This window comes from Monodelphis domestica, chromosome 1, assembly GCF_027887165.1.
Source record: "Monodelphis domestica isolate mMonDom1 chromosome 1, mMonDom1.pri, whole genome shotgun sequence".
NCBI classification, from domain to species: Eukaryota; Metazoa; Chordata; class Mammalia; order Didelphimorphia; family Didelphidae; genus Monodelphis; species Monodelphis domestica.
Window position 1 is genome coordinate 272,023,996 of NC_077227.1, and position 144,179 is coordinate 272,168,174.

Genomic DNA, 144,179 nt, shown 5'->3' on the forward strand with positions numbered 1-144,179 from the left:
TGTACCACTCCATAGCACAAAAATGAGGTGGTGCATCCATTGTTTAGATGAGTAGGTGTGATTAGTCCCCATTTGACATCTTAATTCTATACTTCGGTGAATAGTGCAGTACTCCTGAATCAGGAGTACATTGTTCACAGAGACAGATAAACTGTGGCACAATCAAATGTAATGGACTTCTCTACTAGAAGTAATGCAATGATCCAGGACAATCCCAAGGGATTTATGAGAAAGAACACTATTTACATCTAGAGAAAGAATTTTGAGAGTAGAAACACAGAAGAAAAACATTTGCTTGACCACATGGTTTGATGGGGATATGATTGGGGATGTTGACTTTAAATGATGGCTCTAATACAAATATGAATAATATGGAAATAGGTTTTGAACAATAATACATATAAAACCCAGTGGAATTGTCAGTTGATTTCAGGAGGGGGGAGTGAAGAGGAGAGGGAAAGAATATGAATCATGTAATCATGGAAAAATATTCTAAATTAAAAAAATAATTTCTCCAATAAGGGGATGCTGACAGTTCTTTCATCCTGACCACCATACTCAAGTAAAAAAAAGCTAGGCACTATATTCCTAGGCTAATATTAAATTTTTTTTCTTCTAAATTAAATCTTTTTCCACTTGCTCTGGAGAGAATGAAATCCAGTTTCAGATCAAGAATTAGGCACTTTCAAGACACTGATTTAACAGGCACATAAATTTGAGTCAGAACAAAAGGTAAGCTCTTATTCTCCACCCACCTAGTTTACATTATTGTCTTTGTCAACATATATCTTTTAGCAACAGAAATTAGTATAGTGCCTTATTTTGGGCAGCAAAAATCTTCAATGTCTATATAAATAATTCATATTTTTGCAGTGATTAATAAAATCTCATTCTAAGTGTCCCAGAGGTTTTTGGCAATGATTTCAAATTCACAGAATTAGGAAAAATGAGGAATTGATTTTCTGAAAAGAAATTAAATATATCTTTGACCATAATCAGTGATTCGCACAATTGAATTATGGTATTAGAAAGGAAACAACTATTGTTAATAGTCTTAATGAAGGCATAGATAGACCCTTTCCACTCTAAAGGAGCATCTTGGTAGCATATAAAATGAAGGAGAGCTCAGGTCTCCTAAACTTGATTTCTTACTGATGGTATTGGCAGGCAATGCAGTTCTTGTGTTGTGGCATTCTTAGGTGGCTTTCACTCAATTTCTTTTTCACATAATTAGTGAGCAACAGACTATGATGTAAGCTTATAGAGATTTGAGATACAAAAACAGTGAACGATTTTGGTGGTGATGTCTGTTTCATAAAGCCAGTGACATGTCTTTTGATGCCTTGGGTATGTTTAAAAGCTTTATGATAATGTTATTCATCTGGTTTTCAATTGTCTGAGTAGTTTGATCTGAGGACTAAGGGTTAATATTTGGGACTTGGTATATAGTGGTCCTTTATCCATTCTCTAAAGTTTTTCTAAACTTAGTTTATGGTTACCAGGTGCCTTATTTCAAGGCTAGAAGAAAGAGCCATATGTACTAAAGTTGAGACCAAAGAAGAAGACACAATTTTGGAGGGAAGATTCCCAAATCTCCAGAAAATGTCAGTGGGACATGAATGTTGAGCAGACAAGCACTCTCGGCACTCGCTTTTCTAGGTGTTTTAGAAATCTGTTATGGGTAACTTGAATAACTATTCTCAGTCCCAGGGAAAGATGAGAAATAGAGACACGACTGGAGTCCCAAGTCCAATTGCTGTACTGTAAAGATAATTTTAGGATTTTGACTTAAATCCAAATTAATTGGTCGCCAGGAGAAAATTCCAAATAAAATACCCAAGTCAATCTGGAAATTTATGGTAATTTTAATTAATATAGAGGGAAGGAATTTAAGGAGAAGAAGGGAAGAGGATATAGGATTTCTCCCGCCTGGCCTGTGCCAGGGGGAGTTAAAAATCTCCGTCTCTAGGTCTCTGAAGAAGATGAGAGGCTTCTAAGAGGATAAAGTTGGAAAGTAAAGGAGGGAAATTTCAGCCAGAAACTCACCTCCGAACCGGAAAATAGTTGTAGCCACGTCAAGATGCCGAAAGGCCCAGTACGCTGCTGTCAGCCATCTCTCTGCTGGCAAAGGTACAGGAGAGAGGAGGTGAGCCAATATATAGACCTTTCACCCTTGTGCCCCCTCCTCTAAATGCCCATTCTTTAGTTCTCATCTTCTTTGATTAGATTATATCGTTAGAGTTACTTAACACTTCTTTGCTAAGTTCACCTTTTGTTAGTTACTTGACCTTTTTGTGATTAATTTAACCTTTATAGTTACTTAACATCGTTTTGTATTAAGATACTTGCTGTTTTTGTGATTAATTTAACCTTTATACTTACTTAACAACTTTTTGTATTAAGATATAAAAATAGACTTAGCTTAAAATTCTAGCTTCACTATAAGGTAAGAGCTAAGTACCTTCATTGTTCAATCAGGAGATTACAACTTTATCTTCACATAAAGTAAGGTCTAAGTGGGGTGGAATAATTTAAAGTTCACAGTATCCAGAGGGAAGTATTAATACAAACAAGAACTGTTCTGCCAGGGAGTGTTGGCTGTCAGTTCAAAAGTTCTCTCAATTGTCAAATTTTCTGTATAACTATTTATAATTCTGAAAATGGCAAAAACTACCAGGACTATGTTTTTTAATTGTCTAGAGTTAAGAAGAGAATAGAGAAAATATTAGTAATAGTTATATTTAAAAATTAGTCTAGGGAGCAGCTGGGTTGCTCAGTGGATTGAGTGCCAGGCCTAGAGATGGGAGGTCCTAGGTTGGAATTTGACCTCAGACACTTCCCAGCTGTGTGACCCTTGGCAAGTCACTTACCCCCATTGCTTAGCCCTTATCACTCTTCTGCCTTGGAACCAATACTCAGTATTGGAACCAATACACAGGTAAGGGTTTTAAAAAATAAATAAAATAAAATAAAAATGAGTCTAACTTACAAGTAAACTTCTTTTCCCCTAGAAAACTGGTTATTAATACAATTATCAGCATACTCCATGCATATTATCTAGTCACTCAGAGAGAGAGAAACTATAAAATAAATCACTGTGGACCTACATTTTATTTTTGAAGGAGAGAGAAGAGAAATAAAATATAGTTTCTATAATGGGTCAACGGCTGGGCTAAGTGCTTTTACAAACATTTCCTCATTTGAAGGTCCTAACAGATCTGAAGTTATATCTACTTATAGTCAAGGGAATGGAGACAAAGGAATTTAAGTGATTTCCCTAGGATCCCATAATTCATAACCTCCTAAAGCTGAATTTGAATTCAGATCTTTCTAACCCTGGTCTGTCTAGATGCTGAAGACAGATATTTGCTTTTGAAATACAAAGAAAGTCATTCTTTAGAGTTCCTAAGATACATTTGTGAGATCCTGAACTGTGAAAATTTGACTCCAGGGTAGTTTTAAAAATAGATTTGACTTTAATACATAAAAAAATACATCTGGTATTTTTTCTATCTGGGTTAGTTGTTGGAGATGCTCCTTTGGGAAAATGAATAAGCAGAACTAGAAAGGAATGAATGAGGCTAGCAGTAAAATGACCACCACTGCAGATGTTGAAAAGTTGTCACTATCTTTATGAGTTCACATATGAGGAATACTTGCTTCTATTAACTTGTAAATAAAAGTGTTCATTTTTCAAGTTTCAACAAAACAATCAATCAAGGTACAAATGCATACATAGAACATTTATCAATTTTTTTTGAATTAGGAAGAGAGAGAGAGAGAGAGAGAGAGAGAGAGAGAGAGAGAGAGAGAGAGAGAGAGAGAGAGAGAGGGAGGGAGGGAGGGATGCATGAGGGTGCTCATCTTGAGAAAAAATACAAAGTGAGCAAGATAGAAGTAATGGCATCATTTAAGAATTCTAAGGAACTTTCCCAACCATTCTTTTTTCACTTTAGGGAGACTGGTGACAGAATTATGAAGTCGAAATACATTTTTGGTATCTGATTTTTTTTCCTATTTCATTTCTTGTATCAATATGAGTTTCAGGCAAGGAATTAACAGTCCAGCATAAGACCAAATTTTATTCTGGCAAAAACTACTCTGTAAAACTTCATCTTGAGACTTACACTAACGTCTTCAATCAGTATGTCTCAGAAGGTACAAAATACTCTACAACTCAGGAAGACTATCGCCTCTTTGCTCCAACCAACTCCTGACAAACATGATACCCAGAATGTCACCGAAAAGAAATAGAAATTAGATAGTTCTTATGGAATGCTTCACTAACTCTGAGTCATAGAAAGTTAAGGGGGAAGGAAGATAATCTGAGGAAACTAATCCAACTATTTCTTATAAAGTTTGTGCTTGGTATCTGGGTTAAAATTTTCTAGCTGGATAGTTGAGAAGTCCCTGAGTGGTACCTGCAAGGTTTTCTGTCCTTTTTTCAAAGAGTTGGAAAATATCTACCAGTTGTAAACTGAAAGAGCAAGGCAGTGCCTACTCTTCCCTTATTAAAGCCAAGAACTTCAGAAAAGTCAGAAGCTATAGTCTGCAGAGAACCCATCAGAGCAGTGACCAGCAGAGAATGTATCCAGTAAAGTAGCATCTGATGAAGAATATGAATCTGGTTGAGCAACGTGCAGCAGAGACTATATCCAGCTGAGACGTGTATGTCAGGCAGATAATATTCGTTCAGCCAATCCTTGTTTTAACTAAGCATTGCCCAGTGGAGACTATGAACTCAGCAGGGAATGGGGAGAGCAGAAGAAACACAGCACCATCCTGAGAAGAAATCACTGATTGTGCAGACATTAATTACTCCTCTCCATGTTTATCTTAGTTGATGTTCCCTAAGTATGTGTCCCAATATGTGTATATTCTTTTTATATGTTGTATATATATGCTCACTCTTTCTATTGATGCTATTTTTTATTTATTTTGGGGGAAAATATTATTGCTACTTTCTTACTATGCCATTTTGTTAAATATCCGTAATTTAAACTAACCATATTTTCTGATTGACTATAAGGATGGACACATCAATAAGTGCCCTGTAATATAGTTTTAGGAGATATGGATACGAAGTTCCTGTAGCATGGGTTAACTGTTCTCTGGGAGATGTGTCTTGTGAGTTGGTGATAGTGAGATGCTTTGCCCACAAGCACTACAGTAATAACACTTTTCTGAATCTATTTGTTTCTGGGCCAGAGTCAAAGGAGTCTAGCTTCTGACCTTCAGTTTTCAAGATATAAGATACTGAAATTAATTCTTCTCCTTGGGCAATAATCAGTGTTAGGCTGAGAAATTTGGAAGAGAAAAGACCACTGAATATAGGTATGGAGAAGTTAAAGTCTATTTTAATTTCTGCCAGTTTTCATCCTGTACAATTATAATTCTTAGTTTTCTACAGACTCAGCTTTTCTTCCTGTCCAATTCAATTCAGTTTCAATTATTTTATTAGGTATCTGCTATGTTCAAGTCATTAACAGCTGGCATTGGGCTGATGCTGTGAAGCTGACTTGATATTTGCAAAATATTTAGAACACCTTGGAAAAGTGGCATTATTTGTGTACTGAGCATTGAATATACTATTTGATAAATAATGTAAAGAAAGATTCCATTGACTTCTTTTAGTTTGCCAATTTAGAGGCCTTCCACCAAAGTAGAAATTATGATTCTTTTGCTTAAATGTAGATCTGGGCACAGTTACAAATTTTTAATCTGTTTTTGGCTCCTGATTTTTTTTTATATCAGTTACTCAACTGTCTGTCTGACTTGTTTTACTGTTGCTTTTGTTTCTTTAATGTAAAATGTTACTTACTAAATGTTCTTAGAGGTAAAATATGGCAACTTTCAAAAACAAGTCTTTTGTATGATAGTGTTCTAAAAACTTGATTATATCCTCCCTGAACCTTTTCCAGGCTACACATTCCCAGTTCCTTCAGCCATTCCTTATACAAAAAGGACTGAATTTGGATGTATAGAAGGAGGATAACTGAAATTATAGTCCAATTTTTAAAAAGAACCAGGTAATTTATCTACTCGACTCTGGTGAGTTAATAAGATCATGTTTTCCGTGGAGAAATACAGCATACAATGTAATTCTTTTGGGGATTACAGAATTTAAGCTAATGTACTGAATGTCAATGCTTTTGGTGTATGAGGCTGTACCCAGGTTGAGTGATTCTGAATTCATCTTGGAAACCTTGCCTGGTCAGAAGGTGCCTATGGCATGCATAGCACAGTCTTGGGAGTGAGGAGTGCATTTAGTTGATCACTCAGCATATCAAACGTTTCTGCTGGCATTTCATGCACTTAAGCTTCATTTTCTATGCACTTTCTTGTTCTCAGAGAGCTTTGTTATTGACCAAAGATCATCAACATACATTTCCTGGATTAAACCCCTCTCCCTTGCCACAAAAGAACTCTTTCTAGTTGTTTTTTTTTTAAAGAAGGCTGAGGTTTATTGAGACTATTTATGTGCATCAGACAAAAATATTTATAAACCCAATGAATTTATAAAATGCAATAAAATATTTTGTTCGGTCATTTCAGTTATGGCCAACTCTTTGTGATTCTTTTTGGAGTATCCTTGAGAAAGGTACTGGAGTGGTTTGTCACTTTCTCTAGCTCATTTTACAGATGAGGAACCTGAGGCAAACAGGTTTAAATGACTTGTCCAGAGGTAAAAGAGTGAAAATCTAAAGCTGAATTTGAACTTGGGTCTTCCTAATTCCAGACCTTACTCTATCCACTGTGCTACCTATAACATATCATGAAAGAAACAAAAAGAGAAGACAGTGAAAACCTGCTATTAGAAGTTCATTTTCTATAATGTTAATAGAAGCATAATGACAAATAAGATTTAATTTTATGGTGCAGTCCAGGGCATTGTCCATCACTGACATGTCTGTTTTCTAAAAGGAATACCTTTTGGTATATGATCTTGAAGGCACAATTTACCTGTTACCTCACAGGATTCTCACAAAGGCAGAAGAATCACAGTGAGAGTCTCACCTCTTCCTCAGATAAACAGTTGTTCATTTATTTTAAATAAAACTCCAATTTCCAGGGTAAATTACTTTAGCTGCTGGATATTAGATCTGGAGCAGGATGCTTATTATCTGACAGTTTTCATTCCAACTATCTACCTGATAGTGCAGCTTTCCCTTTACTATCCACCTAAGTTCTTATGCCACAGGGAAAGGATGCCATGGTTGGGTAACCACTTTCCTTGAAAAAGAAAATACCTCAATGGGGCATTTTCATATTGCCCTTTGTCTTCAAAGCTATGTCATTTATTATTTTTTATTATTAATTTCAATCTGCTGACTTTTAAGGAGAAAGGAAGGGAATAGGAATACTAAAGATTCAACTGGAACAGAAAAAGAATAAGACCTACTTTACTGAGGAGATAGAGGCTTTCCACCAGGAGCCATCTTAACTTCCCATCTCTTTATTTCAGAATCTTTTTGCAACTTTATCAATCCTATCATTTTCCTCTTTCTGAAGTAGTCTGTTAAGAGTTGATATAACTCATTTTGTTTTGTTCTGTATTCCCCATTTTGCTTTATGTTGCTTCAGGTCCTCTGGCAGGATCAATTTACTTCAAACTAGTTTCCTCTTCTGCCTTTAATTGCTTTATGATTACAAAAGAGGACTGATGAATTTGGCAGACCAAAAGGAATTCTGTTTTAAACCTTTTAACCTGCTTTGGGGTTTTCCTTAAATTTTTTTATTTTCCTATATAACTTCCCAAGTTTTAGAAAGAAGTAGTAGAAATCTTGTTCTGGTATAATTATAATTAGTGTAATGTGTTTTGTCAGTGCATTTACATTCTTTCATATAAAGAATAAATGGGGAAAACTGATTGCTCTCCACCTCAGTCTTCCTGCCACAGCTAAATTCACATAGCCAAGCTCTAAATGACAAGTAGGAGAGGGACATAACCCCATTTCAATAATAGTTCTATAATTTTAAAGGTTACTAAGCCCCAACCCTGTCATTGAGTTATAGGATCTTTTTAAAGGTATGATAGGTTTTTATATGTCCATTTCTTGTAGAAGATCTGACTTCCTTCCTTTTGTTTCCATATTCTCTTGTTCACACTCTTGTTTCTACCTCTTTGACATAGTATCCATTTTTACATGACTACTAGGCACTGAGTCCAAAATGTAATGCCTAGTATCACCCCCAATTTACAAGATTGGTTTCCCAAAGACTGAGTAGGCCATGGGTAAGACACTTTCTGAAAACACATCTCCTAAATTTAGAAGCTCCTTCTAATGTGTTTCTTTGGAACCATTGGAAACTAAGATACCAAGAACGATTATGATAGATGGAGAACAGGTCCCAAAAAGAATGATGTTATTATTACAAGATATTAGGCTATCATTAAAAGATATTTCAGGATGGGAATATTAATTTGCCTAAGTATGTGCTGGTTACATTTTCCCCTTTCCTTTAGCCTTCTCTGTGTTCCCTTTCTGAGATGCTCTTTCTACTGTTACTGTTTGTCCTTTATTTTTGAAGAGGACCAGTGACATCATTGAATGATGTCTTATGCATGAATTAGACTTAAGTTAGATAAGAGTTGCACAATGTCCTTAGTCTTAGTTTCTTTTCCAGAGTCATTGGAAGTCCAGTGACAAGATAAAAGTCAAAATGAATGGTGATAGTCCAAGACACACCTTTCTGTCTTCTATGTCTGACCAAGCTCTACAGTGTCTGCTTCAGCTGCCTTTGTGAAGGTTGGAATAAATTGTTCTCCTCTACCCATTCTACTGGAGGAAGTCTTCCCATTTTGGAGGTAGCACTCCCCTAACACTGATTGGTTTGAGGCTATTGGTTATCCTCAACCTGATTTAGGTGGTCTGCTAAGATGGTTTAGTAAGATATGGCTGTTGGGAATACTATATCTTCCTGGAGCCACAGTTGAGTGTCAGATGGACAGCAGAGGTGGATAAGTATCTCTGAAAAGGGCTTTGCAAGCACTTACACCAGAGATGCTGGTTCTCCTTGAATATCCTACATCCCATCTTTCTACTGCTGTATGTATTTATAGAAAAAAATTTCCCCATGTTTGTGAGGGAAAAGTTTTATTGCCATCTTCCTCACTTTATCCTCTAAATGCTTTTGCTTTGAATTCATTGATTCCTCTGGCTATCATCTTCCTGATTCATATGAACAGTTAAATCAGGGTAAAATTCACAGGATCCATCTCTGCTGAATGCTGCTCCACCTTCTCTGGCCTTTGTTTCAGTTGAAATATTTGAATATCTCTTCGTTTCAGGAAGAGTGGCAACTTCTATGTTATTTATCTTAAAGTCCTCAGGCTTTCTCTCAGAAGCTGTTTAGAATTAGGCATACATTACTTTTGAGGTCTTGCCTAGAAGTCTCTATTTTCCCTAGCAAGATTTTTGTAGTGCTGAGCTCTTTGGAGCAAAGAGCAAGAGTCTTCTGGCTAACTAATAACCTCATAGTTCATCTTTGGAATCCTATTCCTATTCACTAAGTTTAGGCAAACCTAATGCTAATTCATGGTTAATATTTCATATGCCTTCCAATTTTAATTGGAATAATAATTGGAAGACTGTAATTTATTTAGTCACTAATTTCCTAGTAGCCCTGGGCTTCAGGGCTCCTTAAGTTTCCAAACTTGTGCCCCTTATGTTCTCCCATGTAAATGTGTGGATAGAGAAAAAAAACAAACGCATAAAATCAACATTGATTCTCAGAGTGGAGATCATTTCTCTTTTACCTATTTATCTTCATTCTTTTCCTTTTGACATCCAGATGCAGTCACACAAAGTCTGAAAGGATTTGGAGACACATCTATCCATAAACCTCAGTTAACCCTAATTAAGCACTTAGTAAATGGGTATTCTTGCTGCCATATGCAGCATAAAAATTATCCTCTTATTGGTAAGACAAATTAAAATTCATCAGGCTTTACTTTGGTGGAGATGATTTAACTGATACTGGCATCTCTGCTTTTCTAATTTTAACTTTCTTTTTGCTCTCCCATTACCTAAAGCAGAAAGGGTATTGATTTATGGCCCCTCTAAAATTTTTTCCTATGGGTGGGTTTATTTGCATTTTGGCTATGCTGCTGCTAAAAAGTTGTATAGAGTATATTGAACTAATGGCTGCCTTTCTTCTCAGATGAGAGGTGGGTACTGAAAATTATAGGGCCTGAAAAACCACATGATATCTTCTGGAAACCCTAACTAACTATCCCAAGGTTTCATAGACTTGCCTACCAAATATTACAGAGCAAAACTAAAGGGTATTTTTCATGTCCACTGAAAATGTTTTGGACTAGATTAAAACATTAACTTTTTCATTAGACAAATTTCTTCATATTGAACTAGTCAGTTTTGCTTATTTTTTTTTCTTCCCCTTCCCTCCAACTAAGCCTTAGTGATTTCAAAGCTCTTCCTATAAATTAAATCTTAGAATTCTTTGGCAATCTGTGTGCTTTTATAGCTCTTCTTGTCCAACACACTATTATTAAATTACCTTTTTGGATCAGTTACATGGCTGCTTCATTTCTTAAAATAGAGATCAGCTATATTCCTGGACATTGGCGTCAAAAGGTTGAAACCAGACTTAGTTTCCAGCCACCATATTTTTTACCTTCCAAGTTTTGCTGATTTATTTTAAAGGGCATACTATTTGCCAAAGCCCATCATGTTCTGCACCTGGATGAGAACAGAAATTCTTTCCTGACAATAAGTATGTATTTGATAAACCTATTCATCTACTTCTGTCTGATACCCAGGACATCCTCTACTAGTACAGTCTTAAATGTTTAAAACCCTTTTCCTTTTAAGTTGGGATACCCCCCCCCACTTTTTTTAAGATTTAAAGGCTTGTTAGGAAGTAGGCCACAGAAAGGTGACTTAAAATATAGAAGGAACCAAATTTTTTGGACATGACTAATATGGGAATTTGTTTTATGTGAATACATACACATTATACATATGTATAAACTACATATACATATATGTATAGTATGAGTTTCTTTTTTTCTGTTCATTGGGAAGAATGGGAGAGAAAAAATAAATTATTGTTGATCAGAAAAATAAATTAAAACTTGTAGGAGAAAATAAAAGAAGACAAAAAAGAGCACAACAAAGAACCATTTGAAGTGGTTAGAAGGGACAACACTTTGGAGAAAGGCATGGTGACTAGATTTTAGTAATATTTCTCTCTCTCTCTCTCTCTCTCTCTCTCTCCCTTTTTCTTTCCCTCACCCTCTCTTTCTGTTTCTCCCACTTCCCAACAAAATCCAGATAGCTGAAAAAAGTTAATGTCTTTTCATAAATTTCATTTCTGTAGTCAGTTTTTATTGAATATTTCCCCCTTAAAAAGTATCATAACTCTATTACATGATTTTGTGTCAGGGTCATGGAGGAGGGGATAGGTGGGCGATCTTTAAATTACAGTGTCACTTGTTAGCTGCTGTTTCTTTCTCCTGTGTGTCATCTGGGGTTGGGCTGTTTGATGCTAGCTGTGGCAGGCTGAATGGTGCTGAGGGTGTTGGGCAGTCAGTCTTCCAGAGTTAATCTTTAGCTATTTCTGTATAAGTATTTTCAGCTTAGTGAATTTGACAGAGAAATTCCAGGAATAGAAAAGAGAACTACAGTGATTTCCTGAGGAGAAATTTCCTGAAGTCACCCACAAGTTTTTAATTTCTTTGGCAATAGAGGGTATTCCAACCTGCCAGTGTTAAATCTCTGATTCCATTCTTATGGGATGTCCATTGAATTGCTTGGTTAGATGCCACTTGATGTTTCTACAAGAATAAAACTCAGAGATGTTGTCAGTACCAATATGGGAGATAACCCTGGGTCAGGCAATCAAAGGAGATTCACTGTCTATTTCTTTGTGATGGAATTCTAGGCAGGAGAGATGCTATCAGAAGACACTCATAAACAAGAATAATTAACATGGGAGACTTGCTTTACATGAGAATCTCCTCACTCAAAAAATCTCAATTTGTGGCTTTGAGTTTCTTATAGGAACTTTGGTCATTATTTCTCATTATCTGTATTTAAATTATTTTTTGAATTTCCTTGCATTTCTTTGTATTACATGGACAAAGTCCTCTGAATGACTTCATTCTGACGGATATATATTAGTTTTTCAAGTCAGGGTGAAGGTGATGCTTTTATCCAAACATGTTGTTAAATATAATTTTTGATCTTTTATTTTTCTTCTTTAACATCATCAGAGAGACACACTGAAGTGATACTGAAGATCAATAAGGACAGGCGGGGATAAACATGGATGTAGAAAGCCACTCAAGGTAGGAAAGAACTTCAAGAATTGTGACTCCAACACTTAATAAGGGCACCAACTCTCAGGGCCCAGCAAAGAGCTACTTTCAAAGAAAATTTTATAGAGATTTCTCAAAGAGAATAATAACTTCTAAATTTAAGCTATTTAGAGAATATTGTTAGAGAATATATTGAAGAACAGCTTTTAAAGAGTTCTAAATTTACCTTTTGCATATACATTTTTTCTTCACATGTGTCTCATTGTCATTTTACTTTTTTATGATGAGTGTATACTCTCTTCTGGATATTTGAATTCTTGTGGGGAAGTTTTATCTTAGATTTTTTTTCTTTTTTGGGGAGTGGTGGGAGATGTTTTCTATTCTTGCACATTAGTAAATGCTCTTGTTGCCTCCTTTCTTAAGACTATTGATTTCTTCTGGAAAATTGAAATGGAAAGCATTCTAGAAGGGGCTTGTGAGCTTCAATCCTGAGGACAGTAGAAGCCAGCAGTCCCTCTGGAGTCTGAACTAGTGAGTGTGAGCGTGAGTTGAGAGAAAAGCCCCAAAGGAGGCGCTATCATGGAGGCGCTCAGATGGAATATAATACCTTCCTAGATCCTAATAGGGATCACACCATTGCCAAGTTCTACACCAAGTAAGACCTTGGAATATACCACCTCAGGAGACTATAAACCTTGATTTTCTTTTTTTATGTGCCCCCAATAGTCTGCTTGCCATGGGACTGGAAAGCTAAAAGCTTTACTATATTTCAAAAAGTGATCTCAAACCTAATCACCTGCTTCCATTAATGGAATTCTTTACATCTCCTATGCCTACATTCATTCCCAATAATTACCATACCAGTACCTCTTTCTTATTTACATTTCTGAAATCATTCAGTCATTTTCAGTTGTGTCCAACTCTTCTCGACCCCATTTGGCATTCTACTGGCAAGGACACTGGAAAGGTTTGTCATTTCCTTCTCTAGCTCATTTTGCAGATGAGGAAATGATGGTAACTAAAGTTAAATGATATGCCTAGGGTCACACAGTGTCTGAGACCAGAGAAGAACTCAGGGAGATGAATCTCCCTTCTCATTTCTGTGATACTGAAACTCTTAACTGCTGAAAAAATAAGCTGCCTTCTACAACTGCAGATAACTGCTCCCTTATTCTCTTGATCTTCCACCCTAGCTGATACATCTCATTCACCCACTTCTTCCACTGTGTCTTCTGGAATTGCTGCTCCGTAATTAACATAATTCCTCTCCTTTTTAGATTTTTTACTTTCTTGCTTGTAACCTCCATTTTCCACGTGCCTCAGTACTTTCTCCAGCCAACATCCCTGCTCTGTGATTACTGTATCCTCCCTTCTGTAGCCTGATCACTGGAAATAATTCCCCTCTATTTTTTACTCTTAAGTCCTTTATTTTTTTTTTCATCTTGACAAATCAGAACTATAGATTACTCATAACATTTGCCTCCTTCACTCCTACTCACAAGGTACTGAATGGAGCTAGAAGAAGTCATAAAATGGTGCTGACTGGATCTACTACAAATTTATGTTATACAATTTCAAGTTGGCCCTCACTATAAGATACTGCTTCTAGTGATCCTTTATCTATCCTACTCACCAAAAAGGGTTATTTTAAATCCCTTCTTTCCTCATGATACTCCTCTCCTCACTCTTTTCTTAATGAAGGAGTATTGCAGACTTGGACTCTGAAGTGTTCTACTGCATCCACTTGTGAAACAGGAATTCTGAGGAAAGAAGTATACAGAGCCAAGATGATTAGTCTAGGTTTTAATAGGGGATTTAATTACAGGGGACCCTTGTAGTTTGCCCCTTGCAATATATAGCAAACAAGTGGGCCATATTATAGATGTTTGGACAGAATCTCTGTCCTTAGTAGAGGGTGCTGAAATATTCAGGATGTGACTTAAGTAGCCGAACTGGCTGCTAGCCACACATTATTCTTGAGTTAGTAAGAATATTTTTGAGTACCTTGCTTCTAATTACAACCATGATCTATTTAACCTACAATGCTCCTAACTGGAACCATGATACATTTATACCAGAGGGATGATCTTATCTTAGAATTTTCTGAAAAAAAAATGTGAGGCCTTTCCTTCAAAACACACTAGTCTATTCTAATCATCTCATATCCTTTTGACATCTAGAATCATTTCCCATTATCTCCTTCTTTATTCTACCTATTCTATTCTATTTCCAAGTGTAATCTGTTTCCATGTACCCTTGAGTCTGAGAAGAAGGTATCCAAAAGCTGTGAGAACATAAAAGTCTCCAAAACTCAGATAAAGGAGGGTATATTGGAGGTGATAGAGATCAATAGTGTCAAAAGCTATGGAGAAATCAAGAAGGATAAGGATTGAGAAAAAGACCATTAGATCTGATAATTAAAAGATCTTTAGTAACTTTGGAGAGAACAGTTTCAGCTGAATGGTGAGGTAAGAAGACATACTAGAAGACATTCTTTTCAAGAATGCAAGACTCAATAACTTAGTTTAAAATTAAAAGAGAAATTTAGTAATTTAGAATTCATGTTGAATTTAGCTAGGAGGACAGCACTGATGGAAAGCCACCACCTCAAAGGGATCAACTCTGAAGTCTTTATACTCTTTACAATAGGTGATATGTGACTTGAGGGGGGTATGAACTCAGGCACAAGTTGGGGAGAGGGCTTGGTCACTTGACCGGGGTCTGAGCAGTGTCTTATGTCCTGAAGACATAGGTGGTGACCCTCATAGTTTAGGGGACAAATAGATGTCTTAGGTACAATCCAAAGGTATCAAAGCATAGCCTGGATGGGGTATCTTTGTGTTCATCTTGAGATCTAGGAGAGAATCCAAAGAGGATAATTCTCTTAAGGGTCTTTCTTATTATTTACCTTTGAAGTTCCAGGGCTACCCGCTCTTTAGTCTTAACAAGAAAGCAAGGAAGCAAAGGAATTTTCCTGTTATAGTTTGACTTGAACCACTTCTATAATTTGGGGGTATAAGGTAAATCTAGAGTCCCACATTAGGAAGATTAGAAGCAAATGAGGAAAAGAGGTAGAGATAGATATCCTAGTTTCCTGGGAATTCACCCAAGTAGAGATTTTTGGATCAAGTGATGATTTCTAAAGTAAGGGGGGAAATGAATAAGATTTTAGACATCAGGACAGAAAGCAGTAGTTTTTGTTATTGTTTAGTCATTTCAGTTGTATTCAGCAATTTGTGATCCTATTTCGAGTGTTCTTAGCAAAGATACTAGAGTGGTTTGTCATTATTTTCTCCAGTTTATTTTAGAGATAAGGAAACTGAGGTGAATAGGGTAAAATGATTTTCCCAGGGTCACACAGCTAAAAATCCATATCTTTCTGACTATACACTGCACTGCTTTGCTGATCAACCAGTATCTGGGGAAACATTAAAGACTCAATTTGAAGATAGTGATGATCTGCTGTTGAACATTCAAGGGCATGAGATCAAGACTGCATATAGAGGAGCTTGTCTTAAGAAAGAGAAGGGTCCTCTTTTCATTTAAAATTGGGGCAAAGGAGATATGGTGGGAGACATTTAATTGATGTAAGATAATGAACTGTAATGGAGCTTTTGTTGAATGGCCTCAATTTTCTTCATTTCTCATTTTTCATTTTTTGTTTCTAGCATCTTGTTCAATCTATTGGGTATAAAATGGTACACTTAGGTTGTTTTCATTTGCATTTCTCTAGCTATTAGTGATCTAGAACATTTTTATATGACTATTACTAATTTTGATTTCTTCTATAAGATAAAGAGCTGGGGAAAAGGAGCTTTTGTTGAATGGAATTAATTTTCTCTGTGAAGTGTAAGTCTTTATCTGAGAGAAAGGAAAAAGGATGTGCCATGAAAAACTTGAGGAGAAATGAAAAGGCTTATAAGGAATGCTGTAGTGAGTTATATAAAAAGATTGCTGTGCTGCAGGGAGTGTCCAACTGGAAATTATGTAATATAAACATATAGATTACTCAATCAACTTGATTTTATAGCTTTCCTCATCATTGCTTTGTTGCAAGTGATTAGGATAAGGAGTGCAGCATGGTGGAAATAATACAAGATTGGGGCATTTGTAATTGGATGGGGGAAAAGCTTTCTAGACTGCTATTGAGATGGATATAATCCTGGACCTGGAGTCAGGAAGAACTGAATTCAGTTGTTCTTAGACACTTACTAACTTGGAGATCTTGAGTAAATCACTTAACCTCTGACCTAATTTTCAAAAAGGTAAAATGGGAATCATAATAATATCTACATTCCAGGGTTGTTAGGCTCAAGTGAGATAATATCTGCAGTTATGGAGTCCAGTGAATAGAGTGCCAAGCCTGAAATCAGAAAAACTCATCCTGAGTTCAAATCTAGCCTCAGACATTTACGACCTATGTGAAACTCAGCAAGTCACTTCACCCTGTTTTCCTCAGTTTCCTCACCTGTAAAATGAGCTGGAGAAGGAAATGGCATACCACTCCAGTTAGTTTGCTAAGAAAATCCCATAACAAACAACATAAAGTTAGATATGATTGAAAGCAACAGAAAACAACATACAGGTGGAGTACATAGTAAGTACTTAAATGCTTTTTCCTTTCTCCCCTCTCCTATTATGGAGAGAACAAAATAGATTTGAATTCATTTAAATAGGGGTTGAGATAAGGAAAGAAGAATAGAAGTAATAGCTAGAAAAAGAACTAAGGTTTAGAGGTGAAGAAAAGCATATTCTTAGTCTAATCTTCCATAAATATTACTTTTTAAACCTAAGATACCTATAATAGGAAGGAGACAGGAAACAAAAAATAGCTTTATTGTGAATGTCTCAATAGGTAACCTTCCCAGAAATAATTAACTTATATTTAAATAATTTTTCTGGGAAGGTTACCTATCTTCAAAATAATCCTTTGAATCATTCTATATGTATTAAAATTGTATCTTATTCTGGTTTTCCTGACCACCCTCTCCCTTCTACTTTGTATACTTTTAAGAAGTATACAGAACATTTGCTTAGATTTTTGATGTCAGTTTTCTTGTAAAGACATATTCTAAAAGCAGGAACTAATGTTTTACCTAGTTCAAGCAATGGAAAGAGCGAATGATCAATGGGCAACTTAAAAGTTTTCTTTTGAAATTTAGATACAGATACTACTAAGTTTTAATAGGAAATAAGATTAAAAAGGGGATCAAGAAGTCATGTACAAACCACCCCAAAGATCAATGGAGTATAATTTACAAATTATATCATATATTCACTAAAATTCACATCCTGTTAATAAATGCCAAAATTATGAGACACTATCTAGGCACTACTTTTCAACAGTTCTGGTCTATGATCTGTAAATTCCAGGCAAAATCTGAACCCCCACAGCTTCAAACTATTAAGACATCAAAAAGGTGCAGATAACTTTGGGATGATGACTTTGAAGTGTTTTTTTTTTTTATAACTTTGACATGATTTGGATAAGCTAATGAACCAACCATAAGGTGGCAGATAGAAGTTGGACTGTTTTTGCCCAAGCCCCTGTAAAAATAAAGTTCCAAACTCCTGTCCCCTCAGCACTCTTCTATCTCCTAAGGTTCCCTCCTGCCTAGTGCTCCCAACTCTAATCCATGGTTGCATAAGTGATATTCTCTGCCTCCCTGCTTCCCTGCTGCCTTTCTTCTTTCCTCGTCCCATTCCCTGTCCCCATGCTGCTGTCTGCCTCTGTTCCACTTTGTCTTTTGTCTCTGTGCCTTATTAAAGTATAATTGCCACCTCATTTTCTACTGCTAGTCATGGTCGTTCCTAGAGAGTACTGAAAGAGCCAGGCATACCTATCTTTATTTCATAATTTAATTATTAATTCACCATATTAACAGTTCTTAATCTAATCTTTAAAAGGCCATTGAGACACTTTCAGCAAAATCTGGGAAAACGTTTTTGAGCTGAAGTCTAGTGAAATGAACAGAACCTGAAGAATTTATATAGTAGCAACAACATTATAAAGCCAAACAAATCTGATTTAACATTTTCAATCAGTGCAATGACTGGTCATGATTCATTCTACTTTCTAATAGAAAGGTGATGTTTAGGAAGTGCTTGAACCAGCTTAGAATGTTACACATGTTTAAATTTTCAGTGTGAATATTTACACATTAAAAATGGTCAAATGCAACAAATCAGAGTATATTTATAATTATCAAGATTTAGGAAAGTAAGGGAAAACAATAATATTGAAGATTAAACTTAAAAGATATATGATAGATTCAATTTTCCTGGATAGTCATTTGTTAAACATTTACATTGTTAAACATCACAGACTGATGATACATAATTAGGGATATTCTTGGCTTTGTCAATTCATGATTTGTTTTTCTTGACTGTGCATATTGTTACAATGAGCTTTTTACAAATTTTTTTCTTTTTTCCTCATTGGAAGGGTGGGAAGAAAAGAAAATTCATTTTTTGTTTGTTGAAAAAGTAAAAGTTAATTTTAAAGAGTTTATTATTTTTGAAATTTATTTTATTCTCCCTTTCTACCATCAGTTCTATCCCTTTCCCAAAGATACATAGTAACATAAACAAACCAATATGATGACCAAGTCTGATAGCATGCACTTTTTAGTCAGAACTTTGGTCCACCTCTCTAATGAGGAAGGAGAAAAGTTTCACTGTCAATTCTCTAATGTCAAGATTAGTCACTCGTTTGGTCAGAGTTCTGATGCCTTCCAATGTTTTTCTCCTTTATGTTATTCTAATTTTTTTTTCAGTCTGAAGGATAGAACTGACAAGATCAGGAAGAAAATGATGTCTACACAAAGGATTCTTTATATTTAGTAGAAATCTCACATGGCTGAATAAAGTTTTTAAATGCTTTGTCCATGGCCTTGTCTCCAGTCAGTACATTATTACTTGAGTTGAAATCAAATATTTAAATTTCCCCATGTTGCAACTGATTGGAAATCTGATGGGTGGACCACAATAATTTGTCTGATTGAATGTTCAGTACACAAGAAGATAGAACTCATAGAACAAAGCTAGGGATTAATCTGGCTTTATAATACTTTGCAAAAGCACTAGATGATTATGATATACTTTATACGTTTTTATGCTTCTTCCCAAGGATTGTTTTAAGAAATTATAGCTCAAATAATGCAGCTCAAATTATGATGATAGAGATCTTTCTATTTGTATCATTTAATATAAAACAAACAAAAAACCCAACAGTATACCTTTTCTTTTGACAATGGAAAAGACCAAAGAAATAATGAAGGGCTCAGAAAACATTTTTACTGAAAGAGTACAGGGGGAAAAATCTCTTTTGTCTCAGTGTTCACTAGGTTTAGAATCTACAACTTGGTCTTTTCAAACTTGTCTCTTTCTAAACTTTAAAGAGTTTTACTACAACCTTTATTGCCTCTTTTCAATTTTTCTATCTCAATTTGGACTGATTTTTTTTTCCTTTCCCATTCATTTTCTGCCTATATGACCTGGTCCCTTACTGCCGTTTACCATTTTCACTTTTTCTTCTCAGTGTAGCTTGGCCTAATTTGGAACTGAACTAAGTGAATCCATTTTTACTTTTTTGAAAAACATATCCAGATTTCATTCTGAGCATATTTTCTACATTTCCAACTAGGATGGTTGCTCCTGAAGGGAAAACTTTGAAACTTCTGTATCTAGTGCAATATGGAAATTTCATATATTTGCCACAGGCAAAATCTGTTGTTTCTGCACAGCATTGCCTGTCTCTATTTTTGCAGTCAAAAACAGCTGTTCCTGATATTTTTCTGCTCAAAAATCTTGCATTTTATTTTCGTAAAAATGTTGAAAAAATAAAATAGTTTTCTTTTGAAAGGTCATATTAAACATTCAGTTTTTTTTCTCTCTGGCTTCCAGAAAACAGACATAGGTGTTATGATAGTCCAACATCTTCCATATTAATAACAAAAGTAATGATGATGATGATGGTGGTGGTGATAATTAATAATTATTGAACTTTTCATAGTCTTTAAAGGTTTGTTAATGTTTATATATACTTGGTCTCTTTTGATCTTCACAACAGCTGTATGAGTTGGGTTCTGTCATTCCTTTCATTTTACATTTAAACCTGATCATGAGAAGGGATTCCTCCAGAAATTTGCATATTGACTCATTGACTTTCCTGGCCACCTTGCATTCTTTTTCAGAACCATGAAATATCTTGGAAAACTGATCTTATTGACTTTAAATCCCAGTAATCAGTAATATTTTTGAATGATTTGCCTTTAAATATTCTTCCTTATTTTCTCCAGAATTTGGGAGACAGTCTAGCATCACAGGACAAGGGCACGGTGAATGCAAGGGTGTGCTGGTAAATATTTAAAAAATTGGCTCTGATGGAAAATTGTACATATGATGAACTTCAGTGTTTTCTGCATCATTTTTCTAGGTCTATATATTCAATAAAACAATAAATCAAGTCCTAATATGTAACATTTATAAATTTCTGAAGTTTAAATAGTTCACTTAAAATTTAATAATTATTTTTCTTGAGCAGGTTTGGCCTAGCTTCAGCACACTTCTGCCTGTAGGATAGGCATTAAAAAATACCCTGTCACAAGAAAATGATGGCATCTCTCCACAAATTGTCATCCTTCTCAGAAATATTTATGAAGGCACTAACTGGGCTATAGCAATGGGTTTCAGTCAGTTTTACGAATAGATGATGAAGGTGTTCATCTTCTCAAAATGTCCCCTTACCCAGTCTCTGTGATGTACTAGACTCCATCAACTGGAAAAGTCATTCATTCCACAATTTTAGGGAGGTCCCAAAACTCAATTGTCTTAGGAAAAATTAGACTTAACTTTAAATTCAAACTAAGGCATAAATGACAATATGACCTTAGACAAGTCACCTAATCATCCCTGGTCCCAGTTTTATTGGATACAAAATGAAGAGTTTGGACTTGATGACCTTTGAGACCCTATGATATAAAATTCTTTTAAGGGAACCAATTTTGATCAAGGAGAAGAATTAAACTCCATTTGAAAGGACAGAAGAGAAGAATAAATTAAAAGAAAGGAAATCAAAAGATTATATATGTGGAACTAGGCCTACAGAGAGGTTGGTGCTTTGACTAGGACTGGTCTAAAACCTGGTCAGAAGTGGGTCCATTAAATATTAGCAATAACACCATCCAGTTCTAGCTATTCATGCTTTATAAAATAGAATTTTATTGGGATATTTTCTTTTTATATCACCTAAATCTTCCCTTATCTTTTTTCATTCTCAGATATCCATCTGATATAACACAGGATATTTGTAAATAAAAAGAGGAGAAAAAATAAGCAAAATTGATTAATACATTGAAAAAATATAAAATTACTGTATATCATTCCATGTACCATGTTCCATGTACCACTTGAAAAAAGTAGCAATAGGTGCCTACTCATATCTCTTCTTTGAGGTCAAGTTTATTCATGATAATTTTTTAAATATTCTCTCTCATTTGTTTCAGGATTATTATTTCCATTTTCATTGTTTTAGCCACGATGTATACAGTTTTCTAGGATTTGAATACTTCATTCCATGCTCATTCATATAAGTCTTTGAAATTTTCTTCATATTCATCATATTCCATCATTTCTTACAGTATGGTAGTATTATACTGCCATATATTACACTTTGTTTAGCTAGTACCAATCTATTATATCTACTTTGTTTCCAATTCATTGTTATAACAAAGAGTGTTGCTATAAAAATGTTGGTATATATAACTACTTTCCTTTTATCATTGATATCTTTGGGATCATAGTAGATTTCTGATTCAATGTATATGAATATTTTGTTTAAATATTTAGGATATTTAAGTATTTAGAATTTTTATTTGTACAATTCAATGTTATCTTACAAAATAATTTTGCAAGTTCACAGTTACACCAGTTTTGAATTATTGTGCCAATTTCCCCATGACTCTTTCAACTGTATATTTAATCTCCTCTCATCTTTGCCATCCTTCTGAGTATGAAGCAAATCTCAGGATTGTTTTGATGTGCATTGCTCTTATCATTAGTGATTTTGAGTGTTCTTTCCCTTTATCATCCTAATTGGTCTAAGGAATTTCTGGGCTAATTACATTTAAGCCTTTCCTGACATCTTTTCCTCCATGATTATGAATTGAGAAATAATTTAAATTGGCCAGTTTTAAGTAGATGTTAAGTGGTATAATAAAAAATAGTTGGTACAAAATATCACCTCCAATAGTCTCTGACACTTGCTCCCACAAAAGAACATGCAGATCCTGAGGTTTCAAAAGAGTACTCAAGTTCAGAGAGTACATGTGACAAAGGAATATCTTTCAGTTGCTGGTTGCTTAATCTTTTTCTTACATTCATGGGGTGCTTAAGAAGTTTCTCCTGACCTAGTATAGATTCTTTGTCAAGATTCTTATGGAATTGTGAATATCTGACCAATCTGTCTTTGCTTCCCAGTGTATATACCACCATCTGATGATTCAAGAATGTAGCTAGTACACTTGTAGGAAGAAAGGAAATCCAAAATTTCCTGGATCCATCAAAGGTCACAAAGTCTTCCTCCAGTCAAACATGGAAAGGGAAGAGGGTGGAAATAGACCAAAGGCAAAGATTAATTTCCTGCCCCTTTCTGACCCCCTCAATAATTCTTTTTCAAGGGGTTTTACTGGAATGTCTTACTTCCCCCAGTTTCTGAAAGGATGGACTCTAGATTGCTCTGAATGCATTTCTTTAACTTTGTTAAACACTTTTATTCAGCATCCCTCTAGATCCAATGACTTTCTGCATTCATTATAAAATGTTTGATTGAATGATTACTTGCAATTCATTCATCTCACCCTGACATTTACACTATCTCAGTTAAGCTTTACGACAAGTCTCTGAGTTAGGTGTTATTACTATCATTGTTTGCAAATGAGAAGAGGCAAAAAAAGGTTGTGACACCCAATTTTGTAAGATTAATAAATGTCTGAGGAAGATTCAGACTCCAATCTTTCTGACGCCAAGTGTAAGCAATCCATTCACTATATCATTCTTGTTGAAGTAAAACTTTAATAGCATATTTTAAATTATTTTCTAAATTACCTGTAAAATTATTTTAATGTTAACTTTTAAAAACTGAGTCCCCAATTCTCTCACTCCTTTCTACCCTCCTCCCTCCTTGAGTATGCAAGCAATTTGACATCAGATATACATATGAAGACATGGAAAACATTTTCATATTAGCAATATTGCAAAAACACCCCACACATGGAAAAGAAACATGCCCAAGAAAAATAAAGTAAAAATAGTATGCTTAAATATGTATGCAGAGTTCATCAATTCTCTCTCTGGATATGCACATTTTTCATAAAAGGTCCATTGGATTTGTCTGGGATAATTTTATTGATTAGAATAACTACATATTTAACAGTTGATCACCCTTATAATATTGCTGTTACTCTCTACAATGTTTTTCTGATCCTGCTTGCTTCACTTTACATGTGTACATATAAAGTTTTCTTGCATTTTTTGAAATCATTCTGCTCATTATTTCTTTATTTTTAGTTTTTTTATTTTGTTTTCCAATTTAAATTTATTTATTTAGTCAATTTAGAACATTATTCCTTGGTTAAACTAATCACAATATTTCCCTCCCTCCCCTCTACCCAACCTTCACAGAGCCAACACACAATTGCATTGCGTATTACTTGTGTCCTTGATCAGAACCTATTTCCATGCTTTTGATGTTTGTACTAGGATGTGCATTTAGAGTCTACATCACCAATCATATCCCATGGACACATGGAGTAAAGCAGTTGTTTTTCTTCAGTGTTTCTACTCCCACAGTTTTCCTCTGAAAGTCGATAGTGGTTTTTCTCGTGAATTCCTCCAAGTTGCTCAGGATCACTGCATTGCCACTAATGGAGCAGTCCATTACAATTGATTGTACCACTGTGTATCAGTCTCTGTGTATAATGCTCTCCTGGTTTTGCTCCTCTCATTCTAGATCAATTCCTGGAGGTTGTTCAAGTTCCCATGGAATTCTTTCACTTTATTATTCCATTGAGCACAATAGTATTCCATCACCAAAATATACCACAATTTGTTCAGCCATTCCCCTATTGAAGGGCATCCCCTCATTTTCCAATTTTTTGCCACCATGAAGAGCACAGCTATACATATTTTTGTACATGTCTTTGTCCTTATTATTTCTTTGGAGTATAAACCCAACAGTGCTATGACTGGATCAAAGGGCAGACAGTCTTTTAGTGCCCTTTGGTCATAGTTCCAAATTGCCCTCCAGAATGGTTGGATCAATTCGCAACTCCACCAGCAATGCATTAATGTCCTGACTTTGCCACATCCCCTCCAGCATTCATTACTTTCCTTTACTGTCATGTTAGCCAATCTACTAGGTGTGAGGTGATACCTCAGAGTTGTTTTGATTTGCAGCTCTCTGATTATAAGAGATTTAGAACACTTTTTCATGTGTTTATTAATAGTTTTGATTTCTTTAACTGAAAATTGCCTACTCATGTCCCTTGCCAATATCTCAACTGGAAAATGGCTTGATTTTTTGTTAAATTGGTTTAGCTCTTTATGAATTTGAGTAATTAGACCTATGTCAGAGGTTTTTGTAATGAAGATTGTTTCACAATTTGTTGCTTCCCTTCTAATTTTGAATGTATTAGTTTTGATTGTACAAAAACTTTTCATTTTGATGTAATCAAAATTATTGATTTTACATTTTGTGATTTTTTCTCCCTCTTTCTTGGTTTTAAAGTCCTTCCTTTCCCAAAGATCTGACAAGTATACAATTCTGTGTTCACCTAATTTGCTTATAGATTCCTTCTTTATATTCAGGTCATTCACCCATTCTGAGTTTATCTTCATATAGGGTGTGAGATGTTGATCCAAACCTAATCTCTCCCATATAGTCATCCAATTTTCCCAGCAATTTCTATCAAATAGTTGGTTTTGGTCCCAAAAGCCAGAATATTTGGGCTTATCATAGACTGCCTTGCTGAGGTCATTTACCCCAAGTCTTTTCCACTGAGCCGCCTTTCTGTCTCTTAGCCAGTACCAAATTGTTTTGATGACCACTGCTTTATAAAATAGTTTGAGATCAGGGACTGCAAGTCCTCCTTCCTTTGCATTTTTTTCATGACTTTCCTAGATGTCCTTGATCTTTTGTTCTTCCAAATGAACTTTGTTATGTTTTTTTTTTTTCTAATTCAGTAAAAAGTTTTTTGGTAGTTCGAAGGATGTGGGACTAAATAAGTAAATTAATTTGGGTAGGATTGTCCTTTTTATTATGTTAGCTCATCCTACCCATGAGCTATTAATGTTTTTCCAACTGTTTAGATCTGGTTTTAATTGTTTGGAGAGTGTTTTGTACTTGTATTCATATAGTTCCTATGTTTGTCTCGGCAGATAGATTCCTAAGTATTTTATATTTCCTAGGATGATTTTAAATGCAATTTCCCTTTCTAATTCTTGTTGCTGAGATAGGTTGGAGATATATAGATATGCTGATGACTTATGTGGGTTTATTTTGTATCCTGAAACTTTGCTAAAGTTGTTGTTTATTTTGACTAGCTCTTTGGTTGATTTTCTAGGACTCTAAGTAGACCATCATATCAGTTGCAAAGAGTGAAAACTTGGTCTCCTCATTGCCTATTTTAATACCTTCAATTTCTTAGTCTTCTCTAATTGCTACAGCTAGCATTTCTGGTACAGTGTTGAATAATAGAGGTGATAATGGGCATCCTTGTTTCACTCCTGATCTTATTGGGAAGGCTTCTAGTTTATCCCCATTGCAGATGATGTTTGCTGATGGTTTTAGATATATACTGTTTATTTTTTTTTTTAGGAAAGGCCCTTCTATTCCTATACTTTCTAGTGTTTTCAATAGGAATGGGTATTGTATTTTGTCAAAGGCTTTTTCTGCATCTATTGAGATAATCATTTTGTTGGTTTGCTTGTTGATATAGTCAATTATTTGGATGATTTTCCTCACATTGAATCATCCTTGCATTCCTGGTATAAATCCTATCTGGTCATAGTGAATAACCCATTGTGATGACTTGCTGGAATCTTTTTGCAAGTATGCTATTTAAGATTTTTGCATCTATATTCATTAGGGAGATTGGCCTATAGTTTTCTTTCTCTGTTTTTGACCTGCCTGGCTTTGGAATCAGTACCATATTTGTGTCGCAAAATGAATTTGGTTGAACTTCTTTGCTTATTCTGTCATATAGTATGCATAATATTGGGATTACTGGTTCTTTGAATGTTTTGTAGAATTCATTTGTGAATCCATCTGAACCTGGGGATTTTTCCTTAGGTAGTTTTTTTTGATGGCTTGTTCAATTTCTTTTTCTGATATGGGGATGTTTTGGTAGTTTATTTCTTCCTCTGATAATCTAGGCAATATATTTTTATAAATATTCATCCATATCACCTAGATTCCCTTTTTTGTTGCCATATAATTGGGCATAATAGTTTCTAATGATTGCCTTAATTTCCTTTTCATTAGAGGTGATGTCTCCCTTTTCATTTTGGATACTGTCAATTTGCTTTTCTTCTTTCCTTTTTTTAATTAGATTGACCAGTCCTTTGTCTATTTTATTTGTTTTTTCAAAGTACCAGCTTCTTGCCTTATTTATTAAATCAATAGTTCTTTTACTTTCAATTTTATTAATTTCTCCTTTGATTTTTAAGATCTCTAATTTAGTCTTCATATGAGGATTTTTAATTTGTTCACTTTTTAGTTTTTTTAATTTGTATGCCCAATTCATTGACCTCTGCCCTCTCTAGTATGTTAATATATGAACTCAAGGATATAAATTTCCCCCTGAGTACTGCTTTGGCTACATCCCATAGGTTTTGAAAGGATGTCTCACCATTGTCATTTTCTTCAATGAAATTATTGTTTCTATGATTTGTTCTTTAACTAACAGGTTTTGGAGAATTGCATTGTTTAATTTCCAATTAATTTTTGATTTACCTCTCCATGTACCTTTACTAATTATTATTGTCATTGCATTGTGATCTGAGGAGGTTGAATTTATTATTTCTGTTATTTTGCACTTGTTTGCAATGTTTTTATGCCCTAATACATGGTCAATTTTTGTGAATGTACTACGTGCCGATGAAAAGAAGGTGTATTCCTTTTTGTCCCTACTCATTTTTCCCACATATCTACTAACTCTAGTTTTTCTAAGATTTCATTTACTTCTTTTAACTCTTTCTTATTTATTTTTTGGTTTCATTTGTCTAGTTCAGATAGAGGAAAGTTCAGGTCTCCCACTAGTATAGCTTTTCTATCTATTTCATCCTTGAGCTCCACTAGTTTCTCCTTTAGAAATTTAGATGCTGTTCCATTTGCTGCATATAAGTTGAGTACTGTCCTCATTGTCTATACTGCCTTTTATAAGAATGTAATTACCTTCCCTGACTCTTTTAACTAGATTTACTTTTACTTTGGCTGTGTCATATATCATGATTGCAACTCCTGCCTTCTTTTTATTTGTTGATGCCCAATAGATTTGGCTCCATCCTCTTACTTTCACCCTATACATATCTACCTTCCTCATGTGTGTTTCTTGGAGACAGCATATGGTAGGGTTTTGGATTCTTATCCACTCTGCTATTGGCTTGCATTTTATGGGTGAGTTCATTCCATTCACATTCAGAGTTATGATTAACATCTGTGTATTTCCCAGCATTTTGGTTTCAAATCCTAGTCCTGCCTTTTCTTCTTCCACTATTTCCTTCTACACCAATATTTGTTTTTAATCAGTCCCACTAGTTCCCATCCTTATTTTACTTCCCTTTCTATCTGCTCTCTTCTTATTCCCTCCCTTATTTTCCCCTGTAGTCTTTCTAAAACTACCCCCCACCCTCTTTCTCTCTTGTACTGCTTCCCTCCCCATCTGTTTGTTACCCTTCTACTTCCCTATAGGGTGCAAATCAATTCTCTGCCCCAATTGATTAGATTGTTATTCCCTCTTTGAGTCCATTTCAATGCACATAAGAGTTGACTATTTTCTATCTCCAACCTATTTACCCTTCCAGTATATTGATATTCTTCCCCTTCCCACCATGAGCTTCTTTGTGACATATAAATTACTCCCTTTTTTTCTTTTTCCATTTCTTTTAATATTAACATCTTTATTTATCTCCAGTTGTATATACATACATATATATATATATACATAAATGTATATGTATTTATGCATACATATATCTATATAAATATTTATGTCTTGGCACTTCTTCCTATACAGTTTGTCACTGTTCCCTCTAAATGTCATTCTTCTATCTGCCCAGGTGATAATAACCATTTTTAAGAGTTACCAATGACCTCTTTTCTTATAGTGATATATATCATTTTAACTTATTGGGTCTCTTAAAAAAAAGTTGTTTTTTTGGTTTGTTTGTTTTGTTTTTCTTTTTTCCCTCTTTTTCAATTACCTTTTGATGATTCTCTTGAGTTTTGTGTTTGGGCATCAAATTTTCTGTTCAGGTCTGGTCTTTTCTTTACAAATGCTTGGAATTCTTCTATTGCGTTGAATGACCATACTTCTCCCTGTAAGAATATAGTCAGTTTTGCTGGGTAGTTGATTCTTGGTTGTAGACTGAGTTCCCTTGCTTTCCAGAATATCATATTCCATACCTTTTGGTCTTTCAGTGTGGATGGAGCCAGATCCTGTGTTATCCTCACTGTGGTTCCATGGTATCTGAATGACTTCTTCTTGGCAGCTTGTAATATCTTTTCTTTTGTCTTATAGCTCTTGAATTTGGCTATAACTTTCCTGGGTGTTGTCAGTTGGGGATTAAGTACAGGAGGTGATCTGTGGATTCTTTCAATCTCTACTTTTCCCTCCTGTTCCAGAATATTGGGGCAGTTTTCTTGGATAATTTCCTGTAGTGTTATGTCCAAGCTTTTTCTTTTGTCATGGTCTTCTGGTATACCAATGATTTTTAAGTGTTTTTCTCCCGGAATGATTTTCTAAATCTTCTGTTTTGTGAATACGATGCTCCATATTTTCCTCAAATTTTTATTCTTTTGGTTTTGTTTTATAGTGTCCTGCTGCCTTGTGAGGTCACTTAATTCTAGTTGTTGTATTCGGGTTCTTAAAGACTAGATTTAACCCCTGGTTTTTTGTTTATCTTTTTCCTTCTGGTCTGATTTTCTTTGGAGGTCATCTCTCATCTCCTTTGTCTCATCTTTCATCCTCTTTACCTCATCTTTCATCTCCTTTGCCTCATCTTTCGTCTTCTTTGCCTCATCTTTCATCTCCTTTGTCTCATTTTCAAGCTGGTTGATTTGGGGTTTCAAGACACTATTTTCTGTTTCCAGATAACTTATCTTAGTTTTTAAGTTCTTTTCCCAGTTGTCTGCAGCCTCTCTTAATTGTGCTTTGAATTGTATTTTGAATTCTTCCAAAGCCTGTGTCCAATTTGCTGGAGTTTCTGTGTTTTTGCTTGACATTCCTTGCTCCTCCTCTGTTCCATTTCCTCTATATTCATTGCCTGAATATAAGCTGTTGATTTTAATTTCTTTTTTCTTTTTCTGTTGTTTGCTCATATTTACCTCTTCTTTACTCCCCACAGTTGTCTGTGCTCTTGCTCTTCTCATTTTTTTGGTTTTGTTGTTTTCTGTCAGTCTCGCCTCTTGGAGCTTTGTCAGGAGATTTCTCAGTGCAGTCTGTTGGGGAGGGGTGTTGGATTTTGAGCTTTCCTGTCCTCTGGAGGCTTTTGGTGGGATTAAGTTCACCTGGGTTGGTCTGGATGTACCCTGAGGCCAAAACCATCTGGAAGGCTGGAGCAATATGGAGGGTCTCCACAGCTGTGACCAGGCTGCCTGCTCTGAGCTCCCTCTCCAGCTTCTTTGCCCTGCCCCCCACCCCCCTGTGTTCGATGCTCTGAACCTGGCACAGCCCTGCCTGCTAGGTCCTCCTCCAAGTCCAGTGCCTTTGCCTGCCCAGAGGTTCCTGTTACCACTGGAATCTTAGTGCTTTAGATGGTGTGGGGGGGTCTGGGACCTTCCTTCTTCCTTCCCCTTAAAGCTGAGTGTTCTTGAATTCTGGCCTGGGGGGGGGCATACCTTTTGAATTGATTTGAGCAAGAGGGTTCCTTGGCTTTGTCTTGTTTTTAAGTTTGATTTTTTCAGTCCCCTAGGAACATTTAGTTTATAATTGGTAAGGAAGGTTTTTCAGAGGTCTGAACTTTTGCTGCCCCTAAGCTGCCATCTTAACTCTGCCCCTCTGATCATCATTTCTTATAGCACAGTAATATCCTACCACAATCAGATGCTTTAACTTGTTCAGCCATTCTTAATTTCATTGAATTCCTCCTTTATTTCCAATTATTTGCCCCCCAAAAAGAGTGGCTATAATTTTTTTTTGTAGATAGGCATGTTTCTCTCTGGATTTTTTTTCTCATACAAACCTGGTAGTGGTATTGTTGAGTGAAAGGATATGCATGATTTTGTTTATTTGAAGCAGAGTTCCAAATCATTCTCCAGAATGGCTGAATTAGTTTACAATTCCATCAACTTTGCATTAGTATCCTATTTTTTCTATATCTTTTCTGATTGTGAAGGAATTTGCTGTAAATATCCCCCCATTCCTGTTTTCTTTCTAATATTGACTGCATTAGTTTGTTTTGTGCAAAAGATTTAAAATTTCACGTAATCAAAATTACCCATTTTATTTCCCATGATCTTCTCTATCACTAATTTGGTCATAAATTCTTTTCCAATCCATATCTGATAGATACACTTTATATACTCCCCTAACTTACGTATATCATATTTTGGGTCTATATCATTTATCCATTTTCACTTTCTCTTGAAATATAATGTGAAATATTGGTCTATTTCAGTTTCTTCCAAACTGCTTTCAAGTTACATCAACATTTTTGTCAAATAGGGAGTTCTGAAGACCCTTCTCTACAAAGCTTAGATCTTTGTGTTTATCACACACTATATTACTATGGCCATTTACTATTGTGTATTGTGTACCTAATTTATTCCACTAATACATTACTTTAATTCTTAGCTAATACTAGATTGGTTTGATATTATAGCTCTCTAATATAGTTTGAAATCATGTCCTGCTACACTCTTGTCCTTAGACATTAAAGGTCCTTGATCTCTTGGGATTGCTAGTGATGGTGTTTCTCAAGACCCCTACTCCCTTGGAGTTGGGAAGGCTATGGTTCCTCACAGTCCCCAATTTTTGGGTCTAGAAATGAAACCTTTTCCTCAGCATCTATAATCTCTTCTGACTAAAACTGATACTGTGCCTCATGTCTCCAATTCCCTCCTCATCAAATGTTCAACTTCCACCTTGAGCTATGACCCAGAAGTAGGTATAGGATGGATTTTACATTGCCTGACATTGCATCCATTCATAGCACTAGGATCTCATAAAGTCTCTTTCAGATCAGTTGCCAGGTTTATTTACCATCTTTGATTTGGGAGCTCCTAAATCTGTTGTTGCTTTTGTCACCAACTCCTAGTCCTACCCACTAGTGTTCCATCCATCTGAGGTCTAGGTCAGACTTTAACCCCTGAGTAATATATAACTTTTTCTGAACTCCTAAATTACCTTGAGCAAGAAGAATATATCAATCTGACCTTTTTTTTTTTTTTGTTCTGTCACTCCAGAATTTTATTTGAAGTAATTTTAAAGTTGTTTGGAGGGGAATGTTGGAGGAACTCCTCTGAATGTTTTCTCTACTCTGCCGTCTTGGTTCAACCCCCACAAATTAAAACTTATTCATAGAAAAGAAAGTACAATCTGGTATATTTGTAGTCAAAGATTTTGGATTAAAATCTCATCTTCATTGCTTTATTTCCTGTATGACCTCATACAAGTCATTTATCTCTAACTTAATCATTTCCATCATCTTTTAAATAGGCTTGGAGAAGTTGATATCTATCACATAATCACAAATTATAGTGTCACTTCCAATGCTAAATGTATGTTCATATGAAAATCTCAAAAGGAAAACCATTACAAACAAATTTCTTAATTTCTTATTTTTGCACAGTGCCCATCTTTGGAAATTGTATTGACCTATATACTTAGGCCTAATATATTCTTCTTATGTGGGACTCTGCCTTTTGGGCATGAAAACTGATAAATGCAAGATCCCCAGCCCTGAGGGGAAAATTTATCATTAGAGTTGATATTTAGCATTCTCTTTCTGTGTTAATATTTTGAAGAATCTGCTTCAGCAGTGTTTGTACAGCCAATCCCTCTGTTTTCTAATTGGAAGAGGAAAGGGAATGCACTAATGAGCTTTTAACACTAATCCAGAGCCCATTCCGAAATAGCCATTATTTGCTTTGTTTTTATCCTTTTTCCCCAAACAGCATCTTAGCCAGTCAAATAAGCCAATCAGGTACAGTATCTATCATCGATTTTTTTGTTTTACTTTTAGGGATTGGTTTTCAAATCTCTTGCCAGAGAAGAAAATATTAAACAGGAGATTTACTTTTAAAACACTGGAGATTTCCAGCTAAATTTCTGCAAGATAACACAGATTGCTAGGCATCATGTTCCCAGTGCTATGTATTTCTAATGAGAAATAATAACTAAGGATACAAAATTCTCCTCATGAGTGTGCTTGCTAACCATCAATTGGTTAGAATAAAGACGATTCCTCCACCCATTGGGCTGTTTCAAGTCTCCCTGCAACTGCACAGCAAGTGTCATGGATGATATAACAAAGACAGACTTTCCAGGTAGCCAAGTGCCATTAATAAAGGAAAAAAATTCTATTGATTTACAGACCCTGGAGCAATAAGAAGAAATCAAGCAGCTGAAGAAGAGTTTTTCTGCCTAATTAGAGATACCATTTTCACTGTTCTTGTTATTTTATGTCTTGTCATTAATGTTAATCATAAATCCATATATCTAACTTTTTTTTTTCCAAGCAGCTCAAAGTATCTCATATTGTTCAGTATTACTATGGAGTCACAAGATTAGCATTTTTTTGTGTCTGCAATTAATTCCATTAAAAAAATCATCATCATAAGAAGTGGAGTGGTTGGAGGGATGGCCTTGTAATTAGGAGGGGATGTGTGTGACAGAGACAGAGACAGAGAGAGACAGAGAGTGAGGCAGAGAGGGGGAGGGAGGGAGGAAGGGAGGGAGGGAGAGAGAGAGAGAGAGAGAGAGAGAGAGAGAGAGAGAGAGATTAATTGAAAAACCATTCAACTCTTAAAAGTTATTGAGGGACCCAAAAGAGCTTTTCCTTATGTGAGTTATATCCAGGGATAGACTTGAGCCAGCTGAAAGTCACTTTTGATAGCCAATTGCTAAATTTTTAGCATGAGAATTTGCACTTTGAAATTGGCAAATGCTACAAATCAATGCTCAATTTATTATTTTATTGATTGCCTAGATTTAAGAAAGTGATAAAGAAACTGTTAATGCAAAGTAAACTTGTGTATCTTTAATCCATTTTCCCCTGAAGAGTTGTCTTTTTTTAATTACCAGTGTTTCATTGGTTGTATTTTTTGATATTTACTATATTCAAAACAGAAATTGACAAAATTTTAAAATGTGTATTAATTTATTAAAATATCAATAATAAATATTTAACATAAACACTATGAAAAATAATTATTGTAAAATTAAAATTAAATCTCAACAATAAAATATTATATTTTAGGAGATTTATTAATGATTATTAGAAATCAATGAATAAAGAGGATACAAAATAAAGACCACATGCCTATGGCTAATCAGCCAGTTCAAACACCCAGCTTACAACCACCAAGCTCAGGACAGGAAATAAAGAGGTGGGACACTCTGTGTCCCTACCTAATATCTCCTGTCTACAGTAAGTATGCAATGACAGGAAGTCGGTGGGCTCCTGGAAAATGTAATTTTCCACTGAAGGAAAAATAAACCTATAACAACTCCTTGAATCAGGGCTCAATTAAAGTGATTTAAGTAATTATGCATTTACCAATCAGCAGCCAGGACTACAGAAAGTTTTACCACACAATAAAAGACAAACTAGGGACTAGATTATAGGAGCTAGGTAGAAGCCAAATTTGAGATACTTGGTAGAATGTGGGACAAGTAAGACCTACCTTTGACATATGTCAAAATAGTCGCAACCTTGAACCTCAAACAAGTTCAAGCCGTTTTGTCTTGGCTCAAAATTTCATCAATCCCATTGGGATTGGTTGGTCTCTTTGATCTTGTGCTTGATTGGCAGTATGCAGTTTATCTTTGTGCTTCTTTGGCACTGTGCAATGGCTCTTTTTGTATTCCCTTTTCCTGGAATCAGACAAAATCATAAAGCAAAGTTCCATAATTTTTTAAACAATGGCACCGATTTTATAGTCTAAAGCTTTTTGGGCATGCATTAATTTTAGAACAAATGTATTTTAAATTTATATTACTGCAAAATAAAAAAATAAAGAAAAGTCTTCTGAATACTGTCAATATGTGCTTCAAATACAAAAAGGAGAGAAAAAATAAAACTCAGATACTATACTGAACATACAAGGAAAAACAATAATAAAAAAAAGTTTTAAAAATCAAAAATATATAGCTTACAATCAGTGACCTACTGTGCAAGCCAAGGAGAGGTAGAATATAAAGGTTTCTCACCAAAAAAATAAGATCCACTTCCCTTTTAACATAACCACTCTGTGAGTATAAATGATTTTCAAAATAAAACAGTAATACAGTAGATAATGCACCTTCAAAGAAGTAACAAACTCCCCCAAATTCACAATAGCCCAGTTAATTACAATAGCAAACAGATTCACTATCATAAGTTGCTGTATGACAAAAAAAGTCTATGAACTGATGGATATTTGTCACAATTTTTACAGACATAGTGAATATTTCAACCTTAGCAAATACATTTTTTAAACAAAATTAAAATTATTTGGGTCTAGAACATCAAGAAATCTAGATTGTTCTGGCAGAAGTAAATTAAATTGAAGAGTTTTTCAGGAGCTCTTTTTGGCTTCCTGCTCTATACAATCACATTGGTAGGAACATTTCTTTGTTTCCCTACCTTTAATACAACATTCTTTATAATATAAATATTAAAAATATCATCCATTCAGAAACCACTAGGTAATTAAAATTATTTCTGAACACACTTTAGAATTGCCATTTAAATTCTTAGCTTATTAAATTCTCCAAATGTTGTTAGCCAGGTTGAGTCCATTCATAATCTATGTGACACTTAACAAATGAAAAATGGAAGAAAAAGCTGTTTATGAACTTTACAATATTTTGTTCAGTATAGTTTTAGGGGAAAGGTAATAGAATATATCTAATAGTTAAAACACAGTAGATTAAATTGATTCAGTGTAACAGAAGAGTATTGAATGCATTAATATATGAAATTAAAACAACAAAATTAAATCTTAAAGCAGGCAATCAGAAAAATACAATAAAATACAGAGACGTTCACAAAACAATGGAGTCTGAAGAGGCTTAAAATTTTCACCCACAGATTCATTAAAGTTCCTTTCTATCCAGTCAGATTCCTTTTGTCAGAGCTCTGGGATCTCCATGGCAAGGGAGAATTCGTTGCTGAGCATAGTGTGAAGGAATCCCAAATTGGATGAATCTTAGAGACTTAGAGGCCCAAAGGCAAAGGGTTGTAGGGAGATAAATTTCTCTCCTGAATATCAGGGAAGATAATTGAAAGAATCAGTACACTCATGAAAAAGCATCCTAAAACTGGAAGGTGTTTGAAATAGGTAATTCACTGCTCTCTCATAGAATATGCCATGCTTGTAATTTACTTCCTGTTTGGAATAGTAACTTCCTTCCCTCCTCCCCCCCTTGAGAGGGGGGAACTCCTTTACCCCTCATTCAAGCAGTAGAGGATTGCCTATTGAAATATTTGCTGAGGTAGTAGGAAAATAGGCTTCAGTGGATCATTTGAGAGCAAAATCATAAAATACTGGATTTAGAAGGGAAGTTGGTGGGCTCCTGGGAAATGTATTTCTTTTTTAGGGTAAAAGATTTTCAATTATACATTATTTTTTTCAAAAACAAAAAATAAGTGAGAAGATTTGCATTGCTTTAAAGTATTTTTGCAAATCTATTTAATATTTGGTCTTACAGAAAACAGCTGGATTCTCTTATTTGCTTCTATATAAAATCTCTTGAGATATATTGCTTCGTTTGAAGTATACAGAGAAAATCTAGCCTAACAAGAGTGGGGTATTTTATAAGCAAATAACCTCTTAATTGGGAAAATATATTTGACCTAGTAGAACCCTTAAAATGATCCTAGAAATACCTAGGAATTCTTGGACAATATCTTGAGAATTGCTGCCTTGAGTCTATAGGCACATACTAGCTTCCAATTTGTATTAGGAGAAGGAATTTCCATGTTTGGATTTCTACAGGTTCGGATGAAATTACAGCAGTTATATATCAAGAGAAAGTCAACGATAACTTATATTATCTCATTGTCAAGTTCAATTAAAGTAGGTAGAAGGACAAATACGAGATCAGACTTCATGTAAAGAAAAATCTTGCTGAACACTTTTTTTTTTAGTTTAATTAAGAAGGCAGGTACATATCCATATACAACAATTGTTAAAAAATAAACAGATTCCAAATAGTGAGCATAATTCATTAAGCTGTAAAATGGATTGGATTTGCAATTGTGGAGGAAGTTTCTTGGCATTCCAACATTTTCCTTTTTTAAAACTTTGGTGGTGTTTTCAAATGTTTGAACAAAATGTAAGGTCAGTTTTATGTGATATGAACCAGAAGCCTTAAGGCAAAATGAGGAGTTCACAGTTTATATTTATCTTTTCCATAAACCCTGTTCATCCTCCTTACTATTTCTGTCAGTGACACCACCATTCCTTCAGGCTCTCATGTTAGAAAGCTTGGTGTTTAACTTTTTCCACTACTTTTTTTTCTCATATCAACTATTTCTACATTCTTTGTTGCCATCAATTATAACTGTAATGTGCATATATGCTATTCTCTCTGTTCCCACTTCACTATCCTGGTGAAGGTAATTTTTGTTTGCTATTTACTTGAAATGTTGTAATAGCTTTGTAAATATTTTTTTTTTTCGGTTGGCTCTATCATCCCTCAAACTGACCCTTCATATTGCTATCAGGAAATAAAGATTTCTATGTTAGGTGTGATTTGCCTACTGAGTAAAATTCGAGGTCCTTTGTGTGGCAATTAATGTTTACTATCATCTGGTACTCCCCATCCTTTACAAACTTTTCATACAATGATCTCCTTCACAAATATATTCAAGACCTCAGAGAAACAATTTAAAGTTTTCCTGCTAATAACTGCATTCTCCAAGTTTCTGATGATCTTAATTGCTTAATATAGTGGCTTTTTTCTCAGCCCTTATTTTTCTTGACTTCTCTGCAGATTTTTCTGCAGATTTTCTTGTGGAGCAAACACTTCACTTGAATACTCACTCCTCTGTGAGTTTTCAAAGCATTGCTACCTTTCCTGTCTGATCATTTCTACTCAGTCACCTTTGCTGAATCTCCATTCATGTTCCCATCTACTTTGCATGAGTGTACCATAGGGCTATAGTCTTAATTCTGTTTTCTTCTTTTTAAAATATTCTTTTCAATGACCAACAGTCTCTGTTATCATTTTTCTTCAAGTCGATCCCAGGTCTACATTTCCTGTCCTTATCTTTTTTCTGGTACCAGTCTTGTCATACTGGCTGCTGGACTCAGTATTTCATAGATACCTCAACTTTAAATATCTAGATCAGAACTTTGTTATCCATTCTCTTCCCTCTAAAATACACCCTCCCTCCTTTCTAATTTCCCTATTTTCACCGAAGACTTTTAGTTACTCAGATTCACAACTTTGGTGCTATGTTCTGTAAGGGGGAAAAGGGGTTAATTTTTAAAGGGTTGTACTTGATTATTTAAGAGTTTGATCACCAGGAATTTAATTAATTACAAAGAGATTTATTTACAATGTATTTACAAAAATGTAGAAAGAGTGAAGCAAGAAATCAGAGAGAGGATAAGGTAAGATATCTAGCCTGAGCACTAAGTAATTTATCCCTGGCCCCTGGCTCAAAAACTAGGCAGGGGAGTTTAGTCCTTAACCAGATAGGCCTCAGCCTTTGTAGCCAAGACCTGGGGAAGTCTCTTCAGAAAAATCCAGCAGTTAAAGGTCAGCTTTCACTCACCATGTGTCAGTCCAGTCAGCAGATCCTTCTGCCCCTCCTCACCAGCCTCAACTCAAAAGCATGAAGAATTGACATCCAGCAGAAGTAGAAGTCTAAGTTGAACTCTGCTCCAAGAAATTCCAGTTCCAAGTTGAACTCCACTTTTAAAGACATTTTCTCTTGCTTCACTTCCCCTAATTCCATATCTACCAATCACAGCTGATGCTCTACTCTAGAACTGCCCAGAAGGCAGTTAGCCAATTCTTATTTTCATCCATTATCTCACACATGGGTCACAGACCTCCCAATTCATGATTAAGTGGGATATTTACACTTTTTGTGATTGAATCTAAAAATAGGCAGGTCTCCATACTTAACCTTTAAGTAGGGTGTTTACACTTATGGGGATTAAAACCTAAAAATAGAAATGAGTTACAATTTAAATCTTCACAATGAGGGAAGAGCTAAGTACCTTCATTGTTACAATCAGGGGAGAACCAAATCCAATCTTCACAGTTCCTTTCTTCTCTTTTCTCATTCCCAAGACCTCAACTAGTCAGGAATGCTTTGTTATATGCTAAAGTTTTAAAGAGAAAAAAGAAACTTTGCATCTCGATTTAATTGCATTATATGCTTTTAATTTAATGTTTGAATGATGGTATTATTCAACAAATGTCAAATTATATATAGTCTACATTCATGTATAGTGTGTATCTCCATTACTATGGTCCCACATAATCATTGGCTATCCCTTTCCTCTACAAACTGTCATTTCAAAACTTCCTTGGCTTACATTAGTAGCTATTTCAGATATTCCTGGAATAGTGTAGCATTTGCAATCTCTGTTGCATGTACACTAAAAAAAATAAATAAAATAGTATGAAAAACCTGTGACTTTAAATTTTAATTCAATCATTCAATCTCCCTTTAATTTTTAAATCTATATCAACTCATGGCTAATATAAGAAAAAAATTAAAAATTGTGATGAATGTTTCCAGAGTAAAGCAAATGTCGTGGATTCCTTGGCTAATAATTTGGATGAAGAGAATGCTCCTATCAATTCCAATGTATTCAATCAATTACCTAATTAAAAAATATATCTTCATTAACTATGATTCCTATTCAAATCCAATGAACATTCCTTCTGATAATCTGACATGATATTCACAAAAAGAGAGATAATAACACCAGTCTTGATTATATAAAGCTCCCTTATCATCTCGGTCTAAATATATTTCCAAGAAGTAAAATTGAGAATAAAGAGTTTTTAGTTTGTGAATTTATTAAAAGCTTAGATAGTTGAATAACTATTATTTTTTTTGTTTTGCTTTTACTGACAATTCTTCTCTGATGTTACCAAAAAAAGGAGACACTGATACTATAGTTAATCAGTCCAATGGCACACTGCCTTCTGCTCTTGAATCCTTTGCCCTTTGTCACCATGTGCTAAACCCAATTCCTGTATTACTCATGTTATGTCTCTTCTTCTGCTCAGAAGTTTTAGGACAGTGCTGCAAGAAGTCATATTATCTTGCTGACTGGACACAAAAGTTTATTCTATACAAGACAATTTCATCTGGGAAAAATAATTTAAAGTGATAATCTATAACCTGGAGAACATCTAGAGACAGTCAACAAAGAGCAAAGGGATCACAGTCTATGTCATATAAAAATCCACTTGAACACTATTCAGGTGGAGTATGATACTGTCTCTTCTCTAAGTTTAGGAGAAGACTGCAATGTGGCAAAAGTATTAAATTTGTTTTATTTGATACAACAAAGAAAAACCATGAACAATGAATGGAAATTACAAAAAAATCAAATTGATATTTGATGTCAGGAAAAACTCATTAGACTTTAGGATTATCCAAAAGTGGGATGGCCTATCTCAACAGAAAAGGGGTTTCTCCTCCTTGAAGGTCTTCAAGAAAAAAAAAAAACTGTTGCATATGTTACAATGGTGATTCCTTGTGGATTCATGGATTTAGCGAGTTCTCTTCTAAATCCAGTATTTTCTTATTCTGCTCTCAAATGATCAGCTGAAGCCTATTTTCCTACTACCTCAGCAAATATTTCAATAGGCAATCCTCTGCTGCTTGAATGAGGGGCAAAGGAGTTGCTAATCTGCTTTTCAAGATCCCATAAGGCCCTCAAAAGAAGGAAAGAAGATAAAAGTAGGAAGCAATGCCATCTATCCCAGGCACAGGCTTGCCTAAGAGGTCACTTGCTTTTAGGACTGACAATAGCTGGGGGTGGGATCCCTACTTTCCTATCTCCACTACCCCTTCAAAACCCAACGTTTCATTTACCTGCCTCTAGGCTAGTAAGAGAGACCTGAGAGGTGTAGTGATGAGGGATACTGAGAGAAAGGAACTAGAAAGATGCTGACACAGGAAACAGCTGATGTAAGGGACTGAATTCAAGGTCACAACTTCCTTCTTGTTTCTCTTTGCTGGACAGCCCTAATGGAGTCTAACCTAACAGATGGTGAATCAGGCCCTCTCAAACCTTCTTCTTTGCCCTTTGGAATTTTTCCTTCCTATTACAAAGTTCTGAGGACAGTATTTTTAATAAAAGATCTAATTTATTTCTTGGGGGAAGAAAATAAGGAGATAGGGGAGAGAGGGAGAGAGGATTTTTGCTAGTTCTAATTTCTTTCTCTTGTTGAAGGCTTCAATTCAAAAGTCTCTTCAAAGGAAACAAGTTTGACTTCCCCTGAGGGAAAAAAATGTTGTAGTTCAGCTGGAGTCTTCAGTGGGCAAGACTCTTTCTTCAGCTCAGCCTAGAAGAGGAGGATAAAAGCCAAGCACTTCTTCTGCCTTCCTCCTTCAGAGGAGTTGGCAAGAAAGAAAAGTGAAGTAGTCAAGTCAAAATGAATAAGTGACCAGACCACAGTTCTGGCTAACTGCTCCTGCTTTTGAACCCTTCAATGGAATTCTCCTTTCCCCCACTGGGTCTGGAAAGTTCCATCTATTCCTTCTGAACTTGTTCTTTGCATCTCATTTTCTTCTGTCTTTGCCCATTTCTCTCCATCACAGAGGGAAGAGTCAACAACCAAGTCAAGTCAACATTTATTAAGGACTCACTATCTGCAAAGCACTGAATTAAGCTCTGGGGATACAAAGAAAGGAAAAAAAAATATCCTTGTCCTCAAGGAATTCACATTCTAATGGGAGAGACTACATATAAACCACCATAAGTATTCAAGAAATACATACTGTAAGGTGGAGGTAATCTCAGAGAGAAGGCACTCTAACATGTTCAGAGAGTTCCAGTTCAGCAGCAAATTAAAATTAAAGTCCTCATGACTGACAGAAAATAAGTTTTGGAGTCTGTACCTACTTCAAAGTGTGTATGTGTGCATATGCTTATGCATGAGAGCATCCTAAGAGGATACTGTAGTATCAATAAGTATAACCAATAACTATAATCAATATTTGTTAAATAATTGGAGTGCATTTGTTGAACAAGCGAATTATTTATAATTTTTAGTTTTTCTGCATAGATTTCTATCTCCATGAGGACAGAGATTATATCATATTTGTTAAAAAAGAAGCAAGACAAAACAAAACAAGCAAAAGAAAAAAAAACAACTTCATGCATTTAAGCTACTTCTCTATGCCAGGCACTTTACAAATATTATTCTCATTCCATCTGCACAAAAAAAAATAAAAACAGAATGGAAGGTACTATTATTATCTCTCTTTAACAGCTAAAGAAAATGAGGAAGATAGAAGTTAAATAATTTGGGGCTACATGTGGCCTTAGGTGCCCTTGATTCCAGGTCTAGCAATTTATCCACTGTTTTACCTATATATCTTTTGTCCCTAATATCTGACAAATATTTAGGAACTAGTGTCAGTTGTGTGGAATTGGAACTACTGAATTGAAACTGTGGAGTTATCTTCAATGTAACATTTGCTTTTGCCTATATCAATTTCCTGCTTCATCCCCACTCAATTTAGACAACATTTTAAAAGGTTCCTTTTTCTAGAATTCCTTCTTTATTTTTAGTCTAATCCTACTGGGGGTAATTTATGATATCTTAATTAGTATTTTTATCCAGTCACTATTGCGACTGCTTTCCAGGGCTATGGAAGGAGGGGAGTTTTATAAGTGAACGAATTATTCCCTCAAAATCTGTGTGGGCTGGATTTAACCTCCCTTCCTTCTTTAAATATGCTGCTTCCTAAGAGGTGTCCTTGATCACAGCATCTAAAATTTGCATTGGGTTGCACTTTCCTCCACTTATGTGTAGGAGTCGGGGGTCAAATTGTACACAACCCATTTACTTAAACTAGCTGACAATGTTGGGATGTTGGTGGGTGGCACCACAGCTGCTATGTGGATGTTGCCTCCACAGGGAATAAACCATACCAGGAAAGAAGATACCAGGTTTGATGGATATAGTTAGTCTCAGGAACCTGAAGCACAGAACAGGGTAAAGGAGGTTACTATTGTACCCCCACTAAGTCTGTCTTTTGTCTGGTCATGAAGACCTACCTTATAGCATCTTGTAGCTCTCCCCTCTCTCTCTCTCTCTCTCTCTCTCTCTCTCTCTCTCTCTCTCTCTCTCTCTCTCTCTCTCTCTCCCAAATACAAAATGGGTATATATATCAATGATGCAGTGATGCAAATATTTTCCCTTTATTGATACAAATCAAAACTGATTGATTCTAACCAAATTTGTGTGACTTTTCTCCAGGTTCTAACATGTATTCATCACAGTGAGTATACTCATTGTATCAAAGCCTTTCTTCTCTTTCTTTTGTCACCCTAATGAAGCAAATGAGTTGTCAATTGATTATCCTTCATTCTTATACTATCATCATTCTTTTTCCCTCCTATATTTTTATCATATCTTTGCTCTCATGTTCACATAGATAATAATCTTCTTTCCCATAAGTGTTGGTGCCCTGGAGACTTTGGATCATGAATTTATTTATTATTTCCTTGCCAACTACCAGAGGCATTTAGTATCTTGTATTTTTTTTATGCATAGCAAAAAAGGAATCAATAAAAAAGTGCTATGGGTTTCAAGAAAGTAAATAATGGAAAATGTATTTAGTTGGATTTCATATTTTCTTTTAATATGGGGGACATTCACTTTAAAAAATACTTAGTCTCAATGCTAGCAATGAAGGCTAAAAAGGCAGAGAATGGAAAAGCTTATGTCACTGAATTTTGTCCATGTAATTAAGCTTGTTTTTTAATTACAAAGAACCACTCATGTGACAGGGAAATAACTGTCACTGCAATACCCCCTCTCCTTTGATTTCTGCCATTTTTGGCACATGCTACATTGAGTACAAAGGCTCTGGCTGAGTAATACTAATCACATTTGTCAGGCCAGCTACAATAATCTGCTGTTGGGGAATAAAGTAAAGGGCCAACTCGCCTGGTGGGAGATGTGATTATAAAAATCTTGATACTTTTCATTCTCAGACTCCTCTAGTGTTGGGGATTAATTCTTCATCTCTGCTTAATTAAATGGGTAAATATGCAAGGAAATAATTTTAGAGTTGACCGTTCATCTCCTATGGTCTTACTCATTATCATAAAGAAATAGATAGCTTGAAGGCAGGCAGAACCATCCTCCCCTCCCTCACAGAAGGCAAACTGCTGTTACATAGAACAGGAGGGGATAGCTGTAGGGGACATAACTGGGAAGAAGGTTGCTCTATCAGCTGGTGCTAAAATAAGACCTGAAACTCATGTACATACAATCAGAACATAAAATAAGATGATTGAGACAGGAGACTAAAATTAAGCACATGTGTTGTGCAATGGCAGGAAAATATTATATGAAAGAAAGAGATCTTGTGGGAACTGACATTTATGGGACTTAATACTGAAAGGGTCTTTAAAAACCTTTTTTTTTAAATTCCCAAACATTCATTTTATAGGAGAAGAAACTCAAACCCAGAGAGGCTAAATGCCTGATAAATGAAAGAGCCAGTATTCAAAATAGGTTTTAGGATTCCCAATCTACAACTTTTTTCACTGACTCATAGACTTCTGTTTGCTGTTTGTGTGACCCTGGGCAAGTGGTAGAATCACAGAATCTTAGAATTGAAAGGAACAAGTCTCCCTACAAAATTTTGCAACAACTATTTATTAAAAAACTTATGTGTGAAAGATACCATTCTAGGCTCTAAGGACAAACCTACACACAAACACAAACACACACACAGACACACACATTTTTCCCCCCAAGAAGGTAACTAACAGGATGGGACAAAGATGATATCCAGAGAAATTGTTTCAGGAAAATTTGTGAAGAAGAGTACATTTTAGCTGTGATCAAGCTTTATAGAGGAGAAGACAGTTTGAGTTAAGCTTTGAAAGATGAGAAGGTTTCAAAAGTTCTAGAATGGAATGCATTGTAGTCATGGGGGATAACCTATCTGAGTGTATGGATGTCACAAGAGAGGTTGGTAAACTGATTATAAGAGTTAATAGTATAGTCTAGCTAGAATGCAAAATTGATGATGGAGGATTTGATGATTAAAGATGAAAATAGAAATCAGAACTAGATATTAGAAGGGTTTAAAACCAAGACAGAACAATATTTTATCCTAGAGAAAATTGAAAGCCATTGATGATTTTTAAATAGGAAGGTGATGGGTCAGATCTGTACTTTTTTATTTTTTATTTTTGAATGAATATATTTAGCCAATTTAGAACATTATTCGTTGGTTACAAGAATCATATTATTTCCCTTCCTCCTCTCCCTCATCCTTCCTGAAAGCAACAAGCAATTTCATTGGGTAATACAAGTGTCCTTCATCAGAGCCTATTTCCATGTTGTTGGTGTTCGCATTAGGATGTTCATTATCCATATCCCCAACCATATCCCCCTCCACCCATTTATTCAAGCACTTGTTTTTTTTCTTGGTTTCAACTCCCACATTTTCCTCTGAATGTGGATGCTTTTTCTCATAGATTTCTCCAAGTTCTTTGGATCACTGCATTGCCTCTAATGGAGAAGTCCATTACATTTGATTGTACCACAGTGTAATGGTCTCTGTGTACAATGTTTTCCTGGTTCTGCTTCTTTCTCTCTGCATCAATTCCTGGAGGTCATTCCAGTTCCCATGGAATTCCTCCACTTTATTATTCTTTGAGCACAATAGTATTCAATCACCAAAATATACAACAATTTGCTCAGCCATTCCCCAATTGAAGGCAATTCCCTAATATTCCAATTTTTGCCACCACAAAGAGCGCAGCTATGAATATTTCCGTACATGTATTTTTCCTTATTATCTCTATGAGTTACAAACCCAGCAGTGCTACAGCTGGATCAAGGGGCAGACAACCTTTTGAGTGCCCATTGGGCATAGTTCCAAATTGCCCTTGAGAATGGTTGGATCAATTCACAATTCCATCAGTAATGCATTAATGTCTCAACTTTGCCACATCCCCTCCAACATCCAATACTTTCCTCTGCTGTCATGTTAGCCAATCTGCTAGCTGTGAGGTGATACCTCAGAGTTGTTATGGATTTGATTTCTCTGATTATAAGAGATTTAGATTTTTCATGTGCTTATTAATAGTTTTGATTTCTTTAACTGAAAATTGCCTGTTAATGGCCCTTGCCTATTTATCAATTGAAGAATGACTTGATTTTTTGTACAATTGGTTTAGCTTTTTATAAATTAGAGTAATTAGAACTTTGTCACAGTTTTTTTAATGAAGATTGTTTCCCAATTTGTTGCTTCCCTTCTAATTTTGCTTGCATTGGTTTTGTTTGTACAAAACCTTTTTAATTTGATGTAATCAAATTACATATTACATTTTGTGATTTTTTTCTAACTCTTGCTTGGTTTTAAAGTCTTTCCTTTTCCAAAGATCTGACATGGGTATTCTTCTGTGTTCACCTAATTTGCTTATACTTTCCTTCTTTATATTCAAGTCATTCACCTATTCTGAGTTTATCTTGGTGTAGGGTGTGAGATATTGATCCAAACCTAATCTCTCCCATACTGTCTTCTAATTGTACCAGCAGTTTTTATCAAATAGCGGGTTTTGGTTGCAAAAGCTCAGACCTTTGGACTTATCATATACTTTCTTGCTGAGGTCACTTACCCAAAATCTGTTCCACTGATCCTCCTTTCTGTCTCTTAGCCAGTACCAAATTGTGTTGATGACCGCGGCTTTATAGTATAGTTTGAGATCTGGGACTGCAAGGCCTCCTTCCTTCACATTCTTTTTCATGATTTCCCTGGATATCCTTGACCGTTTTGTTCTTCTAAATGAACTTTGTTATGTTTTTTTCTAATTCAGTAAAAAAAGTTTGTTGGTGGTTCAATGGGTATGGCACTAAGTAAGTAAATTACTTTGGGTAGGATTGTCATTTTTGTTAAGTTAGCTCATCCTACCCATGAGCAATTAATGTTTTTCTAATTGTTTAGATATAGTTTCAATTGTGTGGAGAGTGTTTTGTAGTTGTATTCATATAGTTCCTGTGTTTGTCTCTGCAGATAGACTCCTAAATATTTTATATTGTCTTGGGTGACTTTAAATGGAATTTCTCTTTCTAATTCCTGCTGCTGAACTGGGTTGGAGATATATAGAAATGCTGATTGCGTTTGTGGGTTTATTTTGTATCCTGCATCTTTGCTAAGTTATTGATTATTAAAACTAGCTTCTTAGGGGGCAGCTGGGTAGCTCAGTGGATTGAGAGCTAGCCCTAGAGACGGGAGGTCCTAGGTTCAAATCTGGCCTCAGACACTTTCCAGCCGTGTGACCCTGGGCAAGTCACTTGACCCTCAATGCCTAGCCCTTACCACTCTTCTGCCTTGGAGCCAATACATAGTATTGGCACCAAGACGGAAGGTAAGGGTTTCTTAAAAAAAAAATAGCTTCTTGATTGATTCTCTGGGGTTCTTTAAGTAGACGATCATATCAGGTGCAAAGAGTGAAAACTTGGTCTCCTCATTGCCTATTTTAATACCTTCAATTTCTTAGTCTTCTCTAATTGCTACAGCTAGCATTTCTTGTACAGTGTTAAATAATAGAGGTGATAATGGACATCCTTGTTTCACTCCTGATCTTATTGGGAAGGCTTCTAGTTTATCCCCATTGCAGATGATGTTTGCTGATAGTTTTAGATATATACTTTTTATTATTTTTAGGAAAGGCCCTTCTATTCCTGTGCTTTCTAGTGTTTTCAATAGGAATGAATGTTGTATTTTGTCAAAGGCTTTTTCTGTATCTTTTGAGATAATCATGTGATTTTTATCAGTTTGCTTATTAATATGCTCAATTATGTGGATGATTTTCCTAATATGATGAACCATCCTTGCATTCCTGGTATTCCATGAATAATCCTCATGATCACTTGCTGGAGTCTTTTTGCTAGTATCCTATTTGAGATTTTTGAGTCTATGTTCATTAAGGAGATTGATCTATAGTTTTCTTTCACTCTTTTTGACCTGCCTGGCTTTGGAATCAGTACCATATTTGTGTCATAAAAGGAATTTGGTAGAACTCTTTCTTTGCTTATTCTATCAAATAATTTGTATAATATTGGGATTAGTTGTTCTTTGAATGTTTGATAGAATTCATTTGTGAATCCATCTGGACCTGGGGATTTTTTCATAAGGAGTTATTTGATGGCTTATTCAATTTCTTTTTCTGATATGGGGTTATTGAGGTAGTCTATTTATTCCTCTGTTAGTCTAGGCAATTTCTATTTTTGTAAATATTCAACCATATCACCTAGATTGCCATATTTATTGCCACATAATTGGGCATAAGACTTTTTAATTATTGCCTTAATTTCCTCTTCATTGTAGGTGAGGTATTCCTTTTCATCTTGGATACTATCAATTTGTTTTTTTTCTTTCCTTTTTTTAATTAGATTGATCAGTACTTTGTCTATTTCACTTTTTTTAAGTATCAGCTTCTAGTCTTATTTATTAAATCAATAGTTCTTTTACCTTCAATTTTATTAATTTCTCTTTGATTTTTAGGAGTTCTAATTTGGTCTTCATTGGCGGATTTTTACTTTGTTCACTTTCAATTTTTTTAAAATTTGCATGCCCAATTCATTGACCTCTGCCCTCTGTAGTTTGTTAATATATGAACTCAAGGATATAAATTTCCACCTGGATAATGCTTTGGCTGTATCCCATAGTTTTTTTTTATATTTCAGTAGTGTTTTATTTTATTTTTTTTATCTTTCTTCTTTCACTTAGCACAGACCATTGCAAATAAAAGCTGCTTAATGAATATCTTTTTTTAAACAATATTTTATTTGATCATTTCCAAGCAGTATTCATTAGAGACAAAGATCATTTTCCTTTCCTCCCCCACCCCCTCCCATAGCCAATGCACAAATCTACTGGGTATCATGTGTGTTCTTGGTTCGAACCCATTTCCATGTTGTTGGTATTTGAATTAGAGTTTTCATTTAGAGTCTCTCCTCAGACATGTCCCCTCAACCCCTGTAGTCAAGCAGTTGATTTTCCTTGGTGTCTACTCCCACAGTTTGTCCTCTGCTTGTGGATAGTGTTTTTCTCCTAGATCCCTGCAGATTGTTCAGGGACATTGCATTGCCACTAATGGAGAAGTCCATTACGTTTGATTGTACCACAGTGTCTCAGTCTCTGTGTATAATGTTCTCCTGGTTCTCCTCCTCTCTCTCTGCATCACATCCTGGAGGTTGTTCCAGTCCCCATGGAATTCCTCCACTTTATTATTCCTTTTAGTACAATAGTATTCCATCACCAACATATACCACAATTTGTTCAGCCATTCCCCAATTGAAGGGCATCCCCTCATTTTCCAATTTTTGCCCACCACAAAGAGTGCAGCTATGAATATTCTTGTATAAATCTTTTTCCTTATTATCACTTTGGGTTACAAACCCAGCAGTGCTATAGCTGGATCAAAGGGCAGACATTCGTTTATCACCCTTTGGACATAGTTCCAAATTGCCCTCCAGAATGGTTGGATCAATTTATAATTCCACCAGCAATGAATTAATGTCCCTACTTTGTCACATCCCCTCCAGCATTCACTACTTTCCATAGCTGTCATGTTAGCCAATCTGCTAGGTGTGAGGTGATACCTCAGACTTGTTTTGATTTGCATCTCTCTGATTATAAGATATTTAGAACATTTTTTCATGTGCTTATTAATAGTCTTGATTTCTTTATCTGAAAACTGCCTATTCATGTCCTTTGCCCATTTATTAATTGGAGAATGGCTTGATTTTTTGTACAATTGATTTATCTCTTTGTAAATTTAAGTAATTAAACCTTTGTCAGGGTTTTTATTTTGAAGATTGTTTTCCAATTTGTTGCTTCCCTTTTGATTTTAGTTACATTGGTTTTGTTTGTACAAAAACTTTTTAATTTGATTTAGTTAAAATTATTTATTTTACATTTTGTGACTCTTTGTTTTGCTTGGTTTTAAAATCTTTCCATTCCCAAAGGTCTGACATGCATACTATTTTGTTTGCCTAATTTACTTATAGTTTCCTTCTTTATGTTCAAGTTATTCACCCATTTTGAATTTATCTTGGTGTAGGGTGTGAGGTGTTAATCCAAACCTAATCTCTCCCACACTGTCTTCTAATTTTCCCAGCAGTTTTAATGAATAGTGGATTTTTGTCCCAAAAGCTGGGATCTTTGGGTTTATCATATACTGTCTTGCTTGTTGTTCCCTTGTCCTTCTCTGTTCTGTTTGCTCTTTGTTCATTGTTTGTATAGAAGCTATTGATTGTAATTTCTTTTTTCTTCTTCTGTTGTTTGCTCATATTTACCCTTTCTTTACTCTTGCTCCTCTCATTTTTTGTGGTTTTGGGCTTTTATTTCTGCCTTTACCCTTGGAGTTTTGTCAGTAAATCTCTCAGTGCAGTCTGTGGGGGAGGGGTGTTGGAGCTTGAGCTTCCCTACCCTCTGAAGGATTTGATGGGATTAAGTCTGCCTGGATTGCTGGATGTGCCCTGAGGCCAAAACCTTTGCTTCCCCTCTGCTGCCTCTTCACCACCATCTTGACTCCGCCTCCAGAGCTGTACTTTAGAAAGTTTATTTTGTCAAATGTGTGAATGATGCACAGAAGGTGGAAGAGGTTACAACCAGTTAGAAGGTAAGGTAAAATTTAATGAGAAAGCCATTGTGATTAGAGAGGTAGTTTCAGGATAAGGAAGATTAATACTAGCTATGTGACCCTAGTTAAGTCATTTAGCTTCTCAGTGTTCCAGAAAACTCTCTACAACTATAGAACAGTGGATGGTTTCTCTTGGTGGATGAAATTTCTTCCTTAGGAGTTTGCTATGCCAGAAGTTCACAAAGAATGCTTCAGAGACCCTTGGGCGTCCTTGAGATGCTTTCAAGGAGTCCATACAGCCACATCATCCTAAAAAATTTTCATTTTTAATATAGTAAATATTGACAGGCATAAGCCATATAAACAAGAGTTCTTTGTGGATAAGTCCTCGATTTTTATGAGTGTAAAACAGTTTTGAAGTAAAATAAAACTTGGTAACTTCTATGTTAAACCAATGAAATCACAAGGGAAGAAAAAATTGAGATTCAAGAGAAAGAGACACCCAGAGGAAATGACAGAGACAGAAAGAGATACAGACAAAAATATGGAAAGATATGGATAGACAGAGACAGGAATACCTCTTGGCATGACAGAAGTCAACTCCTTGGTTATAGTATGCCTGCTTTATAAGCAATCAGATGAGATATCAGAGGATTCCCTCAATATTAGAGCAGGATAGCCAAGATTGAGAATAACTTTAGTCATGTGAATTTCTATATTCTCCTAAGTCTACTCAGTTCCTCAAAGGAATGTCCTGGGTCATAAGACTGATGATGAGAGCTCCTCCTGATTTTTGTGTCATTTGGTGCCTTGTCCTACTTTATATGTGAGTTGAACCACACATTTTGAATTTGATTATACTGAACTGTTTATTTTTCAGAACTTTAGATTTCAAAAGAAATTCTAGATTTTCTGGGGCTCCCAGATTCTATAGAGAACAATACGTATGCAGCTTTTTGTCAGATGTGTTGCTCTGCATTTATTTATATATATATATATATATATATATATATATATATATATATATGTATGTATTACAAGTAAAACAAATTTAAAAATTTATTTTGTAAAAATTTGAGTTCCAAATTCTCTTTCTTTGTTCTTTCCGGCCTTCTACTCTGAGACAATAACTAATTTTATCTAGATTCTGAAAGTATGATCATGTAAAACACATTTCCATATTGGTCAATTTCAATTATTTACCATCATAAAAAAAGAGAAAATATAAAAAAATTTGTACAAATAAGTAGTTTTGATTTTTGTTTAAATCTCTTTGGGATATAGACCTATTAGCGGCTTAATTGGATTAAGGAGATCCAAAATTTTATAGACCTTTGGGCATTGTTCCAAATTAATTTCCAGAATGTTTGGATCAGTTTACAACTCTACCAGCAATGTATGTGTCCCATTTTCCCCTCTAACATTCATCATTTTCCTTTTCTGTCATATTAACCAATCTGATAGGTTTAAAACAGTTCCTCAGAATTGTTTTAATTTACATTTATTTAATCAATAGTGAATTAGAGCATATCTTTATGTGACTAGAGATAGCCTTGATTTCTTTATATGAAAACTGCCTGTTCATATTCCTTGACCATTTATCAACTAAGAAATGATTTGTATTCTTATAAATTTGATTAGCTCTTTAACAGGAAAATTTGTGGTAAATTCTCCCCTCCCTCTCAACTTTCCGTTTCTCTTCTTTTCTTGGTTTTATTGGTTTTGTTTGAGTAAAACCTTTTAAATTTCTTATGTGTTTTTTTGCTAATTGGTTACATAGCAAGAATAAAAATGATTATATCCAGTGTGTCTGATTCTTTGGGAAACTGACTCAAAATGCCAAAGTAACTTAATTCATTGAAATTGCTCAAGGATTTCAAAAATAAGATTGAATTTGGCCAGGAGGTAGATGATGAGAGCAGTTCTATTCATGGCATTAATAGGATATAAATAATATATAACTGGAATGGACATCAGAGACTATCTAATCCAATCTACTCATTTTATAAAAGAGGAAACTCCAGTTCAAGAAGGCTAACTGACTTGCCAAGGTCATACAGGGGTATCCTCAGTGTTTTTTTTTTTCTGAATAGGATCAAACGAGTGACTATGATTGTCATTTGTTTACATATTTGTTTGGGCCAGTGTTTTTCTCAAAGGATTTTCTATGATACACTAATAATGTTTTTCTAGGTATGATGCATACTGTATGAGATTTACACTCAAACCAATACACACACATATGAGACTCCCAACTTCTCCACATTGTTAAATTAAAGACATATCCTAATTGTGAAGAATAATGTGTACAATTAGCAAAAAAAAATGAAATGAAAAGATCCCTAGTCTAACTAATCTCTCATTTCTGCTCCCTACCTATACCCATATCCCACCTTGCAAGTGCTACAATAATGGGAATTTGGAATTGTATCAGGAGTAGAGATAGAGGTAGAGAGAACACTGAACAAAATTCTTTTCATATTTAAGTCAATGGGAGGAAAGTCCATAAAGTTTATATGATTTCTATTTCTATGACTTTTCATTCTTTAGAATTGTTATAAAGCTGCAGGGCTCCTTTGGCATTACTAATTGAAGATTTCAACTCTCTTCAGGCAGCCTGAAAAATTCTTTTTCAAAAATTGTTTGTCTTATATAGGTATGAAGATAGGAATTTGGCCCATATTGCATTGATATAAAGAATGACTAGTGAGGATATACCCTCTACCAATGAAGGTTGTCACCTATTCTTTAAATTTTGATCTAAGAGCAAGGGTTCTTAGCCTGCGGTCCAAGAATGGAAATTCATAACTATATCAATATAATTGTCTATCCTATTTGCATTTGATCTTCTGGCTTTGACATAACATATGGACCTAATTTGTGTTTATCTTTAGTACTGAATTAGGAGTCAAAGTAAGCATGAACTGAAAGACTTCATAACTAAGAGTGAATAAGAAATGAAACTGCTAATTCCATTTTCATAATGCAGTCTGAGTATCATTGTGGACATGGAGAAATGTGTAAGCTGAATGAAATCTTTTGGACTGTGATTGCTAGAATAGGCAACAGGACTCTAGGGGAAATGTACTGAAGCAAGATAGCTAGGCATGAATTTGGTAACATTTGGAGAGGAATGCTACAGCAGCAGTGGCCATTACTACTGTAATAATTAAGGCAGACACACTAACTGGCAGATGCAGGTGCTCAGTTGCTTGTTCAAAAGAAGGAGATAAAGCCAATGAGCCTAGCTGTGGCTAAAGAAAAAATTGTGGCAGCAAGGGAAAATTATAAGCTAAGGCCACTAGGATGAAAAAAAAATATGGGCTATTCCAGTGCTGAGATGGCTGACCATGGTGATTTCTCACTTTTCCTTCTCTCATTCCCTCTGACACACTCCCCTCACTCTGAAGAAAAAGTTCATACTCAAAAGATTTTCTAGTCTATGAGGTTGTGTTTATATTTTTATCTTTTAATAAGTATCAAAGACATCTCACTCTAAAGATTGGATGATATTAATTTCTTTGTGAGTATGCATGTATGTATGTGTATGTGTGTGTTTGCTATAGATAGTACAAATAGGGAAAGGGCAAAAGTTATTTGAATACACAAAAATGAACCAGGAGAGTGGAATATATGATTTGAAGTATGGGGGGATATATAATTAGGATTTTATGAGTATCTTGTGTAATTATAATACCTTTCCCCACATCACAGTTTAAATAATTTTTCTTTGTCCGTGAATATGAAGCATATTATTGTATTTAAGTGTATATAAGAAAACAAAGATGACTAAGGTAAGAATTCTTTTTTTCCTTCCTCTTTCTTCCTTCTTTCTTGTCCTTATTCTTGTTCTTTTCCTTCTCCTTCTCCTCCTTCTCCTTCTTCTTCCTGGATTGACTGTATATTTCCCATGCATTTGATATATCAACCATAAGAATTCTAATTTTTATACTGGTTATTTCTAAATTTAAAAAAATTTTTATTAGTTATTTTTATTCCTTTCTTAGATTTAATATAAAGTTTCCTGTATCCCAGTATTGGTTAGTTAAAAGAAAAAGTATGTATCTTGCAGATTTTGGGGTTAAGATGGCCACAGAGTAGAAGCAGGGCTCTTCACTGAATGAGACACAGTGCCTCAAAAAGGACAATTGCAAAGTCAAAACAGTGAAGGAGTTCCACAGTAGGGCACAGCTTTGAAGGTAGGCAAAGTTGTGGTATTTCCACACTAAAAGGAGGCAAAAATACTTCCACCAAGGGGTGAGCTCATCACTCCTCCTCCATTCCACCCAAGGTGGCAGAGTTGGAGCAAGCATGGAACAAATCTCTAAGTTCTCAGAGGGAGATGGGCTGAGGTCAACACAGACTTACCCCTGAGAGAAATGAGGCTTGGGACCCCAGGAGGCTGGGGAAGGGTGGAGATAGGGCATGGACACTGGGCAGAGAGGGGCAGCTCACAGCAGATGCCACAGACATCTGAAAAATAACCTCTGGGCAAAAACTTCTTTGGTGCTCAATACAGATTGGTCACACTTCACATACAGACCTCTGCAGGGCAACCTTTAAGTTCTCAGGGGCTAGACTTACCCCAAAGAGTAGCGAGACTTGGGTCCCCAGGAGACTGCGGAACACAGAGCTCAGGTGAAGAGACTGTGAAGGGCTGCCCACAGCAGACACTGCTGAGGACTCAAAAAATATCCACAGGGCAAAAACCTCTCAGGATCCTAATACAAAGATCACCCACCTTTCTCACTTAGACTTCTGACCAGGAAGGAACAAAGCAGTGGCCACCAACTAACTTCCAAGAACTAAAATCCACAAACACCAAAAAAAAAAATACAAGAAAAAACCTTAACCCATGATAATTTTTCTACAGAAAATTCAGACTAAAGAGGAGATAAACAATCTCTCACCTGGAAATTGAAGCTCAGAAATCAAATTAAATGATGAGCAAATTGAAGACTAGAAATGACCTGCCAAAATCCATGAAAAGTAGAATAGATCAAACTGAAAAGGAAAATCAAAAGATCTTAGCTGAAAACCAGTCGTTAAAAACTAGAATTGGGCAAGTAGAAGCCAATGATCTCACAAGACAGCAAGAATTAATGAAGCAAAGTCAAAAGAATGACAGATTAGAAGGCAACAGAAAATAACTCATCAAGAGGGTGGTTGACCTTGAAAACAGACTTAGGAGAGACAATTTGAAAATCATAGGCCTACCCCAAAACCTGGAAATAAACAGAACCTTGACATCATACTACAGGAAATTGCCCCAGAAAACTGCTCTGATGTTCTTCAACAAGAGGGCAAAATAGACATTGAAAGAGTCCATAGATCACCCTCTACACTAAATCCTCAAAAGACAACCCCCAGGAATATAATTACCAAATTCAAGAGTTTCCAAGCTAAGGAGAAAATATTACAAGAAGTCAGAAAGAGAAAATTCAGATATCAAGGAGGTGTAAAGGAAAACTTAATGAAGCTTTGGGCATTTCTGCCATTGAGGTGGAGGAGACAGCATTTGGAATGTTAGAGTGAAGACTTATGGACAGCAATGATAGTAGGTGGGGCGAGGGGTGTCTGAGAGAGTGACAGTTGCCCTTGAGGACTCTCTTTCTTGGCCCTCAGACTAGAAGGAGCATTCTCTCCCTGTCTCTGGATAGAAGTACCTCTATTCCTGGATTTTTCCCAATTGTGTGTTCTACCTGGATTCCTGTGGTTGTGTCATCAAACAAAAGAATTTAAGGGGAGCAGTTTGAACTGTAAGGTTGGTCTATAGGGGAGTTAGCACAAAGAGATAGGCCCAACCAGCTCTGAAGGTCAGAACCTTTTCTTCCTCTTGCTATCTACTGCTAAAGACTTTGAACTTAAGAAAGCTAGCATAGATTAGCATAGACAGGAATAAAAGAAATCCTTAACAAGCCTGCAAGGCTTGGCCTCAGCTCAGAAACTGAGAGAGACTCAAACCCAATCTGGGGAAAAGTATAGGGAACTCCCTCTTCCCTCTACCCTGATACCTTCCCAGTTTGAACTTGTTATTAAATTCATCTTGAGTTAATTAACCCATAGTCAGATAAGAGGATGACTATCATTTCAGGGGAACATAAAGGGAGCTGAACCTAAGGACAACCATTCAATCATAAATGGTCTTTATTGGACCTATTAAATTTATTTGTGGTTGGACTGAATATTAAATTTGGTGGTTTAAATTGATGGTTGCCAGGGTTTTAATTACTAAATCCCAAATGATACTTTTATAATAGAGAGAAGATATTAAGGAATCAGAGAGAGAAAGAGAAAACTCTGGCTTCTTCTGAGCCAGGTAGAAATTCTAAGGTCCTAATCACAGGGAAAAGAGTCTCAAGATTATGGGCCTTTCTTGAAGGTTCACACCTCCAGAAAGTTGGAGTCACTAAGTCAGCCTTTCATTCGCCAATGGTGACCAACTAAAAGGAAAGCAGTCTGATGTCTCCTCCATGAGCTCCTCTTGGGGTCCAGTTTCACAGCCAAGTCCCAGTGTCTGGCTTCCAGTTTCTCCTCAAGTGTCTGTCTTCCTTCTAGCTCTGAGTGACTGATCCTTCACTCCTAGCCCAGGTGACTGACTGTCCAGTCCAACTTCCTGTCAGAGTTCTCCAATCTAACTCAAATGCTCGAATATATCTCTATCTCTCTTGTGGTCCTCTATTTAAAGATCTTTTTCTCTTGTGTCACCTCCCCTAAATTTCACATTTACCAATGACAACAGATGCTCCTTTCCAAGACTGCCCACTCATTCATATGTGGGTCACAGACCGCCCACTCAATGCATGAAATGGGTGTTCACACCTTTTTGTGATTAGTTAATACCTTTTTTGGTTAGGTCACATTTTGTAGTTAAATAACAACTTTTTGTAGTTAAAATGGGTACATCTACTTCAAATAGTGAGTTACCACCTTTTGGGGATTAAAATATAAAAATAGATTGTGTATTACAATCTAATTTTCCCAAAAAAGGAAGAGCTAAGTATCTTCATTGTTACAATCAGGAGATAGCCAAGTCCAATCTTTACAATCCCCCGATGATCATTGGGAGACTAGACTCCCCACTGATCATTTAACAGAATCATCTTGTAGTCCTAAAACCTTCTAACTACAGATGTATGCAATATTTCACTTTCTAAGAGGAAAATACAATGGTTAGAGATAAATAGAAAAGAGAGAAAGCAAAACCAATGTTTTGCTAGGCACATTGACAAAAAGCTAAAATAGGGGGCAGTCCCCTATGGCATAAAAGTGTATATTTACAACAAATGTCCAATCCCCTTTTCTTCAGTTAATTTCACCCAAAAGTTCATTCTGGATCTTCTTGATGCAGTGTAGGTTTCTGCAAGCATCTTTTTTTCAAAGAGTTAATTCTTCTGGATTCAATGAGTTAGCAAACTTCTTTTCCTGAAATTCTTTTCAAACAAAATTTTAAATATTGGATTTTTTATTAAAAATACAAGACAATCCCCCCCCTGAGGAGGGTGTTCATCAACGCCTGGATCAACTCAAAGTGGTTGAGTTATGGGTGTATGAGTCAATTATCAAAAGAAAACAAAAACAAAAATGAAAAATAAATAGAGAACATTAAGCTATTGAGAGAAATAAAAATTCAAAATTCAGAATCAAAATATCAAAAACTATGTATATAAAATTTTCTGATTTAAAAAAGAATAAATTCATAACAGGCCCTTGTTATTTGGATTCAATTAAAGTAAATTTCTGTCCTACAAATCAGTAGGGGAATAATTGTAGTAATATTGTATTTGCCCATTATAAGTCAGGACTACAGGAAGTTGCCATAATAAGAGAGAACAAAGTACTAGATTTTTGTGTTAAAAAAAGGGAAATTCATTTCTTAGTCTGATATTTTGTAATTTCTTAAGGATAGGGAAGCCATACTAGCCAATTGTTAGGAACTTTCATAGAAAGTATTTTACAAGGAGTGGAGTTCAAGGAGTCCTGCGTCTTAACATATGTCAAGTGCCACAACCTTAAGATTCACACTAGGTTCAAATCATTTTGTATTGGCAGAGAAATTTGTCAATCCCACATGGATTGGTTTCCTTTTGACCTGTGTGCTCTTTTGGCACTTTTCAGGTTAAATCTGTGTTTCTATGGCACTATATAGATAAAGTCTGTGCTTATCAATAAATGACAGGTCTCCATAGTCTAACACTTTTCAGGTATACATTTTTATGCTAAGCAAATGGATATCTTAGTTTATTGCAAAAATCAAAAATAGTTAAAAGAAAAATTTTTTCAATATAATTATATGTGCTTCAAATGCAAAAAAAAGAGAGAAAGAAAAAAATTAAATACTGTATGGCACAAATAAAGTGCAACAAAATAGTACAGATCCATCAATAGGGAAGTCTTATCATAATCAATAGTTAAATACAATCAATATAGTCAATTATTCATTATCAATAGAGGGCACTCGTTTTACATGGCTACAATGAATCCATGAGTCCCTTTCCCCAGTTTTAATAGCTATCAGTGTAGTTAATAGGACTTGGAATGGTCCATCATAAGCAGGTTCAGGTAACCCAGTATGTTTGGAATTCTTTATATACACACTATTACCGGGGTTTAAATCATGAAGTGAGAAGTCTATGGGTCCTGCTGGAAGAGCAGCTCCAGAGTCATGGAGTTCTTTCAATTTTGTTTGTAATTGTCTTATATATGTAGCAATGGTTCTATCCCCTCCTAACAATGACGTGTAGGCAGGGGTAAATGGTTGTCCCTGAATAGGTGGATGTCCAAATAGCATCTCAAATGGTGCTATGTCAGCTAAATCAGCTCTGGGTCTGCTTCTGAGATAAAATAAAACCAGAGGTAGACTTTCAGGTCATTTTAAATGAGTCTCCATTTACAATTTTCCAATCATAGTTTTAAGTTCTTTATTTATTCGTTCAACTTGGCTGGAGCTCTGAGGATGATGTGGTGTATGAAATTTAGGAGTTATTCCCAAACATAAATAAATTTGTGACAAGACCGAATTGGTAAAATGAGTTCCTCTATCCGAGTCAATATGTGCTGATAGGCCAAAATGGGGAATAATTTCTTTTAAAAGGAGTGTGGCAACAAAAGCACATGTGGCCCAAGCAGTAGGGAATGCTTCAGTCCATCTGGTCAGCTGATTGACTATGACCAGACAAAATTTATACTGTCCAGCTTTTGGCATAGAAAGATGGGGCTGAAGGGGAAATAACAATATTGCCACTAAGAGATCAAATAAGCCTGCAACCAGACAGCAGCATAGGTCATATTAAAACACATAAGCCATTTACAGCAGCAGACTTGAAAGCCTGGGAAAAAAGAATGCCTTCCTGGATTTCAGAGCCTGTGTACTGCTTGAAAGAGTTTTAAAAAGCATTTAGGCTTTATGATCCAAATTTCCAGGACACTGAAATTCTTCTCTCAGAATTATTTTCAAAAAGGAAAAAGCAACAATTCATTGATGAAACTAGAAATAATCCAAATTACCATCATGGCCAGAGGAAGGAGCAGACTTAGAATTATCTAATAATGCAAATCTATGTTTTCTAAAAATGACCAAGAAGATCAATTAGAGGCCATGAAAAGCTTTTCAAAAAGACCAGATACTTGGAGACAATTTGAGAAACTGAGACAGGAGAGTGGGGAACATCCATCTAAGTTCCTCGATAGAGTGATTGAAGTAGCAGAGGATGTGCTTGGCTTTGAAAATTTAAATGAACAAAATCTCCAACACATAAGGAGACAATTTGTGAAAGGCAGTAACACATCTAGTAGATCATATTTTAAACTTCAATGCCCAGATTAGGAAACGCTAAGTCTGGAAGATTTAAGAAAAACTGCAACTTACATATACACAAGTCATAAATAAATCCTAAATGAAAATGATGAAATCATAAAAGAACTGAAAATCAAGCTCAAGGAAGCAAATGGCACAATTAAACAAAAAGAAATTGAGGAAATAAAAAAATCTAGCCATTCTGCAGTCGTATAGACCCACAAGAAATTCCACACAAAACAAAGGAGAAATGCACACAATGGTTTTCTAGGTGGGAAATTGGGACACATAATTCGTGACTCCTATTTAAAGGCACAATTAGTCGAAGCTAACAATAAAAAGAGGTCCTGGAAAAGCAACATAAAGTATAGCAGCAGCAATACACAAAAAGTACAAAATGTTGCAATTGTAATTACAAGAATTCATAGCAAGCACCAAATTTAGAAACCATGGAGAAATTCATCCAACAAGGGGTGAAACCACATTATTCTCAAGTACTCTCAGGTGCTGCCAAACAATGTCAATTATGAAGTCAGGTGCATGGGGTAAAGTCAGAAGGAAAAAAGGAAAAAAGAAATGGGGAAAAGGCCTTGGGGGAAAATTGCATTGACATACAATTAGGTGGTACAAAAAGGAAAAATAAAACTAAAGAGCAGATACAGGAAGAAATATAATTAGACAACGATGTAACAGAGATTAGAGAGACTTTTTGGAACAGTGGAATAAAATACAAAGAAAGGAGGAAGGAACAAATCTTGCAACAGTCTATAATACATAAACCTTAAACTTATCAGGACATTATAACTTAAAAATCAAAGAACATGAAAGATTAGATGCAAGCAACAGTGAATTGCAACATTTCTCAGCACAAGACAAAAGTAACTTATCAGAAAGGAAAGAATATACTTTAGAAACAGAAAGTACAGGACAAATATCAAGACCAAAAACAGAACCATATGGGACACAAATGTAGAGAATACCAAAACTACAATCAAAGATAGTAACTCTAGGACACCTAACAACAGAATACACATTCTTGTTAATCCCAGAATGCCCAATCAACCATCTTGGAAAGTTCTAGAGATTCTAAACAAACTGCAACTAAATGAATTGAAAAGCATGAGCAAAAAACAGAGTGGTCCAATGGGGAGCAAAACGCAATAACACAGAACATTCAAATTAGCAGACCTCCTGGAGACAATGACACTGAAAGCAGGGAAGATATTACAACATGTAAATAACATAATAGAAAAGTCAACCATATATATATATATATATATATATATATATATATATATATATATGTATATATGTCAAAGAATTCTAACCAATAGCAACTGCACAGAAAAAAGCAAACATAGACATCATTATACCATGCTAAAGTCTCCATGCTAATGCAATTCTATTGCAAACTGATGATGGATTGAAAAATGAATGTTCAGAGCAACAAGAAAAGTCAATAACTAAAGAGCAAAACTGGGATATGAACAAAATAGAAATACAAGCATCTAAGTATGCTAACAAAATGAGAACACAGAACCAAGGGTCATGATCAAAGTGGGTAATGAAATCTACCCAGTTCTTATCAATACAGGGGCAACTAAATCTGTTTTAAAAACATCTCCTGAAGACAGTCAAATCACAACTTGTGTACAAATAATGGGGGCTACAGGGAAAAAACAGAGAATACCAAAACTAAAATCAAAGATAGTAACTCTAGGACCCCTAACAACAGAACACACATTCTTGTTAATCCCAGAATGCCCAATCAACCTTCTTGGAAGATATTTTTTGTGTAAAATCAGAGCAATCATTCAATGTGATAAATTTTGATTACCTTAAATTAAACAGGTTTTGTACAAACTAAAGCAATGCAACCAAAATCAGAAGGGAAGCAACAAATTGGGGGAAAATCTTTATAACAAAAACCTCTGAGAATGATCTAATTCCTCATATTTAAAAGGATCTATCTCAATTGTACAAAAAATCAAGCCATTCCCCAATATATAAATGGGCAAGGGATATGAATAGGGAATTTTCAGATAAAGAAATCAAAACTATTAATAAGCACATGAGAAAGTGTTCTAAATCTCTTATAATTAGAGAAATTAAAATAAAAACAATTCTCAGGTACCACCTCACACTTTGCAGATTGGCTAACATGACAGCAAATGAAAGTAATAAATGTTATAGGGGATGTGGTACAATTGGGACATTAATACATTTCTGGTGGAGCTGTGAATTGATCCAACAATTCTGGAAGACAATTTGGATCTATGCCCAAAGAGTGCTAAAAGACTGTCTGCCCTTTGATCCAGCAATTGCATTGCAGGTTTATATCCCAAAAAGATCATAGGGAAAAAGACCTGTACAAAAATATTCATAGCTGCACTCTTTGTGGTGGCAAAAAAATGGAAAATGAGGGGATGCCCTTCAATTGGGGAATGGCTGAACAAATTGTGGTACATGTTGCAGATAGAATACTATTGTGCTCAAAGGAATAATGAAGTGGAGGAATTCCATGTGAATTGGAATGACCTCCAGGAATTGATAGAGTGAAAGGAACAGAACCAGGAGAACATTATACACAGAGACTGATACACTGTGTACAATCGAATGAAATGGACTTCTCTACTGGCAGAAATGCAATGATTCAGGACAATTCTGAGAGACTTATGAGAAGGGATGCTATCCATATTCAGAGGAAGAAATGGGGAAATAGAAACACAGAAGAAAAATAATTCTTTGATCACATAGATTGGTGGGGATTATGAGTGGGTATTATAGACTCTAAATGATCACCCTAGTGCAAATATCAATAATATGGAAATAGGTGTTGATCAATGATACATGTAAAACCCAGTAGAGTTGAGTGTCAGCTATGGGAGGAGTTGGAGGAAGGGCAAGAAAAGAACATGAAGCTTGTAGCCATAGAAAAATATTCTAAATTAATTAATTAATTAAAATTTTGCAAAAGAAAAAAATTATCTTCATTTTTACTAGATTCTGCCCATCTTTTCCCTCCAGTTTGTTTTTTTTCCTTTTTGAAGGAAATTTTCTTCTTTCTTATGAAATCTTAGTGCTTTCTCATTTTTTCTTTTGTTTTTAATTCTTTAGCCTTTCAATTTTTCTTGTTTGAGATTCAGCTTCTATTGGACTGAAATAATGCACTACTTTATTTTATATTAATGTTAATACCTTTCTATTTCATGAAACCAATGCAATATTATTATTTGTTTACTAAAGTATGAGTGGAATGCTATCTACATCTGTCAATCAGACTGACAGAGGTTTGACCCAAGAGACAATGTGACCAGAAAAAGGTAACATAGAAAGGCTTTTATAGAGGAAAGAAGCAGCAGGGGGGAGTCTGATGCCGGTAGAGGTGGCTACAGATAAGGAAATATGTGGGACCTTATAGGCTTGAGGGGAAAAAGGAAAAAGGGAACAAGGTAACTTAGATCAATTTTATTGGGTGTTTTCTGAGAGGGGTAGTGGAGTGTGATTCTCAGGAATGGAAAGTTTTGATATTCAGTCATGTAGTTTGCAGTTTGGGTACATGTTATGCATTTGTCTTGGGTCTGACGGGTGAGGAACAGAGTCCTGTTGTTCTGTCATGCAAGTGTTGGGGGTGGGGTTGTCCTAAAGTCTGTCAATATCCACTTATACATGTGTACATATAATTCCTGTCTGCACACATATATATGTAGATATATATGTATATATTCGGATATATGTAAGAGAGAAGAAAGCCAAAGACACTTAGTGACAGAAACAGAGACAGGAAGAAGAGGGTTGATAACTTGAATTATTGGGTATTTAGCATAATATGTCTTTATTGTGAAAGTATAATAGAGGTACTTGGAAACTGTTATCTTATGTATGTAAATATTTATAAGGAATTACTTACATTTGGAATAGAGAGTATAATATGGGAGATAACCATAAATGACTATGTTCAAGTAAACTATATACAGGATAATTGGGGATGGTTTCAGAGGGAAGACACTAGGATTAAGGAGAATTAGAGAAAGTGGGGCTTTTGCTGAAACTTAAAGGAAGCCAGGAAACCTGGAAGCAGAGTTACAGGCATGGAGGATAGCAAGGGAAATGCTCAGAATTGGTATGTAGAGTGTCTTGTGAAAGAAATAGGAGGTCTGTATAGCAACGAATTGCATAATACATGCTAAGGTGTACGAAGTTTTGAAAAGTAGAAACAGACAAGGTAATAAAGGGCTTTAAAAGCCAAACAGAGGATTTTTATATTTTATCAACGAAGTAATAGAGAGCCAATAGATTTTATTGAATAATTAGTATGACAGTCTGATGTATGTGTAAGGAAGGTCAATTTGACAGTTGACTGAACAAGTTAAACAGGAAATGGTGAGGGTCTGCACCAGAGTAACAGATGTGTCAAAGGAGAGAAAAAGGAACACATAAAAGATGTTGTAAAAGTAAGAATCATCAGGACTTGGCATCAGGATTGTGTATATGAAGATGACAGAGAGTGATGAAATGAGGATGACACTTGGGTTGCAAGCTTATGTGACTGGGAGGTGGGAGATTTAGAAGGAAATGGTTTCAAAGTGTAAGGCTCAATGCACAGGATGGAAAGTAGGCCAAAAGGTCCTTGGAAAGATTCCCAGTGGGATGCCTCATCTAGAAATAGTTCAGGAATACCTAAAGAAACAAGGCGAGGGAATCATTCTAAGGATATAGAACCTAAGTCCAAAATTCGTACAGAAAATTTTGAAAGAAAGTACCAGGGACATTACTTATTTCCAGATACCAGAAGAATAGAACAGAGGTCCTAATAGACTAATATATTGACACTGTCATATGAAGTAAGTTAGAGGGAGAGAGCTACTTTTATTATGATTGTAGAGAAGATGGTCAGATGAAAAATTGGGTTAAAAAAGTAGATATCCAGAAGATTATAAGAAGAAAATACAATCCTGTCACTGGTGAATATGGGAACTTCAGTATTATGTCTAGGGAAAGGAGGGGGGACTAGGAAAAAAAGTCACTCTGGTTCCCATAAGACATTGACATTAATTGTTAATGAGTGTCTTCTCCTTGAACTCACGAATTTATGCAGAGGTGACTGAGCAGATGGAGAATGGAGACATGACTGTTGCTTTGGCTTGTAAAGCACAAGTGACTATCATGTTCCAATCATTTTTTGAAAAGCATTTTAAGAAGATATCTTTTTATCTTAAAGATTTTGGACCCATAGAACTGAGGAACAGTAAATAATAATGCTTGTTATAATTTTGGAATTTCCTGAAGAAATTACTTGTGTTGAGAAGGCAATTACCAGAAGAGCACTGACTTTTTGACCACATAAAATGGATTAAGAAAAATTGAATTTTGGAACATAGATGCAAAAATATTAAATAGAATACAAGCAAAAAGTCTCTAGCAAGTTATCATGAGGATTATTCACTATGATCAGTTGGCATTTATATCAGAAATTTAATATTAGGAAAACCATCCGAATAACTGACAATATAGACACCAAAGCAATAGAAATCACATGATTACCTCAATAGATGCAGAAAAAACTTTTGACAAAATACAACACTCATTCCTATTGAAAACACTAGAAAGTATAGGAACAGATGGGCCTTTCCTAAAAATAATAAACAGTATATATTTAAAACCATTAGCAAGTATCAACTACAATGAGGATAAGCTAGAAACCTTTACAATAAGATCAGGAGTAAAGCAAGGATGCCCATTATCACCTCTTTTATTTAACATTGTACTAGAAACCCTAGTGATAGCAATTAGAGAAAAAAAGAAATTGAAGGGAGACTAAGGAGGAGACTAAAATATCACTCTTTGCACATGATATGATAGTCCACTTAAAGAATCCTAGAGAATCAACTAAAAAGCTAGTGGAAATAATTCACAACTTCAGCAAAGTTGCAGGATCCAAATTAAACCCACATAAATTCTATATATTTCCAACACAACTCGGCAGCAAGACTTAGAAAGAGAAATTCCATTTAAAATCACTCTCGACAATATAAAATATTTGGTAATCTATCTGCCAAGACAAACACAGGAATTATGTGAACACAACTACAAAACACTTTCCACACAATTAAAACTAGATCTAAACAATTGGAAAAACATTAGTTACTTATGGGTAGGATGAGAAAATATAATAAAAATGACAATCCTACCCAAATTAATTTACTTATTTAGTGTCATATCTATTGAACTACCAAAAATTTTTAATGAATTAGAAAAAATTATAACAGCATTTATTTGTAAGAACAAAAGATCAAGAATATCAAGAGAACTAATGAAAAAATGTAAAGGAAGGTGCCCTAGCAAGACCATATCTTAAATTGTACTATAAGTCAGTAGTCATCAAAACAATATGGTACTGGCTAAGAAAAGAAGGGTGGATCAATGGAATAGACTGGGGTAAATTACCTCAGCCAGACAGCATATGCTAAATCCCTAGATTCCAGCTTTTATGACAAGAATCCACTATTTGACAAAAACTTCTGGGAAAATTGAAAAACAGGAGAGATTAGATTTAGATCAACATCTCACATCCTATCCCAAGATCAATGTTGCAGGGGATATGACATTAATCTAACCATTCTAGAAGGCAATTTGGAATTGTGCCTAAAGGGCTTTAAAAGACTGCCTGCCTTTTGATCCAGTCATACAACTGTTTTGTGGGTTTGTACACCAAAGAAAAAAATAGGCTAAAATACATTAACAAAGTATTTATCAGTACGCTCTTTGAGGTGCCAAAAAATCAGAAAATGAGGGGATGCCCTTTTATTGGGGAATGACTCAATAAATTGTGGTATCTGATGAATTGATGGTGATGCAATATTATTGTGCTGAAAGGAATAATGAACTGGAGGAATTCCATGTCAACTGGAAAGACTTCCAGGAATTGATGCAGAGGGAAAGGAGCGGAACATTGCATATAGAGACTGATACATTATGGCACAATCGAATGTAATAGACTTTTCTACTAGCTGCAATGCAATGACCCAGGACTATCCAGAAGAACTTATGAGAAATAATGTTATCTACATTCAGAGAAATAAATGTGGGAGTTGAAATGTAAAAGAAAAACATGTGATTGATCACATGTTTGATGCGGATATGGTTGGGGATGTAGACTCTAAAAGATCTCTCTATTGCAAATAGTAATAACATGGAAATAGGTTTTGAACAATGATATATGTAAAACCCAGTGGAATTATCTGTTGGCTTCAGGAGGGGGGAGGGAGGGCTAGGAATTCAATTAAAAAGAATTGAAGGAACATTAGAAGAAGAATCTAAATAGGAGGACATTCAAGTTTGTATTGAGTAAATGGAATGTGGGGTATGCCCAAGCAGCAATTCAAAAGCTCCAGCTCACTTTGGGAAATATTTACAAAAATTTTCTAATTTGTGATTGATAACTATGTAATCTAATGGCTAATGGTATCAGAGTTCAGTCGACCATTTGCATTGCCCTTAATGGTGGCAGCAAAGAAGAATGAAAAGATATATATGTATACAACTATATCTTGAACAAAAGTACTAAAATGTACCAGTGTTCTGTATTCAGAGTTCAAAATTCCCTGGATTATATATAAGGAAGCCAATGATTTCCTATAGTAGAATTGTCCAGTGGCTAATTATCGTATTTCTATGATGGAAGAAGACAAGGAGAAGGTTGATTTTAGCTTTTCAGTTGAATTTTTGCTAGTCTGAGCTCAGTCCCCAGAGCATTCTGGGGCATATCTAACTTTTGAAAAACTAATGGAGAAAATAGTTGGAGACATGAACTACATGGAAGTAGTGATGCTATCACTCTTTTTGGAAATACACTGAAAGACCATAGGGAAAGACTGATGAAAGCATTGGATTTGCTAGAGGAAAATGGCTTAAAGCTTTCAGTTGACAAATGACAATTTTGTAGAACCTCTGTCAGTTTTGTAGATCACATTGTATCTCATAATAAAGTGAACACTGATCCAGAGAATAGAGAAGCTATCTTGATTTGTCGCACCCAAAAAAACCTTCAAGATCAAAATAACATTTTAATATTTGGTAGTTATTATCGCAAATGGTTTAGAAAATATGTTGCTATTGCTAATATTTTTGCTATGTTGCTACTGAATAGCATCACTCCAACACATATGATTGAAGAGTAGCAGAAAATGGAGAAAAAAAAACACCAACTTGTCTTAAAAACCAATAAAGCCTTTTGAAGATAGATGACTAGATGAATGCAGAAACATGTCTCAAAGATTTGGTCATTTTGCTTCACACGTGTATACCAGTGTTGACCTATGCAAACTGATGTCAGCTTGGAGAGTTTGGGGTCAGTGTGAGAATAACAGAAGGTTAGTAACAAATAAAAAGTTGCATTTTCCAGCAGAACCTTGAGTGACAGTAGGATTCATGATTCCGTTTATATAGTAGCTCCTGAATTTGAGGTGATTTGTAATTGAAAAATTCAAAGGCCATGTGCATAGAGTGAAGTTGTAAGTGTGGACTTATAATTTTCTACTGATATAATCTGAGTAATGCCAAATTAGATTTTGCCCAAATGAATGGCAGCACTAGCCAACAATTTCAATATACTTTACTGACAAGAAAGATTAATGTGTATGTAGATAAAATGGTTATAAAGTCATGTGACAGAAATTATTCTGACTCCTTAAAAATAGTAAATGTTGTATACTATACCCATAGGATTAGATAAAGTGTGTACCTGTACTATTTTGTCCACATATGTTATGTGTTCACATTGATCATTCTCTATATGACTCAAAGGGTGCCAAGAATAGACATTTCTAGCATCTTCTCTTGAATCATTTATCCAAGAAAGATTTATTCTTTTGGGGAAATCAAAAGTTATACCTTTGTCATCCTCAGAGAGGAGTATAGCACTAGAATTACATTTATCTGTCTTAAATATTGTTAGTCTAGGAGAAATAATTTTTAGGTCTGGACTGAACTCATTCTCTTTTAATGGGGAAGAAGGATTCAAAGCTATTTATCCAAGGCATAACTCCCCTCCTACCAGATGCCAGTTCCACAATAAAGACACATAGTATATAGCAAATGAAGTAATTTATCAAAAAATATAGCAAATAAAAATGAAAGTATACATAGAGACTATATGTCAGAAAATATATGGAATGAATTCTCCTTTTGAAAGAAAGATAACACAGTTCCACCAAGAGAAAGAGCATCAGTTCTTACCCAAGGTGAAATTTCATGAAGTCTTAGTGTAGCAAAATAGAAGTAGAGAAATGATCAAGGTGCCAGTTCCTTTACACGTTGGCTTCTTCCCAGAGCCTTTCTCCTTGAGAACTTGAACAGAATCTAGAGTGGCATGACTTCTTTCTCAAAATGTGAAGCCAGAAAGTGAGGGACTCTTTTCTCTTAAGCTCTAGATGGCAGATAGATTCCCATCAATATAGAGACTGACTCATACCAATAGGCTTTGGAATTTAGGTTACACAAGCAAATGTAAGGATAGTTGACACTTTGGGACTTCCACTATATTTTATACCATTAATAAGAGTGAATGAACTTTAATAAATCAACCTTCTTTTTCTCATTTGTCTGTTGGTAAATGGTAAATGGTAATGGTAAAATATGATAATAAAATAAAAAAAAGATAATGGTAAAAACTCTCTAACCAGAAACCTCTTCTTATTAAGATCATAGATTTTCTTTGATAGACAGTCAGATTCACTTCAACATGTGTATGGTTAGTAAAAGAATAAAACCATATTAATAATACATGCTAGATGATTGATTGGTGAAGGATGTCCTGAGCTAAATAAAAGTAGAAAAAGTGTTGGAGAGATTTCTTCTTCAGAGGTTCTTAACCTGGAGTTTGTGAACTTGTTTTTTAAAAAATATTTTGGTAACTGTATCTCAATTATATTAATCTATCTACATACACATAAACACCATCAAATACATTCTCCATGGCGATGTCATCTAATAGAATCTATTTGCAGAAGCCATTGTGCTTATTACTTTTATATCTAAAACACTAAAAAATCTCAATACAATATGTGGCCATTCAATAAAGATAGAGTGAATAAATCATACAATAAAAATAAAGTAGATGAAGAATGCTTGATGATTGAGGATGGCAAATTATATGCATCTGTGTAGTTCTATGTCTTTGAGTTTTGAACAGGTCTTTCCTCAAAATAATACTATTAAATAGTACAAGTAGCATACCTGTTTTATAGTTGGGGAAAATAAATTAGATGACTTATTTGTTATAACAAAAGTAGTAAGAGTGACAGACATAATTCCAAATCTCATCTCCTAACTCCAAGCCCAAGGCTCCTTCAAACGATAAAATTTGGAGCTGTCTTTAAGGAAATATGCCTTTTTCTTTGTAGTTTGGGGTGCTCACATTGCTGGTAGCTAGACAGTAACTCAACAAAATAGTTAATTGAGAAGAAAGAGAAGGTTGAGTTAGTTAGTGCCAAAAATCAAGTTGCCTTTTTGTCACTTCTTTTTTCCCCCTTTTTCAATGATGCTGATTTTAATTCGACTTGAATATGCTAATATAAAAATATTAGAAGTGAGAGTATGGCATTGATCACACAGCAAGATTTACTTTGATCCCTTGACCTCTCTAAGAATGGCTTTATTTGGTGCCCTATATAATCTTCTTCCAAATGATTTTTTAATCATTATTCCTTTCTACTTACTAACATTCCATGCATAAATTTCAATCTCCTCTATTCAGAGGCAATAAAGTATTTGGAATGTTAATATGATAAATTTGTTGCTTTATTTAACTTTGGCACAAAGATACATACAAATCATAGCTGTAAATGGAGAGAAGATGGTACATTTGCAGATGCTCCCAACCATGCTGCTATCACAACTACTGCAACAAGATCTACAAAATTAATTAAACTGAGTTCTGACTAGGAAATTTTAAAAATCACCATTAATCAATTTTTCAGCTTAGGTTGGTATAGAGATACTGAGAGGTCTAAGTATCCTGGAGAGACTAGTCAGACACTGCAGCAGGGAACATCCACTATAGGGAAACTATACATCACCATGGTTAAAAGAGGTCCAAGACTCACATCACCTAAGAAAGTATACAAGTACACTTCAAGTATAGAAACAAGCAGAAGTTGTGTGACTTAGATCCCAGAAGGAAGACAGTTCAAACCTCTAGGCAAAACTGAAGCCTGTAGTGAAATAACTATGGCAAGAATCCTCGAATAAAAGGGAAGTTGTGGTTGTGAAACTCTCAAATAAGAAAAACCTTCTAGACGGGTGATAGTAGCTGAATCCAGCAGCAATCTACTGGAAATCCAACTACGTGCAGAACCTTTTGGTTCTTGGTAAGAACCAAATCTAGGTCAGGAATTTAAATAGCTCAGATCAGGGGGCAAATGTACTTTGCCATGAATCAAATGACTTTGAGAGCACTGAAAGCTTATAGATCTCAAGCCTGAGCTATCGTTGATATCATGTAATAACCCAATACAAAATAGCTTGAAGAGAGAAATAAAAGACCCCAATGAACACATGTTCATCTTAGAAGTTCTTTCTAGAAATACACAGAGTCTAGCCATAACAGAAATTCTAAGGTCAGAAAGTAAACTGAAAGAATGAGTAAGCAAAAAAAGAAAAATTCTTTGAATAACAAGCCAGTATGTTAACAGAAACATTCCAAATGGAAGCACAAAAGAAGACAATATCCTCAAATTATTAATAAAAAGATCCAAAGAAAAACACAACTTAGACATGACTTCAGCTAAAATTCCCCTCAAAGGAGCTAAAATGCGTTTTATAAATGATATGAGAAATGTTGGAAAATAAATATGAATTATGGAATAAAGAATGGAAAAGAGAAGTAATGGAGTGACACAAGAATTACAAAATTTGACTCAAGGAACAAATTCTGAAAATTAGAATGGACTAAATAGAAGCTATTGACTCCATGAGACAAGAAATGGAAATCTGTCAAAAGAATTTAAGAACAGAAGAAAATATAAAATATCTCATATCAAAAAAGAGTTGACCTAGAAAAGAGATCAAGGAAAGGTAATTTAAGAATCACTGAATTAGGGGGCAGTTGGGTAACTCAGTGGATTGACAGCCAGGTCTAGAGATGGGAGGTCCTAGGTTCAAATATGACCTCAAACACTTCCTAGCTGTGTGACCCTGGGCAAGTCACTTAATCCCTGTTGCCTACCTCTTACCACTCTTCTGCCTTGGAACCTTGATTCTGAGGTGGAAGGTAAGGGTTTAAAAAAAAAAAAAAGAATCACTGCATTAATTAAAATCATGACCAAAAAAAAAAAAGACATCTCCTATTTCAAGAATTGATTAAAAAAATAAAAACAACAAAAACCAAACCAAGATTTAACACTGCAGATTTCTTAGAACTAGAGGGCAACATGAAAATAGACAGTTTCAATGGTCACTTTCTGAATGAAACCCCAGGATGAAAATTTCTACGTACATTATTGAAAAAAAATCCAGAATTTAAAAACTAAAGAAAAATACTACCACAAACAAGAAAGAAGGAATTAAAGTATTGAAGATACACAGTCAGTTTAACACAAATTTTTGTAGATACTACTATAAAGAAGTAGGGATCTTGGAATTTATAACATCCCATAAGGCAAAACATATTACATAAATGTTATTTTTATATTATTTTATTATGTATTATAATTATATGTTCTATGAATTATATATTACATCTTAAATTAATAACTTAGTTTAAAAATTTGAATATGTTCCTGCATGAGAAAAATAAGAACTTTAATTAAATAGAAAACTTATGAACATTCTTGATCTCTTAAAGACAAGAACTGTGAGTGTTTCACCCCAATATTTTCAAAAACCTGATAGAAGTTAATATTTTCCCTTCCTTTTCGATCACCACCCTGTTCTCTAAAAATAAAACCCCTTGCCTGTCCATTTCAAAGGCCTTGAGGGGTAAAGTAGTTAACTCACTTATCTTTTAAAGATATCAAAGAAGATCCCTGTTTGTCTGTCCAGAACAAAGGAAGGGATGTTGGATCTTTAACTCAATACTTTAATATTCCTCAAGCATCCAAAGTGGGGAATGTCTCCTTCATGAAAGAAATAAAGTGCTGTATTATATTTTGACATCTCAGCTCTTTATTTGTAAACTTATTGTAGTGGTGGGGTCCACTGTTTTCAACTCCATCCCACTCAAGAGAATTGGAGGTTTGTTCTTTCATTTCCAAGAAACTTTATAAATGGAGTCACAGTAACCTCTATATATTCCTGAAAGACTACTTCAATTGACTTTCTATCTAATTTAATTAAAAAATCAATTTTAACTTTAATATAATTTTATATAAACTAATTTAATCAATTCACTTAATTTTATTAATTTATAAATATTTTAAATGAGCATAAATTATTTTAAACATAAAATTACACATTTTAATTTTTAAAAAGTATAAAAAAGTGACTAGCTTTTATCCTAAACTGAACAATAAGCCATCACCCCATTAAGCATCATGAATAAGAAAGATAAAAGTACTCAAGTTTTAAGTACTCTTTTGTCTTCTAAATTTTTCTTATTTTATATCTAGGCCTTCTCCCAGGTCAGTCTCTGGCTAGAATCTTCTTTCCCTAGCCTGGTAAGCCAATCTCTTTCCTTTCTTACACTCCCTAAAGGGCAAATATAAGACCTCAAATTCTTCAATTTGATGAAAAGTTCCTATTCTTGATATTTTTTTCAGAGGCAATGTTCCCAGGGTTCCAGAGCTTGACTCTGTGTGGTAGCCACGAAAGCATTGCCTCCTTTCTTTTAATTAAAGATGTTCTTTTTTAATGCTTTAATGGTTCTGTGATTTTTTAGGTTAACAATATATACATACTAAACAATGTAAAAACTTAATGCACATGTAAATGCTATTTCTTATTATTCTTATCATACCTTAGTCAAACTGGAGTATTTTATATCTGTACAAATTACACTGTAATTCCCATTTCTATTCCTTTTTTCATGCTATTATTGTGAACTTGAATGCCCTCTATCCCTCTTCTTCCAAACCTAGCCAAGCTAGTCACTTTTCAATTCAAATTCCTCTTCTTCCATAAAACTTTCCTAGATTACTATCATATGCAGAAATTTTTTCTTCCTTAAACTCTCATTGTCTCTACTACTCAATTCACAATTAATCATGTGCTAATCATATTCTGAGACTTACTGAATAATTACTTACATAATTACAATTTATTCCTCTAAATAAAGTACAAGACAGTCAAACAGCCAGGCAATATTTATTGAGTGTATGTATCAGGCTTTGTGCTAAATTCTGGGGATACAATCAAAGGCAAAAATGTGGTCCCTGACCTCAGGAAATTCATATTCTAATAGAAATGACAACATGTGAAATGATATGTACATGATATAGGGATGCCATCTCAGAAAAAAAAAAGTCCTAGCAAGCTGGTATGGGACTGAAAATACCCTCTTGAAGAAGGTGGAATTTGATCTGAGTCTTACAGGAAGCTGGAGAGATGAGGAGGCAGAAACAAAGTTGGAGATCTTATCTGGCATGAAGAACAGTCTAAAAAAATCACATTGGCTGAAGATGGAATGTTATATAGGAGGAATAGCAAGTAGGCCAATGCTACAGGATAGTTAGAGAGTGAAGTAAAATGTAGGAATTCTGGAAAAGTAGGTAGGCAGCAGGTTGTGAAGAGCTTTGATTTATATAAAGGACATAATATTTGAACTTGAAGGTAATAGGCAAATACTAGAATTCATGCTCTGTGTGAATGTGTTTTAGGGTCAGATGAGCTTACGAAGAGAACTTTGGAGGCTAAATAGAGGATGAACTGGAGTGGAAAGACACAAGGAAAGGAGACAAACTAAAAGGTAGTTAAAATAGTCCAGGCATGAGATGATAAAGCACTACAGTAGGATGGCAATTCTATAAGGAAAGAGAAAATGGTAGAATATAAAAGAGATATGAGAAAAGTGTTAAACATAGAAACCATAAGATGACAACAGTTTGGGAATTTGGAGTGTATATGAGTGAAAAGTCAAGGAAGACACAAAGGTTGTTACCTTATGTGACTAGAAGAATGGTGGTGTCCTCAACAATATAGTTAGGTTCCAGAGATTCCCATGATAGTTGAAAATCCACAAAATAGCGGCTTTATATTTATTTTACTATTTATATATAGTTTAAGGCTTTATAAACCATTCTCACCCTTGGTAAGCCTTTTTCATACACTTATTAACCTTTCCCATATTCTTATAAACACTGAGCCAATCAGCTCCCAGGATACAGAACAGAACTGTGGTTGATTGCTTTTTGTTCCATCAGCCAATAACATGCTGTGTATAATCTCATGTTGGCCAGCTTGTGTAAGAAGGACCCGTAGTAGCATACTGCATTTCCATTGTGTACAGTACAATATTCATCTGTAAAATTCTGCTTTATAGCAAAAACTCCTCAATACATTAGATAAAAATAACCCCTGTGATATAGTGAAGCTGCAATAAGTGAACTGTGATATAGCAATGGATAACTTTATAATCTTCATTTTGGGCTGGGGCTGAATTCTTTGTGTTCCTCAGTGTATAAGCAAAGTTAAATAAAATCTTATTTTTGATTAATCAAAAGACATCTGGATGCTGTATCAACTTTAAAAGAGAGGGATTAGACTTTTTAAACATATAGATTTTTGTCTTTGAAAAGGCTTGGGTACTCTGGTTGGAGTCAAGATGGTGGTGTAGAGGCAGAAAAAGTTCAGACCTATAAAAACTCTTCCTTACCAATTGCAAACTAAATGCTCCTAGGGGACTGAAAATCAAACCTAACAACAAGACAGAGCCAAGGAACAGTCCTGCTGGACTCAACTTAAAGGGTATACCCCCAAAAGCCAGAATTTGAGAACAACACCCCTCCAGCACAGACTGCTGAACTTAATCCCATCAAAGCCTCAAGAGGGCAGGGAAGCTCAAGCTCTAACACCCCACCCCTACAGACTATGCTTAGAGATTTGCTGACAAAGCTCCAACCGGGAAGGCTGACAGAAAAGTCCAAAACCACAAAAAATGAGAGGAGAAAAAGTGCAGGCAACTACAGGGAGTAAAGAAGGGGGGTAAATATGAGCAAACAACAGAAAAAGAAAAAAAGAAATTACAATCAACAGCTGTATACAGGCAATGAACAAAGAACAAAGAGAACAGAGAAGGAGGAGGGAACACCAAGCAAAAAAAAACAGAAACCCCAGCTAATTGGATACAGGCTTTGAAAGAACTCAAAATACAATTCAAAATGCAATTAAGAGAAGTTAAAGATAAGTGGGAAAAGAACATTAAAAGTAAGATAAGTCATCTGGAAACAGAAAACAGTGTCTTGAAAGGCAAAGTTAATCAGCTTGAAAATGAGGCAAAGGAGATGAAAGATCATAAGGAGAAGGATGACCAAAAAGCCAGGGATGAAATCCAGTTGTTAAAATCCAGAATAAAACAAATAGAAGCAAGTGACTTCACAAGGCACCAGGACACTATGAAACAAAATTTTAAAAAATGAAAAAAAATTGAGGAAAACATGAAGCACCTCATTAATAAAACAGAAGATTTAGAAAATCATTCCAGGAGAGACAACTTAAGAATCATTGGTCTACCATGTTACGGACAAAAGAGTGTTTGATATAAACTGTGACCTCAAAAATATGGCTTCAAGACTTTGAATTGCCAATACTGTAAAGATAATTTTTAGTGTCTTGATTTTATATTAAAAATAAAGTGGTCACCATGGGAAAATTTCCAAAATATGAAATACCCAAGTCAGCTGGGTTTTATGGAGATTTTAATGAATACAAATTAAGGAATTAATGAAAGGGAGAAAGAGGAAATAATGAGAAAAGGGCCTAGGCCCTTGACCTAGTCCTGAGTTTTAAGAGACACTAGTCAGTCTTTAATCACTCACCCCAAGATTTTGTTCCAAGCAAGACTCTAGTGTTCAGAGACACCCTCCAGTTCAGCTCCTCAGCTCAATAAGTTCAGCCACCGAGCCCTCCAACTCAGCTACCAAAGCTGCACTCACCTTTCAGAGGCCTTCTGACCTCCTTTTAAAGAGAATTTTCTCCTATGTCACCTCCCCCAAGTTTTCACATCTACCAATCACAGTAGACATTTTCCAAAGGACTGACCATTCTTAATTCACACCTGATTAGACTAAAACTTTTGAGTAATTCACACCTGAGTAGACTAATCTTGACCTTTGGAACTTGCCTGATTAATTTGATCTTCATAGGTACTTAGCACCCCTTTGTATTATATCAAAAATAGACCTAGCATAAGGGTTCTTGCTTCACTTTAAGTATGGGTTGAGTACTTTTCATTGTTCAATAAGGAGTTTACAACTTTAGCTTCCCCTAAAGTATGCCTAAGTATGGGTAGAGTAATGTTAGAGTTCCCACCTTCCTGACCAAAGTCCTTTCATTGTTTTAAAATGGGGAATGGTCCTAACCAAATGTTCTAAGGTAGAGTCTGAGAATTTTTAAGATTCAGAAGTCTGAGAAATTTTAAGATTCACAACGATAAGACCAGAAAAAGCCCAGATATAATACTACAGGAAATTATCCCAAGAAAATGCCCTGATATTCTAGAACAAGAGGGAAAATTAGAGATTGAAAGAATCCACAGATCACCACTTGTACTTAATCCCCAACTGACAACACCCAGGAATGTTATGGCCAAATTCAAGAACTATCAGACCAAGGAAAAAATATTATAAGCTACTAAGAAGAAGTTATTCAGATACCATGGAACCACAGTAAGGATAACATGGGATCTGGCTGCATGGATACTGAAGGACCGAAATGCATGGAATATGATATTCCTGGAAGCAATGGAACTAGGTCTACAACCAAGAATCAATTACCCAGCAAAACTAACTATATTCTTACAGGGGAAAGTATGGTCATTTAACAAAATAGAAGAATTCTAAGCATTTTTAAAGAAAAGACCAGACCTGAACAGAGAACTTGATGCCCAAGCACAGAACTCAGAAGATTCATCAAAAGGTAATTAAGAAAGGTGGAAAAAAGGAAAAAAAACTAACTTTTTTTAAAGACATTCAATAAGCTAAAATGATATGTATCCCTATAAGAAAAGAGGTTATTGGTAACTCTTAAAAATTGTTATTATCACCTGGACAGCTAGAAGAATTACACTTAGAGGGAACAGTTAAAAACTGTATAGGATGAAATGCCAAGACACAAATATGTATAGAGATATACATATTCATAAATATATATATATATATATATGTAAACATAGAACTAAAAAAAGAGGTTAATACTAAAAGAAATGGGAAAAGAAACAAAAAGGGGTAAATTTATATGTCACAAAGAAGCTCATGGTGTGAGGGGGGAGAACATTAATACACTGGAAGGGTAAAGAGGTTGGAGATAGGAAATACTCAACTTACATGCATTGAAATGGACTCAGAGAGGGAAGAACAATCCAATACATTGGGGCTGAGAATTGATTTGCTCCCTATATGGAAGTAGAAGGGTAACAAATAGACCAGTGGGGAAGGAAGGAGTACAAGGGAGGGAGAGGGTGGGGCTACTTTAAAAAAGACTGTAAAGAAAATAACAGGGAGATAAGAAGGGCGGGATGTGTACAAAGGGAAATAAAAGAAGGGTGGGAATTAGGGGGAGCTGATTAAAACCAAAAATTGGTGTAGAAAGAAATAGTGAAAGAAGAAAACGCAGGACTAGGAGTAGAAATCAAAATAATGTGAAATACACAGCTGGTAATCATAACTCTGAATGTGAATGGAATGAACTCGCCCATAAAATGCGAGCTAATAGCAGAGTGGATTAGAAACCCAAACCTTACCATATGTTGTCAACAAGAAACACACATGAGGAAAACAGACATGCATAGGGTAAAAGTAAGAGGATGGAGCCAAATCTATTGGGCATCAACTAATAAAAAGAAGGCAGGAGTTGCAATCACGATATCTGAAAAAAACAAAGTAAAAATAAATATAGTTAAAAGAGATTGGGAAGGTAATTACATCTTGATAAAAGGCAGTATAGAGAATGAGGAAATATCCATACTCAACATGTATGCACCAAATGGTAGAGCATCCAGATTTCTAAAGGAGAAACTAGTAGAGCTCAAGGATGAAAGAGATAGAAAAAGTATACTAGTGGGGGACCTGAACCTTCCTCTATAAGAACTAGATAAATCAAAACAAAAAAATAAATGAGAAAGATGTAAGAGAAGTGGATGAAATCTTAGAAAAATTAGAGATAGTATATATGTGGAGAAAAATAAATAGAAAAAACAGGAATCCACCTTTTCAGTAGCACATAGTACATTGACAAAGACTGATCATGTACTAGAGCATAAAAACATTGCAAAAAATTGCAAAAGAGCAGAAATAGTAAATGCAAACTTCTTAGATCACAATGCAATGGAAATAATAATTAGTAAGGGTACATGGAGAGGCAAATAAAAAATTAACTGGAAATTAAACAATATGATTCTCCAAAATCACTTAAAGAACAAATGATGAAATAATTAATAACTTCATTGAAGAAAATGACAATAATGAGACATCCTTTCAAAACCTATGGGATGTAGCCAAAGCAGTACTCAGGGAGAAATTTATATCCTTGAGTTCATATATTAACAAATTAAGAAGGGCAGAGGTCAATGAATTGAGCATGCAAATTAAAAAACTAGAAAGTGAACAAATTAAAAATCCTCAGATGAAGACTAAATTAGAGATCCTAAAAATCAAAGGAGAAATTAATAAAATTGAAAGTCAAAGAACTATTGATTTAATAAATAAGACTAGAAGCTGGTACTTTGAAAAAACAAATAAAATAGACAAAGTACTGGTCAGTCTAATTTAAAAAAATGAAAGAAGAAAATCAAATTGACAGCATCGAAGATGAAAAGGGAGACCTCACCTCTAATGAAGAGGAAATTAATGCAATAATTAAAAACTATTATGCCCAATTACATAGCAATAAAAATGACAATCTAGGTGATACGGATGAATATTTACAAAAATAGAAATTTTCTAGACTAACAGAGGAAGAAATTGACTACCTAAACCGCCCAATATCAGAAAAAGAAATTAAATAAGCCAACAAAGAACTCCCTATGAAAAAATCCTCAGGTCCAGATGGATTCACAAATGAATTCTATCAAACATTCAAAGAATAACTAATCCCAATATTATACAAATTATTTGACAGAATAAGCAAAGAAGGAGTACTACCAAATTCCTTTTATGGCAAAATATGGTACTAACTCCAAAGTCAGGCAGGTCAAAAACAGTGAAAGAAAACTAAAATCTCCTTAATGAATATAGATGTAAAAATCTTAAATAGGATACAAGCAAAAAGACTCCAGCAAGTGATCATGAGCGTTATTCACTATGACCAAGTAGGATTCATACCAAGGATGCAAGGATGGTTCAGTATTCGGAAACCATCCACATAATTGACTGTATTAACAAACAAACTTACAAAAATCACATGATTATCTCAATAGATGCAGAAAAAGCCTTTGATAAAATACAACACTCATTCCTATTAAAAACACTAGAAAGCATAGGAATTGAAGGTCCTTTCCTAAAAATAATAAAAAGTTATATATCTAAAACCATCAGCAAACATCATCTGTAATGGGGATAAACTAGAAGCCTTCCCAATAAAATCAGGGGTGAAACAAGGATGGATGCCAATTATCACCTCTATTATTTAACATTGAACTAGAAACACTAACTAGCAGTTAGAGAAGAAAAAGAAATTGAAGGTATTAAAATCGGCAATGAGGAGACCAAGCTATCACTCTTTCCAGATGATATGATGGTCTACTTAAAGAATCTCAGAGAATCAACCAAAAAGCTAGTTGAAATGATCAACAACTTTAGCCAAGTTTCAGGATACAAAATAAACCCACATAAGTCATCAGTATTTCTATATATCTCCAATCCATCACAGCAGGAAGAATTAGAAAGAGAAATTCCATGTAAAATCACCCTACGCAATATAAAATACTTAGGAATCTATCTGCTGAGACAAACATACGAATTATATGAACACAACTACCAAACACTATCCAGACAATTAAAACTAGATCTAATCAATAGGAAAAACATTGATTGCTCATTGATAGGATGAGCTAACATAATAAAAAATGACAATCCTACCCAAATTAATTTATTTAGTTCCATACCTATTGAACTACCAAAAAACTTTTTTACTGAATTAGAAAAAAACATAACAAAGTTCATTTGGAAGTTCTAAATCTGTTATAATCAGAGAGCTGCAAATCAAAACAACTCTGAGGTATCACCTCACAGCTAGCAGATTGGCTAACATGACAGCAATGGAAAGTATTGAATGCTGGAAGGGATGTGGCAAAGTTGGGATTTTAATGCATTACTGATGGAGTTGTGAATTGATCCAACCATTCAGGAGGGTAATCTGAAACGATATAGGGCTCTAAAAGACTGCTTGCCCTTTGATTCAGCCATAGCACTGCTGGGTTTGTAACCCAAAGAGTTAATAAGGGGAAAAAAAAAAACCTTATACAAGAATATTCATAGCTGAGCTCTTTGTGGTGGCAAAAAATTGCAAAATGAGGGGATGCCTTTCAATTGGGGAGTGGCTGAATAAGTTGTGGTATCTGTTGGTGATGGAATACTATTGTGCTCAAAGGAATAATAAAGTGGAGGAATTCCATGGAGACTGGAACAACCTCCAGGAATTGATGCAGAGTGAAAGGAGCAGAACCAGGAGAACTTTGTACACAGAGACTGATACACTGTGGTACAATCGAATGCAATGGACTTCTCCGTTAGTGGCAAAGCAGTGATCCTGAACAACTTCGAGGGACTTAGGAAAAAACAAACAAACCACTATCCATATTCAGAGGAAATACTGTGGGAGTAGAATCACAGATGAAAAAACAACTGCATGAATACATGGGTGAGGACATATGGCTGGGGATGTAGACTGTAAATGAACATCCTCATTCAAACACCTACAACATGGAAATAGGTTTTAATCAAGGACACACGTAAAACCCAGTGGAACTGTGTGTCGGCTACAGGAAGGGGGGGTGTTGTGGAGGGAGGGATATAATATGATTCTTGTAACCAAGAGAAAAATTGACTAAATAAATTATTTTAAATTAAAAAATAAATTAAGAAAACCATCAAAAAAAAAGGAAAGAAAAGAAAGTTTTGAGAAAGCCACTGCTTCCCAAAGATAGATTGCTAGAAATTAGGATAATACTGCTAAGATTCATCCACTATTCTCTTTAGAATATTGTGACATTATGAGTTCTCTCACTTTGCAAATATGTAGTCTAGACCTGAGCCCTGGTTTTATTCAAGTCATTTTAGTCTAACTTCCCAATTAAAATTAACAGTAAGAAAATGGTAGTGATTCATCCTTGTGGGGATATACATGAAGACATTGTTACATATATACCTATTTATACAAAAGAAAAATCCAAATATAGATCAGCTCTCATAGTTTGTAACACCGGAAAGAATGTACATTTGAGAGAAGAAAAGGTAAGCCAGTAAAATAAAATCTTCACTAAGTCCTAAGAAACAGGGAAAATTCTAAAAAACCCTTAGCTAGCAAAGACTACCTTACCCAGTCACAAAACTCTTTGATTATATGCTGTACATTTCTATTATTCATGAATGTTTCCCCAGCATCAGAGTTTGCATTGCTCTGTGGATTATTTGCTTCAAATATCTGAACACCATATTTGAGGGTGTTGGTTTTAGATCTTTTTTTAAGATTTAATTTTCCATTTAGAATTCCAGTTCAATGAGTAGTACAATTTCCTAAGTGCCAGTGACTAATAAACTTGGAGAATCAAAGGGAACAGAAACTAAATATGACTAAAACTATATGCAGCTAGATTTGCTTTAGATTGTTTAAATTCTCCTTGATCTCTTACCGCTACCAATTTTTCTTCATTTTGGCACAGCAATAAAAATGGCTTCAGCATTTTGGCTAAATAACTTTGCCTCATCAGACAACCCTAATTTTGTACTTAGAATGGCTCTATCCATAAAATAAAAAGTGTGGTAGTTCCAGAGTCTGAAAGATGTGAAATAGCTTTTGATGAGGCAGAAATTGAACAAAAGAAAAGGCACAGAGGGGCAGGAGCAGAATAGTCTTGCTCTATATCTAGTCTTTCTTTGACTATGTCTTATTATTTTTCTGTGACTGAACAAGGGAGGGGTTATTAGAGAACACATCTTTCAATTGTGAAGTGAGCAGAACCTGGAAAATAATTTACATAATAATGAAAATATTGTAAAGATAAACAACTTTGAAAGACTTAAGAACTCTGAGATGATCAACTATGATTCCCCAGGACTAACAATGAAGCATGTCACCCGCCTTCTGATGGAGAGGTGATTGATTCAAGGTGTAGCCTGAGACATATTTTTTGTATGTAATCAACATGAGAATATGTTGACTTCTTTTCCCTTGGACTCTTTGCTCATGTATGCGGCAATACTAAGCCATTACAGTCTAAAGTGAGTGTTGACTGATATATTTGGAAAATTTTTCTAAGTTGTTTGTGTCATTGTATGTCCCATGACTCAGATATATCATAAATGAAAATGTAACTTATTTATTTTATTGTGTGCCCTCATATGACTAAAGCAATCCAAGTTTCCATTATACCACTTTTAGAAAGAGTACATAATGGAACAAAAATAGAGTACTTACAATCAATCAGTTTATATACTTTAAACATTATTTTCCTAAATGTTTTTCCTTTAAATTAAATATATATATGTATATATATTCATTTCTAAATTTTCTCCTCCCCTTTATCCTCCCACTCACTGAGAAAGCAAGAAATATTATATCCATTACACATGAAGTTATGCAAAGCATTTTCACAATAACCACATTGCAAAAAGCAAGAAAAACAAAATAAATGAAAAAAAAATATGCTTCAACCTGTTTTCATAGTCCATCACTTCTCTTTTCTAAATAGTTTCTTACACCTTATTCCCCATCCACATACTCAACAGCTACACTGTCCTGCTGCTCTTTCTCAAACATGACCCTCATCTCTTACCTCCATATCTTTCCAGGAGCTGTCTTCCCTGACTAGAATACTCTAGCCTTCACCTTTGCCTCCTATTTTTTTTCTTGGTTTTCCCTAAGAAACAGCTCAAATTTGACTTAATGTAAGAAGTCTTCCCCATTCTTCCCATTTGTGAATGCCCTCCCCATTCCTATTACTTCCATCTATTTGGTACATATCTTGTATGTGCTGAGTTATTTATATGTTTGCTGTTCCATTAGAATGTGTACTCCTTAAGGGCAGAGATTGTTATTTTTTTGCCTTTCTAATATTTTATTTTGGATCCCCTCATATTCATTAATGAAATTGGCCTATATTTTCTTTCTTTGTTTTTACTCTTCCTAGTGTAGGTATTGGCTTCATACTTATTTCATGAAATGAGTTTGGCAAGACTCCTTCTTTACCAATTGTTCTAAGTAAATTATTTAATATTGGAATTAGATGTCAAATGTTTGACAAAATTTACTTGTAAATCTATCTGATACTGATGCTTTTTTTCTTAGGAAGTTCATTTATGGCCTATTCAGTTTCTTTTTCTAAAATAGGTTTATTTAAATATTACATTTTTTCTTTGATATTCTAGGCAATTTATATTTTTATAATTATTTGTCATTTCATTTAAATTGTTAAATTTGTTGGCATATTATTGGGCAAAATAACTCCCATTGCTTAGATTTCATCTTCATTAGTGGTAATCATGCTCTTATAAAATACTTTTATTTTCTTTCTTATGGTTTTACAAAGAAAATCATTATTTTAGGGCTTCTGAAGCAAAGTTTAGACCACAAAGATTTTCAGACTTTGAACTACATACTTCTAAATAAGCATTGCTTTTTTATCTGGGACTACTCACAAAATGAATCTCCAGAGCTACTGTAAATTACATATTTCTTTCTGGGGTTCATACTTGATTATACTATATAAGATATTGCTCTTTACTTAGTCAAAAAAATTATTAAATACCTACTATTTTTCAGGCACTGCATTGATTTCTGGGAATGCTATGAAAAGCAAAAGATAGCTCCTGCTCTCAAGGATCTCAGTCTAATAGAGAAGACATGAAAACAGCAATGTCAAATAGCAGGATAAATTCAATAATATCAACATGGGAGAGGACAGTAGATACAGTAGGAGATTAGGAAAGACACCTTAGAAAAAGCATGTTTCTAGCAGGTAGTCAAGTCTCACTGAAACCTAATGGGCCAACTAACTTACTGTTCCAGTTACCAGACATTTGCACAAAATCCACTTTTAGTCAATATATAGAATAAAAAATTGCCTTTTCCCTATGATAAGGCTCAAATGGATTGTATCAAGTAGGGAGTAGCAAGTAGCTATTTTTATTCTTTGAGATATTGAAGCAAATGCATTAAATTTTTAATAAGTAATTCAGATTTCATTGGCAAAAGAAACACCCTGAGAACAACCCTATTTTTTTTAACTAATGCAGATGGGTACTTTCTCTTGCAACATATGGTCTTGGAGAGTTGCCTGGGAAATGTTATGGTTAAGTGACTTTACCAGGGTCAGAAGCCCTAGTTAATATACACTAATGATTTGTTTAGATGCATGTCAAAATGCTGCTAAGTTTTAAAAAAATTGTAAAAATTAATAATTTCCAATTGGCTTACGTTAATTAACCTAAACTTCAGGCTGCTGATGGATGTAATTCTGCTCTCAGATACGTTAGGCCTTCATTTTGCTTGCAGCTGCACCTATGAATCTTTCACCAAAGCTATTAAAGGCCTTTCTTCCTACATTGTGTGACAGTTAAAGTGCCTTTTCACTGGTTTGTTTTGCTTTGAAGAATTCATCAGTAACACTGAAACCAAGACACTGACAAAAGCCAGTTTCAACAAGTTCAGTTTGACCAGCATTAAGTGAGTAACTGCTACATGAAAGCCGTAGTGTTAGGTGTTGGAGATACAAATGGAGCAGAACACAGATCTTGATCTCAAGGCATTTGTGTTATATCAGGAAGAAGTTATGTACAGAAATAATAATTATTTGAGGTAGACTATGATAAATTCAAAAGAAAAGTGAAGGGAAATATGGGACTACAATGGGAAATTTTAAATAGATAATTTTTGGATAAATAATAGATTAGAATAGGGAGTAGGGGGAGGCTTCATGGAATAATTAGAATGTGAGTTGGTACTTAAGAGAAGAAAGAATCTACAAAGAGATGGAGTGTCAAGGAAGGAATCCGTTTTAGGAATGTAAACTTAGTTAGGCAAAGAAATGGAGATAAACAGTCAGATATGAGCAAGGAATAGAAAGTGGTCCAGATATATTTGGGCACACATATCTCCATCACAGGTGTGTTATAACCTATAAAGTACTTCTAAAATGACTGACTTTTTTTCTTGCTATTATTAGTCCATTAACCTACACCTATAGATAAAGTATTAGAGATTAATTATTACCATCTAGAGAAAATGGAAGTGGGGAGTGACCATATCAGTGATTCGAAATTCCCATTAAATAAAGGCTAGTTTGGGTCTGTCCAGTTGATTCTCCTGTAATTTTTCCTTTACTAAACCTCTGACTGATAAGGAAATAGCTATGATTTAAAGCTATCTGTGCATCAGTCTAGTTTTTTTCCTCCCATCTCTACCAAATATCACCCATCCAAAATAGCACAAATACAAAGTAAAAACCTTCTATCAATTGATTCTTTCATCTCACTGAAGCCTGGCCATGCTTTTCTATTTAGTTTCAGCATCAGGGGTAGTTAATAGTTTGAAGGTTTCCTTTGGACATCTCTGAAGTCTAGTGTCTAGGGCTTCCTGACTGATGAAGTACTATATAACACAGCTGGTACTATATATTGTAATCATCCATTTTTCAAAATCTCTTATCTCAGTGCATTGACTATATAGCAGTAAAGAGAATCAACACATAAACAGCATGCTTCACTGCAATGAATTAATAGGATTGGATGCATAGTGAAATGAGCAGAATTAGGGAAAAATCTGAAAGGCACAATGATGTAAAGGAAAAATAGAGAAAAACATCATAACTCTGATCAACATGATGACCAAGCATGACTTCAGAGTACTAATGATGAACCATGCTTCTTGCTTCTTGACATGAAGGTGATGGCTAAACTTACAGAATATCACATATACTTAAATGTCTGGCCAATATACTGATTTTTGTCACTTTATTATATTTTTTATTATGAGAGGTTTAGAGAGGGGAAATGAAATATAGGGAAGCAAGGAATAGAAGTAAGCAAAAAGAAAATCATGAATAAAACATGAAAAATGTACAGAAAACACATTCAGAATCAGAGATTCAGCAACAATTTGTTACTACTGGGGTAAAGTAAACGTATACAAATAATTTGTATAATAGAAATTCAGAAAGTTTCATATATTATACTCTACATTTTATATATTCAGATGTTTAAGCTTATTGATGATTGCTAAGTTCATAAAGGGGAAATTTAAAAGGGAACTAGAGGAAACAGGATTGCTAACAGGAGTTCCTGTTAGGTATCATCCCCAACTTAGATGTGCAGAAATTTTAACCACTATAATAAATACAACTTATCTGAAAGCTCACCACCAGAGTTATAAGCATTTATTAGGAGAGACAGACAAACAGACAAGACAGAGACAGAGACACAGAAAAAAAAACAGAGAGACAGAGAGAGGGAGAGAGAGACAGAGGCAGAGAAAGAGAGAAAAAGAATTAGGCAGGGAGAGAGAGAGAGAGAGGGAGAGAGGAAGGAGGAGAAAGAGGGAGAAACAGAGACAAAGAGAGAGACAGAGAGACAGAGACAGAGAGGCGGAGAGAGAGATGTAGGGAAAGAGGAAAAGAGAAAGGGAAAGAGAAAGAGAAGAATGGAGGGAGAAAAATAGGAAGGGAGAGAGAGAAGGAGGGAGAGAGATGGATAAAGAAAGGGAGAAAAAGAGAGAGAGAGATTGGGAGATTTCAGCCCTACTATAACTGATTCTGCATTTTTCTGGATGGTTGTGATTGCCAAAGCATGTCAAAGATCAAAGGCCAAAATTAGTTGGTGCCTAAAGAGCTCAGAGAGCCAAAACCAGCCCTATAGGTACAGGTATAAAAAATTGAGAGTGATTCTGCTTTCCGTGCAGGTTTAAAAAACCTATCCTTGGCCAATGACTTTCAAATATCATGCCATCTTCCCTTCCATAGCTACATTCTGCTAGCTTTGGCATGTTGATGCTAAGGATGCCCACACTGATGCCAAGGGATGCTAGGAGATGACAGGCTGTTAGATAAGATGTTACTCTGTGACACCTATGTCTCATCATTGGGGTACTGCAGAATGGAGGTATTTTACTCCACATACCATCCATCTTCGTGTAAGGTATATAATAATTTGATTGGTTCTAATTTGTAGGTTGTGTCTCTTTATGACTATATATACTATGTTTTATGGATATGTGACACACATGTAGAATGATAACTCTGTTCTCATTGTTGATGAAAAGAATGGAGTTGGCTTACTTTTGACCTAGAGTTTTATCTCAGTTAGGTCTAGGAATTATAATAATCATTTTTGTAAGATCTCTTCAGAGCTAAAATAACAAGTGATTGGTTTCTTTTCTCACAGTTGAGCAATATGCCCATTAGAAGTATCTTTATCATCTCTTTCTTTGTATCCTTCAGCACATATACAAAGATAGGTATGACTCTCACCCAAGCAAGCAAATGGGGTGTAAAGACTCTGGCATCATTCTTGGGGAGTTGTATGTGTGGACTAAAGAGTTCACAAGTTGAGATATTTGTTTTTGACTTGCAGTTCCTGAAATGTTCATCATTATAATGATGTGAGGCTCCTTTAGGATGCCTGGTAGTTCTAGATTTCTTGTTACTTACCAAAACTATAATTTCTCAAGTAATTTGTTCTCAAAGTTTATACTTGGCCAGACAGGACCATGATGGGATATCTGATAAGCCATACACTGAGAAATACATCTGGATATATTTGACCAATTATAGATGTATTCTAGATCCTAGTATGGTAGGCTTGTGCATACCTGGTGAAATTAACTGGCACTACTAAAATGCAATTTATGGTCTCACTATGTCCTTCTAAAGATTAAAAAAGTAATCAGTACAAATATGCTAGTACTTATATTCCCCAAATATACTATATGAATTAGCAGAACTATTCTTTGCACACTCTGGACACAATTTTATCCTAACAAGTAATATCCCCAGTCATCTTGGAGCAGTAAAATCAATTTCTGTAATGTTTATGGGTGTCAATATTTTGGATTTTAGGAGGTTGGGTTAAATAAAACCAGATTAGGGTGCCTATTATCACCTCTATTATTTAACATTGTACTAGAAACATTAGCTGTAGCAATTAGAGAAGAAAAATAAATTGAAGGTATTAAAATTAGCAATAAGGAGACCAAGCTATCACTCTTTCCAGATGATATGATGGTCTACTTAAAGAATCCTAGAGAATCAACCAAGTAGTTAGTCGAAATAAATCAACAACTTTAGCAAAGTTGCAGGATACAAAATAAACCCACATAAGTCATCAGCATTTCTATATATCTTCAACACATCTCAGCAGCAAGAATTAGAAAGAGAAATTCCATTTAAAATAACCCTATGCAATATAAAATACTTAGTAATCTATCTGCCAACACAAACACAGGAACTATATGAACATAACTACCAAACACTCTCCACACAATTAAAACTAGATCTAAACAATTGGAAAAACATTGATTGCTCATGGGTGGGATGAGCTAACATAAAAATAATGACAATCCTACCCAAATTAATTTACTTATTTAGTGCCATGTCCATTGAACTACCAAAAATTTTTTTTTTACTGAATTAGAAAAAAAAAACATAACAAAGTTCATTTGGAAGAACAAAAGATCAAGGATATCCAGGGAAATCATGGGAAAAAAATCAAAGGAAGGGGGCCTTGCAGCATCCGATCTCAAACTATACTATAAAGCAGTGGTCATCAAAACAATTTGATACTGGCTAAGAGACAGAAAGGAAGACCAATGGAATAACCTGGGGATAAATGACCTCAGCAAGACAGTCTATGATAAGCCCAAAGATCCAGGCTTTTGGGACCAAAATCCACTATTTGATAAAAACTGCTGAGAAAATTGGAAGACAGTATGAGAGACATTAGGTTTGGATCAACATCTTATATCCTAAACCAAAATAAACTCAGAATGGGTGAATGACTTGAATATAAGAAGGAAACTATAAGCAAATTAGGTGAACACCAAATTGTATACATGTCAGATATTTGGGAAAGGAAAGACTTTAAAACAAAGCAAGAGCTAGAAAAAACTCACAAAATGTAAAATTGATGATTTTGATTAAATCAAATTAAAACGTTTTTGTACAAATAATACCAAATACAACCAAAATTAGAAGGGAAGCAATCAATTCGGAAACAATCTTCATAACAAAACCTCTGACAAAGGTCTAATTTCTCAAATTTATAAAGAGCTAAACCAATTGTACAAAAAATCAAGCCATTCTCCAATGGACAAATGGGCAAGGGACATGAATAGGCAATTTTCAGTTAAAGTAATCAAAACTACTAATAAGCACATGAAAAAGTGTTTTAAATCTCTTATAATCAAAGACCTGTAAAACAAAACAACTCTGAGGTATCACCTCACACATAGAATATTGGCAAACATGACAGCAAAGGAAAGTAATGAATGCTGGAGGGGATGTGGCAAAGTTGGGACATTAATTCATTGCTGGTGGAGTTGTGAATTGATCCAACCATTCTGGAGGGCAATTTGGAACTATGCCCAAAGGGTGCTAAAAGACTGCCTGCCCTTTGATCTAGCCATAGCACTGCTGGGTTTGTACCCCAAGGAAATAAAAAAAAAGACAAGAATATTCATAGCTGTGCTCTTTGTGGTGGCAAAAAATTGGAAAATGAGGGGATGCCCTTCAATTGGGGAGTGGCTGAACAAGTTGTGGTATATGTTGGTGATGGAATACTATTGTGCTAAAAGGAATAATGAAGTGGAGGAATTCCATGGAGACTGAAACAACCTCCAGGAATTGATAATGAGTGAGAGGAGCAGAACCAGGAGAAAATTGTACACAGAGACTGATACACTGTATTACAATCGAATGCAATGGACTTCTCCATTAGTGGCAATGTAGTGATCCTGAACAACTTGGAGGGATCTACAAGAAAAAAAAAAAAACACTATTCACATTCAGAGGAAAACCTGTGAGAGTAGAAACACAGAAGAAAAAACAACTGCTTGAATTCATGGGTAGAGGGGGATATGGTTGGGGATGTAGACTCTAAATGAACATCCTAATGCAAACACCAACAACATGGAAATAGGTTTTGATCAAAGTGTAAAGATTAAAATTTAGGGAATATGGGGAGACTGAGGCATCTGAGGCAGGTAGAAATTAGTTTCTCTCTGCAAGAAGTATTATATTTTTTAGAGGTTTATTAAAGGTTAAAGATTAAAGAATATACAAGTAAGAAACATGTGCCTAGGCCAGAGGCCTAGACAAAATAACCTCACATCACGCAAGAGTAGCACCTGCTCCAAAACGGAAGTCCAAAAAAAAGCCAAGAGAGAGAGCCCCTCAAAAGCCTTTGAATCAGCTTAAATACCTTCTCTATCTCGGCCCAGGTGAGATTACAAGGCATTCTGGGGAAGTGGAGCAAAGGCTTGTGGGGATTGTAGTCCTGTATTCGAGTCTATATTTTACAAAAGACACATGTAATACCCAATGAAACTGTGCATCAGCTATAGGAAGGGCAGGGGGACAGTAGAGAGGAAAATAATATGATTCTTGTAACCAAGGAATAATGTTCTAAATTGACTAAATAAATTAATTTAAATTAAAACAAAACAAAACAAACAAACAAAAATCTAAACTGTATTTAGATTCTCCACCCTCATATAGGCCAGGGACTATAAGTCTCCCTGATCTGGTATATTAATTAATTGCCTTTCATGGAGAGGCTAGTATATTCCACCTCACTGGATTGTCTTGTTAACTGTAGACAAGGAAATATGTCTTGGATACCTTAGTGAAACATTAGAAAATGAAAGCCTGGTATTGGAATAATACTTAAAAAATAATTAAATAAAACAAGATTTTTTTTTTCATGAAATGAATGACCTTTTTACTAAATAATTTAGATAAGATTTTTTTTTAATTTTAAACATTATTTTATTTGGTCATTTCCAAACATTATTCACTGGAAACAAAGATCATTTTCTTTTCCTCCCCGCCCACCCTTCCACCACCTTTCCCTCTCCCATAGCCGATGCACGATTCCACTGGTTATCACATGTGTTCTTGACTCGAACCCATTTCCATGTTGTTGGTATTTGCATTAGATTGTTCATTTAGAGTCTCTCCTCAGTCATATCCCCTCAACATCTGTAGTCAAGCAGGTGCTCTTCCGCAGTGTTTTTACTCCCACAATTTATCCTCTGCTTGTGGATAGTATTTTTTAGATCCCTGCAGATTGTTCAGGGACGTTGCATTGCCACTAATGGAGAAGTCCATCACCTTCGATTGTACCACAATATATCAGTCTCTGTGTACAATGTTTTCCTGGTTCTGCTCCTTTCAGTCTGCATCACTTCCTGGAGGTGGTTCCAGTCTCCATGGAATTCCTCTACTTTATTATTCCTTTTAGCACAATAGTATTCCATCACCAACATATACCACAATTTGTTCATCCATTCCCCAATTGATGGGCATCCCCTCGTTTTCCAATTTTTGGCCACCGCAAAGAGTGCAGCTATGAATATTCTTGTACAATACTTTTTCCTTATTATCTCTTTGATCTAGGCATAGCACTGCTGGGTTTCTACCCCAAAGAAATATCTTCCCCTAGTTCTGACCTTTCTTCTTTAGCTATCTCCTTTTGAACCAGTGATTTACTTTAGCTCAGTCCCCTTAGTCCCCTCCCTTGAGATGCTTCCCTTTGTAGCCCCTCCCTTTTTATGCTCCCTTCCCCTCCCCCTCTCCTTCTCTCCCTTTTTATACTCCCTCCCCCTCCTTAATTTTCCTTTCTTTCTTGCCCTAATGGATAAGATAGAATTCAGGATCCCACTGGATCTAGATGTTCTTCCCTCTCAGATTTGATTTCACTGAGAGTAAGGTTTAAGTAATTCCACTTCACACTCTCTTCCTCTCCTTCTCATATGAGAGTTCTTCCCCTCCCCTTCCCATGTGTATCTTTATATGGGAAAGATTATTCTATTAAGTCCTCCCCCTATTTCTTGAAGTAAATCTTAGTGTTATCGATGGTTCTCCCCCTCCCTTTTCCTTTCTTTGCCCCCCACTTTCCCCAAATCTTCTTAATGCTCCAATCTTTCCCTATGCATGTTTCTTCTAACTACTCTTATGATGCTACAATTTTTGAGACTTACACAGAACATTTCCCCACATATTAATATATATAATTTGATGTAAATGTAGTCCTTATAGAAGAGAGTTTGACTTTAAGAAGAAGATAAGATTTATCTCCTTTTCCCTTTCTTTCATATTTACCTTTTCATGTTTCTCTTGGTTTCTGTGCTTGGATATCAAATTTTCCAGTAAGTTCTGGTCTTTTCTTAGCAAATGCTTGGAAATCTTCTATTTTGTTGAATGCGCATACTTTTCCCTGGAAGTATATAGTCAGTTTTGCTGGGTAGTTGATTTTTGGTTGGAGACCCAGCTCTCTTGCCTTTCTAAATATCATGTTCCATGGTTTGCGGTCTCTTAGTGTGTTAGCCGCTAAGTCATGTGTGATCCTTATGGGAGCCCCCTTATATCTGAAGCTCCTCTTCTTGGCTTCTTGTAGGATTTTCTCCTTTTCTTGGAAGCTCTTGAATTTGGCAATTATATTCCTAGGGGTTGTCTTTTGGGGATTTAATATAGAGGGTGTTCTATGAACCTTTTCTATTTCTATTTTGCCCCCTTGATCCAGAACGTGTGGGCAATTAATTTTCTTTTATAATCTCCTGTAGAATAATATCTAGTTTACTGTTTATCTCTGGTTTTTCTGGGAGATCGATAATTCGGAGGTTGTCTCTTCTCCCTCTGTTTTCCAAATCTGTGACCTTTTCAGTGAGATATTTTATGTTTTCTTCTAATTCATTAATTTTTTGGGTTTGCTTTATTGATTCTTGCTGCTTTATGATCTCACTTTCTTCGAGATGTTTAATTCTGGTCGTTAGGGACTGGTTTTGCTTTTCAGCTTTGTCCCACCTTCTATTGGATTCTTCGAGCTCTTTTTCCAATTGAGCAGTCTTATCTGTCAGACTGCTGATCTCTTTCTCCCATTTTTCTTTCCAGGTTTCCATCTTTTGGATAAGTTCCAGTTTGAGATCTTCCAGAGCTTGTTGATAGTTTCCATTTGGGGAGGCATGTTCTGATTTTTTTTGGATTTCATCCTCATTCTCTTCCTTTCCTTGGGTACTTCCACCATAAAAGTTTTCAATAGTCACCTTTTTCCCTTTCTTCCTGGAGGCTTGATTTTGGGCCATGTGAGCCCTCCCTTTGGTGGTTTTATTCCTCTTTCCTTCTTGGTCTGGGGTCTGGGTGATATGGGCGGGTTTTCTGTGAATTTAGGTTGCCTCAGACTAGTTCTTCCCAGCCTCCGAGGTTTCTTAGAGTGCTGGGGCCCTGATCACAGCCAAACTGCCCAGGTGTTCAGCTCTGCCCAGATAATCAGCCCATGGTCTGCCCCTGGTGCTTAGCTCTGCCCAGATGTTCAGCGAAACCGCCCCAAGTACAGCTCCGCGGACCCTCGTGCTCAGCTCCGGGTTCTCCAGTGAAACCGCCCTGAGACGTTTTATCCTGGCAGTCCCCAGATCCCAAGGACCCTGGAGTTCCCCCCCAGACAGAGATGTTCCCCACTCACTTGTTGTCCCAGTGAGTTCTCTGGTAGCTCACTCTGGTTTGGTGGGGGAGGTGGGCAGGGAAGGGTGGCTCAGTTCACATTTCTGTGCAAGCTTTCCCTCCTTCTTATTATAGTGTGGAAATGTTCAAACCCCACATACCTTCGCCTCTGTGGGGTACTGGGGAGTACTGGGGTGTCCTTCTGTTCCTCCAAAGGTGATTTTTATGCTCCTTTGATGTAGTCTATTTCGTTCGGTGTCAGGGAGAGGAAGCGTGTGGCGTCTAGATTGCAGCCATGATTACCTGGAAGTCCATATAAGAAGATTTTTAATGCCTTAAACTCTTCCTAAAAACAAAAACATTTCCTCTTTATATCATCATAGTTTTAGCATTGAAATATATAGCAATGATAGCATGGATCCCTTTTAAAATAAAGTGTTAAATACTAACTATTTTTTTTCTTCAATATTACATTACTAGGTTGGGAAGACATAAAGGGAAGGGGGGAGGGAAACAATTTTGTTGAATCTTGGATACATTTCCATCATTAACCAGGCCCAGAAAATTGGGACAAAGACTTGGTTATTTTCAAAAGTATGATTTGAAAAGAGTGGGCAGTTTTAAACAAGGTTGAAAAATAGGAATGAAGGATCATTTTCTCCTGGAAAAAGAATTTCTGGTGACCCAGATATTTACTTACTTCCAAAATGACTGGAGAGAGGAGAAAGGAAACCTTAGTTTCAAAATACTCCATATGATGCAATTGTGCCATTCTGAAGAGGAAGAGGAATGAGGAGGCAGGCCATTCCCTCTAATCCTAGCTAAGGAAATTGAGAATTGACAGAACTTTAGGTGAAAGAGCATACTGAGGCTCAGGTGGAATGGAATTTACTAAGAGATTTCTTCAGGAAACAGACAACTTTAGTCTTCCTTTTGCTTCAGCAAAGAAAGGGTTTTTTTTAAAAGCATGTGGAAGCTCCTTCTCTATCCTTGTAGTATATGGGCTCAAGGAAAGGAGTCATCAATGCAGCTGCCTACAAAGCCATAATGTAATTTTTATAGGTTGGAAATGTCATAAAAATGAACAAATGCTGCCGCCACTACCAGGTCATGGAAAATCTGATGTGACTAGAACCATGTATCAAATTTTCCAGGAAAGAAATGCTCAGGGATACAGGCAGCATATAGCACAGCTCCAGTGATGTTCATCACAGTCATGAAAAGTAACCACTCCATCTGGCCCACTGTGTATGGTACATACAACCCCACTCAAACAAAATCCAAAGAACACTCCTGTTCTTGTCTGTGTCCTTCCCGTATTTTATATTCAAATTCCTCCATCTTTATCCAGGACATGGTAAGCATCTAGAGGTAATTTCAGTACACTCACCTTTTCTTCTTTTTCTTGGAGTACTGGACATGTTTGTTCTTCTTTAGCTTTGGTGGAACTGGAGGTCATTTGTTAACCTTCTCTAATTTTTAGCAGAGATCTTAGCTCAGTCAGCTCCACTGTGTTGTTTTCCTGGTTACCAGCTGGTGCCCCATTGCTCTTCCCTACCACAAATCCTTTGCCAGTAGACATCTGATTGGCACCCCAGCAACTAGCACTTTTGGTATGGTTGAAAATCAAAGCTTTCCAGGACTGCAGGAAGGAATTTCCCTTTAAAAGTAGACTGTGAAGAACTCTTAATAGTTGTAGCAGTGATGGCTATGGTGGCCGAGTACTCTGACATCGTCACTTTTTGTGGCACTACCTTTGTTAGACTGAGTGCATGATTGTTCACTCAGAGAACTTGGACATGAGCAAAATTCTAGTGTTAGCAGAGGAAACCATGTCTGGGGATATAAGCTACACTGCATTATTAGAGAAATATCTCCAAGACTGAAAGTAGTTTGAATGAAGCTAGAAGCTACCTTTCTGCAGCCATATAAACCACAGGTTATATGTAAAATGCAAAAAATGTACCTGTCTAATATATGTGAACTCTTATTTTTCTCTTTATTCTTTCACTTGCCCTAGATTCCAACCAAATACTTTCTCCTATTTGAAACTGCATCTTGTTTCCATTTTTGATTATGAGTTCAATTTTGGAAATTAGAGTTAGAAACACAATCAGAGTTAGAAATGGAATTCAAATCTGTAGCATATCTTTCCCCTGGACTGGAACCAATTACCACATTTTATATAATTATAACTTCACATAATGTGGATTCAAATGCATTTAAGAGTTGTATCATTATTCCCACTAATTAAGACCTAAATGTAGTGAAATGTCAAAGAATGAAATTACTATATTCATGTTCTAGGTCATACATAGAACTCTGAAAGGTGTGTTAATTAGAATTTTGAACCCTTGGACTTCATACCCCAGAAGTCCTTCAGTATTTCCAAGAATTCCTCTCATCTCTCCACCACATTGTGTGGTCACATTCATTCAATGTCTCTGCCCTCTCTTCCTCTTTTTTTCTTGTGGTTTGAGTTAGTTAGCTCCCTTTTAACTCTAGATTTATTTTAGTAAATCTTATGAATATAATACTTGAGTAATTGTATATTAATTTTAATTCTCACAAGGGTTAGTTCTAGAGCAGAAATGAATCTTCTCCAAAGTATTTCCTGTTGCTTTTCTTTTCATGCTTATATTTAATCTAATTTATGAGTCTTCCAAAGAATAGTCAAAAAGATATACTTTTCTTATTTATACTTTCAAAACATAACTTTCTTTCAGGCAATGTTTCAATACTTAACATTTATTTAGCACTACTGGTAAAGATGTGGTATACAAAATGTGGAAAAGCATAGCCCCTACCTTGTGGGCTTAAAGCGTTATTACAATTCTTGTTCCTATTTACATACAAGTTCAATGACCTGGAGAAAAGATTTTTAAGAACATTTTTATTATCACAGGTAATATGTAGCTTTAAAATTGCTCAGTTCATTTTAGGATATTAATCTTATATGTGAAATTATTGTTATCAGTCCAAGAGGAACCAGTGAAACTGTGCTCTAGGGTGGTACATACATGGGGGGATGTTTGAAAGAAAGTTTGCACAAAGCCATTACTCTATTAAAGCTTTTTATTTTTACAGATTCTGTCAGTTCCAATAGAGTGCATTCATGTACACTTATAAGGGCCAAATAGAATAGATCTATATGCTACCCATGAAACTGTGCTCTAGTGCAATACTCAGTAGTTCAATGCCTAAATTTTACTTTGATAATACTCCACCATAGGACCATTTCCAATTCTACCACATCTTCAAGACACAAGTGCTATTCCAGCTTCAATGTCTTCCAAAAGCTTATGTAGGGACTTCTGGATAATCATGGCTGCAATCTAGATGCCACATGCTTCCTCTCCCAGGCACTGAATGAAATAGACTACATCAAAGGAGCATAAAAATCACCTTTGGAAGAACAGAAGAACTCCCCAGTACTCCGCAGTACACCACAGAGGCGAAGGTACTTGGGGTTTGAACATTTCCACACTATAATAAGAAAGAGGGAAAGCTTGCACAGAAACATGAACTGAGCCGCCCTTCCCCGCCCATCTCCCCCACCAAACCAGAGTGAGCTACCAGAGAACTCACTGGGACAACAAGTGAGTGGGGAACATCTCTGTCTGGGTGGGTGGGGGGGCACTCCAGGGTCCTTGGGATCTGGGGACTGCCAGGAAAAAACATCTTAGGGCGGTTTCACTGGAGAATCTGGAGCTGAGCACTGGGGTCCACGGAGCTGTACTTGGGGCGGTTTCGCTGAGCATCTGGGCGGAGCTAAAGACCAGGGGCAGACCATGGGCTGATTATCTGGGCAGAGCTGAACACCTGGGCAGTTTGGCTGTGATCAGGGCCCCAGCACTCTAAGAAACCTCGGAGGCTGGGAAGAACTAGTCTGAGGCAACCTAAATTCACAGAAAACCCGCCCATATCACCCAGACCCCAGACCAAGAAGGAAAGAGGAATAAAACCACCAAAGGGAGGGCTCACATGGCCCAAAATGAAGCCTCCAGGAAGAAAGGGAAAAAGGTGACTATTGAAAACTTCTATGGTGGAAGTACCCAAGCAAAAGAGGAGAATGAGAATGAAATCCAAAAAAAATCAGAACATGCCTCCCCAAATGGAAACTATCAACAAGCTCTGGAAGATCTCAAACTGGAACTTATCCAAAAGATGGAAACCTTGAAAGAAAAATGGGAGAAAGAGATCAGCAGTCTGACAGATAAGACTGCTCAATTGGAAAAAGAGCTCGAAGAATCCAATAGAAGGTGGGACAAAGCTGAAAAGCAAAACCAGTCCCTAACGACCAGAATTAAACATCTCGAAGAAAGTGAGATCATAAAGCAGCAAGAATCAATAAAGCAAACCCAAAAAATTAATGAATTAGAAGAAAACATAAAATATCTCACTGAAAAGGTCACAGATTTGGAAAACAGAGGGAGAAGAGACAACCTCCGAATTATCAGACTCCCAGAAAAACCAGAGATAAACAATGAACTAGATATTGTTCTACAGGAGATTATAAAAGAAAATTGCCCTCACATTCTGGATCAAGGGGGCAAAATAGAAATAGAAAGGGTTCAGGGGCAGGTGGGTGGCTCAGTGGATTGACAGCCAAGCCTAGAGACAGGAGGTCCTAGGTTCAAATCTAGCTTCAGACATTTTCCAGCTGTGTCACCCTGGGCAAGTCACTTGACCCCCATTGCCTAGGCCTTACCACTCTTCTGCCTTGGACAGAAGGTAAGAGTTTAAAAAAAAAGAAAAAAAGAAATAGAAAGGGTTCATAGAACACCCTCTATACTAAATCCCCAAAAGACAACCCCTAGGAATGTAATTGCCAAATTCAAGAACTTCCAAGAAAAGGAGAAAATCCTACAAGAAGCCAAGAAGAGGAGCTTCAGATATAAGGGGGCTCCCATAAGGATCACACATGACTTAGCAGCTAACACACTAAGAGACCGCAAACCATGGAACATGATATTTAGAAAGGCAAGAGAGCTGGGTCTCCAACCAAGAATCAACTACCCAGCAAAACTGACTATATACTTCCAGGGGAAAGTATGTGCATTCAACAAAATAGAAGATTTCCAAGCATTTGCTAAGAAAAGACCAGAACTTACTGGAAAATTTGATATCCAAGCACAGAAAGCAAGAGAAACATGAAAAGGTAAATATGAAAGAAAGGGAAAAGGAGATAAATCTTATCTTCTTCTTAAAGTCAAACTCTCTTCTATAAGGACTACATTTACATCAAATCATATATATTAATATGTGGGGAAAATGTTCTGTGTAACTCTCAAAAATTGTATGCATCATAAGAGTCGTTAGAAGAAACATGCATAGGGAAAGACTGGGGCATCAAGAAGATTTGGGGAAAGTGGGGGCAAAGAAAGGAAAAGGGAGGGGGGAACCATCAATAACACTAAGATTTACTTCAAGAAATAGGGGGAGGACTTAATAGAATAATCTTTCCCATATAAAGATACACATGGGAAGGGGAGGGGAAGAACTCTCATATAAGAAGGAGAGGAAGAGAGAGTGAAGTGAAATTACTTAAAACTTACTCTCAGTGAAATCAAATCTGAGAGGGAAGAACATCTAGATCCAGTGGGATTCTGAATTCTATCTTATCCATTAGGGCAAGAAAGAAAGGAAAATTAAGGAGGCGGTGGGGGGAGGGAGTATAAAAAGGGAGGGAAGGAGAGGGGGCAGGGGAAGGGAGCATAAAAAGGGAGGGGCTAGAAAGGGAAGCATTTCAAGGGAGAGGACTAGGGGGACTGAGCTAAAGTAAATCACTGGTTCAAAAGGAGATAGCTAAAGAAGAAAGATCTGAACTAGGGGAAGATATCAAAATGCCAGCAAATCCACAAATGACAATTATAACTTTGAACGTGAATGGGATGAACTCACCCATAAAACATAGACAAATAGCAGATTGGATTAGAACCCAAAACCCTACCATTTGTTGTCTTCAAGAAACACATATGAGACGGGTTGGCACTCACAAGGTTAGAATTAAAGGTTGGAGTAAGACCTTTTGGGCCTCAACTGATAGAAAGAAGGCAGGAGTTGCAATCATGATATCAGACAAAGCCAAAGCAAAAGCAAAAATAGACCTGATCAAAAGGGATAGGGAAGGTAAATATATTCTGTTAAAAGGGAGTATAGACAATGAGGAAATATCACTAATCAACATGTATGCACCAAATGGTATAGCATCCAAATTTTTAATAGAGAAACTAGGAGAATTGAAGGAGGAAATAGACAGTAAAACCATATTAGTGGGAGGCTTGAACCAAGCACTATCAAATTTAGATAAATCAAACCAAAAAATTAACAAGAAAGAGGTAAAAGAGGAGAATGAAATCTTAGAAAAATTAGAATTAATAGACATATGGAGAAAAATAAATAGGGACAAAAAGGAATAAACCTTTTCAGCACCACATGGCACATTCACAAAAATAGATCATACACTAGGTCACAGAAATATGGCACTCAAATGCAGAAAAGCAGAAATAATAAATGCAGCCTTTTCAGATCACAAGGCAATAAAAATATTGATCGGTAAGGGTACATGGAGAGCAAAATCAAAAATTAATTGGAAATAAAATAATATGATACTCCAAAATAGGATAGCTAGAGAAGAAATCATAGAAACAATTCATAATTTCGTTGAGGAAAATGATAAGGTGAGACATCCTTTCAAACCTTATGGGATGCAGCCATGGCAATATTTAGAGGAAAATTCATATCCCTGAGTGCATATATTAACAAATTAGGGAGGATAGAGATCAAGGAATTGGAAATGCAAATCAAAAAATGTGAGAAAGAACAAATTAAAAACCTCCAGAAGAAAACCAAATTAGAGATCCTAAAAATTAAGGGAGAAATTAATAAAATCAAAAGTGACAGAACTATTGAGCTAATAAACAAGACTAGAAGCTGGTACTTTGAAAAAACAGACAAAATAGACAAAGTACTGGTTAATTTAATTAAAAAAAGGAAAGAAGAAAGGCAAATTAACAGCAACAAGGAAGAAAAGGGGGATCTGACCTCAAATGAAGAGGAAATTAAGGCAATCTTTAAAAACTACTTTGCCCAACTATATGGCAATATATATACCAACCTAGGTGATATGGATGAATATTTACAAAAATATAAATTGCCTAGACTAACAGAAGAAGAAATAGATTTCTTAAATAATCCCATATCAGAAAAAGAGATCCAACAGGCCATCAAAGAACTTCCTAAGAAAAAATCCCCAATGCCTGACGGATTCACCAGTGAATTCTATCAAAAATTCAAAGAACAGCTAACTCCAATACTATACAAACTATTTGACATAATAAGCAAAGAGGGAGTTCTACCAAACTCCTTTTATGACACAAACATGGTACTGATCCCAAAGCCAGGCAGGCCAAAAACAGAGAAAGAAAATTATAGACCAATCTCCCTAATGAATATAGATGCAAAAATCTTAAATAGGATACTAGCAAAAAGACTCCAGCAAGTGATCAGAAGGGTCATCCACCATGATCAAGTAGGATTTATACCAGGGATGCAGGGCTGGTTCAATATTAGGAAAACCATCCACATAATCAACCATATCAACAAGCAAACCAACAAAAATCACATGATTATATCAATAGATGCAGAAAAAGCCTTTGATAAAATACAACACCCATTCCTACTAAAAACACTAGAAAGCATAGGAATAGAAAGGGTTGTTCCTAAAAATAATAAACAGTATATATCTAAAACCATCAGCTAATATCATCTGCAATGGGGATAAACTAAATCCATTCCCATTAAGATCAGGAGTGAAAAAGGATGCCCATTATCACCTCTATTATTTGACATTGTATTAGAAACACTAGCAGTAGCAATTAGAGTAGAAAAAGAAATTGAAGGCATTAAAATAGGCAATGAGGAGACCAAATTATCGCTCTTTGCAGATGACATGATGGTCTACTTAAAGAATCCTAGAGATTCAACCAAAAAGCTAATCAAAATAATCAACAATTTTAGCAAAGTTGCAAGATACAAAATAAACCCACATAATTCATCAGCATTTCTATATAATTCCAACACAGCTCAGCAGAAAGAAATAGAAAGAGAAATCCCATTCAAAATTACCTTAGACAAAATAAAATACTTAGGAATCTATCTCCTGAGACAAACACAGGAACTATATGAACACAACTACAAAACACTCTCTACACAACTAAAACTAGACTTGAATAATTGGAAGAACATCAACTGCTCATGGGTAGGACGAGCCAATATAATAAAAATGACCATCCTACCCAAAGTCATCTATCTATTTAGTGCCATGCTCATGGAACTTCCAAAAAATTTTTTTAGGCTTTAGAAAAAAACCATAACAAAGTTCATTTGGAAGAACAAAAGATCAAGGATATCCAGGGAAATAATGAAAAAAAAATACAAAGGAAGGGGGCCTTGCAGTCCCAGATCTCAGACTATATTATAAAGCAGTGGTCATCAAAACAATTTGGTACTGGCTAAGAGACAGAAAGGAGGTTCAGTGGAATAGACTGGGGGCAAGAGACCTCAGCAAGATAGCATATGACAAACCCAAAGATCCCAGCTTTTGGGACAAAAATCCCCTATTTCATAAAAACTGCTGGGAAAATTGGAGGACAGTGTGGGAAAGATTAGGTTTAGATCAACACCTCACACCCTACACCAAGATAAATTCAAAATGGGTGAATGACTTGAACATAAAGAAGGAAACTATAAGTAAATTAGGTGAACACAGAATAGTATACCTGTTAGACCTTTGGGAAGGGAAAGATTTTAAAACCAAGCAAGACTTAGAAAGAGTCACAAAATATAAAATAAATAATTTTGACTACATCAAATTAAAAAGTTTTTGTACAAACAAAACCAATGTAACCAAAATCAGAAGGGTAGCAACAAATTGGGAAACAATCTTCATAAAAACCTCTGACAAAGGTTTAATTACTCAAATTTACAAAGAACTAAATCAATTGTACAAAAAATCAAGCCATTCTCCAATTGATGAATGGGCAAGGGACATGAACAGGAAGTTCTCAGTCAAAGAAATCAAAACTATTAATAAGCACATGAAAAAGTGCTCTACATCTCTTATAATCAGAGAGATGCAAATCAAAATAACTCTGAGGTATCACCTCACACATAGCAGATTAGCTAACATGACAGCTATGGAAAGTAATGAATGCTGGAGGGGATGTGGCAAAGTGGGGACACTAATTCATTGCTGGTGGAGTTGTGAATTGATCCAACCATTCTGGAGGGCAATTTGGAACTATGCCCAAAGGGTGATAAAAGACTGTCTGCCCTTTGATCCAGCCATAGCACTGCTGGGTTTGTACCCCAAAGAGATAATAAACAAAAAGACTTGTACAAGAATATTCATAGCTGCACTCTTTGTGGTGGCCAAAAATTGGAAAACGAGGGGATGCCCATCAATTGGGGAATGGATGAACAAATTGTGGTATATGTTGGTGTTGGAATACTATTGTGCTAAAAGGAATAATAAAGTAGAGGAATTCCATGGAGACTGGAACCACCTCCAGGAAGTGATGCAGAGCGAAAGGAGCAGAACCAAGAAAACATTGTACACAGAGAATGATACACTGTGGTACAATCGAAGGTAATGGACTTCTCCATTAGTGGCAATGCATTGTCCCTGAACAATCTGCAGGGATCTAAAAAAATACTATCTCAAGCAGAGGATAAATTGTGGGAGTAAAAACACTGCGGAAAAGCACCTGCTTGACTACAGATGTTGAGGGGATATGACTGAGGAGAGACTCTAAATGAACACTCTAATGCAAATACCAACAACAGGGAAATGGGTTCGAGTCAAGAACACATGTGATAAGCAGTGGAATTGTGCGTCGGCTATGGGAGAGGGAAATGTGGTGGGAGGGGGGGCGGGGATGAAAAGAAAATGATCCTTGTTTCCAGTGAATAATGTTTGGAAATGACCAAATAAAATAATGTTTAAAATTAAAAAAAAAAATCTTATGTAGGGCCAGCAAGGTACCTTGGCCTCCTGATAAGGCTCCCATACCACCTCCTGCTCCTGCCTGCTTTGAGGCAAATTTCATGGGGCCTCAAAGATGCACAACCACCGTCCAGAAAGTTGAACTGAAAGAACTTTAATAGCCAAATCTCCAACCTTATTCAAAAGACTACTCTCTGATGACTGATGCTTTGCTTGGACTCATTCCCATTTTATGTGTCCTATCATAATGATTTTGCTAATGTAGAAATTCCATTCCTACATACTCACCATTCTCTCATTACTTTTCCCTTCAACTTTCGGTGTCTCATTCTAGATCTGCCTGACTTTTTCATGTATTCTTTACAATATCTACTATGTAACAATTAACCTTCCTTTCAGATTGCTTCCATTTTGTGCTTCTCACTGAAACCTTTTTTTTCCCTCCTGAATACACTGATTCTTTCACCATCCTTTCTATTATCTGTTATTCTTTCTTGTATATCCCCAGACATGCTGGCTATGGTGAGGCAGTTGGAATAATTCCTTCTTTTTATTGCCAGTTCTAGGCTCACCCTCTTAACACTTTCACTAAGCAAAATCTCCTTTGATAGATTCATGGCACCCAAATTTATCATTCTATCCAAGTCTTGGAGGTTATTATCTATCAAATGTTAACTTTGAAATAACATGGAACTACTAAAGAAGGCAGTAAAAACCAAGTCTTTAATCAGGAGAGAGATAGGTCTAATAATTAGCCACTATCACAGAACCAGGCATCAAGATACAACACAAAGTCAGAACTTGGGACTCTGAGGACAGTATCTCTGAGAGGATCACTGCAGGAGATGATTATCCAAAAAATAATAGTACTTGGGGACCTTATATACCTTTTGGGGAAATTGGTACCACTAACACATATTGACAGGCTGCAAGCAGGCTTGGGAAAGAGACTGTAGTCAGAAGTTGGGGTGAATAAAAAAGGAAAGGGTAAAACCAAGGGCTGGGCTACCTGAAAGAAGGCCTTAATGCAATGGAAGAAGCTACTAAGACAAAACAACAATAACAACAACAAAAAAACAAAAAAATACTAAGACAACATTTGACTATGTTCACTAGTCCCACCCAAACTGGGGTCACCAATCACTTCAAGGTCTATTATTCAGTCTAAAACAGCTGAGTCTGGGACTTTCCTCAAGGTGAGTTCTCAGGGGGCAGGGGAAACCTTGAAACTTCCAAAAAATCCAGTTGACAGAACCAATAGAACATCATTTTTTCTTCCTCAAAGTGTACAAAGCCTAACTTATGGTCATTCTTTTCTCAGTTCCTGCCCTTATTTTTTTAATATGATCATTGACTCTGTTATGCTCAAACTAAAGTTGTTATTGGTAAAACTATTTTGTAGGTGGTGGATAGAAGGCCTGTAGTAGTTTGGTACACCACCAACACTATTTGTTATTAGGAGAGGTTAGGATAGGATATAGCAGGTATGAATTAAGAGAGTTCCTTATAACTATGTCTAATTCAAATCCTAATCTAAAAACTCTAACAAAACCCTAAAATCTAACTGCTTTCTTTGCAGTTTCTTCTTGCCTGCCAAAGCAGGCCTCACTAACCTACACTGACTAATCTAGGATTAAAATTTCTATCTAACTTTCCTAATCTAATTTATGAACATTTATTTGCAATATCTCCTTAAAAGTCAATCTTCTCCCCGCCCTCCATTGAAATGGTGAAACTGCCTGTCACGAGGGATATAGACAGTCCTCCTATTCTCTCAAATTCTGAGGACAAGAGCTCCCAGATCCAGCTCTTCTACCCCAAGCCCTGAGGAGAAAACCCTCAGAGAAAGACAGCTTCTCAACACTGTTTCTAAATTCAACCTATTAACTGTCAGATATTCTTGCCTAAGATAGAAACCCCAAACAGCAACTCCAGAACTGCTGCTCTCTGAGAAGCCACAGAAAATGGAGATTCCTTTACTGACTCTCTCTTTTTTATAGTTTGTCTCTTAAAGAGATAGGTCAAATCTACTAGTGCCTCTTAAAGAGACAGAGTGGGAGAGATATCTGTTGCTGCCTTTTAAGGAGACAGTATACAAATTAAAAAACCTTCCTCTAACATAAGACTTCTGCTCCTAACAAGACAGTAAAATTACAAAATTCCTTATAACAATGTTCTCCCAAATACATTAACTTCTGAGTTCTTTTTTTGATTCTTCTGATTTATTTCTTCACCCCCCCTTAGCTACACATAGGAATCATTATACCTATACCATTGATTTTGTAATCATCTTCAAGTATTCCACTTTTATGTTTGTGACCTCTGAATTTGTCCTATCTGTTCATAATCTTTTAATATGTGCTATTTTCCTATGTCAAACTCTGCTCTTTGTTCTCACCTTGACTTCCATTCACCCACCTCTCAGTCTTTTTCTCAGGGTATTTCCCTTTACTGGCTATACCATCATTCCTTATACATCTTGACCCTAGAGAGAACAAACAACACCATTGTATTCTTGACTTTTTAATCTCTTGCTCCTTTTTCCTATTGCTCTTATTCTCATGCCTTTCTGAATCTCAACTCTGAATTATTCTTACAAATCACTTCTTTTGCTCCTTTTCATATGTTGCAAACAGAAGTGGAAAAAATAATAAAAACCACATTGATCCACTTTATTGCAAATTTATCTCAGCTGTAACATTACCAAATCAAAGCAAACATTTATTCCTCTCTAACTGATTCACTACTTCACTCCATATAGTGACTGTTCCAAATCTTAAATGTTTTTAAGTCTCTCATGATATCGCCTTACTTCCACTCTTTAAACTGAAGGCCTTCTCTCATAGTTTACTGAAAAAATTGAGGTCATTTTTCCAAGAGCTCTCAACTTCCCAATTTACTCCATTTATGATCTTCTCCAACTTTGTGGTGAAGTAGTCCCAATAAGGGAAGATAATAAAATTGAAGAAGATAAAGCAGATCAATCCATTTCTGCATTTTTAGGGAACAGACCCAGTCCCCTACCCCCAGAAGGTCAAACAGATTATGTAGGTGCAGACTAGACTAGGGATGAGAATTAGGAAGGTCAAGAAATAAAGGAACTTCAGGAATATGGAAGAGGTCAGCATGGAATGCAAGGTAACATAGCAAACTAGGCATAAGTGATTAAGTACATGTGAAAGTAAACAACCCCTGAATAACCTGAGGATTGTCCACTCATCACTGACCTCACATACCTGTGCTTGTGATATGGTTTGTTTGATTGTCAAATAAGAACCTGTATGTGAAAGGAAATAACTTTGTATCTTGTAACCTATATAAGCTATTCTGTAATGTCGATCTGACGCAGCTTCCACCAGTTGGTAGATTCTTTATTAATCAATAAATAATGGTTCCAAATAATCGAATTTTGGGGTGTTTGAACTCACTTTATGAAGTGCCCCACTTCAGTGGCCCTTTTCTTTGCCAGAATTAATCCCTCTAAATACATTTAAGATAGAATGTTCCTGAAAGTATTTTTCTTTCTTCAGGAAATGGCTGTTGAATTTTTTTTCTATTTCTACTTTGCCCTCTAGTTAAAGAGATCTGGGCAGTTTTCTTTTATGGTTTCTTGAAATATTAAGTCTAGGCTTTTTTTTTTTTCCTTTTTGGTCATGGCTTTCAAGTAGTTTATTGTACCTTAAATTTTCTCTCATCAATCTGTTTTATATGTCAGTTTTGTTTTTGTTTTTTTTTTGCTATAAGATATAATATTTCCTTCTATTTCTTCTGTTTTTTGACTTCTAAAAATATTTATTGTTGTGCCATGGAGTCATTAGTTTGTACTTTGTCAATTCCTAATTTTCAGAGAGTTTGCTGTTCAGGCAAAGTTTTATAACTGATATTTAAAAAATATTATTTTCCCAATTCTTTGTTCTATAGCTTTTATTTAATTTCTATCTTTTCCCTCTAGCATTATCATTCCATTTATATAAACACTAACTCTTTAAAATATATGTGCGTGTGTGTATATATATATATATATATACACACACTTTATTTTATCTCTTTCAAGAAATCCAGTTGAATTTATATACAAGCTGTGTTTTTCTTTGAGGCTTTGCTATAGATATTTTGAAGTCATTTTCTTCCTCTGAGTATGTGGATTTAGTGTCCTTGTCATATAATAGGTGTCTTTGGTTGAATATTTTTGTTTGTTTGCTCATTATTCCAGGATGCTTCATGCAAGTAGAGCACTTTATGCAACAACGTACAGACATCCAGAAGTTCAAATTAGAGGAACCTTTATTGATTGGCCAGGGTGCCCTCCTAAGTGAGAGTTGCCCCAAACAGTGGGTATGTACAGAATTTATAGAAGTACAAATGGATAGGAAATCTTTCTTTGGTGCACATGCCAAAGGAAGGGATTGGTAGATTCACAAATTCATATATGTATCTTTCTCTATAAGGTTTGGCAGAAGCAAGCAAGCAATATTTTACAGAAGCAGATGTTTGTGCTATTAGCATTACTGCAGGATGGAGTATACTTCATTGTTATTGTGGAGGCATTTCCTACTGCCATAAATGTAACCATAGGTTAGCCTTTTAGGCTTTCTGGGGAGGCCTACAGACATACAGACTTACTTAGGAGGATTGGGATTATAGGTTTTTGTCTACTTCAGCACCAGAATTTCTGTTATAGGCAGTTTCCTCGCATTTCTGAAGGGAATAAGTATTTTGTCATTCCGAATCTCAGGGACAATTCGGGTTAGGAACTTGCAAGCTTGCAGTGTTCCCAAAGTGGTCCTACCAAAGTCAAAGTCTAATTTTTGACTCTTGCATAAACTCTGCAAGTTTCTAGCCTGAATTTGCGCCTGAAGGACACAGGTATGAGGCTTTTCTCATATGAAGATCCAGTAGATTGCTGATCGACTCAATCTCTATGAGCTAACTTGAAATCTCTGCTGCTTCAGTGACAGAATTATATAATGACTTTTGATTAGGGATTTTTGCCCTATTTATTTCCCTGCAGGATTCAGGTTGGTTTGAAAGTTGCAATTAAGACCCTGATTTGCTTTTGCTATCTAAGCCACACTGCTTATGTTTGCTTATGAAGTTGGTACTTTCTCTGTATATGATCTAGAGCCTAATATAGTTTTTTGCCCTGTAATGTCATACCTAGGTATAGGTCTCTTTCTCAATTTGCTCTGGGTCTATGATTGGAATTAGTAAATTATAGAACTGCCATCTGACATCTGTTTCTGTAACCTACACAAATTTAAGGGCCTCTATCCTAGACCTTAATTGTCTTCTTGATGTGGTACATATCTTTGCTTTGTGCTGGACTCTTGTGCTCTCAGGATCAGATCCTGATCCTGCTATTCACAGATCACATCTCTTGGTGTGTCTTTCTGTGTCAGCATGGACTGGAAAAATGATTCACAGTTATTTTTTCCTAACATTCTCCATTGAGATTTGATGTAGTGCATTTTCTAGATTTGTTTGGAAGAGTTGGGCAGGAGATGCAAATTGCTGTACTTTTTATGTTGCTCTGTCTCTTTTCTTTCTTCTTATTACTCTCACTCCTCAGAGGAAAAAAAAATGACTATTCCTCTGTATGGACATAGGCAGAATAAAGGAAGCAAGCAAATAAATATAGGACCTGAGGTCTGACATGTTGCCTTCTGTTTTCTTGGGAGACATATGTCTACTTAAAATCATCTTGTTACAAAATCTTTCCCCATTCAAGTGTATGTGTGTATGTGTTTCTATGATGTTGTCAATTGTCAACTTGTATTCTGGGGGACCCCAAAATCTGCATTTATTTGGGATCTAACAACCCCAAATTTAGTTAGCTTGAAAGATGGATACCCCAAGCTTATCCTTGTTCCCCTGAGAATGTACCTTGAAGGGAATTTCAAACTACCAGTTTCAGACTGAATAATAGATCTTAAGATATTTAATGGCCTTAGTTAGGTGGAGTTAGCAGACTTTAGTCAAATGCTAAATACCTTTTTGTTCTAGTAGCTTCTCTCATTGTGTCAAATTTCTTCCTTAGGTAGCCCAACCCTAGTCTAGATGTTCCCCTTTAGTATCCATTGTAAATAGTCAGCTCCTGACACCCTAGCCCTGTGATAGTAAACCTCTGACATGCGTGTCAGTGCTGACGAGTGTAGCCATTTTTGAAGAAGTGTGGCCACAAGTGAGCTCAGCATGCCTCAGGGCCCGGGAGCCATGCCCCAGCCTGGCCAGGGAGGCATGCGTCAGGTAGCTGGGGTTCAGGTGGCTGGGGTTAGTGGGGCTCCCACTTGTGTGGTGTGAAGATTGAATTTGACTCTCCCCTGATTGTAACAATGAAGGTACTTAGCTCTTCCCTGATTGTGAAGATTTAAATTGTAATATGCCTATTTTTAGATTTTAATCCCCATAAGTGTAAACACCCTACTTAAAACTTAAGTATGAAGTTCTGCCCATTTAGATCTAATCACCCAAAGTGCAAATATCCCACTTAATCATGAAGTGGGAGGTCTTTTATCCACATGTGCGATAGTGGGTAACAAATCAGAATCAACTGACTGCCTTCTGGGTGGTCCTAAAGTGGAGCATCTGCTGTGATTGGTAGACTTAAAGATTAAGGGAAGTGACACAAGAAAAAATGTCTTTAAAAACATGACAGCAGAGCTAACATGACAGCAAAGGAAAGTTACAAATGTTGGAGGGGATGTGGCAAAATTGGGACATTAATGCACTGCTGGTGGAGTTGTAAATTGATTTAATTGGGTTTGTACCCCAAAGAGATAATAACGAAAAAGATTTGTACAAGATATTCATAGCTGTACTCTTCGTGGTGGCAAAAAATTGGAAAATGAGGGGTTCCCTTTTGATTGGGGAATGGCTGAACAAATTGTGGTATATGTTGGTGTTGGAATACTATTGTGCCCAAAGGTATAATGAACCGGAGAAATTCCATATGAACTAGAAAGACCTCCAGGAATTGATGCAGAATGAATGGAGCAGAACCAGGAGACTGATACTCTGTGGTACAATCAAATGTAATAGAATTCTCTACTAGTATGATCCAGGACAATTCTGAAAGACTTATGAGAAAGAACGCTATCCACATTCAGAGGAAGAACTGTGGGAACAGAAACACAAAAGAAAAACAACTCCCTGATCACATGATTCAATGGGGATATGATTGGGCATATAGACTCTAAATGATCACCCTAGTGCAAACATTAATAATATGGAAATAGGTCTTGATCAATGACACATGTAAAACCCACTCTGCATTACATGTCGGCTATGGGAGGAATTGGGGGGAGGGGAGGGAAAGAAAATGAATCTTGTAATTATGGAAAAATATTCTAAATTAACTAATTAAATTAAATTTTCAAAAAACAAAAACAAAAATAAACAAAATAAAATAAAGAGGACTCCCAGAAGTCTCTTATTTTCTTTCAGATTGCTTCACTATGCTATCAAGAAAACTCCTCATTAGAAAATAGACTGGCAAGATTTCATCAACTTAAGTACTTAACTCTCATCAATACTCTCATAATCTCTCATTGGAGTGTTGAAAGATAGAGCTAAGAACTCCTCTCCAATATCCAGTTAAAGAGAGTTCCAAGTGTATCTCTCTCTTTATTTCTCACCAGCTTACACTTCTTATATTAGATTCCATCATTCCTATACACCAGATATCTTCCTCCTTCGCATCCTGAACCTTTTAAGCTTCCTTTTGTATATTGTCCCTCTTCATTTCATGATAAGCTCCTTGAGGGAAGAGATTAACTTTTTTCATATTTGAATCCTCAAAATTTAGCACAATACATGGCATAATAAAGTTTTTAGGTAAAATTGATAATTCTATTTCTAGTAACAAAATGTTTTAAATTATGAATTTATATATGATTGTTTAAAAATAATAACATCATTGCACCTTGTTGATAATGCTGTGAATACTTTCACTGCATCAAATCAGGAAAAAGGAGAAGCTATATGTCAGACAGTCATGTAATGTTGATGCATGCACAGTATAGTTTTTTGTAGAGAGCAGAGTTGACTGCGGTTAGACATGTGCTTATGGCACAGACTTGTAAAATTATATGTGATTCATTGTATGTTGTTTACATAATTATTTGTTTAAAAGATAAATATTAAACATCAATCAATACTATCTTGCAAAGTCAGAATGAAAATTTTAAAACTCACATTTACTCTGACATGAACCTCCCTTGACCTATCTATGAGGGAATTTCAAAAGTAAATGAACTCACAGCCACTGCTTTTTAGCAAGCAGATAATTTGCACTCACTACTATATCAGAGTGCCAGATCTATTGAACCTCAATACTCTATACAAACAAGTGAAATTACTTGGCAGTGAAAATTTTGTGGATTATATAATGTCACTCCTTCACTTCAAAGAGGTAACTACAGAATTTTAAGAATTGCACAATTTTGGCAAAGGGATGCATTACAATATGCTCCTGTTGAAAAATTGAAAAGTAATATGTGATTGGAGATAATTACTCTCATGATGTATAAGCTAAAGCTCAAAATGAAGAAGTATGCAAAGTTATTGCACATCTTTTAAATAATCTTGCACATTTTGCCATTCCAAAACAGTTTAAAAAATTGGAATAACAGTGCTTCTACCAGCAATAGATGGGCTAGGTTGGATGAATCATGGAACATCTTTCATAAGACTGATATTCCATAAAATTCTTAAAAACAAGCAATTGGAGAAAGGGCTCAAAGAAATTTAAAAGCCCAAATTCGAAAACAAAATGGATTTGTTCAGTCACTTTCTAACTGAATAAGACCCAATAAGTCTTTCATTTGGGGTTGAGATTTTGCTTCTATTTTTGCAGATACCAGAAATCCATGGAAGAAAACCAAAGTCATCCAGCATTACCAAAGAAAGTCAGCCCAGAGAAAAGAGAAAGTAGATGTTTGTCTAGCACCAACCACAGCACAACACAGAGGCCAGACACCAGAAAAAACAGCATATGAACAAACAAGGCAAAGCCATTGACTTGGGGACAGGTCTAATGAACTATCCACATAGATGAACTTTTACTGAGAGGCAATTTACCTACAGAAGAATATTATTAATTTGCTTGCAGACATTCTATTCTAAAAGTATGAATATTTGTTGCAAGATTAATTCTTATCATGTACCTGAAGACTTTAAATGATATTTGTACAATATGTAACTTGCAATTATTTTATTGGAATTGTTCCATGTTACCCAAATTTGATCAAAAAACAAATTGAACAATTGGAAATGTTATAATAGTACATTGGATACTGTTCAATCACAACAGAAATTGTTTATATTATCCAAAATGTACGTATGATAATTATCTTACCTGATTCATTTTATATATGCAAAAAAAGAATGTCTTTATTGGAATCACATTTGTTTAAAAGTCAAATTAGCTGGAAATTGCATTTAAGTTTTAAATGAAAAAAGGAATGTAATGGTACTCCTAAACATCAATCACTTCTCCATCCCAGAAGGGCTATAGGCTACTCCTATGCAATAACATTTGGAGTATAATGATAAGGATTAAACTGCCTTGACAACAGCAACAACATCAATGACAAATTGTGCTTAAATCAGATAGAATATACTTTGCGATTTTTAATTGAGAGCCTAAATTACTTAAAGTGCCATCTACATCTATGTATAGATTCTATTCATGAACAATATCTATTTAGCTATTATGTACCAACCACCATTGATGTAGTTACATGTTAATCTTATAGACATGGGCATCTACTCCAAATGTCCATTTTGTTCACAAAGCATTTACTATCATTATGCATCCCTCCAAATGCTTCATATTGACAATCATAGGAGCCATAGTTTAAATTATTGCTATAATTACAGCAACAATTGTGTTCACTAACTATACAAAACCAAGGTTTTATACAAAAGGTTGTATCTAATTCATCTGAACTTTGACACACACAACAAAGTCTTGACCTTGCTTTTAAGGATGAATTAGAAATTTTGAAAGATGCTGTATTTTGGCTAAGAAAAGAGGTTGAAGCTTTGCACATTAGAATTACTTACCCATGTCATTTCAACCAAACAGGATATTGTATTAAACCTTTAAAAACATAATGATGTTTAATATGAATTTTACATATTACATAAATTTTTTAATTTAATTTTGCTATTTGATTTAGCATTCATTTTTACTTGTTATTTTGCTATAATTATTATTTTTTTAGTTTATAATTTCTTTTTACCATCAAACACTCTTGTTTTAATTTTTAAACACAAAGAGGGATATGTAGCATACCAGGCATATTAGCATCTTGAAAGTATGATTGGTGTATTGATACTGTATCTTATGTGTTCTTATACTAGAGTCATGGTCATGTTACTTATTGATTATTTTATTGCCAAATCTTCAGTCCAAAGGTGAAAAAAGAATTCCTGAGCAGGAGCCACAGGGTACTAGCTCACACCTTGTTAGATAACACATTCCTTTCCAAGTCACATGTTTGATTAACCTCCTCCTCTTTGATTACATGATTGTCAATTGAGCCAATGTTAAAGTCTATGCCATGTCACATGTTCATTAGTTACCTACCACTACACATTCATAAACTCTCCAATAAAAGTTTGAGGGCACGTGTGGAGCATCCTCTAAAATCCATCAAAGGAGCATGGCAACATGTAGCCCATATTTTTTAACTCCTTGTCTCTGAGTCTTTATTCCTGTGTCTCTCTCTTTCTTTCCTCTATCCATTTTCCCTCAGTTTCCAATCTCCTTCTCAGGTGTCCACCCATGAGAATTTTAAGATGTAACTACAGGAGGTTACATTTAACTTTTCATTTAATATAAATTACCTAAAGCAATAGAGAGAACCATGTGGGCCTAAGGGATTATTTTATTCCTATAGGCTAAAAATGAACTAATTGTTCTGACAATTTGGTTGATTAAATATCCAGAGACAAAGGAATAGGGAGTAGAGGGTGCTGATAAACTATTTGTTCCTGGCCATCTAAGATGGTTTATTTCCAAGAGAAACCACAGAGTATTAACTGGCTTTGGAATCAAAAGAACTGGGTTCATATCTTTGTTTTGACATACACAAGATCATATAGACTACCAAATAATCCTATTGTCAGTAAAAAGGATCAGGAATAGCTTACTTACAGGTGAGTCAAATTCTTTTACCAGTCTAAGTCAACGCCTCTTTGGTAATTTATAGTCTTAAGAGAGTGGCCTAGGGCACTGAGAAATTGAGACTTTCTCAGGACAATATCAGTATAAGTCAGCAAATGAAGCTTTCTTTTCTTTATCTTTCCTTGAAAGAAGGCAAGCTCTTTGAAGGTTGAAACTATCTTTTTTTCTACTATATATTTGTATCCCCAGCACAAAGTAAACACTTAAATGCTTATTGATTGATTGACCTACAAAAGATAAGGTTCAATAAAGAATAATATCATATATTTTCTCTTAAATTTGAGAGATACTCTTTTTTCTTATAGGTGAGAGAAATCTATCAGGCTATTTTCAGTGTCCACAGACTACCAAAGTTGAAGTAAACATGGCTTTAGAAGTTATCAATCAGAAGATACAAGAAGCAGCCTCATCATCTATTCATGGCACTGTACAAAAAGGCTATCCTTAGTACTATGATCTTTTATATTTTCTATTCCTGGGGGTAATTTATTTTTACTGTTGGTATTTGTGTTTTATACTTTTACAAAATTTAATGAGGTTTTTTCTTCCAGAACCATTTAAAAAAATGATTAGAATTTCTTTTTTTTTTACTATATCTTTTTTATTTTTATTTATTTTTTGACATTATTTTTTTATTTGGCTAATTTCAAACATTATTCCTTGGTTACAAAAATAATTTTCTATTCCTCTCTCCCATCCCCCAAACTCCTCCCATAGTGATTGTGCAATTCCACTGGGTATTGCATGTGTCCTTGATCAGAACCCATTTCCATGTTGTTGGTATTTGCACTAGGATTCATTTAGAGTCTACATCCCCAACCATATCCCCTCAACCCATGTTTTCAAGTAGTTTTTTTTCTTCTGTGTTTCTACTCCCACAGTTTTTCCTCTGAATGCGGATAGTGTTTATTCTCCTATATCCCTCCGGGTTGTTCAGGATCACTGCATTACCACTAATGGAGGAGTCCATTACATTAGATTGTACCACGGTGTATCAGTCTCTGTGTACATTGTTCTCCTGGTTCTGCTCCTTTTGCTCTGTATCACTTCCTGGAGGTTGTTCCAGTCCCCATGGAATTCCACCACTTTATTATTCCTTTGAGCATAATAGTATTCCATCACCAACATATGCCACAATTTGTTCAGCTATTCCCCATTTGAAGGGCATCCCCTCATTTTGCATTTTTTTTTGCTACCACAAAGAACATAGCTATGAATATTATTGTACATGTATTTTACCTTATTATCGCTTTGGAATACAAACCCAGCAGTGCTATGGCTGGATCAAAGGGCATACAGTCTTTTAGTGCCCTTTGGGCATAGTTCCAAATTGCCCTCCAGAATGGTTGGATCAATTCACAACTCCACCAGCAAAGAATTAATGTCCCAACTTTGCCACATATCCTCCAGCATTCATTATTTTCCTTTCCTGTTATGTTAGCCAATCTGCTAGGTGTGAGGTGATGCCTCAGAGTTCTGTTGATTTGCATCTCTCTGATTATAAGAGATTTGGAACAATTTTTCATGTGCTTATAAATGGTTTTGATTTCTTTGACTGAGAATTGCCTATTCACGTCCCTTGCCCATTTATCAATTGGAGAATGACTTGATTTTTTTTGTACAACTGATTTACCTCTTTGTACATTTGAGAAACTGATAGAGGTAGGAATTAGTTTCTCTCTGTAAGGAGTATTATATTTTTAGAGGTTTATTGAAGATTAAAATATAAAGAAAATACAAGTAAGAGAGGCACATGTCTAGGCTCAAAGAGCCTATTCACGACCACTCACATCTTGCCTGCTAGGTGAAGAGCCGTGTCTGCTCCCAAGAGGAAGTAGGAAAAAGGGCAGAGCCTTTTTTCAACCAGTTTAAATACCCCATCTTGCTCTCAGCCCAGGTGAGGTTACAAGGCATTCTGGGGAAGTAGAGCAAGGACTTCTGGGGATTGAAGTACTGGATTCAAGTCTCCATTTTTACATACCCCCATTTGATCCTCTGGGAAGAAGGACTTCCCCAAAGGATCATAAAAACATAATTTAAAGATTACAATAATTTGAGGATAAGAGAAAAAAAAACAAAACAAAAGCAATAATTGCTGGACAAATTGAAAAAAGCCAGTTGGGGGCAGTCCCCTTAGGCATGAAAGTATACATACAAATAAATGTTCAATCAACCACACCCAAAGTTCATTTTTGTGCAGCTTGTGATATGGAGGCTTCTTCTTGGTGTCTTCTCCAACAGTTCAGTTTCTGGATTCAGGGAAGTATCATCTTTCTTTACCTAAAATTCTTCTCAAAAGGAATTTAAACTTTGCAATTTAAAATGATGATATTTTTCCCCCATTAAGAGGGTGATTGAAAAATACAGGATCACTTAGGGATGCATGGCTGAGGTATGAAATATATGAATCAATTGGCAAGAGAAATTAAAAAGATATCAGAAAAATCCAAATAAAAAAGAATATATCCATTCACGTTCAAAGTTATGATTTTCACTTGTGAATTCCCTAGCCTTTTGATATCCTCTCCTAGTTCTATCCTTTCTTCTTTTGCTATATCATTTTAAACTAGTGGTTTACTTTTAATCAATCCCTCTAATCCCCTCCCTTGATATGCTTCCCTTTCTGTTCCCTCCCTTTTTTTCCCTTCTTGTTTTTTTTAGGGTCTGTTATGTTCCCTCCCCTCTATCCTTCCCTACCTTTTTGTATTCCCTGCCCCCCTACCACCTTAGTTTCCCCTTCTACCTTTCCCTGTAGGATAAGATAGAATTCAATATCCCAATGGATCTAGGTTTTCTTCCTTCTCAGAGTTGATTTCACTGAGAATAAGGTTTAAGTATTACATATTAGCACTCTCTTCCTCTCCTTCTTATAAGAGTATTCTTCTCCCCTTCCCATGTGTATCTTTGTGTGAAAAAGATTATTCTATTTATTTTATTTCTTCAAGTATCTCTTGGTACCATCATTTATCCCCCCATTTTTCTTTTCTTTTTTTTGCATAACATATCATCTTATGGCCCTCAACGCTCCAATCTTTTCCTAAGAGTGATTCTTCTATTTACTATCATAATGAATACAATTTTTCAGAGTTACAAATAACATTCCCCCATATATTAATATATATATATATAATTTTATGTAATTATAGCCCTTAAAGAAGAGTTTGAATGAAAAAAAAATTTTTTTCTCCTTTTCCCTCTCTTTCATATTTACCTTTTCATGTTTCTCTTGATCTTTGTGTTTGGATATCAAACTTTCCACTTAGTTCTGGTCTTTTCTTTACAAATACTTGGAAATCTATTTTGTTGAATGCCCATACTTTCCCCTGGAAGTATATAATCAGTTGTATTCCAGGCCTTGCAGTCCTTTAGTGTGGAAGCTGCCAGGTCTTATGTGGTCCTAATTGGTGCTCCTTGGTATCTGAGTTGTCTCATTTTGGCTTCTTGTAGAATTTTCTTCTTAGCTTGAAAGCTCTGGAATTTGGCAATTACATTCCTGGGAGTTGTCTTTTAGGGATTTAGTGTAGAGGGTGTTCTATGAACTCTTTCAATGTCTATTTTGCCCCTCGTTCAAGACCATCAGGGCAGTTTTATTGGATGATATCTTGTATTATGATGTCAAGATTTCTGCTTATTTCTGGCTTTTCAGGTAGACCAATGATTCTCAAATTGTCTCTCCTTGCTCTATTTTCCTGATCTGTCACCTTGTCAGTGAGATATTTTATGTTTCTTTCTATTTTGTCAGTCTTTTGACTTTGCTTTATTAATTCTTGCTGTTTTGCAAGCTCATTGTCTTCCAGTTGCCTAATTCTGGTCTTTAAAGACTGGTTTTCCTTTTCAGTTTGGTCTATCCTCCATTTTGTGACTTCCAGCTGTTTTTCCAATTGGGGGTTCTTGTCCTTTAGACTCTTGTTTTCTCTTTGAATTATTTCCCACTGTTCTTGACAGAAGGCTTCCATCTTTTTGATAAGCTCTGATTTGAATTCTTCCAGAGTTTGTGGACAATTTCCATTTTTTTTTTGGAAAGTTTTGATTTTGTTTGAATTTCTTCCTCTATTTCCTCTGTAGCTTGGGTTTCTCCTCCATAAAAATTTTCCAGGGTCAATGTCTTCTTCCTGTTTTTCTTGGAAGGTGTTTGTTGGTTCTTGGCACAATTAGCCATCCCTGTGGTTGTTTTTCCTTCCCTTTTTAGTCAGAAATCTTAGTGAGATGGGCAGGTTCTCTGTTTATGGAGTTAAGGAGCAAGGTTTTTGCCTGAGGTAAGCTCTCAAATCTCCGCAGCCTCTGCTGTTCATGAGAGCACCCACGGGCTGCTCTTTCCAGTGCACCAGGTTTTCCGGTGTAACTGCTCTCAGTGGTAGGGCCCAGGCAGTCCTAGTTAGCTCCCAAGGACCTATAGGTGCCCCTTTCTTACTCTAGAATTTCCCCTCACTCACTTGCTGATTCTGGCGCCTGCTGGCTCAACTCTGGCTCCATAGATTTGGTGGATTAGGGTATATTGGCTCACATTTGGGTGGGAGCTTTTTTACCCTCTTATAGTGTGGAAATGCCCAAACCTCATGTACCTTCAAAGCTGCACTCTACTGTATAGTTCCTCCATTCTTCTGAAAATGGTTTTTATGTTCTTTTGAGGTAGTCTATTTTGGTGGCTGCTGGGGAGGGGAAGCATCCCACATCTAGACTGCCACCATGCTTACCTGGAAGAACTGATTAGGATTTCTACAGGAGCATATCCCAATGGTTTTTATGAAGAACTTTTGAGGAGTACTAGGAATGGCCAGTGTAGTTTGTGAATAATACTGATTAGATTTTTGTAACTGGGACCAAGAACTTGACCGTTGATTATCTCGGTGACATTACTACAGCAGCAGCAGGGATACAAATGTGAGATGAGGTGGGAAATTTGAAATCAAGGTTCTTGAACTCCCAAGATTCTTTTTTTTTAAATTTAACATTTAATAAAGGGTTTTATTTTGAAGCTTACGTGTTTCTTGGCTCGATGTTAAAAAAGTGATTAATAAATTAATAGCTATTGATAGAGAGGTATTAAGGGGGAACTCCCATTCTGGCTCAAGGGTCTTACAAATACATAAAATAATGAGTATATAGGAAGAAATAAAGGAGATGGGTAACCCAGTGCCCACTGTTCAGTCCATCAGTGTATAGGAGAATGGGTATAGGGGCTTCCTCTGTGTGTGTGTGTGTGTGTGTGTGTGTGTATGTGTGTGTTTGTGTCTGTGTGTCTGTGTCTGTGTCTGCGTCTGTGTATGAGTGCATGCTCTGGTGAAAAGTCTCCAATTTGAGAAATAAGCAGGAGAACAGGGATCCTTTCCTAATCCTAAAGAATCATCTGCGTGGTTTCTAAAAATCTATTTAGTACATGTACTGATTGCAAGTATTGAGTAAAAGTCACTTAAAACTTCAGATTTAAATCTTCAAAATAGGGACTTCTGTTTCCTCCCTTCCTCTCTAGCTCTGTCTCTTTTTTCTTTCATCTTTTTCTGTCTTCACCTTTATCATTCTCTTCCATTCCCCTTCTGTGAGTCCTTCTGTATTTCGCTATTTCTGTATTTATGTTTTTGTTATGTTTTTCTCCTTCCATTCCTCTCTATCCCTGCGTATATCCCTCTATCTCTTTCCATCTCTTCTCTCTCTGACTTTGTTTCTGTGTCTGTATTTATTTGTGTTATTCAGTTCATTTCTTGGTCCCTTTTTTTCTCACACACATAATATATATACACAGGCACACACAAATTCAATCATCAAAAATTTCTTTCTTAGTGTTTATGAAATACTTTGAGTCAATATTTTAGTTTAGATACAAAGGTGACAATTGGATGTTCTTATATCTATCACTGGACCATGCACCCTTCTAAATAAAATCAATTAGAAGAAATGGCCCTTCCTTTAAACAATTATTCATTAGGGAACTAATTAAGTGTCTGGCTGCCCCTAAAGTTAACTGTGCTCAACAAAGTAATTGATAGTGGCTGGGCTCAGGCAAGTCAGCTTTTCCTAAAGCTGATGGAAAGTTGGCTTAAGCTTGTTAGTGACAGGATTGTCATGAGGTCTTGCATCAGGATTTCAATGCAGGTGAAAAATGGGGCAACTATCTAGCAGAGTAGGAAGAGCACCTGATATTGGTGCATGGTACTTAAATGAAAAAGCAAAATTAATCATTTTGATGTGTTGGCTGAAGTATGTGTTTTGAAGAAAAGGAAATAATGATCCTAAGAATAGATTCACTCAGTGTCAATTAGTGTAGACCAAACTGCTTTGGTTGTCGAGTCAAGAAATAAAAAAAGATTTTGTAAAGGCTGAGAAGAGCCTAGAAATGGCAAAGAAAAATGCTCCAGAAAAGGAGCAGGAGAATGGCTTACTTGGAATAGCTTAAAGAATAGAAATATATTTGCTAACATCAACACCTAAAAATGTATTTTTAAAACATCACATCTTAAGACAAATATAAAAAAGAAAGCAATGTTTAAACACTAAATCATGAATTTAAAGAGCTAAGTAGGTTGGCACTAAGTAGGGTGTTCAAGGAGGGGTAGTATCTCTGGTATGGAGGGTTTGTTGTGCCCTTCTAGGGCAGCTCTCCAACCTCTGACTCCCACCTGACACCCAGCTCTCACTTGTGGCTCCCAGTAGCTACTAGCATGCGGCAGTGGCCACACCCCGGGCAACGGCTTCAACAGGCTGGCTAAACCTTGTGAGAGTAGCTATCGGGTCGTTGACCCCTGGTGAACCAGGGCTTTGCTCACCCAGCATGTGAAGACTGCTTCGGCTGAACAGACGGAAGAAACCAATAAGAAGGCTCAACGGCTGAGAGGGCGACGCAGCAAAGCACTGTGGAGTGCTCAGGGCGTGTTGGAGCACAAAAGACAATACGGCCACCCAATGCAGCTGAGGAAGTCTCCAGGTATAATGACTTTTCGTGCCACTGGACCCAGGCTTCCAACACCGAGAGAATAGGACTGTCTCTGTGCATCGACTTTTCCACTTAAATCTTCTTCACGCACAAGTGTCTTTGTGCACATGCATCGATCATAGATGAAAATGCACAAAGACAATCGTCTTCCTCGGTTACCGAGAGACTACTACGAGGTTGGCACAGCATTAGAGTATTTCAAAGAAGAGTGATTTGAAATATCATGTGTTAAATATCCATGGGAAAAATGTTATTAAGATGTTGTGGCATTATATAGTGGCATCCTATATTTGGGGAAAATGACTCCTATATATTTATCAAATCCCTAGAGTTATGTAATAAATGCATCATAAATCACCTCTGTAAGCACTTGGGGAAAAGTTGGGATGGGGGGGGGAAGGTTACAAATAGATACCTTGCAAATCCAAATAAGCTCTGCAAAGAGAGTTAGAATTAGTGGTTTTAAACACAAAATTGCAGACTAGTAACAAACTATTCAAGGTTCTGAATTTTAATTCCCAAAATAATTCTAAGGTTTTTTTTTTTCTTTCTGCTTCTTACATGTTATGGTGGGAGGTTATGTTCAATTGTCCAAATTGACTTGCTTTCTTTAATACAAATTTTTCTCATTTAGTTCATGAAAGCAGCCCCTTAACATTGTTTAAATACAGTTACCTGTTTGAATTTAATGAGATTGTGCTTATTCAAATTGCCCCACAAGTAAATTGGATCTAGGGCTTACTAAATTGATGATTTAAAAAAATTATTACCAAACCATTTTTATTGCATTTTATATCCAGGGGTGTGATCATTAGTGAAGAATAGTTAGTCTCTTTGGAAAACTATCCAGAAATGGTAATGAACAGAACTGAAATGGAAAACATCATAGATCACAGAATCTAAGAGATGAACTGATGCCACCTCTTCCTTCTCTGATACCTCCCTCTACCACAGTCATGCCTAAACCGCCAGTAAGAATCCCTTTAATAGATCTCCATGGACTGGACTGCTACCTCCAAAGGTAGTTAATTTCAGCTTTGTATAGCTCTAACTGGTAGGAGGTTCTTCCTGAATCTGCCACCTTATAATTTAAATTCATTGTTTCAAGTTCTATCCCTTGGGGCCAAATATAATAAAATAAGTGATCTACCACAAAGGTTCTGAGAGGGGTATCCCCCCACCAAAAAAAATCCAACAAAATAATACTGGCATTTATATAGTTTTATGGTCTACAAAGTGCTTTTACATGTGTGATTCTTATATTCCTGTGAGACTGGTACTGGCATGGGACTCAGGGTTTCCCTTTTGGACACCCCAAATTCCAGAAGTATTTCAGGTCAAATGGAGAGCAGGAACATTCCTTCTCTTCCTTGCATTCTTATAATGCTGAGGAAAAGGTAACTCTGTATATCAGAGACTCTTGATAAGGCAAGACCCCTGAGAGGAGAAGGACACAGATATGCATGTTCTGGTTATGCTCTCATACCATTCGGTTGTTATCTAGGACATCTACTCACCTCCTAAACTATGCCAGTCATGCCTTGTGTCTTTGGGACACAAACCCTGGTCAGATAGCCAACATCTCCCACTCCTATCTAACCTTATTCCATTACCTCATTCCTGCTCCCCAAGTGCCTGTTGTCAAAAGATATAAAAGACCCCGGACACATCTTCTGGGGAGAGGCAGTGTCAACCCCTGCACACTGTCCTCCCAGCTAAATTGAACATGACTTCTAAATTAATGAATTTCTCTTTTTATTTCTTTTTTTTTCAAACCCTTAACTTCTATCTTAGAATCAATACTGTGTATTGGTTGCAAGGCAGAAGAGTGGTAAGGGCTGGGCAATGGGGGTCAAGTGACTTGCCCAGGGTCACACAGCTAGGAAGTGTCTAAGGCCAGATTTGAACCTAGGACCTCCCGTCTCTCCCCTGGCTCTCAATCCACTGAGCTATGCAGCTGCCCCCTCTCTTGATTTCTAAGCTGAGTGTTGGAGTCTTGCATTCTTGCAAAGGGTATCTGTCCTGAACCCAAGGGTTCACCTCAAGACCCCCACAACAGTACTGTCATTTTTCCCAATAAGTTTAGAGACTGAATTTGAACTCCCTTTATCTTGACTCCAAGTCCCAAGATTTATCCACTCTACCAGTCCCCATTCCCCAGCTCCCACTCCCCACTTCCTTGTCCCCTTCCTGGCTGAACATCCCTAGTTCCTTAAATCAATTTTCCTATGGCTTAGTGTTGACTCAACATTATCTTGACAGCTTTCTTCTGGACATCTCCCTTCCAGTTTATTAATGTAAACTATGGTATGTAGAATCAAACTCAGAGCTCACAGCCTTCTCATCTCTTCTATTAACACAACTTAGAACCACCTTTGCTTTTTTGGGGAGGGAGGGGACCTCTTTTCACATTGTTGCAGTTTTCAGGATAGAAACTAGTGCTTTTTAAGAGCACCTACAAGCTACCCTGCTTACAAGCAATGCTACTAGGAAACACTAATAATTTCAGTCATACACGGATGCCCCCGCACCTTCCCAAACTCTAGTAATCACTTGTCCTAAAGGCTCCTGCAGGCTGCGATGCCTGGGTGACATTAATTATGTTAACATCAAACACCAGATTTTGACAGGCATCTTCTGGTCTCCAACTACTCTCTCCACCTGCATCCAAGCTCAAGAATCCACCAGCATCCAAGCTGAACAAGCACAGAAGTACAGCGTCTGTTAGAGAGAGCGATAGATGGGGGTAATGACGGACATGGAGGGAGGGATGCAGACTTGACGATATGTTGGCAGGCACTGGAGCGAAAGGTTATTGCCGGACAGAAGCTGGAGGTGAACACATGGTAATAGTTACTGTCCCTGCAGCGATATCATTTTTCTATTATTGTTGAGCTGGAGGTGGGGAAAACAAGAGCCTGATGGTGTGATTGGAATACCTTTTTCTGGCCACTAGACCCTTTCATAGTTTGCACAAATTCTTCTCAGTTGTCTCTGAGACTGGGATGCATTCTGTGTAGCTGCCCATTCTAAGACCTCGGTCCAATGCTGCAATCTATTTTCCTTCCCAGAAGGCACCGTCATCTTGTCATGTTAACGTCTTATCTGCTAAATTCAGATTATGGGCCCCTGGGCAAGTAGCAAGGCCCATTATATGTTGTACATTATGCCCCAAATACAATTGGGATTTAATGGTTTTCTTATTACTGTTAATGAGGAAAACAATGAAGATTTGTTTGGACAGGAAATCTCAGTGATCTCTTTTCCTGGAAACATTCAACTAATGAGCTCTTGGACAAGGGCACAGGGCATCACAGTTCTGACTGAGGATACAGTTGTAGTTTAGGGTACTATAATGCTGCCAAGAAACAAGGAGTCTTCTGAGAGTTCTGTCTGTGAGGCTGGTGGCAGAACTGGTGAGGGTCAGGAACTATGCAGGCGGCAGACATGTTTTAAGTGGATAAATAGAAATTTTTTTCTTTCAAATTGAATTCACTCTCCCACATAAATGGTCATACTTCCAACGACAAGTCTTAAAGAAGGTGAGAAGTTTAAACATGATAGATTCATCTCAATTTTTTTCTAAATGTAAATAAGATACTGTCATGTCAGAGCACAATCCATCTCCCCTTTCCTCTACCTTCTCAAGGCAATTTTGCATTTATAGTGAAAATTTATGTGACACATCACTTCGGCTTATAATACTTGAATTTCCATAGAACAAGAGTTACAATAATTTGAAATGATTACCACGATGGAGCAGGAGCCATTAAAAAATGTCCTGGTACTTTCCTGCTTGTAGACTGAATAAAAACCATGAGAACAATAGTAATGCAAAGTAGAAAAATAATTGTTTCCTTATAACTAACCAGTTCTTATTATTTATAAGGAGGAAGACCCTAAACTTAAAAATATTATAAGAAGTGTGATATTAATATTGTTAATTGAATTTTGAATATCTGGCTAGTTTTATTTCTGTAGATATCTAATTAGTTTATTTTGCATAACTTTGTAAAGCACAAATTTATTATTCAGATTTTCCAATCAAATCCAGTCCTACTTTCATTTTAAATGAATTGGCTAGTGGAAAGATAGGTTTTGTAAATTATTAAAAATCATTAGGAAATAATTCTTTTATTATGTTTTCAAATTGATTACAATGCCTATATTCTATCATCCATTGATCTTACTTCTAGGCATATACTCCAAGAAGGTCAGCAACAGAAAGAAAAATATCACAGACAACAAAATATTAATTGTAGAACTTTTTGTGGTTGCAAAGAATTGGAAACAATTAGAGTGTTTGTCTATTGAGAGTGGAAAAACAAATTGTGATCCATAAATGTAATGGAATATTATTAGTCACATGATCAATCAATAATGGCAAAGTAGTTGTTTTCCATAAAATTCTCTAAACCAAAATCATGATTAAAATTAATTCTTTGCAAGATATAAAATATCTGAAGATGCCTTTACAAGACAGGAAGATCATGAAATACCCTGGGAGAGGTTAAGTATTTAGAATTCACATGCATCATCCATATAATTCCTACCACATTCCCATAAGAAGTGGAAGGCACTGATTCTTCTTTGTCATTGGAAGAAAAAGTAAAACAACTTAAGGGAAGTGTTACATTGGTGTCACAAAGCCAAGTTTAGAACCACCCACAGGAAAAAAGAACTTCTGTGCTTAAGCAGCACTAGAAACTCATTTGGGAATATTTCCCTCTCTATAGTTTATCCTGGGCAGGAAACCCCAATTCTCTTTTTTTCCCTTTTTTATTTAGAATATTTTTCCATGAGAAAGGAGGATCAGTGGAATAGACTTGGTGTAAATGATCTCAGCAAGACAGTTTATGACAAACCCAAAGACCCCAGCTTTTGGTACAAAAATCCATTATTTAATAAAAACTGCTGGGAAAATTGGAAGACAGTGTGGGAGAGATTAGGTTTGGATCAACACCTCACACCCTACACCAAGATAAATTCAAAATGGGTGAATGACTTGAACATAAAGAAGGAAACTAGAAGTAAATTAGGTGAACACAGAATAGTATACGTGTTAGACCTTTTGGAAGGGAAAGATTTTAAAACCAAGCAAGACATAGAAAGAGTTACAAAATGTAAAATAAATAATTTTGACTACATCAAATTAAAAAGTTTTTGTACAAACAAAACCAATGTAACTAAAATCAGAAGGGTAGCAACAAATTGGGAAACAATCTTCATAAAAACCTTTGACAAAGGTTTAATTACTCAAATTTACAAAGAATTAAATCAATTGTACAAAAAATCAAGCCATTCTCCAATTGACAAATGGGCAAGGGACACGAACAGGCAGTTCTCAGCCTGTTAATAAGCACTATTAATAAGCACGTGAAAAAGTGTTCTACATCTCTGATAATTAGAGAGATGCAAATCAAAACAACTCTGAGGTATCACCTCACACCTAGCAGATTGGCTAACATGACAGCTATGGAAAGTAATGAATGCTGGAGGGGATGTGGCAAAATGGGGACACTAATTCATTGCTGGTGGAGTTGTGAATTGATCCAGCCATTCTGGAGGGCAATTTGGAACTATGCCCAAAGGGTGATAAAAGACTGTCTGCCCTTTGATCCAGCCATAGCACTGCTGGGTTTGTACCCCAAAAAGATAATAAGGAAAAAGACTTGTACAAGAATATTCATAGCTGTGCTCTTTGTGGTGGCCAAAAATTGGAAAACGAGGGGATACCCTTCAATTGGGGAATGGCTGAACAAATTGTGGTATATGTTGGTGATGGAATACTATTGTTCTAAAAGGAATAATAAAGTGGAGGAAGTCCATGGAGACTGGAACAACCTCCAGGAAGTGATGCAGAGCGAAAGGAGCAGAACCAGGAAAACATTGTACACAGAGACTGATACATTGTGGTACAATCGAAGGTAATGGACTTTTCCATTAGTGGCAATGCAGTGTCCCTGAACAATCTGCAGGGATCTAAAAAACACTATCCACAAGCAGAAGATAAACTGTGGGAGTAAAAATACCGATGAAAAGCAACTGCTTGGCTACAGGGGTGGAGGGGATATGACTGAGGAGAGACTCTAAATGAACACTCTAATGCAAATACCAACAACATGGAAATGGGTTTGAATCAAGAACACATGTGATACCCAGTGGAATTGCGCATTGGCTGTGGGAGAGGTGGTGGGAGTGGGGGAGGGAAGAAAAGAAAATTATCTTTGTTTCCAATGAATAATGTTTGGAAATGATGAAATAAAAATTAAAAAAATTAAAAATTAAAAATTAAAAAAAGAATATTTTTCCATGGTTATATGATTCATGATTTTCCTCCACCCTTTTCTCCCACTGCCCGAATCTGATAAGCCATTCCACTGGGTTATACATTAATCATTGTTCAAGATCTATTTCTGTGTTATTCTTATTTTCAGTAGAGTGATCTTTTAACATCAAAACCCCAATTATATCCTTATCACATTATGTGATCGATCACATATTTTTCTAATGCATTTTCTTTTCCACAGTTCTTTCTCTGGATGTGGACAGCCTTCTTTCTGAATTGTCCTGGGTCATTCCATTGCTACCGGTAGAAAAGTCTATTACATTTGATTGTGCCATAATGTATTACTCTCTGCGTACAATGTTTTTCTGGTTCTACTCCTTTTGCTTTGCATCAATTCCTGGAGTCATTCCAGTTCACATGGAATTCCTCAATTTCCTTATTCCTTTCAGCACAGTAATATTCCATCACCAACATATACCACAATTTATTGAGCCATTCCCCAATTGATGGACACCCCCTTCATTTTCCAATTTTTTGCTACAAAAAAGAATGCAGCTCTAATTATTTCCCCCCTCATTATATCTTTGGGGTACAAACCCAACAGTGGTATGGCTGGGTCAAAGAACCCTAATACCTCTAAGGACAGAAAAATGAGAATACATGGCTCCAGTGATTTGTAAAGCACTAGAATAAAGAAGTTAAAGTATGTGGAATCTAGAGGAAAGAGATTAGGGAATACACTAGAAAAGCTTAAAGATGGAAAGAATCCAAGTGAAAATCTAGTCATAAGGTTACAAACTAAGAGAGACTGATAAAGGTAGAAAGAAGAATAAGTAAAAACTCAAAGAAATGATAGGTCACAATAAATGAAGGAAGGAAAATGAGGCAAAGTTACTAGAACAGAATAATTCTGTAGACTCTCTAGCTATTATGGAACAACAAAAATTATGTCCAATATAGTTAAAATATAAATAAAAGATTTAAGAAAAGATACTAGTAATTATATCAAAACAGAAATCAAAATTCTCCATTTAGAATTTTATTAATTTATGCTTTGTTTTAATGTTGAATTTAATTTTAAAAATTTTCCATAGTTAAATGATTCATGTTATCTCCCCTCTTTCCTCCCCTCTCCTGGAGTTGACAAACAATTCCACTAGCTTATGCACATATTATAATTCAAATCCTATTTCCTTATTATTCATTTTTGTAATAGAGTAATCTTTAAAAACCAAAACCCCAAATCATATGTCCATATAAACAGGTGATGAATCATATGTTTTCTTCTGGATTTCTACTCCCACATTTCCTTCTCTAGTTGTGGATAGCATTCTTTCTCATAACTCCCTCAGAATTGTCCTGTATCATTGCATTATTAGTAGCAAAGTCAATTACATTTGATTATTCCATAATGTTTCAGTTACTATGTATAATGTTCTCCTGATTCTGTTTATTTTACTTCACATATGTTCATGTAGATCTTTCCAGGTTAAATGTTCCCGAACCTGCGAGAAGCCACAAGGTAGAAATATAGAGGAAGGATAGAATTTTGGATACCTCCAGGGGCGTGGCAGAGTCAAGTTAGAGATATGAGGTGGCAGAAATGAGTCAGAAACCAGGCCTTATTAATATTAATGGAGCCACAGCAATACTCCGATCCATGGACTTCTTTCCAAAAGGCTAATTCCCATCCAGTGATCCAAATTTAATACCACACCGGTCGGAGGCGTGATAGAGAAAGGAAAGTGCCTGGCCGAAGGCCAGGTCCCAGGTGAGAGAGATAGAGAAGGAAAGGAATTAAAGATGGAGCTTGGCCAGAGGCCAAGGTCCAGCAAGGACAGGCATCAGTGAGAGCTGAGATCCAAGAGAGGAAGAAGGTGGAGCTTGCTGTGGCCCTGTATTTAATCTCTTTGATATGCAAATATACAGGATACATAGGGATGATTATCATTGGTTAATGACAAGGTATAGGTGTGGTTTCTCTTAGCCAGGTGAACACAAAGAAACCTGTTTTCCCGCCTAACCTGGGGGAAGCTGGGGTCAAGGGTCAGAGGCTTTCCCAGCCATGCACAAGACTGAGCATGCTCTCTTCTAAGACAATCTTTACATTCTGTTTCCCTTGTCTCTAGATAGGTGTGGACTGCTACACAGGTCTTATAGAAATCCATCAATTCATCATTCCTTATATTACAATAGTATTCCATCACCATCAAAAACTAAAGTTTGTTCAGACATTTCCCAGTTGAGGGACAATCCTTCATTTTCCAATTTTTTTTTGCCACTACAAAAAATACAGCTATATATATTTTTATACAAACCTTTCTCATTTTTAAAAATCTCTTTTGGGATATGAATCTAGTAGTGGTATTCCTGGGTCAAAGAGCATGCATTCCTTTAAAGCCCTTTATGCATAATTCCAAATTGTCTTTCAGAATGGTTGGATCAATTTGCAACTCTATCAGCAATACATTAGTGTCCCAATTTTGTCACATCCCCTCCAACATTTATTATTTTCCTTTACTGTCATAGTGTCCACTCTGCTAGTTGTAAGCTGGTACCTTAGAGTTATTTTGATTTACATTTCTCTAATCAGAGGGATTTAGAACATTTTTTTTTATGTGATTATTGGTGGTTTTGATTTCTTCATCTGAAAACTGCCTATTGATCTCCCTTGCCCATTTATCAATTGGGGAATGGCTTGATTTTTGTACAATTGATTTAGCTCCTTATAGATTTGAGAAATTAGACCTTTGCTAGAGGTTTTTGTTATAAATATTTTTTCTCTGTTTGTTGTTTCCCTTCTAATTTTGGTCACATTGCTTTTGTTTGTACAAAACCATTTTTAATTTAATATAATCAAAATTATTCATTGTACATCTTGTAATGTTCTCTATCTTTCACTTGGTCTTAAATTCTTTCCTTGTCCATAGATCTGACAGGTATACTATTCCATCTTTACTTAATTTACTTATAATATCACCTTTTACATTTGTTCTATACTCATTTTAAACTTATCTTACATTTAGAATTTTAAAAAGACAAACAATAAAATATGGAATTTAGTAGGTAAGTAGATTGGGGATTAATTCTAAAAGCGTCTACTGGATTTCCTGAAATATGCTATAAGAGTCAAATATTAAAATCCATATAATAGATATACCAATAAAGATAAGTACATCATGTAGATGATTTGCAAGGGTTTGGACTAGTGACATAGTTAAAAGATTAAATTTTGGGATAATGAATTTCAAAGTAATTGAGGAAAAACTGAAGGACAATAATCTTTAGATGCTGGTGCTAGTCCATATTAGAATAATGGGATTAAGAACAAATTAGCAGAATGGAAAATAATCAAGGATGATGAGAAAATGAAACCTCAAAAGGAATACTCATTGAAAGAATGAAAAAGAAGAAAAGATTTTTAAAGCATTCAGTATGTACCAAAGACTCTGAGATATGAATAGAAATAGAAAGATATCCTTGATCTCAAAGAACTCTAATTCTAAAATGGGAAGAGAATACATAATTAGGATAGATAGAAAGACTTATTGTTCCTTAGGGGGCACAAGGTAAGCCTTAGATGGTGCAATGGCAGGAACTCATGGAGGAAATGGAGAAAGTAGTAGTCAAGATAAGGCATAATAATTTTAAAAAAGGAAAATGGAACAATTTGATTATTTTTGTAAGCCTTACCTTCTGTCTTAGACTCAATATTTTGTATTGGTTCTAAGGCAGAAAAGTGGAAATGTCTAGGCAATGGGGGATTGTGACTTGCATAGAGTCACATAGTTCAGAAGTGTCTGAGGCCAGATATTAACCCAATACCTTCAATCTCTAGGCCTGGCATTCAATCTACTGAGCCACCAAACTTCACCCAAACAATTAGATTTTAAAGCAAATAGAGGAGATAGAGGATAGATTGATAGAGGAGATTGGTAGGACAAAAATGAAACAGGAGGTTATACACAACATAGGAGACTTACATTGTGGCCATAAATGGCCATTGAATGATTATTAAAACTAAAGGTAGGAAATTGAATAAGTATTTTGAATTATAAAGAGGTGGCAATTAACTGTAAAAGTTTTACCTAGGTAGTTAGCATTGAGAAGTAATCAACAACAAAAGTGCTTATAGTAGATAGCATAATATATCAAAGCTACAGAAGCTAATAGAGGAAAGATCACATATTAATTATCAGAGGAAGAAAGAAAGAGTAATAGTAGTTTCCCTTACTGGGAAAAAGCAAGTATTTGTTTACTGGAAAACAATAATAGAAAGGCCTATTGTCTTTTGGTGCACTCATTGAAGACATAATTGAGAATATTTCAAGGTTTTCAAAACTGATGAGAAATACCTCAAAGCATGTTGTAATAAGCTCTAACGGTCTGGAAAAATTCATTAAATTTTCAATGTAAACATTTATACTTCAGAAATCTTGTTTTATTGTTTTGTTGATTGGCTAGAGCTGAGAAATTTATGGTATATAAAATGTTTATAAGTCAGAGTAATTTTAAAAATGTCTTGCTTTTCTTTTAGAGGCACAGTGGTTAAAAATGTATCAACCCACTGCTGCAAGTAACCATTTCTGCTGATCCTTTTGAATATAAATACTGCTGGAAGGAAGTCCTATCAATTTCCTAAGAAATTTTATCAACAATTATGCAGTCTTGGTTAAGAAACTGAAGACATTTAAGCATAGGTTGTGTTTCCCTTGCAAAGTTAAGGAATTCAAAAAAGAAAAAAAAATATTGGGGAAGTAACTGGCTCTCTAATTGGGAATAGGATTTGCTCTTTTAGACCATTGTTTAAAATATGAAGAATACATATCTCTGACCAGAAATATAGTATGCATACTTAACAAAAATTGATAAGAATAATTTGCTAGCTGTCTTGCAAAGGTAACCATAAATAATTTAAATTTTAAATGAGAGAGAAGGCAAAGACTGACACTATAGGTGAGAATTGAGTTAAGCCTAGGGGCAGCTAGATGGCTCAGCAAATAAAATGCCAGACCTAGAGACTCAAAATTGACTTCAGACACTTCTTAGCTGTGTGACCCTGGGCAAATCACTTAACCCCAATTGCCTAGCCCTTACTGTTCTGCCTTGAAGCCAATACTCAACTCTTCCCTTTGGTTCATGGGAGAAGAATGATGAAACAACTCTTCACTTCTGTGTAGTCACCTCCATATAGAGTTATTGAGCTTACCATACGAGCTTAAATTCTGAAAGCCCTGCTAGAAGGATTTACAGGATTTCAAGGAATGCTGATTTTCTGAATTAGGATTGTGGCTGAGTAGGGAGAAAGGGATAAATATGAGTTTTTATAGAGATAGATTCAACAAACCCTGGTAAATGAATCAAAGTTTTGGATGAGAAAAATGAAAGATTAAAAGATGGTTCTAAGACTATTAATTTGAAATAAATGGGCTGTAGTGCCTTGACGAAAAATGATAAAATTGTTGTGGAGTCTTCTAGATGACAATCAAGCTCATCATACCTATTGACATAGGGAAACCAAATGAAAAAAGAATAACTAATGTCCAACATAATATTTGATAGGCACCTAAAATATGCTCATGGCATTGTGATATTGAAGGGAATTACAAAGACAAAAACAAGAGTTCTTGCTTCCAAAGTAGCTTATATCTGAGTATAGTAGTAGTCTCTCGGTAACCAAGAATGACGATTGTCTTTGTGCTCTTTCATCTGTGATGTAGATGAGTGTGCACAAAGACACTTGTGCGTGAAGGAGATTTAAGTGGAAAAATCGTTGCACAGAGACAGTCCCACTCTCTCGACATTGGAAGCCTGGGTCCATTGGCACGAAAAATCGTTACACCTGGAGACTTCCTCAGCTGCATTGGATGGCCGTGTCTTTTGTGCTCCAATATAACATAAACAAATAAGCTAATATAAAATATATATACAGTGTAAATTTGGCTTAGGATAGACATTAACTTAAAAAATCAGCAAAATATCTGATGTGGAAGTGGCATTGTAGTTGAACTTCGGAAAAATCTGAGAATTTAAAGAAGTGAAAAGCTATCTGTCCAGAAGCATAGAGGATTAATAATATAGTAATAGCTAACATTTATATAGTGCTTACTATGTGCTATGTACTGTGGTAAATATTTACAATTATCTTATTTGATCTTCAGCTTAATTCTGGGAAGTAGTCACTATTTTATTCTCATTTTACAAGTGAGGAAACAATGAAATTGAGGTTAAGAGATTTGTCCAGGCTTACACAGTAAGTGTCTGAGGCTGAATTTGTACTCAGGTCTCCCTAACTCCAGACTTGGCACACTCTCCATTGTACTACCTCATTGCCTGGATGGGTTTCAATCTTCCATATTAGAAGGCATATCCATATGGTGAGATCCCAAATGCATTAAAATACTGTTTATTAACATCAATGCCTCTCATCTTGAGGGCATTTCGATTTTCAATGACTACTGAAATCAATGGAATTATCATTTTCTTCTATTAAAGTCATTTCAGACATCAATGAGAAGATTGTCCATGAAGACACAACATCTGATACCTTTTTTTGGTGCCCATAAAATTTAAACACATAATCTGGTTTTACCACCTACGAATCAGACTGCTACGACTTGGTTTTAGAGACTCTCGTAGCCCTTTTATTAGGTATTTGGAAATATTTGGTTATTTGTGGAGAAAGAGGGGCATGGATTACCCACAATACCCTCCAATAAGTAATTAATCTAAATTTAGTAAGAAATCTTTCTATGGTGAAAGTATAGCATGATATTATTGTAATCAATATTCCCTTTCTCTTTTAATATCCCAGAGTAAAGTAAGCTTATGAAAGATTATTAGTGAGAAAGTTAAGATAGTAGAGTAGAAGAAGACTATAGATGAGCCCTCTCAAGATTCCAGTCCAAATAATTTTAAAATAATTACTCAGATTCAATTCTGGAGCAGCAAAGTCAAGAAAAGTTCAGGGTGAGATTTTTTTTTTAGTCCAAGAAAATTTAGGAGTTTGGAAGGTTTGAGATACTGGCAGGGTAGGAGAGAGACTAGCAGAGAGCTCAAATGGAAGAAACACAAGTTATGAGCATTGAAAGCAGTGATAGCAATAGTAGCAGCAACTTTGAGTACCCTCCATCCAGAAATTGAAATGAGTTCCAGAAAAGGATCAGAAAGACATTACATGGGACTCCTTTGCTAACTCTGGGTACAGGATAGGGTACTGTTTGGCAACTCCATTTCCAGGTCACAATTTGAGGACAGAGAGCAGGGCTTACTGTCACAACGGATGAGGGGCTCTGAGGAGGAATATCACTGTGGGGGTCATATTTCACATACATAAAAATAGATCTAAACAATTGGAGAAATATTAATTGCTCATGAGTAGGCTGAACCAATTTTCTAAAAAATGCAGTCCTACTTAAATGTATTTATTTATTTATTGCCATACAAATAAAACTACCAAAAATGATTTAATGGAATTAGAAAAACAATAATAATATATATTTTATATTAGCTTATTTGTTTATGTTATATTTTTCTAAACTCAGATATAAGCTACTTTGGAAGCAAGGACTCTTGTTTTTGTCTTTGTAATTCCCTTCAATATCACAATGCCATGAGCATATTAGGTACCTATCAAATATTATGTTAGACATTAGTTATTCTTTTTTCATTTGGTTTCCCCATGTCAATAGGTACAATGAGCTTGATTATCATCTAGAAGACTCCACAACGATTTTACCACAACAATTTTTTGTCAAGGCAAACAGTTCACTTTTTGGATTCAGAGAGATAGTGTGTTTCTTATCCTGAAATTCCTCTCAAAAGAATTTAAACTTTTCATTTTAGAATAATAATAATACCTTCCCCCCTGAAGAGGATGTTGAAAAGCACAGGGATCACTTAGGGATGCATGGCTGAGTTATGAGGTATATGAATCAATTAACAAGAGAAATCAAAAACATCAAAAAATCCAAATAACAAAAGAAAAATAATTTGTGCATGAAATATAGAATTATGAAAATTTTATGCATAAAATTCTAATTAAAGGAAAAGAAACCTCTGAATCAGGGTCCAATTAAATATGCAATTATGCTCTTACCCAATCAGTGTCCTGGACTACAGAAAGTTTGCCACACTATGAAAGACAGAAAAGTGACTAGATTTATGGGAGCCAGGTAGGAGCCAAATATGAGATACTTGGTAGAATGAGGGAAAAGGAAGTTCTGCCTTTGACATATGTCAAAACAACTGCAACCTCAAACCCCAAACAAGTTCAAGTCCTCTTGTCTTGGCTCAAAATTACATCAATCACACTTGGATAGGTCTCTTTGACTTTGTGCTTGATAGGCACTATGCAGTTTAGCTTTTTTCTTCTTTGGCACTGTGCAGTGGCTCTTTTTGTATTCCCTTCTCCTGGAATCAGACACAATCATTAAGCAAAGTCACATAATTTTTTTTAACAATCAATGGCATCATTTTTATAGTCTAAAGCTTTTTAGACACACATTATACATTAGGGCAAATGTATTTTAAACTTATATTACTGCAAAAATAAAAAAAAATAAAGAAAATCTTCTCAATACTGGTGACATATGCTTCAAATACAAAAAGGGAGAGAAAAAATAAAACTTGCACATGCAAGGAAAAACAATAAAAAAGTTTTAAAAATCAAAAAATGTATAGCTAACAATCAGTGACACACTGTGTTAGCAAGGAAAAGTAGAATACAAAGGTTTATCACTTAAAAATGAGATCCATTTCCAATTTAAACTTGTCTATGATCCACTGTGTGAGTGCAAATGATTTTCACAAAGTAACAGTTTTTTTTTTAAAGACCAGTAGTGCAACATGTAATGCACATTCAAGAAGTATCAAAATCCTCAAAGTTATAATGGTCCATTTAATGAAAATAGCAAACAAACCCACTATCATTTGGATTCACATGAATCTGCTGTATGACATTTAAAAGCTAATGGATAATTGTCACAAGTTTTTGAGATGTTTTTTAAAAAAATCTATTACTGCCATCATTACAAAAATGTGACAGAGGAGTCTAGAAAAGAAACAAACTTCTGTACTTTTCATGTTGGGTCTAAAACACATCATCAAGAATCTAGATCATTTTGGTGGAAGCTGAAGAGTTACAAATGAGAGATGCTTCCTCTTGGGAGCCATCCAGGGGTACCATGCCCTAGGAACAACTTCCCACCTACTTTGTATGAGATTGTGATATGTTCCATACATTTACATTTTTACAAATGCATAGGTGGGGATATAATTGCACTTTACTTCAGCTGCTAAAATGGACTTCTTGTTACACATAATTCAGAGGCAGGAAAGGTGATCAGTCAGAGCTTTTGAAAAAATCTAAATATCATATCTGAAGACCCCTTAAAATTAATTTGAGATAATTAAATTGATAATTAAATAAAACTCATTAAATTTTCCACAGGTTGTTAATCAGGTTGACAGAGTCCATCCATCATCTTTGTGACAATTAACAAAAGAAAAATGGAAGAAAAAGGATGGTTTTTATGGGCTGAAACAATAATATTTTGTTTAGTATAATTATAGGGGAAAAGTTACAGAATATATTTCAAAGTGAAAACACAGTAGATTAAAATTATTCAATATAATAGAATAGTATTGATCAGATTAATATACAAACTTAAAACAACAACATTAAATCTTAAAGCATACAATCAGCAAAATACAATAAGATACAGCGACTTTCATAAAACAATGGAGTCTGAAAAGGCTTAAAAATTTCACCTCCAGACTCTTTAAAGTTCCTTCTCTTTCTGTTCAGGTTCCTTTTGTCAGAGCTGTGGGATCTGCCATAGGGAGGGACTCTCACTGAGCATAGTGTGGTAGTATCCCAAACTGGATGAATTTTAGAGACTGGGCAGGTCCAAATGGTGAGGGATTATAGGAAGATGAATTTCTTCACTGAATCTCAAACAAGATAATTGAAAGGACCAATGTACCAAGGAATGGTAGGAAGAAAAAACATCCTAAAACTGGAAGCTGTTTAAAATAGGCAAGGTACTACACTTTCATAGAGTGTGCCATGCTTGCAAATTTACTTCCTTTTTGGAAGAGTAACCTTCCTTCCCCTTCCCCTAGAGGTAAAACGCTAGAGAGAAGTTTGCTTCCCCTGCCACATGGACAGGGAGTTTTGAGGCTAATTGTTGCCTAAGGAAAACACATGCTGGTTTTTACCAGTTGCCTGGAGAGCAGCTCCAAGGACTCCCAGTTTGTTCTGAAGACACAGTGGCAGCTACCAGCAACTCCGCAGGATTAGCAATAGCAGCTAGGGCTGGGACTGGGGGCCAAGGGCTAGGGACTGGGGCCAGAGCAGGAACAGGAGCAGTAGCAAGCAGTATCAGGAACAGAAGCAGGATCCTTCAGCAGCAGATCCAAAAAGAGGCAGCAGAAAAAAAAAGAGGCTCAGGCAAATAAGAGAGAGAAGTGGCTTATCCCTTCTCTGAAATGTCCCTCAAACTAAAAGCAAGTGGACTGGTAGGGTGGGAGACTGGCAAAAAGTAGGGACAGCAGAAGTAAGACAGTAGCTCTGAAGAGAGTTTGGAGTTCTCTCAGTGTTTGTGAGGGTGGGTGGGTGGGGCATGAAGAGCTATGGCTGGAGAAACATGGCTTAAAAACTTTATCTAGGCTATTTTAATCTTTTTTTTCAATTTCTGGTTGCCAAATAATTGTAAAAATTAAAATTAATGTCAAGTAATAAAAAGATTATATTTAAGAGGTTTATTAATGATCATTAGAAGTAAAGGAATAAAAAGGCAACAAAATAAAAACCATGTGCCCATGGCTAATGAACCTGTTCAAAACCCTGCTGAGCACCACCATGCCAAAATGAACTAAAGAGCCAGAGCAGGCACACCCACTGAATTTATTCCTTGTCTATAGGAAGTACTACAGACAAGAAGTCAGTGGGCTCAAGGGAAATGTAGGGATTTTTTTATTTTTTAGGGGGATAAGAGATTACCAATTATACAAAGAGAAACTCCATTTAAAATCACTCTAGAAAATATAAAATATTTGGGAATCTATCTGCCAAGACAAACTTAGGAATTATATGAGCACAACTATAAAACAATTTATACACAAATAAAACTAGATTTAAACATTTAGAAAAACATTAGTTGGTCATGAATAATATGAGCGAACATAATAAAAATGACAATCTTACCTAAACTAATTTACTTATTCAGTGCCATAACTATCAAACTATCAAAAAATCTCATTTTATAAAATTAGAAAAAATTATAACAAAGTTCCCTTGGAAGGACAAAAGATCAAGAATAGGAAGGGAAATAATGTACTAATGAAAAAGAAAAGTGAAATATTGGGGCCTAGCAGTACCAGATCTTAAATTGTACAATAAAGCTGTGATCATCAAACAATATGGTACTGGCTAAGAAATAGAAGGGTGATCAATGGAATAGACTTGGGGTAAAAGAACTTAGCAAGATACTGTTCAATAAATCCAAAGATCCTAGATTTTGGGACAATAATGAACTATTTGACAAAAACTGCTGGGAAAACTGGAAAACAGTGTGGGAGAGATTAGGTTTAGATCAACATCTCATGTCCTATACCAAGATGAATTCAGAATGGGCAAATGACTTAAATATAAAGAGGGAAAGTATAAGTAAATTAGGTGAACATAGAATAGTATACCTGTCAGATCTATTTGAAAGGAATGAATTTAAGACTAAGCAAGAGATAAAGACCATTACAAAAAATTTTGATTACATTAAATTAAAATTTTTTGTACAAACAAAATCAATGCAACTAAAATTAGAAGAGAAGCACCAAATTGGGAAAATATTTTCATAATAAAAACCTCTGGCAGAGGTCTAATTTCTCAAATTTATAAGGAGCTAAGTCAATTGTAATAAAAGTCAAGACATTCCTTAATTGACAAATGGTTAAGAGACTTCAATAGGCAGTTTTCAGATAAGGAAATCAAAACTATCAATAAACACATGAAAAAGTGTTCTGAATCTCTTATAATTAGAGAAATACAAATCAAAATAACTCTGAGGTACCAAATCACACCTGGAAGATTGGCCAATATGACAGCAAAGGAAAATAATAAATGTTGGCAGGGTTGTGGCAAAATTTGGAAACAAATGTATTGCTGGTGGAGCTCTGAATTGATCCAACCATTCTGGAAGACAATTTGGAACTATGCTCTAAGGGCTGTAAAAGAATGTGTACCCTTTGATCTAGTGATACCACTACTGATTTTACACCCTAGATAGATAATAATGAAAAATGTTTGTACAAAAATATTCAAACCCATACTCTCTGTGGTAGCAAAAAATTGGAAAACAAGAGAATATCCCACAATTGGGGATGACTAAACAAATTGTGGTATATGATGATAATGGAATACTATTGTGCTGTTAGGAATGGTGAATGGGAGGATTTCTATATGAAATGGAAGAACCTTCAGGAACTGATGCAGTGAGAAAGGAGCAGAACCAAGAGAACATTGTACATAGAACATGAAGCACTGTGGAATAATCCAATGTAATGTACTTTGCTACAAGAAAACAATCCCAAAAGATTTGTGGGAAAGAATGCTATCCACATTGAGAGAAAGAACTGTGGGAATAGAAACACACATGAAAAACACATGACTTATCATTTGTTGATATTTGTTTATTGCAAAAATGAATATTATGGAAATAGGTACAAGTGATAACTTTTGTATAACTCAGTGGAAGTGCTTCTCGGGTCCAGGATGTGGGAGGGAAGAGGGGCAGGGAAAAATGAACCATATAAACTTGGAAAAATGTTTTTCAAAATTACTAGGCCCATTGTAAGATCAATGTTTCTCTAGCTTCTGTTCCTATTGACCTGACTTTTTTCCTTACAACTCATAGCTACACGGCCTTTCTTGTCACAAAAATAATGTTGTATTGTTCTTTTTTTCAGCTGTCTTTCCCATGCCAAAGGAGCCATGATTTCCTCTATGCATTTGCTAAGATAGGAACTAAAATAACTTCCTCTTTCTCCCTGTCTTGTTTTTGTTTGTCCAATTTCTTTTCAGATTGATTTTTCCTTTTCTTCCCTCTCACAGTCTTCAAAAACAGTCACTGTTGTTCACTTCAACTGTTTTAAGTGCATGCTAGGCCAGTCTGGATAGTTCTTCTGGAAATTCTCTTTAATTTTTTGGGAAGATCAATTTTCAAAATGGTTTCTTATGATATGGACATCAGTTATCTTTGTAACACTTAGCTCAAGGTACCTTCTAGAGTTCTGTCATAAAAGAGAGTTGGATGTTCATTTGCTTCCTGATTAACATATTCAAATTTAACCCAACTCTCTAATCTTCAGGAGCACAACTGCATCCCTCTTAATAAAAGTTCCCTGATTTCACTTAATTGGATATAGTCCTCAGCTACATTTGGGTTCCATTTTGGGTTTTTTAAAGGCCATTCTTTTGCATTCTCATCCTGGGTTAAACGCCCTAAAAATATTTTCAAGCTGCTCGATCATCAAAGGAAGGAGTTCTGTCTATCCATCTATCACTATCATTGCCAGAAAAAGGTACATGATTTCTTATTGTTACTAAATTTATTCTATGATCATGCATGGTAACTTCCCTCAAAGGAAGCATGCCTTTACTTGGGGCTTTATTAGCTACTACTACCAAGTCTGAAAACTGAGTAGAGATGGAACATAAGACACATGGGGTAGGAAGAGAAGTAGGAATAGAAGGAGAAAAGGCAGGAACAGGAGGAGGTTAAGGAGGAAGAGCAGAAGGAGGGGGTAAGGGGAGGAAGAAGAGAAAATGGAAGAGAAGGAGGAGGAGGAAGAGAAGGAAAAAGAAGAGGAAGAGGAGCAGAAGAAAGGGGAGAGGAAACAGAAAGAGTGGGAGGGGATGGGAACAGACCCTTGACCCTTGGAAGAGTAGAGGCAGGGAAAGAAGGAAGGGGTATGACCAGGGAGGGAGGAGGAGGAGGAGAATCAAAAGCTGTAGCCCTATGGCAAGGGCCAGATCTTTGAAGAGATATAAAAGAAGAATCTGGGAGGAGAGAAACAGAAGATGAAGAATTTTTAGCAGAAAGTTTTAGGGTTTCAACTTCATACATTGGTTTAGTAGATTTTTCAAGGAAAAACCCCTAACAAACTGTTCCTTGGGATCATATTCTATAGCCATCTTTAATTTCTTTAATTCTGTATATTAAAATGAAATAAGTACATGCTAGGTCTTCAGAAAATCCATTTTAAATGAAGATTTACAGAAATAAATTGCTACTTCTCTCTTTATCCAAGGCTCAGTGAGCACACACATATCCCCCTGAAATCAGAACCTTATAAAGGGAACTTTCTTTTGGGATTCCTTTTGGGTTTTTTGGGGGTATCCCTGAAGAATTTCCCATTGTC

The 144,179-nt window shown here is 35.7% G+C and overlaps 1 long non-coding RNA gene across 2 annotated transcripts; it reads left to right on the top strand.

Annotated features, from left to right (window-relative positions):
• Positions 1-5,689: 5,689 nt before the first annotated feature.
• On the top strand, positions 5,690-116,015 carry LOC130456321 (uncharacterized). 2 transcript variants are annotated; one of them, XR_008914991.1, is made up of 3 exons: positions 5,690-6,051; positions 12,239-12,313; positions 114,205-116,015. It is a non-coding gene; the product is annotated as an uncharacterized LOC130456321 (long non-coding RNA). The 2 variants fall into 2 exon arrangements; XR_008914992.1 differs by having other exon boundaries at positions 5,690-6,029.
• Positions 116,016-144,179: the final 28,164 nt, after the last annotated feature.